Source organism: Chaetodon auriga, chromosome 6 (assembly GCF_051107435.1).
Source record: "Chaetodon auriga isolate fChaAug3 chromosome 6, fChaAug3.hap1, whole genome shotgun sequence".
In the NCBI taxonomy this organism is placed as follows: domain Eukaryota; kingdom Metazoa; phylum Chordata; class Actinopteri; order Chaetodontiformes; family Chaetodontidae; genus Chaetodon; species Chaetodon auriga.
The window spans coordinates 7,879,625-8,023,803 of NC_135079.1; the positions used below are offsets into that span (position 1 = coordinate 7,879,625).

The window sequence follows — 144,179 nt, forward strand, 5'->3', positions numbered from 1 at the left end:
TTAACATGCTCCACACAGACCAGTGGCTGCGATAGTCTCCGCGGCTTTTTGTTTGGTGGAGTCATTTGTTTGTGTGACGCTGAGAAAAAACCCCACACTGTTCTCCAGTGCTCTATTTACTGTATTTGCTTATACTCTGAAAGGACCCTGACTGTGTTTTATGTAAAAACATAGAGGATGTCTTTAGTGTATTCATCCAGTTGCATTTCTTTCCACTTTACGTAGTTTTTTTTTTTAGCACCAAATAAGGATTTGTGCTAACTTAAAACATCAAAACTAACAAGCCTGCTGCAATATCATGTATTCTTGTTAAATCCATATATTTCTCTGTGCTCATTAATATTTTAGGTAGAACCAATCTCACATGACTTCATGTGCTTTTTAAAAGGCATCGCTAACAGCGTATCATCATTAAGATTCACCACTTCGTAATTAGCCAGATTCCAATAGAGCTCTCCAGGAGAGGGAGGTATAATTAGGCTATTCTTAAACAGGAGGTCTTGGAAACACCCTGAAGCAAGTTCATGTGAATTTATTTGATGTCCATCTCTTTTTAGAAATGGAGGGAAAAAACAGGGGTCCCTTCATTCAGAATCCTCACAATGGCCCTGTTGAAAGCTAGCACTCTGCAGACCGGCTGAGATCCCTTTTCTCTCTTTTTAACCCCACTAAAGCTCTTAAAAAGATACCGGCCCATTGCACACGCAATTGATATTCCACCACTCGAACTTAATATCGTGAATGGAGGGCCAAGCTCTATGAATCAGGAAGACAATGCGCTTAGCTTAGCAGCAAACTGGCACTTTGTGTGCCGTGTCTGTGCCCCAGAGGAGGAAGTTTCTAATGTGAGCCTCACAATTGTGTGTCTATAGAGTTCTAATGAGCTTCTGTATGCTGAGTGAATGGCTGCGGGCCATTCACCATGAGGGCCCAGTGAGCCAGCTCGCTGCACACATTCACAATAGCAACGAGGGGGAATGGGAGTGGCTGCGCGGAGCAACTGCACTGCATGGACAGTCTATAAAAGATCAACATACGTACAACCATGTTTTGATTAAGAGTACGTCCATCGTAAGCCGGTTACATGTAAAAACATCTTTTCAGTTTCAGCCCTCCGTCTGTAGTAAGTCCGTGTGTTTCTCACCTTGACAGGGAGCCTTTCCATGACTGCACCACGAGTGGATAAATGCTGAAATGCCAGCTTTCCTTTGGTGTTTATGCAGAAAGTGGAGCGTTTGCAAAACGATGACGTAAGCCACACTTGGGGGGTTGTGCAGTAGTGAAGCTAAGAAAAACAAAAAAGCACAGAGCGCTTGGCCTTTGGAGCATGTTTAAGTCGAGCTCATCAGTGATGGGAGCTTTCAAGGAAATGTGCAGCAAATGAATGAATATCTAAAGAGAATCACAAGTCTGCAGTCTGAATTGTTGGTGAATAGATTTTTTTTAATTGGATATCTTTTTTAATTTATTTATTTATTTATGTACAAGGCAAATTGACCTACAGAAAAAAAATTAAAATTTCATCTGATGTCCTTGACCACAATTCATTTTCAGGATGCTAAAAATTGATTGAGTGTTGTGACACAGACTCAGTTGATGCTGCACATCATGAGCTGCCGACTGACATTTCACCTTATGAAAGGGCCACAAAACCCAGCAATGTTCACTGAATCATGTTTTTTTCCCCACACATTTAGGAAGCTAAACAATATTTTTTCCCTTTATCGTCTGTTGCCACATGTCAGATATGGTGATAGACACATGATGGGCGGTCTTGAGTCATACCACCTCTAATGTCCAGGATGATGTTGCTTGATAGGTCTAAGCACATGTCATTACGGTCAGGCTAAAGATAAACTCTATCTTGGCCCGCCGGTCATTTAACCCCTGAGGGAGCACCTGGAGTAAATAGTCTATTTCTTTTAATTCTCTCACCCTTTATCTTATCTCAGGTCATCGAGTATTTAGCCCCAGGATGGTCCGAGAGTGACACTGTCTGTTGTGCCTCAGTACTGCTTCGCTCTGATATGGTCACTGCAATCCACTGCCGTGCACACAAGATGGCACTGAGAGGATGAAAACCATCTGTATGTCAGTGGAGTCAATGAAATGATTTTTTTTTCCCCAGCTTTTTGTTTTCTATAATTCTTCTTCTTAATATTTTCAATGCAGATTTTTGCATTGCTTATCATTTTATAGACTTATACAGTTGCATTTCTCGCAGCCCCTTTGTTAGAATCGGAACTAATGCTTGAAAATGCAGCTGAACACAACATTAAATACAGCTGGCGGCAGTGCAGCGACGTCAGCCATGCTTAACCTTGAATTGTAATGTAGGCGGTCGTTGAATGCGGAGACTCTCTGATGCCAGCTTCATGTCATAGGCTACTTTTCTTTAGATTTAAATTAATCAGAAAATGTTGATGTGGTGTGACGGATATGAAGCACATTATTAAGCAGACAGATGTAACGAATGGAACAGTTTTTAATGTGACTCATGAATTTCAGATTTGAAAGACAGGCGAGGTCAATATGACATGGAATTATGCAAAGACTGAAACCCAGGAGAGCCCTGCAGGGAGAACAGGGACAGTTGTTCTGCGGTTTATTTGAGTCTTGGCATTGCTGCTGCGAGCGATCTTTGTCTGTGGCATTGGTATGTCTGTATGCTGGTGTTACAGCCAGAGCGAATAAACCCCTGACAACTTTGTAATGCATCACCCATCTGGATCTTTTAGAGACGAGTGAAAAGACTTCCACTGTTCCGCTGTCCTTGCCTTGAGAGATTTGGGCTGTGTAGGTGTGTGTTGGCACTGTGTGCGTTTATTACTTTTCATTCTTGGCTGGGCACATGCTTTAATGACTCTTATTTACCTGATGGCACTTCAGGAAATGACAACTTGTGGGCGATACAAAGTAATTACATTTCCTGCGTCTGCACCCAGAAGAAATCTAGTATTATTAATAATGAATCGAGGGTTGGGGGCCCTCTCACACGGCAGATGTGACACTCTGCCGCTGCATGGAGAGCCGCTGCCTGCCTTTTGTTTTATTGACAATAGCCACCCATTAGCTGCTCACAGCGGATCAATGAAGAAGCCATCTGAATTGGGGGTTGGTACAGTCAAAACACATCTGCCTTGCATGTGTAAGAATGAAACAAAACATGTTACAGGCATTAGTGAGACCGGTATCGAAGGGGAGGCAGAATGATATGAATTGGTGTTAATCTGGGGTCCATAGAAAGACGCTGAGCACCACATAGGATCTGGAACTGTCCCTATAATCATATCTGCTGGCCTCCGCTTGTTAGCCGACTTCAGCAGACCAGTACAGCCAACAAAAGGCTCTGCCAGCAATCCAGGGATTCGCTGGAGTTTATTGTGGACTTGGGATCGGCTCTGAACAGGCCTAAGCGAAAAGGCTTCGATTCATGTCCATCTGGCACGACATTTATTAGGATTCATGGGAAATATAACTGTTTATCCTCTTAAAAAAAAAAAATCATCAGCAGCATGGCATGGCCGCTGATAAAACGGTTATGTTTCAACATGGTAATTGGTCCCATGGATGAGGAAGATGCAAGACGAATAAACAAATATCCAAAGCACAAAGCATCTGTGCTCTATAAAAAGGCCTTAACAGGGCTGAGTCACACACACAGCCAAGAACTCCATTTTAATTCATTTTCATACCACCTGCCACAAAGCCAAACTTCAACTTTACTGGATGACTTAGCTAATTGAAAGAATGAAACTCTGTGCTAACAGGAGGTCGTAACTCTGATCAGAGGACGATTCAAACATTTATGGCAATCCGGTAAACTTAATGCTTTCAGACAGCTGGTACTTTCTCTATCGACCACTGTTCTTCATATGAGGACAGAGAAGACAGATGGTTTGAAAGAGGAGTAAAGGAGGCCATCGCTGTCACACTGGAACAACCGTTCCTGAACAAACATGCCCGAATGATTCAATCTGGCATTGAACCAAAACCTGAACTGAAAAAGGAAACGCTGGCATTGAGACACTTGTTCTGGAAAAGTTGTACTGGCACTTGAACACTTTTGGCATTGGAAAAAGCTCCACTGTGAAGTCAAACACAGGCACTAAAAATGACAAGCTCGCCATCTCTTTTTATTTTGATATGTTTTTCATTACGATTTTCAACATCAACCTTTTGGAACTGTAAAGCAGATCGTTTTTCTTCACGTCTGTCTTTAATAGTGTGGTCTTATGCCGGGACCGGACTACATGAACCTCAAGTGGAAGAATTTTTTTGTCTTGAGACTCCAACTGTGACACCTCCCACAACGTGTTCTTCAGCAGCAACATCATGTATAGGAAAATATGTAGCGAGCTGGACGCTTGTACTTATGTAACGTTCAAACATTCGTCATTCCGTTTGAAGTATCGACAGCCAGCGTTCTCCTCTCTGTGCAGCCCAGGAGCTCATCCACAGCCATTTTTTTTCTTTTTTTGCTACACAAGAACGCTTCTGTCGCCATTACTGACGGTTGCTTCAGCTGCCTCCCCGATGAACTCTGAACTCACCCGACCAAGACACAGCAAGAGTGTTATGGCACTGTGATCATTGGATCTGACCCAGTGACCAACGACAACGACAAAAATACTGTGTAGTCTGATCCCGGCATTAAAGGCGTGGAGAGTGGTTCTGGAGAAGGGTCCTTGATATCTCCATCTCTCCTCCTCCCAATGCTATTCCACTCTAGCACGCTGGATTTCCTGTCCCTTTCACTCCTGTCTCCCGCCCCCTTTCCCCTTGTGCTGTGCACGAGCTTGAACGCCACCTGTTGCTGATTGACTGCTATAGTGTTGTGCGACTTGGCCTGATTCCACTTTGTTTCCAATTTCCAGAGCCAGTGCTGTGTACAACTGGATTTTCTTCACACACAGAGTGGACTGTGAGGTGATCTTTCTCCAGAATGACTCACTGCACCTTTAATAAACACAGCCTTTTTTGCCGTCCTCCTCTGTGTTTCCCTCAGTGCCACCGCTTCAGCGTCCTGCTTAGTAAATGATGAAGACTTCCCAGTCCCTGGTTGAGCCTCTGATTAGCCATCTCCATCCACAGTTCAGCAGCCGGCTTTGTATTAAATGTCTCTGTGGTCATCTTTGACAGGTGAATGAGGCCAGTGTTATTGCTGCTGCTACTGAGCAGCAGCAGAACGACAGAATCAGCAAGCACAAATCTTAAAACACACTGTGCAGCAGGGGATGACCAGGTGTAGACTTTATTTGTGATTATCATCTGATGTCGGACCTACTTGATGGGAAGATCACACATTTAGCTGTGCGTTAATCTTGCACACTGCTGGCTTCTTTATTAAAATGAAAGGCTTTTCTCCCTCACGAACCAGGGACGTCCAAAATCTGTACCGTTAAGCCTTTCAGCATGTCTCTATATTTGGTGAATTAGGGCGGTCGCAGCATCCTTCTGCTGCAGAAGAGCTGAAGTTGAGCCAAGCAGGGCTGGGGAGGACCTTGACCTACGGTATGACCCATGTGATGCTATTGTACATGAATCATAATGAGCGTGTTACAGTATAAGTGAATATACACCGCTGTCGATAAAGTTGTGTTGATAAAATACTGCTTCTACTTTTTTAATACTGTACTTTTCCTTCCTGTGGTTTTTTTTTTTTTTTCAGGTCAAGAAGATTGAAGAATGTCCCCAAATGGATCTAAAAGGTTTCAGGTACGTACTATCTTCAAACATCTTTCTTTTGGAAAGTGCAGCATTCAGAACTCTTTCTATCACTGTCTGTATGCAGGTGGCCATGGTAAGAGAAAATTGGTTGCAATTCTTCCTGATGTAGACAGGAAGGCTGATTCACAGTGTGTCGAGTGCTGGGAGGCCCAGCTTGTAAATTCCACTGCAGAAGGACTAATGATCTTATTCCATTGCCATCTGATGCCACTGAATTTCAAAAATGACCGAGGCTGCATGCTAAGTGTGCAAAGAAAGCGCTCCTCTGCATATTCTTGCTTTGCAAATAGAGGGTTGAATGGAGTCTCAGTCCACAGCGGATGATGATGAGGTGTGTGCATGAATCTGAGATTAAATAGTGAAACAGACTTTTCACAGTGTAGCCCATAATACAGTGCTTTTACTATATTTTGTCCATGGTAACACAATATCATAACCGTTAACATTCTTTCCAATATCTGCTTAACTAAAGACTGAAATACTCCTAAAAAGTCAGAATTTGATGGAATTTAACTGGTCCTGTATTAATTTACTACATCATGAAGTGCTTTGAGTTTCTCAGGTTTTTATAGGCAGCCCGGATGAAACACTGTGTACCAAAATGCAGAGTCTGGACATTTTTATCACACAGCAATAGCAGCAATATTTCAATCCTAAACAGCTATAAAAGGCTGAACAGCCAGACAGCACAACATTTGAGAGTTCAAATGCATGCTGGGTAAGAAACTCTTTGACCTCAGTAATGCAACAGAGGGTCCCGCACAGATGGCTGATATATATCTTGATCATTTTTGTCTGTGTTTGCATTTTCTTTTCATTCATTTATCTGTTTTAAGATTCTTGTGCTGCTGTTATAGTGAAGGCGATGACCTCCGGTGGCTTGTAAACCGTGTTAGCTGTCATCACTATATTTAGAAATGATGCTTGGCATTGAGAGGTGACTGTAGGAGGTCAAGACAGGAAAGAATCCTGTCTACTCCATTAGTGAGCTATTACATGGTTTATACAGCTCTGCATTGTTTCATAGATGTCCTATATGATGCAGTTCATGCATGTAAGCGTAAAAAGTCCCATTTACTACATCTGCAATGTTGCTGCCGCGCAGAGCTGCAGGAGAAGAGTTTCCAATCAGCTGCACTCAGGGGTGGTGTTACCAGTTTCTTGCAACAGGAGATTTTGATGCTCTGCAGCTGACCGAAGACAACGTGGATCTTGATTACGCTGCACTCACAGAGAGGGTGAGTACATCTGCTGTGAGTAGCTGTGGAAAACAAAATGCTTTCCTTAGGGTACAGTATGTCATTGTTCTCCTGTTAATGAGTTTGTGTTGTAATTTTAGGAGGGAGACAGCAACTGATCTGACACATTTCCCTGAAGAAATCATGAGTTGTGGTTTCACGGGGCTGCTGAAGTTGGACAGTATCACAAGGTGTGTATGTACATTTTCCAGAAAAAACAGTGAAGCTGACCTTTGACCTTTAGGATATAAAATGTCACCATTTCATTGGGAAGAGTGGCGCTCTCTCCTTAGTATGTAAATATATGCAGATTGCATGTAAATCAGACACTCTTGCCCCTCCTCTCTGCACCAAAACAGTGACAGAAAGTTGAATCTAAGAACCACTGACACTGAAAAAATACTGACAGCGTGAACAAACTCACTGAAAAAATCTAAATAATCTAACAAGATGCCTGTGTTTTATTTTTATTTCATATCGTCGAGTTCAACCTTGACAACATCTGTGACCTCATGTATCGTCAATGTGAACCAGACAAAGAGGTTTAAATGCTTGGGGACCCTCCACCTGTCAGCAGAACAGATGAAGCCTCTTGGATGAGTGCTGGAACGTCTTCAAGACGAAGAAACAGCACATCCAGATGCCTGTAGTGCTTCTGAACCACCTCATGACTCTTATACTGGCCATGTAAGACCACGAGAATAAGAAGTATGACGTGGAAAAAAATCCAAAAATGTGAATTAATGCTTATGAACTCACAAGCTCTGGCTGTGCAGTAAAACATTGTTTAGATCCACAGAACTTTATTTTAAATTCTCGTGGAGATGCGAAAGTTTCCATATGTTTAAGGCTAGATTTTGTGAAGAGTTGTAACAAACTGATTTAGAACATGCTGTGTTTATGTGGAATAAGATTTCCTGCTTTCTACTAAATCAGGCTGCTCTATTGAAAATTGAGGAATGTCTTAGGTCAGCGATGGGGAACCTTTATCTTATCAAGAGCCATTTAAATTTTTATAACATCCTTCGAGGGTCGCACTAAATTATTGAGCACATAATCACACTAACCTCTAAGGCGATGGCTGGAACTGCTTCTCCTTGGCGAGGCTTTTGACATCGGATGGTAGTGATGATGATGACACTTCCAGCTGGTTTTCCAGGTTCGGGTCAGTCTGTCTTGAACAGAACTGAGTCTTTGCAAGAGTCACTATCTTATTTTGTCCAGTGCTAGCAGCTCCACAGCAGCGACAAGGCCCTCCTTGACTAATTCTTACTCTGAATGAGGTTTCAGCTCCTAACGCCGTCTGTCAGAAAGTGGTCTTGTGAAAGCTGCTTGTTTGGCACCCAAACGCCACTGAAGAGTATTCGCTTTGTCCAAGAACAGAAGTCCTTCAGCATGTTTGATGCTGGAAATTAGCTGTTCATCACTGAGTGCGTCCCCACAAACTAACGTAGGCACACTGGCTGTGCTTCAACAAAAAAATAGCCATTTGTCCATTTCTCTTGGGAAAGTCTCCATGATGCATTGACATGACATCAACCGCTATGAAATGTGTTGCGTTCAGGGACCAACTGGAAGCATGTGTTAGTCTAATATTTTATGTCATTTTATTTTATTGCTGATTTTTTTTTCTTTTTTTTTTTTGTAATTCTGGGTTGCTGAATTTCTTTGCGTGCCTGATCAAACTGCCTCTCAGGCGTGACAAACGTAAAAATGGGTCGTAATAACCCACCTGGACACAGTGTTCTCTGTCTTGGTTGTCATACGTTTTCTATAAATCTTATCAAGACAAAAGTCTCCACGTTAAAGAAGCGACTCAATATTTTACCTCCAGACAAGCAAAACAAATCGGATTCTTTCGCAGATTTTTTCCAAACTGATGATTCCTCAAGTCAGTGGACTCAACCTGAGATAATTCATGCTGTCATCATGCTCTGTCTCAGTTAAAGATCTTTTTGATCAGCCTTTCCTCTGGCATCTGGACAAGGTGGCTCCACTCTTCCACTGTCCGAACTATTTCACATCTCTGCTTTACAAGACATGACTGCCGTCCAATGTCAGCCTCAATAGCCCACTTAGCGGGATATTTATGCGCCCCAAGAAGGCACCTCACAGCTCAGGATGGCATTATTGTCAGGGGCATCCTTTCAACCCACTCCTGCAGCATAAAATAAAAGTGAGCCTACCAATGAATCATAAAGTTTAGAAAACACTAAAAAATCAAGGTCAGGACACAATCTCATTTTATTCATCACAGACTCTGATGCTTTTCCTGCTGACACTGCCAATACTTCTCTTCCCTCTGTGAAGCTCACACTTTCATTAACAACAAAACCAGCACAAACTGAAACATATGGTTGCTCTGCTGTTCACTTTGCTTTCTAAAACTTACAGTCTGTGGTTTGTTTTTTTTTCACTGTTTAAGGAAAGTCTCCATTTAGTACACCATAAACTCAAAGCTAATATTTTTTATTTATTTATTTTTGTAAATTTCTCTGTCTCAGCAACCGACACAATGTCATCAGCATATTGCAAAATACTGAAGTTCATACCAGCAATCACTATTCCCAGATTGGCCTGCTTGATTTTTGGGGCTAAGTCATTGATCTAAAGGCCAAATAAAGGCAGACAAATAGGAATATGAGGGTTTTTCTCAGAACTCGTCGTAAGCAAGTTCAAAGCGAGAAGTAAGTTATTGATGTTATCTGGTTTTTTAATGCTGATTTTACATAATAAGCATCGTATTTCGCAATTTTAAGAGAGGCCTGCATTGACAAGTTAAAGTTTGTTTTGTCAGTTTGTTCAATTAGCAATGGCAGCAAAATCTACATGTGATGCAGCCACAAATAATGTTATTAATTACACCTTTGTCTTTCCTGTTGAGACATCAGAACATCTGCTTTGTCAATAATGTTCAAGTGTTTCCCCTCCTAAATCTGACTTTAAATGTAGTCATGAGTATTATGCCATATATACGTACTTCAGACAAAATTGATTTAAATATAATACAATTATGTGAAAGGTTTATTTTTTAGGTCCCTTCTTTCCCAGTAGCTTCCTAATAATTTCTTCAAATGTTCCTGGAAATAACTGTCATTTGATACTAATCATAATTAACACCAAACTATTCTCTGAAATTTCAAACGGAACTCCATCGAAAGAACGACTTAATTTAAACACAACTTAATATTTCTCATCATAAATTTCTGATTGTAAACTTAATCCTTCATATGTTGGATTATATGCTTCCCTACAGACAGTCGGCGTGCCTTTGGATGCTCTGCTTACCTTCTGCGCCCTGTACGCAGGCTTAGCATTTAACTGGAATTAAGTGGACACCACTTATAATTTTCCAGTAAACTTCCAAGAATTTATGAGGAATTTTCCGACCAGTTCCAAATGATTTTTCCCATGAGCGAAGTTCCACTGCAGACATTTTCTTCTTGACAACAGGCGTGGCTACAATCACTGCCTGGAGCTTATTTTGGATTCATCGAGTGTTTTCTTTTATCGGCCACAAGGGGGCTTCATTGCTCCTCTTTCCGCGCTCTCTCGCTCTCTCACACTCCTCGTCAGGTTTTCCTCCTCCTCCTCCTCCTCCTCCTCTCTCCTCACTCCTCCTTCAGCGGCCGCAGCTCTCACTCACGCCGCTGTAGGAGCGTCTGTTCGGCTGGTGAAGCAGCGGAAGCTCGCTTCGTGCGCCCTCTGTTTCCCACCTGTGCCGCGGACGGTGCTGATGGAGCAGACCTTGCGTTACATGGAATAATTTGCACTCTGTGACATTTTCTTTCCTCCTTCCATCCGGATTTGCTTTTTTTGCATCATTGGGCATCTAAAGTTGTGATGATGCCTCCGCTCAGCATTTGGGATTGGTAATAGCCTCCTGCGCGAGGGTGATACATCATTCGCGTGTGATTGAACAATACTGTCTCTCGGAAGTGGACAAAACATGGACTAATTTTTTTTTTATTCATTCACCATGGGATTAATACAGCTATTTCTGGTCCTCGGCATATTTTGCGCCTCCCCAGGTAGGACACACGGCTGTCACTGACCGTAACCACCTCTTGCAACATGTAGCATGTACAATCAGACACTGAATTTGTGTTGCTTTGGATCATTTCCCACCAAGGCTTCTCAGAAATTATCGCACCTAGTTGATTCAGCAGCTTGTACACAGCGCAGTAACCTCCCATCTCTTCCCCTGACACCAGCAGTATTATTTTTATAGCATCACAGGTGTCCTTGCCTGCCAATAACAATGACAATCTTGTTTTTGTGTTTGCAAATTAGTTGTAGGTTTCGGGGTCGACCCTGCCCTGCGCATCAGCGTGTTTGATGAACTAACGCTTGGAGAAGGCTTTGATGGAGTTACTCAGGTCCAGGGCTTCCACAGCGAGTCTAGAGCTTTCCACTTCCAAGGTACAGAAACACACACTCCTTGTATTTTTGTCTGTGATGGAAGATAAAATGTGAAGCCATGCTGACTTTTTCATGAAAAGCGATCGTGCTAAACGTTGCTGTCCTTTTAACATTTTGTTTAAACAACTTGTGAGGCTGACAGGATGCAGCCCAGTAATCCACCGATAAGATCCTCCACTGAGATGCCTGATGTGGACCCTTTTTGTGAAAATGTCAGATCATCTGATAATAGTACCGTAGCCCGTATTCCTGTGCACGATTCTCTCTGTCCATAGCACAACTGTGTAAGAGACTGTCAGCAGCAGCATGCAGTGGATTTGCAGTTTTCCTCCACAACGGGACTTAGCTCGGGGCCCTCAGACTGCCACCTGCCTGAACAATAGGTCCCCGTGAAGAAGTGGGGTGAGCAGGGCGAGCACAGGGGGAGAGATGGGTGGATCATGCAAAGAATCATAGAAAGACTGAGCGTAATCAGATTAGGCAGGGACAAAACCCCGTGTTCATGGGGGGGGTGTGGGTGAATGGGCCCCTCGCTAGAATTTACCCGTTGGTGATCTCGTGGAGTGTGTAAGCAGTCTGAAGATTTCCTATACGCAAAATATGAATGGGCAAACGAGTGAGTCAGATGCCCGTGTTGTCAGCTGTAAGGCAATATGTTATCTATGGCATACAGTTAATGGAGCTGTCAAAGCTGTGGTCGTGTTTGACTTTTGTACGCACTGTTTTGCCAGTGTTACGTCTTTGTCTTTTCACGTCAGACGCTCATTACGAGCCCGTTCACGGCCCCATCGCAGGGATGGAGATGTCTATCATAACCCAGCCAAAAGCAGCAACAGAGGAAATTGCTTTTGGCTCCGGGATCAGTGCCAAAACCAAAGACGTGGCAACATTCAAATCTTCACAAGGAGCATCTCAACATGGATCACATAATGTACCAAAGTGACAACGTTGTTTCGGGACAGAGAAACACCACAATCATTTGTCGACATTTTTCTTCTTCCCTCCTGCTCGCTGATATCTTCTAATCTCCGTGCACAGCCGCTGAGACAGCAGCTCTTCTGCATGGAGCAGCAACTCCAGCATCTCTGTGAAGGCAGGCCATTTGATGTCCTCTGTGTAGACAACACTCAGAAGTGCTCTACCTAGGTAGGTAGCGAGAGGCAGGGGGAGAGAGACTACAAGAAACAGTTGGAGAAAGAAAGAGAGAGAGCGAGAAACACAGACAGTTATAGAAAGAAGCTCCCACTGCTTTTGTCACCAAATGAAAAACACGACTGTTCCACGACTGGCACCTCTCCGTCATTACGCTCTTATTTCTTTGCATTACCTTTGCTAAGTACATTCAGTCACCCGAGCGGAGAAGGCGGCGGCGTGTTATTTATGGCAGAGCTCGCCTCCATTCTTCATTTGGGATGTCTACGTTAAGTCAATGATGTTTGGTGAGGGGGAGGCGGGGGGGGGGGGGGGGGGGGCGTACCGGCAAGCCAGGGCCTCTGCTTGTTTGTGATCAGAAATAGACAGGGAGAGGCGCATACTGTAGAGATGCAGGAAGAGTGAGGTAGATAGGGAGGAAAGAAGCTGAAAAAGAAAGAGGGAGAGAAAAAGGGAGCCGAGCTGTCTGCCAGCTGTTTGATAGACTGTGCTGATTCCACATGTATGGATGCTTGGCTGGCTGGGACCAGCAGACAGGCCCACAGTGACATTCCGACGCTCATTAGATAGCAGGCAGAACATATCCATGGCTGTCCCCTCCACTGCCTGGCTGCCTGAAGGGAAGGCTGTTATCTCTGGGTGCTGGGAGGAGGCAGGAGGAGGGATAGCTGCTCAGAGCTGAAAGAGAAGCAGCGGGGTAATTCACAGTATAGAAATGTGTATTTGTGCACGTGTGTGAAGAAGCAATTGTGCTCACATTCGCTGTATCTTTGTATCTCTGTCTGCCAAAGTGTGTTTTTTTTGTGTGTGTGTGTGTCTGAGAAAGAGAAGAGCAGTGAGCAGTGGGGGGATTGCTGTTTAGCGCACCCCTGCTGATGCTTTTGAAGGTAGCTGTCAGCGCTACATTGCATGGCATTAGGAGAGGTTGGACCTCGGGGACGGGCATAATAGAGAGGGAGAAAAGCCCCCGGGCTATGCTCTTCTCATGTCCTGATGCCAGGTGATACTCATTCACGCCACAAAATCATCACATCATTAGCACTTCCCCCACAGTTTTTCATATCTCATCACCCAGATGTATCTGTCTTTATATAAACAAGCACAGGGGCCACACCCAGAAGCCCTCCCTTCCCCCAACACACATACACACACACTCCCTCCCTCTCTGGCTACAAGCACATGGACCAAACTCATTCAAAGTGCAAACAACACAATTGCTAGAAGCATCCTTTCAGCTGCAGCACAAGACTCCCCTGTAATTGTGTGTGTGTGTGAATCCTGTCTGTCTCAGAAGCATGTTCTCGCTCACACTGTTTGAACACTGCCGGTGAGGTGTTTCAGTGTATGTTGTGGTGATTATGTCCCTGACTGCAGCGACACTGAAGTGTAACAGGATGGAAGAGGCTCATTTATAATACAGCAACACTATGTGTGTGTGTGTGTGTGTGTGTGAAAGAGGGAGGAAGACAGAGGGACTATGTGTGAATGTGAGTTTGTTTTCCTGCATTAATGTGTGCGTGAAACAGATACAAGTGTTTGAATAGGAGCGAGTGTTGTGTGTTTCCACTGTAGGGGCTGCACTTGCCAGCTGCTAGTACACTGGCGCTGCTCGTATACACACGATATGATGCATTGGAGTACGGGGCTTTACAAGGATGTAATGCAATGGGTGGGAGGACAGCTTCGTCCTTCAACTGTAGAGCCCAGATTCAATCATCTCTGTAAGAAAGCAGCTTTTGTACACTGCTGAATTGTATTGAGAAGGTTCAGGTAACTCCGTGTTTTGTGACTCCAAGAAGGCAAAATGAGAATTTACCTTCAGGAATCAATAAGGTAATTAACACTGACAAAAAAAAAAAAAAAAAGGTTAGCCTAGCATCCATGCTGTAAAGTGCTTTAGATAAGAGCCACAACTACCAAATGGAACCTGCTGTTCTTACTATTGCCATTTGTTTCATTGCGGTTCTTGTTGCAACATGCACTGCAAATACTCCACTTTTAGAAAGAAAGAAAATATACTGTACTGTAGAGGAATGAGTGTGTACCATGCAAATAAAGACGTACACGCAGCAAATCAAAATGAGGTAAAACAAGCAAAAATGACTTGAAGTACAACAACTGAGGATTAAATTATTAGAAACACTTACCATAATGTCTGTAATATTGGACACCTTGCAAGTAGTGGTGTAAGGGGACGTAGCTGATCCATGATCTGCACAGATCCCCTCCCCTCACAGTTCAACACACATGTGAACCTCGGATTAATTACAGTAATAATTCATTAAACCTTGTTGGAGAGTTGCAGAGGTCCGATGGACAAAACAGATGCATGCTGTGTTTAACTCTGGAGCACAATGATTGAGTTAGGGAAGAGCGACTGATTTAAAAGCCATCGCTTCGAAATCCTGAAGGCATTTATTTTGGCTTTCTTCACTGGTGTAACAGGGAAACTGGGCCTGCACGTCATCATGAGAAAGAATCATAAGACTGTGATGTTTATTGCAACTTCAGCAATATCTGCTGCCTTCACTTCAGCTCACAGGCGGCTGAGTGGTGAATTTTTTAATTAATGTAACCATAATCCGACGTGTGACTCAAGGCCATCATATGATCCGAACAGCGAGTTGCGTGGTCTGTTGCAGATATTAAAAATGAGTGGTCAAAGTCAGACTGAGATATTCAGACTCTAATCTGAGTCGAGATCCAAAAACAGCTGTAAGTGCTTCCCACAATGCTGTAACAGGTTTTCAGGTTCAGATGTCGACCTCTGAACTTTGATGAAGGCTTGACCGCCTTCACCTCATGACTGAGTCTCGTCCAAAATTCAGTGAGTGTTGTGTAGCAGTGACCTCTGTAGCCCATTCTGATGTTTCTCAGTTCCCATTCAGTGCCTCAAAGACTAACTGCACATTAATGTGTCAACATGCTAAAAGTCCTGGTAGCAAAGTTAGCACCAGTGCTATTTTGAACTTGCTCTCCACACGTCAACACTGCAAATGAATGGTGAAGGAGTTTTCCGGAAGGTCCGTTTTCAGTGAACTAAAACCGAGTTTTTGTGTGGGCAAAAGGCTAAAACGCGTAGGAAAAGCTACATTTTGAAGAATGCACATGTGAATTTCCCTTGGGGATGAATAAAGTATCTATCTATCTACATGTGGACTAGGTGTTCGACTTCCCTCCAAAACAACAGTTGTTGTTCTGCTCCCCCCTGATGAGCACATTGATTTGTACAAGTGAGTTTTTTTAGTTAGATGTGAGCAATAATAGCCTCAAAACTCAACTTAAAGGTGCTCTAGACTGCCGTTTCGTGAATTCAACTGAGGTAATATCTTAAAATGGGATTTTAAAGAAAGATTTAAAAACCTTGAAATAGGACATGAAGCTCAGAGCCCCTTTTCACCCCGAAGGTGAAGAGCTTAAAGGATAGGTTCGCATGTCTTTTTAGTTTATCTCAACAGAATACTGACGTTCTCTCAGATACCTTTAAAGGGTTATTAGTTCCTGTCGATACTGGCTGCAAAGAGGTCCCTTCCTAATGTGATGTTAAGGTAATAGATGGGAACAAAGTCCACAGTCCATGTTCTGCGTAAAAATTCACTCCAAACTTTGCTGACGCTGATATGAGACTTCTGCAGTCTGAGTCAGACAAATCAGTTGGGTTTTTTCCCCCTCAAAGTTACAGACTTTTTAGTATGAAATTCCCTCTTTGTGCTGCCACAGACAGTGTTTCCTCGCAGAGCCGCAGCAGAGGGATAGTTACACAAAGTGGGAATCGTAAAGTGAGTGTAACTTTGGAAAATACCCAACTGATTTCCGAACTCAGGCTGCAGAAGCCTCACATTAGTTTAAGCTGAGCTTCAGTGTTTCTGCACGGGGGGAGGGACGTGCATTGTGCCACCCATCTCTTCCATTAAAACTGCTTTCAGAAGGCATCTCTTTGCAGACGGTATAGACAGGAGGAAGACTGCCAGCAAGCCAGGCCTGCGTCAGTGTACTTATAGGCAGGTACAGTGTGTACTTCATTCAGACAGACTTGAGAAAATGTGGCTGGAATGAATGCAGAGGCTCATTGTTTCAAGCATTTCCTCGAGTCAAATGGCATTTTTCTTGGCAGCGTGCTGAAGCAATCTGCCTTATTCTGTCAAGAAACTAACACCCATTCTCAGAAAATTCCTGTCAATTTGTCAATGTTGAAATGATTGCGCGGCATGGCAGGCCTGTGTGATTGTTTTAGGACTTAATGAGAGACACAATAGCTCGAGGTTTTTCTGTGTGGTGAATCTTTAGCCGGCATCACATTTTCATCCCGTTTTAAAATGAGCCGAACAAAATATCCAGTGAATCACCTGAATTAAGTCGGATAGCCGTGCTTAGTCAGCATAATCAAGTCCACAGGGCTTTTATATCTAAATGGAAGATTATCCCACTTCCTTCCATGTGTGCTGTAGCTTTTGTGTGCTTTTTTTTTCGTTGCACAAAAAGTTACCCAACCTTTCCAAACTGTTGACTGACATTATCCCCAACTCCCTGTGGTCAAAGTCTCTTTTGCTTTCTGCTTTCTGAGGCGAGTCTGATCCAGGAGCGCCGATGACCATGGAGGGGAGGGATGTTTCTAACCCCCCCTCCAGGGCAGTTATACAGTTGGGTGGCTGGAAGGCTGTCATTAGCTCTGTGTATGTGTGAATGTCAGACAGGCGGTCACTGGGGAGGTGATCTGAGAATTGGGGAGAAATTGCTGGCCAAAGCAGTCCTGGAGGTGCCCTTGGCTCAGTTTAGTATTTGTTCCAGGAGAGTGGAGACACGGTGGGGGGAGATGGTCCGTGGAATGCAGATTGACTGAGCGAGGTGGAATATTCAGGAGCCGTAACAACCGGCTTTTTGGGGTGTGTGTGTGTGTGTGTGTGTGTGTGTGTGTGTGTGTGTGTGTGTGCGTGCGTGCGTGCGTGTGCATGCATTCATCTTTGCGTTAGCCCATGTTTCTCCATATCTTTGAGGTCGTCTATCCCTTTGTATTGACTCAACGTTTGTTTGGAGCTGTAGGTCAGCCAAAATGTCTGCGGTACACTGTCTGTCTGTGTGTGTGTGAGTGTGTGAGTGTGTGTGTGTGTGTGTGTGAGCTGCCGTCTTCACCTGTTTGTGTATGTGCGTGTGTTCACGGATGCATATGCGTGTGTGTTGACAGTAATGAAGGGTTTGGAGTTTGCTGCCGGTGGAGAGTTTATCATTACTCTAATCCCTCTGGAGAGATATTCTCTAGCCTCACCCTCCCACACATATCCTTCTCCTTGCTCGGGCCGGCAGATAAAATGTGTTGTTTGAAATATGCTCTGTCATTTTTCAAATAGAAAACATTATGCAATAACAAAATAGTACATTTTCACTTGGTTTGGTCCAGTGTTGTGTCCCTTCCTTTGCTGACTGGTTCACTCTGGCCCCTCTAGACTCTGTGTTTAGCGCATCTCATGGCTCGCTCACTCTTAACTGGTCAAGAGATGGCTTGTTTGCAAAATTTTGAGTTGTTGCGAAGACGTAGGAGGTGTTATCTTGTTCTGGCAATCCGCTAGAGACCAAAGAATGAAAGCTCTCATTATTCTCATGCAAAAGTGTCTGATCTGCTTATCTCGTATCAGGAATACTGTTTTTAGTCACAATTTCCTCTGGGAAATCATTAAATTAGAAGCCAAGTATGCATTGAACATAAAAGTACTCTTCTCCCTGTCCTTCACAGTATCTTCTTTTTGCTGGGAAAACTCTGCCTCTTTCCAGTACAAAACCCTCCGTTCTGTAGATACAGGTAGAAATGAAAACAGTGTGTGAGAAAGGGATTGTGGCAAAGCTGGGTGTATCTGGGCTCTCAAGCTGTGCTGCAGGGCACCTGTTCTAAATGCTAAATGTGTGAGCAAGTGATTTGTGCAGGGCTGCCAGTGTACCTCCACGAGAATGCAGTGATGGGAGTGTGGGGGGATTACAGCTATGTGGGTACTATGGGTCAGACAAAATAAGACCACATTAGACAGTTTAAGATTGGGAGTGAAGCTGGGGGATGGAAATCGTGGCCTGAGTGTAACCAATAAAGCACAATGTAAGATTAGGTTGTAGCCCAAAGCTGCGCTTCCTAGGGATGCTATTGAGCCGGAGGCTTTTGGAGATCTCTAGTCAGCTGATAAAACTCCGTATGACTCAAAAACATGGTTTTCTCACAATCAGCCGGTCCTCGTATCCTGTAAACAGCTAGGATGGATGACAAGAGCTGTGTTATTGTGCTGAAAAATCTGCTGATTGGAATTTTAATGCGCTAGATCATCATTTCCAAGCTATTTTGTGTCAGTGTCTCACATCAGAGTGGTCGTTAGGAGCAGGTGGCTGCCCCATCCAGGCGCCTGCCAATAGATAATCGACCAAAGGCCCCCTCAGCGGGGCCACAGTGATTTGGCAGAAGGGACTGCTGGCCCTCTCATCACAGCACAGACTCATCCACTGCCCTTTCATGTATGTTTTTAGGGACGCAGAGACGTTGCTGCTGTAGCTGTCTTAATCTTCGTTTGAGTGCCCGTCAAGAGTGCGGAGATCATTGTGCTTCTCACACATCAGCTCTACACAGACCAATCTCATCGCTCCATTTAAATGATGCCTCCACCCTTCAATCCCCCAAAGTCCCATTTTCAGCAGCCCCATTCCCCTCAAAGTGTAAAGGCTGGTGATGAGAGTCATCCACACATAGATCAAAGGCCCGTGGCTGCCGAGCTGCGGAGCGGGCCGGAGGTAGCGGCTCCTCGATCCTCACCATCCCCCCCCTGCCTCATCAGCCTTTTTTCAGCATGGACCCCGCCCTGACACCTGCTCCCACTGCGCTCATTTTGCTCATGATTGAGATATCAGTGCACTCTCTGTTCAACACGTGACCTGGCTATAGACTGACCAGCGCATATTATCATAGGCGTTGTAAATCCTGTTCGGCCTGAGCTCATCTTCGCTTCATAAGTGGGAAATGACTGCGCGGAGCATTTTTCTAAGAGCAAATTTAAAATGACTCACATAAAAGGCAGCCAATTGTGGATTAAATCACAATTTAATAATGTGGATGAAAATGAACGAAAATGATTTCTGAGATTATTGTGAACAGTGGTCATTTGGATTTGGTTATTAAGTGCGATCTGTTGATGGCAGCAGATTATTGCTAGGCAGAACTCCTGTTGCAGTCATTGGACCATCTGTCCCACCTCAGCCAATGACACTGGAATGATACTCCACTGGCAATGCAAAATGCATGAAAACTGCTCCCTGTGTGTCTCCTCTGGTGAGCGACGAATCCACAGAGCGTTTTTGTTTTGACAGAAATGACTCAAAATATGTCCCCGTTGGCCTTAAAAGCCTACATCAGGGAGAGGCTAACGCCAGCTCGGTAAGAAAGCAGAAGACGAGAAGTCTGAAAACAATGCTCCTCTTTGCTGCGCGCTCTCGCTGCATGCCAGTCCTCGTCATGGCATTGCTCGCCGTTTCAGATTGCATTGTGTTAATTGGTTACTCCCACCAGCTGGAAGTAATGTTAATACACTGAGGAAAAGCCGCCACGCTAGCTTCCTGGAGCGCTTAAGTGTGCCAGGGCATCTTGCATGCATCCCATGGCAAGAAGTGAACTCTTTGATGTGATTGCTTCTGAGAAACGTCATCATTTATTGATGCTTCCATTAAAGTAGCATAGACGTCTGTGTAGAGTTGGAGAAGGGGCACACTGGTGGGAACAGGAGCTTACGAGCTAACTACACAGAAAATGCCCTCCCATCCACACCGGCAGCTTTAGCCTTTCACTTCTCCTCCCCAAATCCTTGGCTTCATATCGGAGTCAGACACCAAGCCAAAGGAGAAGGTGTTTGATCCATTGATCCAATTTTTGGGATAACTGAAGCATATGTTTGGTGCAACGTTTGCTAGCATTAAGTGGATGATGTCGAGTTTTATTTGAGGTGGATGACCTCTTAAAATCTTGAAACCACTTATGCTTCAAAGTGTTTGGCGAGTTTTCCTGATTTGACAAACATCCACATCATTATTTTAAGAAGTCTTGAGGCTCCATCAGCCCTCATCAAAGCAGGTTTGAGATCAAAATGGTCAACAAACTTGCAAAACTGAGTAAAATGATTCGAGCAGCTTCGCTGGGCGATGTGTTTGACTTGCAGCTTCCCAGAGTTTAAACGAAGTGGGTAACACGGATTCGAGTCCTGTAAAATGTGTCAAACATATCGAATACCCACTAGAGCTATAAACATTTCTTTTTGGGGTTTCGTGTTGATTTTTCATTCATGAATTCAAATTCGTCAAGCGTTTATGTGAATGCATCAAATATTTACAGCGTTCGGCCTGAAATCCCACTGAATGTTCTCCAGTTCTGTACAGCAAATTCTCCTGTTTAATGTTTTTTATCTAGCAAATGTCAATACCGCATTTCACCTCACGACTACTTCCACTATTCTGACATGTTTCATGCACTGCAGAATCACTCAATTTGTCTTATTTAACAGTATTATAGTTGCTGTCATCCCATCAGTGTTTTCTTTGCAGAAATTCATGGATTAAAATTAACCAAAGACCTCTGGTGAAGGAGGGAAATAATCCAGGTCTGTGCACAATTAAGATTTTCAGCACAGGCTCCGTAAATCTGATTTAACACGTCAGATCCTCAATCTTCCTCCACTGTTTATTTGTGCAATGTGTTTAAGTATTGCGTAATCATATTCATAAGTAATCGCTTGGTAATTACCAATTCACAGCTACAACTCTGGCTTTTCATTTACATCATCCTGTCCTAAATATATTCAGCAAACGTCTTTGTAAGATTAATAAAACATGCATATTGTTAGTTCTCGTTTTTACTTCCGTAAGTTCTGACAGATAAAAGACGTTTCTCCGCGAGGAACTGCTCTTAATGGCGTAAATAATAGAAATAATAATGAAGCTGTGACTCAGGAGGTAGAGTGGCTCGTGCGGTCGGTTGCTCCTGAGGTGTCTTTGGGCAAGGCATTGAACCCCAGATTACTCCTGATGGTCAGGGCAGCACCTCGCATGGTAACTCGCCGCCGCCTTTGTGTGTGTGTGACTAAATGAGAGGCAAACTGTAAGGCCCTTTGGCTAAAAGGGCTGTATAAATGCAGCCATTTGAATAATATCTCATGTTTTTGTCTTTATTCCAGGGTCCTCCAGGGAAGTGATGGCTCCTGCTGAGGTCTCGGAGCAAATGGTCCAAAAGCTGAGAGGCAAAAATGAATTTACTGTGCTGGCGACCCTCAAACAAGACCACCTCAACTCCGGGGTCATCCTGTCCATTCATCACTCTGAGCACAGGTACGATCAGTTCACGTTGTAATATGAAATGAAATGGGTATTGTTATACGTAGAAAAGCCATTCATTCAAAATATGACCTATTAATATATGGAGATTACACTTTAAAATCACTGTTGTATTCAATGTGAAAATCCATTTTGAGACAGACGCATAACGAATATGTTGCGAAGTTAATCTGAGATGCGTGTTTTTGCAGTGTGAGGCAGAACTGCGGTACAGTGAAGCTGTTTACAACGCCCCACTGATAAAGCACAATTACAGTTGTGTTTTTAAATTAGTACCACTCTCTGTTGTCATATCAGCAGTCTCTAATATGTTGATTGAAACCCGAATATTTGTATTTGATGAGCGTTTAGATGTCTTACATACCAGTGGAGTAAACAAAGCCAAGCGCCCTGTATGCCAACGTATTATTCACAGTCCATCAGCGATCCAAACGTTGAGCCCGTAATCGTGGATCGAAAACTGATGAGACACTATCCGCAGTTAGCATGCTAATGTTTTCCATTAGTTTGTGGTAGCTGAGCCGTTGGATGATCAGAACAGCAATCTGAATCCACATAATGCGTTGATTGAACAGTTTGTACATTAAAGTCAGTCCCGAGAAGAGAGCTCACGGGGATGTTAATGACTTTCCCCGCTGCTGATTAGCTTTCCCAGCTATTCATATGCAACAAAGCAGCACTGCATGGTTTCATTTGGAGACGTGGCAAAGACTAATTCGGCGTCAGAAGTGTTAGCTAGTGCGTTTATGGAGCCGGGATGAATGTGCATGCATGGCTGGGGGAGAGTAAATCTATTAGATTTGGTTTGCAGATAAATCAATTCCATTGCTACACTTGCATGCGCGTCTATTTTTTCTTTTGAATAATGTTTCCAGCAAATGACTCTGGTTAAAATAAGTCTGCCTTTAAAGGCAGAGGTGATGAGTGTGTATCGGCAGCTCCTTCCATTAGTGTCACTGTGCTGGGTGAGTCTCACTGGTGTGGAGAAGAGGATTCTCTGAGAATACTAATACTCTGATGTAAAGCGTTGAACCTCTACATGTGAGCTGTTGTTGTGTGTTGCTGATGTTGCACTTAACAGCCATATAGTACCATTCTGTTTGACTAGTGATGTGATTAAATGCTAAATGGTGTTGCAAATCTGGGGAGATGTGAGTGCACTGCTTGGAAATGAGTGACGTGTTTATCTCTCAGCACTGTGCAGCACAGCGAGTGTCGACACTTTGGTGATGCAGGCAGGTTTTAATGCAAACAGAAATAAAGAATTCTACTAATGAGACTTAAATGCAGCAAGACGCACCGTACAGTGCAGCAGGCAATGCAAATCCTCAGGAAAACTTTTTCTGAACTCTTTTGCTGGTGCTTTTACTCTGCAGGTTCCTGGAGCTGGAGAGCAGCGGCCAGCGCAGCGAGGTGCGTCTTCACTATCGTACCAAAGGCCAGCAGGCCCACACTGAGGTGTTCCCTTACAGCCTGGCTGATGACCAGTGGCACAAGGTCTCTGTGGCCGTCAGCGCCTCTCATGTCATCCTGCACGTCGACTGCAACAGGTAAGACGCTGGAGATGAGTATAAATAGTAGATTTCATAATAAAATATGAACTACATGCCTTATGTGTTGTAGTTCTGGAGAATACTGATGTAAGGGAGGGTATCCAGTTTTGTAAGTCACTGAAACTGCTGATATAATCCCATATAACAAACTGAAATCAGCCCAAATACTGACCTGAAGTGGATCAGATATCAGCCAAGATATGATCGATTAACATTACACTCAGTTTTATGTTAATATCATGACAAAATTCACTGTTTCTACCATCACTTACAATAATTCACTCACTCAACTCTGTTTTTGTGTCTCAGTGATAGCTGCTCTTATGTTACCTCATGTTATTCCAATGAATTCCACACTGTGAGTTATACAGATTTTAAATTTTGGAAAAAGAGAGCACCTGTATCAGATCGGTGCTTTGAACGATCATCTGCAGCTGCCGCATAGCGTCTCTCTCCTTGGTCAAAAAGTCTGCAGAGTGGTAGAGTAAACAGAGTAAACAGCACACTGCTGTGCAGTAGATGACCACTTTAATGCAACGCTCCTGTTCAGTCCTAACAGTCTGTAGAAGTTCATACAGTTGCTCAAAATGTTTTAGACCCATTCGTACAGTACACACAAAGAATGCAAAGGTGAAATTATTACAGAATTCGTCCAAACTTTCAGGTTTAAAGCAGCTGTAAAGTATGAGAATGAAGAAGGGCTGCAGCAGCACTGGACCTGGGTAGACCAGGAGCGTCACTGAACGCATCATTGAGCGTGTTTGCTGGTGGGAAGCTGTTGAGGGATCACACCCTTGTCTTGTATGTCCCATTCAGACTGACACAGTGACAGCCCAAAATGAGAACGAGTGAGAAGAAGAAGAAGAGAGCAAAGATATGGACTGAAAGACGAAGAAGAAACTGAAACTTATTTAGTAATTTTTCATTGTAATTAAATGTAATTATGCGGTGCAGTTAAGCGTATGCAGCTACACCTCAGACGGGAGTCTCTTTAACCTCGGTCAGCTGTCTCCTGTGAATGGGTCCAGTGCAGGTCGAACACACCTTGAGTTGATCTGCATCACGCGTGCATCTGCTGTATGAAAGGGGTGTTACTGTTTGCGGATCGTCTTTGGCACAATAAGAGAAGCAGAAGGCAACACCGTGTGCATCGGAGGAAGCATGTGGCTATCTATACCCACCTCAGGGAAAGACTTAACAGAAGGATTTAACAGGGCAAGACCTTCAGTGCAGGGAAACAGTTCTTCTCAACTGGTGACAATCGGTGCAGAATAGAAAAAGTTACTGAAAGTCATTAACTGAACATGCAGGGATTCTTATATTGTACATATATTCCTTATATCTGCATTTGTTCTGCAGGATCTATGAGCGGGTGGTGGAAGCCCCTTACATGGACATACCTGAGGATGCTTCATTCTGGCTCGGGCAGAGAAACGCCGCTCATGGCTTCTTCAAGGTTAGCGCTGGCGTACAAACTTTCCTCTCCGTGTGTGAATGTTGATGCCTTTCCTGATATGTGATAAATGATTCAGAACGGCGAGAGCGAGTAATGCGTCTCAGCTGTTGCGCCAGCTTTTCACCAGCCTCGTTTTCGACTGTATCTTCTCCCTCTTTGTTTGGCTTGTTTGGTTTTATTTATGATAGCTGTTGGATTTAATTGCGCGCATTTCTCAAGGCTTACCATTTTAATTTGAGGGTTGCTCTGCCTACCCTAAGAATTGCCTTTTTTTGGTCATTGTTCCCTCTCCCTTTGTCCGCAGCTAAGCCCAGTGCAATTATCTCAGCAACCCCCACAACGCTGATTTGAGAGAAATCATTAAATAGCCTCTGGACTACGCTCATTAAGCTCACTCTATAGTCTTGTTTATCAGACAGGGAGACATATATCGCCTCTCCCAGACTGGACTGCACTCGAAATTTCCCACCTGGGGAGACAGGTTGGGGGCACAAAGTCAGCTTACCAGCAACTATAACCATTTTAATCAGTCTGCAGGTGACTGGCTTTGTGTTTGATGGTGTGGTGATGGTGCATGTGTGTTCCTGTGTGTGCATGTGTGTGTTCACGCTGTAGACATTGTGTCCAGGCTGTTGAATTTCCTCTGTGTTAATTGGTAGATGAAAGAAGCCTTGGAGGTCACCCACTAATCTTGTCACGTAGCAGCATCTCTCCTCGCCCCTCTGTGAAGCCTTGATTAGTTGCTAGGAAGGCACGTCTCCTTCTAAAACACACTGTTTCATTAGCGCACACACACACACACACACACACGCAAAACAGTCAATGTCTGTACGTGGGTGTCAGCTGAAGACGAGAAAATCACATCCTTAACAGTAATAGTAAGGACTTGAATCAGAATGAGCGTATCTCAACACGTTTCATCTTTACAGTCCGCACACATCGCAAGGTAGCGAAATCTATTTTATCTTACTTGTCTGGTGACACAGTTCTTGAATTTCATCAGCGGCCTGTCATTTGTAGCTGATTTGCATGCTGATCAAAACTGTTCTGCAGCCCAACTTGGAAGGCTGAAAACAATTTTCTCTTAATTCAGGCAATCCCAAATGCAACAAGAAACAGCAACTGATGAAGCATGCAAATCAGACTTTATTTCACAGTCTGATTTCATTCTTCAGGTTTTTCTTTTTTTTTTTTGGGGGGGTCTGGCAGCGTTTTGTAGAAAAGTTATGTTCAGTCAGCGATTCAATGCCAACTCTGCCACAATTTCACAAATTCACATTTCCGGTACAGATGGGGCAGCCGAGGACGTCCCACGTGTTACTGCGTGCATCCTGCAGTGAACAGTGCCAGTTTGGAGAGTTTAACATTTTTTCAGTTGCCAGAAGGTGCAAAGAAAAGTCTAGCAACTAGTTTTGATAGTGCTGCAGTACGACAGGCTGCACTGAAAGACGCAGTGAAAGAAAAACTACATTTTTCACTTTCTAACCCTGCATGCATGTGTGAAGTGTCTCTTGTTTTATGCTAAGAATATGTAAATCAATCAATTCATTCGATTCATTAATTTTCCTGTAAAACATTAAATTATGTTTAATGTTGCATCCTAAACTCAGCGGGGAAGTTTGTAAAACATAAATGAAACCGAATGCAATAACCTACTCACCCTTTTTGACATATTCTCAATTGAAAACAGCACAAAGACAATATATTTAATGTTTGACCTCATCAGCTTCATTGATTTTTGTAAATTTGATGCAGCAACACGTTTCAAACAAGTTGAAACAGGAGCAGCTAAAGACTGGAAAAGATGTGGAATGCTCCACCTGTTTGGATCATTCCACAGGTGATCAGGTTGATTAACAGGTGATAGTATCATGATTGGGTATGAAAGGCGCATCCTGGAAAGGCTCAGTCGCTCATAAGCGAGGATGGAGCGAGGTTCACCACTTTGTGAACTCATGACTGGATAAAGGATATGACTACATGAGCTCACTTCAGTAAAAACAGTCTGGAAATGATTGAATTCAGTTTTTATTTATATTTTACACAGTGTACCATTTTGGAAAAAAAAAAAAAAAGAAAAGAAATCGGGGTTGTACATTTATCCAATCCAATGTGACCAGGGGAAACTACCCCTGTCTATCATATAAATCCACATATCAGCCAGGGGATCATGGGATATTGTAGGTTGGGTTTTTGGATGTCACATGGCGGAAGCTTTTAATTAGATCATTGGATAAGTGACAGCTCCCTCTTAAGGATTTGATTTAAATCCCTCTCGTAACTAAACCTCATGCACATATCCTGTTGCGCTCGTGTGTCACATTAACAAAGAGAAAGATGTCGTTCCTCTGTGACTTTAACTACATCCTCTCCAAAAATCCTCCACTGTAGATGCATGATGGAAACCTGTACATCGGTGTCTTCAGGTGAACTTATAGTTTAAATGGCTTCAGTTCAAGTTTGACAGACACGACTCCAATCTGCTTCCATTTCAGCACGTCGCCGTGAAAAATCACCAAATCATTTCCGCAGGATTTTGAATTTATGGCCGGTAAATTGAAGTGGCAAGACAATTTAAAAAACAATTTCTCCTAAGTTGAACCCCTCCACTTCTGTAAGGGAAACACATACACTCAAGGAATTAAATGGGCCAGGTTACCATGGCGACAGGGTATCCTGTGTGAGTATGTGTATACGTGTGTGTGTGTGTGTGTGTATGTGTGTGTGTGTGTGTGTGCGCGTATGTATGTGTTTTGGGTTCGGCCGCAGCATGAGAGTAGCTATCAGTTGGGTCTTACGATATCAAATTGAATCTGTTTCTCCTGTTTGTGTCTATCAGAGGAGGTTGGAGGGACAAATAGAAATTCATCATTGGTTCACTAAAACTCCTGACTGGTGGTGCGGTTACGAGATGATTCGTCCGAGCGTCAACCTCGGAGACACGTTCTCTCAAAACGAACTTCTCCGTCTCCAGCTCGGCAGATTGAAAGACGCGTTTGCGCTCGGACGCGCTGCCGTTTCGCTGTGTTCAGCTTTACGGCTGCAGCAGTTACCAAAGCTCTCGTAAACGAGGTCGTTGGCTTTGTGTCTGCACGTCGTGCGTGCGCTGGGGTTCCACGTTATCTCATGTGGAAAATGTACCGTAAGCACACTCTGACACCGCCGCCCCTCTGGGTCTGTATCCACTTAGTACACATTAACATGCTTCATCTCCTTTTTATTGCTGGACTGCCTTCTGTAAGGTGTTATTCTGCTCCTTCATTGAAAAATTTCCTGTGTGTGTCTGTGTGTGTGCAGGGAGTGATGCAGGACGTGGAGATCCTGGTGATGCCGCAGGGTTACATCTCACAGTGTCCAGATCTGAACAGAAGTGAGTTCAGTCTCTTACTTCTAGCATTTTATTCAGTGATTCATTAAATTGATTTTCCTCTGCTGCTTATTTTGGTAGCCGCTTGATTGCCCTGATTTGCCTTTTTGGTCACACGTTATAATAAAGTAGACATATTCACCATTAATTAGTTGCATATTAGCGTCATATTGGCTCTTTATTAGTCATTATGAAGCTCCAATATCCCACTAATATGCATGCTAATAAGCAACTAGTTAAAGGTGAATATGTGAACCTTAATATAAAGTGTTCAGCCTTAATATAAATTTTTCAGAAGTCCATGTAGTCGCTGGAGTAAAACAGCTTTATAAGAGCTTAGCAATTGAGAATCAGTTCTTCCCTCAATAATACTTTGGTTAATAAAATGTTATCAAAATCGTCAGTCGATCCATAAAAGAGAGAATTCCCACAGTATCTCCTGTAGGCGTGTGGAATGTATTTTTATACCATAATGTGGAGAAAAGGAAACTTGTTGGGCAACGCAAAATGTTAGAAATGTGTGCAACCCATCCCACATATTTAAGAAACAAATATCTATATCTCTGTATAGATATAGATTTATCAATATATAGATATATTTAGTAGCACTACAGTTAACAGAAATTATCAGCTAGTGCAGTTAGAGCCTTTTTCCTGGATGTTATGATGCTGCCTTTTTAGAGGCGGCACTATTTTCTTTGGTGGCCGCTGCAGCTCACGCTGACCATCCAGTTGCGCAGTTTGTTGCAGACAAACTGCTTCTCCTGCAAGCAGGGAAGACATAGAAACATCTCACGGTTTAAAATTACTTTCACACTGATTTTATGTCCCCACGCATCTGAAAGTTGCCAGAGGACAGTGCTCACTGCTGTTTAAAGCAAACGAGGTCCTGCTGCACAGAGGACACCTCAGAATATACATCCAGTAATAGAAATGAAAGACATTGCAATGGGCTAGTGAGTAAATAGATACAAAATGTTTGTGTTGTAGACCATAATCTTTAGTTTTAAACCCTATTTAAATTAATGTTGTGAATTATGTGCACACTTTCTTTTTGTATCTCTCCATCTTTAATTGAATTTAAATTACAGCATACTGTCTTGTTTCTTGTACCTCAGCATGCCCAACCTGCAACGATTTCCACGGACTTGTGCAGAAGATCATGGAACTGCAGGACATCCTTGCTAAAACATCCAGCAAGGTGATGTAATGTGATATAATGTGCCTTAATTTGACAATATTGAGCGTTACCTCAAAAAACTGTAATCACTGTTGTAAATGAACCGTTACAATTGCGAATTGCTCTAAAATATCCACGTCAATGTGCTGTCTTTCCGTTCATTGCGACAGGCAGTCAGTGACGTATCGGCGTTAGATGTGGCCTATTGTTGAAGTCTTCTCTGTTGTGATGCAGAGACTGTGTGTGTAAATGGGGTTAATCGTGTCTAATGACTTACTTTTGTGATGCTGTTGCTTTGCTTTTGAAGCTCTGCTCTCTACATATGAATGTAGGCGCACAGCAAGGCTGACTCTCATCTTTTCTCCTTCTTTTGTTTTTTTTCGGGGGGGGGGGTGGCGTGAGCAGCTGTCCAGGGCGGAGGAGAAGATGAATGGGCTGGATGGCTGCTATTGTGAGAGAACCTGCAGCGTCAAGGGGGTCGTCTACAGGGAGGACGAGGGCTGGACAGATGGCTGCAGGAACTGCACATGCTCGGTGGGGCTGCACACACTAGAATGTGTGCGTGCGTGCGTGCGTGCGTGCGTGCGTGCGTGCGTGCGTGCGTGCGTGCGTGCGTGCGTGCGTGCGTGTGTGTGTGTGTGTGTATGCACTGGGTACATTGGTGTGTATGTTGGAGTAATAAAGAGCAAGGGAGGGCATTCAATTTTAATTAAGTGTGTGTGTGTGTGTGTGTGTGTGTGTGTGCGCGTGCGCGCGTGTGTGCGCTTGTGTGTGTAACCATACTGAATCTGGAATTATGGGCTTGTCACACTGCCTGTGATTGTGTGGTTGTTTTCATGTGCACATACATGTTTGCAGGCATGTGAGTGTAATAAAATGAACAGATATATGTGATCTCTACACATGTAAGGGTGCATTTCAGCATGTATATGTGTGTCTACTCGGGGTGTGTGTGTGTGTGCATGTGTGTCTGGGAGAAGGAGAAAGGGAGAACATGCATTTTTCATATGTCTGTAACACTGTGTGTTGTTTTGTACTTGTGTATTTTCTGTGCGTGTGTCTACACTTAGCGATCATTGCTCCCATCGCAGGTATCGGCTTTTGTTTTGCTCCGTTGTTCATCAAGTGCGTGAAGGTGGGGGTGTGTATGGGTGTGCCTTTGGGTAGGGTGGAGGTGCAGGGTGCAGGGGCCCCACTGTCGACAGCTTGTATTCTCATTATTTCTCATATAAAAGAGGGTTGGCCCAGTTACCCAAGAAAAGATAGTGGATTGAAAACCTCCACCGAGCTCAGGATTAGACACATCAACAGCAGTGCTTAGTAATGCTCAATTCTCTCAAGGGTTTACTTTGCGCTGCATAAAGTGTGAATAATTGCCAAAAAGAGAATTAGAAGCAACTGGAGATCTGGGGCTTGTACCACACCAGCAAACAGTTTTCACCCCGTCCGTCCTCTCAGCTGTGGAACATGAAACTCATTCGCTGCTACTGAAACTCCAACCAGCCAATGAGATGCCTTCGCGCACCGCTGCCCAACATGCGAAAGGAAAAAAATAGGAAATCACATATCTCTCAGTGCACCGTACCTAATTGCTCTTGACAGATGATAATTATCATTGGGATTTGTTCTGCCCACTCATCCAATGAAATTGCTTCATTCGTTCCCGGGCTGCGATTAAGGAATTAGATGGGATATGTTCTTTACCTTATGTGTGGCAATTAGCTGTGACCTTTAAAATGCAAAGGTCATGCATTAAGATGTTATCAATTATGTGGATCAGGTTCATAGATGTTGCTGTCACAGAGCTTCCATCCGTGGAAGCAATGTTAATTACAGGCACAGAGAAAAGGAGACGTACCTGAATTTATTAGATCTGCAGGCCACCGTAGGATCGACTGTCGCTTCTGAGTAGATTTAGAACAGAAGGCTTCTGTCGTCGACAACATATCCTTGATTTCAGCCGCAATCCTCCCCTCCAGCTTATTTAAAAAATGGAGGATAGGTCAGGGCTAAACGTCCGTGTGGGGGCCTTGTCAAACCAGCGTCAAGGTGGTGAAATTGAAATGCTAAAGAGGAGAAATCAGTTCATTTTAATGGAATCACTCAGGCGTTTGTGTACAGTTCAATACTCGTGAACTTTGACGCTCAAATTGGCGCCATTGACAGTTTCAGATGATCTTAACAGTGTTGGCTTTTGAAGGACGGCGGTCCAAATGAAAGAAGTTAGCATAATCGCTGTGTTGCACTGTCAGGTTTTCTATAGATGTGCTGTAGCAGAGGTCCGTAACGGGGTCGATAACGGGCTCTGAATACATTTCTCGATTTTTTTCTGAATCAAGCTCCCCTTACCAGCTTTCATCTAGTGATCGTCCTCAGCAGATGAAGTGAAAAATGATGTGAATCAAACCTAAATTGGCTAATAATACCTTATCACAGGTCAGCATTGGTGTACATATGTTGGCCGGCCTGAAAAAGTGTGTTGTGTCCATCAGAGAGCTCAGGCAAGCTTATGTTTCAGCTGTAAAACATCAGTCAGCACGTATCACCATCGCAATCCTGTAGTTTCCAGATTTTAAGGGATCTTTATCAAAAACGTTGCTTTATGCGTCTGTGAAAAAGAGAACATCTGCAGAAATAGCATCACATTTTGACGTGATATCTCTCAGTATCAGCCAGAGCATCAGACCAGTGCCGGCCGGCCTGTTTAGTCACTCTTTAAACAACGTGTTGTGTTTCTCTCTCTCTCTCTACCAGAACGGCACGGTGCAGTGTGAGGCCATCTCCTGCCCTCCCCCTCAGTGCCCGGCAGGCACAGCGCCTGCCTACGTAAAGGGTGCTTGCTGCAAGGAGTGCCAGCGTGAGTGGAGTACCCTTAACCTTGTCACCCTCCTACACTCGTACGATCATGGACACAATTGCGCACAAGCACGCGCGCACACACAACAGCAAAAACAACCACCACGATCACCAAATTTAGAGCACACATCACACCTCCACAAGGGCTGCCTGACAATTGACCAGGGCTCTGCTGTGTTGCTAAGCTACCTCCTAACATGCCTCTTGAGATGGCTCCAACCTTTTGCATATACATGGACCAATCAATTATTCACTCGCTGGCTTCAAAACGCAGATGGCCACCAGTCACACAGACATGAGCCAGTGAATCTGAGATGGCTGCGTGTGATGTAAAGTACTTCCTATTTATGGCAGACATGTTGAGGCTGTGAGGAAAGTGAAGACGAAAGAACTGTTAAGTGCCAGAAATGATGCACACACACACACACACACACACACACACACACTGGCGATGGTGTCCTGTTAAATGTCCGTTTTGAGCTTTTCTGCACTGATGTGTTCTTGCTGGATAAATAATTCTGTTTCATCATATATCTACATAGAGGGTCTGTTTTGTGTCTGGGTTCGGCAATGAACTCTTATTAGCCTCCTCACCGCAGCACTCTGCATCTCATATTCTCTCAATTCCCCTCTCAATAAAAATGGATTTCAGAGGATATTAGCTTTTTTCACCCCGGCATTCTTCTGATATTAACCCAAATGAAACTTAAAGAGATGTGATGTATTTGCTTTTAAGAAGCAGACAGAGGTGCCTATCAGCGCGTGGAACAAATTCAACCAGCAGAGGAGTTAATTAGCCAGGAGTGTTTTTAAAAAGCTGCTGTCGTCGCCCGTGACTTATAGAAGGTTACCGACCATATGAGCGATGGAGAAACACAGCAGACTTTCCATACGTACAGCGTTTCTTCGTGAATCTCACTCCACATCTTGTGCAAGCTGACTTCACTTGAGAACTTTCTCACCACACACTCCCACACGCTGCTGCTGCCGCCGCTGCTGCCGATTTAACTCTTTATCAGCGGGAAGGCATTAGTCTCGGATTGTAATCAGCTCGCGTAGGCATCATTTCCACTGACCCAGGGGTCGGGGCTGCAACACAGGGCTTTAAAGCATGACTCCGAATCTGCTGCCGTGTTACACAAACATAAACACGAAGCAGGTAATCCCCTTAAACTCAACACCCCCCTGCTCTCACTTATCTCAACGAGGTAGACAAACACACAGCTAATTACGCATGCTCCGGCTTTGCTCTGGAGAGGAGTGCCGCAAGTTTCCCCGCTACAAAGACATGATTCGCTCTCCAAATTAAAGCCTTATCTGGCAGCGCAAGGCCTTGCGGGGAGGAGTTCTGAGTCTGTTTTTTTTTTTTTTGATGATCTGTCAAGCAGAACGTCAAATGGCTGTTTCAGAAGTCCTTCGCTTTCATGATACACCGCTTTGTGATAGGGCCTGACCCGCGGTGTCAATCATTCCTCTTCCTTATATCAGTCTGAATCTGTCTGACCCCGGCTGCTCATCAAACACCCCCTCTCTGCTCGTGCGGTTACTTTTTGCCTCCCTCACCCCGTTTTTACATGATTCTCCACGGCGTCGCGGTGCTTTTTCTCCCCACATGTTAATTATTTCTTAATTTCTTTAGCAGCATTGCTTAATTGGGCTTGATATGCTTGATTTGGCTTGACTCAATTTACCTGAGGACTAAATAACGAGGAGAGACTGAGTCGTACATGTGAAACAGTGCTGCTCACTGAGACTTCCTGGTTTTCCTCCAGTGTTCACATCCACAACCGACTGTGGGAGTGTGGATTCGGGTTCAATGTGAAAACATTTCGGGGCTCCAGCGGATAAAAATGTGTGTAATAATATGAAGAGAAGCTGTTTATTAAATAGCTTGAGGAGATGATAAATGACAGTTGATTATGAATAAATTAGTTAGGTAACAAATCGCCTCATTTGCTGGCTTTGTTTGGTTTTTGATTGTTTTGTAATCGAATAGGTTTTGGTTTTCTGACTGTCAGCCATGCAAAATTATATAAGACCTGACTTTGGACTCTGGAGACATGAGGTATTTGTCAATACGTTTGACATTTTAAAGGCAAAAAAGATTTATTGATTAACCAAAATAATAAGTGGCAGATGAATCTGTCCACATTTCCTTTTCTGACTGCTCATTATGAACGTTATCAAACAATTAGTTATTCTCTGAATGACAGCTAATGCATCATAGTGAATGAAGCATTTCTCCAACAACAGATTGAACTCGCAGCAAAATGCGTTTCGAATGCGCTCGCTCACAAACGTCTTCGGAGGGTTTATTTCACGTTTTGCATTCACATTCATGAAAACAATACAGATGATTATGTTGAATACAATATTGATGAAGTGTGTTTTCATGGCGCCAACGCGTTTATGTCTATGTTTATTGTTGATGAGTTTGTGTGTTTATTTGTGTGTTTGCTGAAGATGTTTCTGTGTCTGCTACCAGCTGTCTGCCTGTTTGGTGGAAGAGAGCTGGTGGAGGGGGATCAGAAGGCGGTGCGCGACTCCTCTGGCAGGTGCCTGCTGTTTGAATGCAGGGTAAGTCATGTCAACACACACACATACCTAGAGAGGGCAAGAACACACTTACACACTCTTATTCAAAATGATTTTATCAGTCCTTTGCAGGAAGAGGCACCACAATAACTCATGTAACCAAGCACTTCAACTCTATTACTTCCCATGTAGCAGTGCATGACAGCTCACTAAATACTCATTCCACAGCTATCTTGGCCCAACCTGAGAGGATAAATCAAGAACTGAACGAGCCAGCATGCAAGACAGTCCGCTTCAGCTGAATTTCCCTGATCTGCCTTGTCATCGCTTTCTTTGTGATCTAAAGAAATTGGCCAAATCCGTCTAATTACATTTACATTTGGACGCCGGGGCAGCGCACCTGTCAGTCATTGGATGAGACAGCCATTCTTCAGTACCAATCATCAGATACCACAGTGGTCCCAAATCATATTAATTTCCCAATTATTCAGAGTATTTGCTTTTGTCTGCCTGGTGCACCAGATGGGTGGGTCGCTCACTTTTGGGAGTAATTCACTTGATGACATTATGCCAGGCAGGCCCAATCAATCACAGAAAGTGACTTGAAGTTTTTAATCACCCGACTCTATCATATCAGCCAGCTCCTCCATGAATTCTGCAAAGCTCCATTAGAATCTGCAGCTATAGACAGCTGTCTGGCTGGCTTGCCCACACCTGGCCCATCTGTAGTCCCAGTTAACTGACTGGCAGTCCCAGGCAGATCAAAGAAATGGGGACGGGGAGTACTGTCAGTCAGCCCACTGCTGCAGACTCCTGCAGGCTTCCCCTGACAGCTGCTTGTCACGTCTCTGATCTTCTGTCTGCCTGCTGGCTGCGGGGGGGGGGGGGGGGGGGGGGGCAAGTTTTAGGTGGTGGGTGGCAAGAAGTAGACGGTACGGCTTGTTTGGAAAGTTGTTCGGTGACTTGTTTGGGAAGTTTTGTCCCAGGGTCCTCGGCCTCTGTACGAGCGGAGGTCATGACATGTCGCAGAGACGTCCTGTAGATTATCCCTAAGTAAAATATTTGTGCACTACAAATAGAGAGAAGTCCATTGTCTTTGTCCAACTGTGTCTAGTGTTAATGACTTTAAATTAGCATCAGTCAGAGGGACACGGATGAGATCATTAGAGAGACCTGCCAAAGGCATGCTGGGAAAAGGAACCCCCTAATCAGGTTTTACACTCTGACTAAACACACACGCAGGGATAATCCAGGAGATTGATTCACTGTTTGTATAATAAAGATGCGTCATGAATCATGATGTAAATCACTGAGGATAACAGGAGGAGAGAAGGAGGCAGCTTTTTTTTCCCCTTCAGAGGAGTTTAGGAAAAAAGTGCTATTGACCAATGAGTAATTGGTTTGTAATGAACACACAGGGAGGAGGGAGAGTGGGAGAGGAAACACAATGGATGAATAATTACCTTCATAATTACATCCAGGCCCTTAGCAAATGAAGCGGGGCAGAGTGGTCCAAAGAAGGGGCTCATGAGGATTGTGTGTCTGCTCATCACAGGACAGGACCATGCATCGAGTCGTCCCCAGCGAGCCTTGTCCCGAACTCAACTGTGCAGAGTCGGAGCAGATCGCCCTGAGTGACAGATGCTGCAAGGTCTGCCGAGGTATGGAGGAAACGGTCCTGTGCTGCATTACTGCAACGCCATCAAACATTATGATTTTATGGTCGAACGTGATCGTTTTAAGTTGTTGTTTTCCCATTTCTTACAAAAACTGAAATCAATGGCAGCCTTACAACAGCAAATCAATTTAAAAATAACACAAAGTACCTGTGATTTGTGCAAAATGGGCTGAAATGTGTTCATGTAATTCACATTATTTGGACTTTTAGCTCAGATCAAATCCGTCTCCAGCGTATTTGAACGTTTTCTTTCCTCCCTTTAAGACTATGAAGGCAGATTTAACGGAGGGAAATTCAGTCAAAATGATGTCATTTTCCCCCTGTTGTGCCTTGGGAAGAAACCGCAGTGTGGATACTCAGAGAAAAGGTTGTGATCCTGTGACATAACCTTTCCACCGGCCCTGTGTGTGTCCATCACTCCTCTCCTCTCCTCTCCTCTGGGTCTCAACCTTTTCCTCTGCGTGCCTCCTGCAGGTCATGACTTCTGCTCAGAGGGCCACGGCTGCGTGGAGCACTCCGACTGTGTGAACCTGGAGGCAGGAGACTGCTGTGTTTGTAAGGATGGCTTCCGCCCACTGCGAGACGATAATGCCTACTGTGAAGGTACGGGATGGCTCTGAATAACAAACCGTGACTTTTAGCTGAAGTTTATTTGCCCTCCAAGAGTGGATAAGTGTGCTTGTTTCCTCTAATGTTGCATCAGATGGGTCATGAGAGGAGGGAGGATGTGAAGGGTTTAATTCAGCATTATTTTTACACTGAAGAATGCACAGTTGTCAAGACGCTGTCGCCGCTCGGCGTAACGCGCATATCCTCTGCAGACACACACGTCTTCATCACAAAAGGCTTACAGACAGCTAGAAAACCATGTTAGACGTTAAAATAACACGGTGGGAAGCGAGCGCGCGGGGTGATATCGACCTTGAACTTCGGTGCTCGTTCATTCGCTGTTTTAGAAGTGATTTCTTTCTTTATTTCTAATGGATTTCTTCATTTTAGACATGCCCGTGTGACCATGAAAAACACCTTTCTCTAAATTTAAAGGATAATACAAGTGTTATTCTTAGTTTTTTCCCGTTATGTCGTTCTTTCATTCCTGCTGGGGTCATCTCACAGTCAGCATAGTAGGAGATGTCACGGCTTGTTTTCCACCCTTCAGAACAAAGTGTTTCCCGCTATTCATCTTGGAACAATATAAAATCAACTTCCACAGACTCGCCTGAGGCCCGTGGTAGATAATGCAGCACAATAAATACAAGGCATTAGATCAGTTTTTCACACTTTTAGCTCTATTTCTTTCTCCTCTGGTTTTTATTTTTATAAGCATGTCATATTACTCTCTGCTGACCTGACACCTGAAAGGTTTCCCTCCAAAATGTTGCTTTATTGTCCCTTTAGTGCCATTCCTTTTAGATTTGGGCTGTTTTTTTGTTCGTTTGATTGAATTTTAAACGAAAAAACAAAAAATTGAATGCTAAAAAATGGAAATACATACACCGTGAGTTGCAAAATAATGCAGACATTTGCTAAATACCCATGAAAGCACTTTGTTGAATTCATGCTTTTATCGCATAATCCTTTTGTGATGGGAGCCTGTAATCCCCTCATTATTTGTGTCCACAGCACGCAATAACTGCTTTTCAGAATGCATTTTCAGAGACTAATGTTTGTCTTCAAAGTCACTTGATTAATTCGTGATATAAAAACACGCTGAAGGCCTTCATGCTTGCATGTATTTAGCATCACTCTGCTGGGGGAGCAATTAAAGTCGTGCCATCCATCTTCACGGAGGTCATTCGTTACTGATTGCACACTAAGTCTCGAGCCACGTTGCACGTTTTTAAGCAAATGGCAGTGTGACTGATACATCAGCACGGCGCTCTTTTAAAAACAGACACTCGCTGCCTTTTGAATGTCCCACATTATGTGATTGAAAACGTGCCTTGTACCTCATTGAGCAGGTCATTTGATGTTGATGGCGAAGCTGTGAAAAAACCTGCTCACAGTTCAAACGTTCACGCGCTAAAGCGACGGTGCCTCAGCTGAATTCCTCATCTCGCATCTTGACTGGATGCATCGTTAAAAAATGATGACTTTATCGTCTCCCGCGCTATCCTGCAGTAAAATATGTAGTTAACAACATGTCATAACTGCTACGCCTGTGCATCTCTGGTATTAATGAGCAAACATGGCATCAAAGTTATTCAGATTCTTCTGCGTATGACCTTGACAGCTGCCGTGTCAATATACAGCCTTCTTGATCTTCCTTCTTCATTGTGTGTGTGCAGTTTTAGAGCATCTGTTTGCGAGTACGAGCCTTGGCCTATTTCTTTTTTTTATCTACAGTCCACACACACCCTGTAATATATTTTCTGTCACCTTCATCACGATGAGGCTAAAGAGTCAATTGAGCTGCAGAGTGTTTTGTTTCGGTAACCGCGGTGCTAAACGAAGGAGTAGTAGTTCACAGCGTCTGCAGATCTCACGTTAACTCACAGATACGAGCCGTTGTCCAGGTAATTAGATGGTCTGAGGGAAACTGCATAATTGCAGATACTATCTGTCTTTAATTAATGGAAGCGATGCTTTTGGTTGTAGGTTTTGATCAAATGGCAACTGCTGGCCTCGTTCGCCATTACAGTGGTCTCTTTGAGCAGCATTCAGACAGAGGGGGATGTAATTAACATTAACTCGAGCACCGTGCTGAAGCACAACTCAGAGGTGCTTGTAGGCTTTTCAAGTATTTCTATTTTATGCTACTTTATACTTACTATATATAATACACTCCTATGCAGTCCTGTTATGATGCACTTTCTTATTGAGTTACATTTATTTGACAGCTGTAGGCAACAAATAACTTGGCAGAAACCCAGAAAATATAAATATTTAGAGACAAGATGATTTATTGTGAAGCGCACAACCACATATAAGAACTCGCTTATACGTTAATACATCAGTAACACTTCTGCTTAAATACATTTTGCTGATAATACTTCTTTTACAATTTTGCATGCAGGTATTTTAACTGTAATGCATTTTTTTATATTGTGGTACTTTTGCTTTTTATATTTGTTTCAAATATGTAATATGAAAGGGATGACTTTGACCACCCTCATCAACCTGTTACCTGTCCTGCACCAGACGGCAGACAGACAAAGGTAGCAGCTAGCTGGTGAATGAATTTAGCATTTAGCAGCTACAGAGCCAGATATTTAGAGGTTGGTGGAGTCCGAAACAGGGCTAAACGCAGTGAATATTAGACTTACATACATCTATCAGGTTGCAAATGTTGCACTCACCATAACAGCTTTAAAAAGTGGCGATATGTCAGTGTTGTGTGTTCATCTTATTGCTCTGCCCCAAATGGCAAAAAGTCAATTAATGCCTGTTTGAATGCTTCTCCAGCAGCGTGCTCAGGTATGCTTTGACCTCACTTTGACTCCCAGTAAATGGCTTTGAACATCCATTTAATTCAAGTGTCACAGAGGAAGATACAGCATGATGTGTGGTAAATATTTAGCTCTGTATTGGTCGTGAGTGAAGGCTCGATTTTTGTTCCACTCTTACATTAACATCATTTTGCAGTGAAAATGTGCTGAAAGCAACATCTGATTTTATTTTTTTTTGCAGCTGGGTTGCTTTTTGTTTTATCATTATCACATTGTTCTCGAAATAAGGATGGAGCAGCCCCATCCCATTACCAGTGTGAAACAAAGTACAATCAGACAGACTTGTGCCTCCAACATCAACACTTCAGACCCAAACTATTCATCTCAAGAGCGGCCTGACTCTTGCTATGAAATTGGATGGCAGAGTTTGTGGCGAGTGTTTGCATCAGAGGCTGCACAGAGAAACCTGAAATTGACTCATTTTGCTGATGGAGTTCTCTCAAAAGCAATTGATTTTTTTTGTGTGTCTCTGTAACTCACTTACTATATGATTTAGTGTGTGTGTTCGTGTGTGTGTGCGTGTCCTGTGTGGAAAATAAACCGACGGTCTTGCCAAAACAATGAGGATCCTGCAAATGGATGAGAGAATGTGTGTATTCGTATGATGCACAATTCTGCAGCTTCGAGGAGATGCGCAGACAGATGAGTGAAATCTCCTCCTTTCAATTCTAGATGAGTTTCAATACAGTCGTCCCTGCGAGATGAGATGAAAAGTCCAAATTAGAGGCAGTTTTGTGTATTGAACACAGCAAGGAGATTATAAAACGGAAAGACACAGAAGCCCAACACGAACATAGGTTTTCGTGTACGCACACCCACGCAGCCTTTTTTGGGATCTTGTCAAACGTAAAGACCAACATCACACAAAGCAGAGACGGATACTAGCTCTTTAAAACATTCCTAGGTCAGAGATGGGCTCAAAATAGCCGATGAGATCACTTCTGTGTAAATTTTTCATAGAAGCAGCAGTAGGGAAAACTCAGGGGGATACTAGCCCTGCCTTTGTGTAAGTCTGCATGTGTGTGTGTGTGTGTGTGTGCAGGTGCATGTCTGTGTATTTGTGTGTCTGAGCGCTGAGTTCTGCAACAGAAATAGAGCCCAGTTTTCTTTCCTCCATCCTATCCTCACGGCGCAGTCAGGCTGAAGGCCTATTTTGCTACATGCATGCATGTGTTTAGGAGAGAATTAGACAGAGGGGCGAGCAGTGGAGAAGTGACAGACTGTGTGATTGTCTCTAAATTGAACAATCAGTATAGTTCAACATGTTGCGATAATACCATTATTCATCTCAGTATTGTAGAGGACTGCGGGCGGAGAGACATCTCCCATTGTTGTCTGGTTTTGAAATGCCCTACTTTGGAAATTCTCTGTCAAAACTGCTCAAAAAGAAGAGCTGCTTGGGTGTTTTTTTTGTAGCGCCCATATGGCCGACGTGAAATACAGAATGATATTCTGTTAAGTGGAGGAAATAGAAGGAGACAAAGTGTGAGACAGGATTTTATTTTGATGTAAAGCCTGTCCTGAAAAGGGCTATTGCTGCACATTAGTTGAATTATGATTTATACATACCACATTTCCACAAATAGACAGATGTGTTAGGCAGTTTGTTAGTTTGATAGATAAGAACATAAACATTAAGAGGTCAGTTCAGCCAAACTACAAATGGTTTTGGTTTGATTTGTCCAGGTTTTAGAGTTCTGCCTCTGGACAATGATTCTGTTTGTGGTGTTCACAGCATTACAAACATTCTGTGCTTTTCTTATTTTTAACAAATCCCCTGAAAAGACCAGAATGTATTGTGCATTACTGACTTCTTGGCCCGTCTGGCACATTCAACCCATTAGTTCATATTGAAAATGCACATTTTTAAAAACAGGTCATAAATATTTAGTTTGCATCTCATAAAAGCCTCAGCAATCTCCTAAAGCAGCCGGCTCCTAAAGTTTTAAGCAAACACCGCTCCAACTGGTCTAAATTGTGCGTTTGTTGGGACTATTTTCAGCGGCGGATTATTAAACATCTGCTCCTCTAATGAATCTGTACAGCACAAAGATGATAAGTGTGGGATTGACTCAGTATAAACGACAGCGCCTGTGTTCACTATAATGAAGAAGCATGTCAGCCGGTGCATCACTGTCGCTCACTGAAGTGTTTTTAATGGGTTTTGGACAACAGTGCAGCTCTATGGCACAGAGGAATGAGACATGATTTGATTATTATGATGACAGTTTGTCAAATGATGGAATTTTTAACTTAATATTGTAAATAAGGTAGATGTGATAATGTAGGATTATTCTGAATATGTAAGATAAGTGATTAAAAACATCCAGCCTGCCTGCACGCATTGAGATATTATTACCTATAAGTGATGGCAGTGTGTGTGTGTGTGTGTATGTGTGTATGTGTGTGTGTGTGTGTGTGTGTGTGTGTGTGTGTGTCTGAGCATATCATATGTGAACACAGACCGCCATGCTATCTTTTGAATGTCACAAGGTGGCAGCAGGCTAATTGGCAGTGACTGAAGAGCACGGCCCGCTCCAAAACCCAATCAATGGCGAGATGAGCCTCGAGCCTCTGGGCTCCCCACCTGCGAGGGACCTGACCCCGACACACACAGACCAATCACACACAGCCAAACAAATACACATTCTGACTGGCTGTGTGGGTGTTTATACACGCCTCACCTCGGTGACCCAGCTGAAATGTCACCCCAAACAGACAATCCCACCGTCATCCAGACAGCGCCCTCCACTGTAAATAAAAGTATCTGAGTGCTGCTCGGCCAATATCCTTCAAATGCCACATGGGAAAAATCTCCTGTCTGCTGCTTTTCCAGATGGGATCAGGCTTAAATCAGTGGCTGCTTTCTTCCTTATGTCAAATTTAGGCATCCATGCCAGCGGGATGATTCTTCTATGTATGCTTTATGTCATGATGAAGGTGGTTTTTGTGCAGAAAAAACCTACATGAAGTAAAACCTTGACTCAAGACAAAGTAGATTTGTTCAAGTGCTGTTCTTAAGCGCAGGTGTCATGTGTTTGCCTTTTGCTTAAACCTGTGAAAACTGATTTTTTTGGCCACTTGGAGGCAGTGGAAACACCTTTTTTTTAGCTGATCTGACAAACGTGTTTATTTGCACATCCATTGGTTAAAGAGCAGCATGGTCATTTGTTTGTTTCTGCCTACGTGAGAAATGTCTGTCTGACTATTTAACTGTTAAACTCTATGTTCCCCAACTGGTTACTGAGAGCGGTGAGAGTGAGCCAGAACAGGAAACAGAGAGCAAAACAATTAACTGAAAGTCACGATAAAGCCTCCTACCTCCTGATAAACTACATTAAGTTAGTTGTTTTTATGTACGAGACATTAAATCTTTTAAAATGCGATGCATTAATATAGATTAAACCACCCAAAAGTGTATAAAGTAATTAAAATGAGCTCCGCCTCGGCCGGCTACATTATATAAAATGCTGCTGCTTCAGTGAAGGATCCAAATATTTCTTCCACGACTGAGCAAAACACTTTGTTTATTGCTTGGTTACTGTAAATCTTTCATTATCACAGCATCTCATCAATGAATTATTATTTTACAACCCAATACAGTTAAATTTTATGACACAAAAGTAGCTGAGCTCCTTGATGGATGAATAACCTCTGCTGGTAATAATCAATGCAATGAAAGTGAATGAAGAAATGCCTCAATGTAAAACCGCATCTGAGTTTTATCTTGATGAATTTTCCGTTGTAGATGTACTCAAAAATATCCAATTAAGATTTTTATGAAGATCTCTGCAAATAGCGGGCAAGGCCGTTTTATTCATACAGCACATCAAATTACAAGAAATCATGAATCTCCAAGTAAGGTATACAGACAAAAGGAGAAAGGCAAGTACATGGCGATACATTCATTGTTGAACTAAACGTGATCGAGGCAAGGTTATTTGGACAGCAAGGCCATTCAGAGTGTTTGAAATGAGAAATGAAGATGTTAAGAAAAGATGTACAAGGCAACATGAAAAGATACAAGTTAGAAAAAGGGACATAAAATAAAGCATTTAAGTGTAAGTAAGCTGTTTAGAGCCCTGATGTAGAGGAACTGGGAGGTCGTCCTGTCGCAGAGCGCTAATAGCCGTTTCTGCTCCGTGTTACTCCCTGTTTAGACCTCTGGCCTGCAGGCTGCACTCGGTCACAGACTGACGAGTGATGGATGATGATGCTCCATCGATTGGCGCGTGGTGGAAAATCTTTCCCAGATTAATGAGAGCTGTGATGGAGAGCAAATCCCCCATTTACGCTGACGAACGTAAACAAGGCAGTTTTGTCTGCGAGACGCACCCGCCTTCATTTAAGTCATGCCGAAGTGTGTTAAGTGCATGTTTAATGTGACATGTGGACACACACACACACACACACACACACACACACACACACACACACACACACACACACAGACTCTTCACTCTGGTTGATGTTTTCATCCAAGGATCCAGGACTTGTTTTTTAGTTTGGATGGGAGTTTCATGTGGAAATTGTCACGTGGTGAACATGCAGAATGTGTGTACACATTAACAAGAAGAGAGAACACACATGCAGACACACACACACACACACACACACACACACACACACACACACACTCCTCCGTCTTTTCCTTATTTGATGTTCATTGTTCTACGTCAGGTAGCAGGCTTCAAAGTGTTTACAGTGTTTGATCTCGGTGTGAGTGTGTGGTATTTAGACGTTGACTGTGCTTTTCCTTATGGGATTTTTTTCCACTCAGTCATCTTAATTGCCACCAGCTCCTTCTCAAATTGGCAGTGACGTTTTTGCTTATTGGTTTTGGGGCTTTTTGCATTGGTGATCCAATTTGGTCATTTGAAAAGAAGAGTTTTCTCTCAAAAAAGTACATCTGTAGTTCATGTTCAGGTGATGGCTCCGAAAAGAAACTATGAGCTGCTCTGCCGAATTTCAAAGAAATGACTTTTATGTGCTTTATTCTCCCTGAGATTTCCCTTAAAGCAGATTTTAAAATAGCAGTTGTCCCCAAAGATTCTAACAATAGAGGAGCAAAGTGATTAAAAAACACCCCACTACTTTGCCATTTACAGCAATTTTCCTCTGAATGAAAGAAAGTGGAGAGGATTTAGAGTAATTTCACTTGTTGAACTGCTTTTCCCAGACACACCGTGAAATGCAGCTACATCATCATTCATCATGTGCTAACAGCCCTTAATACTCAGCCCCCAGAAAATACAATGGAAGAAAAGTCTACTCCTGGGCTGTGAACAAAATGAGCAATTTGATGACATCTCTGTGGTCCTGCTAACTTTGTCACACTTATAGAAATATCTTCAGGACGAAACGAATAATCAGCTGATTTAAAAGCTAATGAGTGGATTCATTAATTTGCTGCAACCCCGATTAAAACCTTTGATTTTTAAACATGTTTCTGTAAGAGATATATTTCAAAGGTAACAAAATGGGCCTCTCAGCACCTCTGAATGCTCACTAATGTGTCCTTAATGTGAAGTCACAGTACAAAGAAATGCCTTTAACTGGTCTAGCTGTTCCCCCTACTTACAGTCTTTATGCTAAGCTAAGCTAATCATCTCCTCTCTGTCATATTTACAGTACTCATTTAAATCTTGAAAAGACAGAAAATAAGTGTTGAACTATTCCTTTTAAGTGATATTAAATGTGTATTATTTGAAAATTTCCATCCTTTGGCTTTTGTAGTATCAAAATCTGATTGTGGGGCCACTTAAAGCAGTAGTTTCAAAGCAGGAAATATACTGCACCAATTTTCACCAAGATTGTTTCATGTTTCTATGAACAAAAGCTAATTTCAAAGACCTGATAATCACATAGTAATTCAAAACATTATGGCTTCCACAGTGATTTAAATCCCTTTGAACCAAAACCATTATTTTCCACTCACAATGACAAGCTACCTATAACTCAATATTTGATCCAGTGTCACCCCCCCCCCCCCCCCCGAACCAAAAGAGCCAGTCTATGACATCCTCTCACACTTTTCTCCATCCATGAGGAACCAAGGCCAACAGTGGAGATTATTTGCTGAGTGGGACATTGTTTGGCCAGCAGGGACAGCTCTTTGTCTCTCTGCTGCTTCCTCTGACTGCTATAAATCTGGCCATGAGGGAATTGGCTACTGAGGAATATCAGACAATGTTTTGGCAATCCTTGTGCCTCTGCCACACATTGAAAGCCATCTGCTTGAGTAAGTGAGATGGTTAAGGAAGGGATGGGAGAGAGGGAGAGGTGCCGCTGGTGGAATGGCAGAGATTGGGGCGTCTTTGTGGGACATCCAAAGGCAATACCAGTGTTATCTCCCTGCTCCCAGACCCTGGTGTACTGCAGTATGAAACACAGATAGTGAGGACGCTCCCCATTAGAAACTACATGCTATGCAAGCAGAGAAGGATAAGCCATTGTTTCTTATTGACATAGTTATAGGATGACTTAGGTGAGCAATAGTGGAAATATTAAATATTTCGGAAGAGTAATGACCTCCAACGATATGACAACACGTGGTGAATGCATATGTAGAATCACTGTGTATTTGAATGCATGTAAATGTACACTGGATCAGTATACGCAGGCAGTTTTGGCCTACATTAGAGCTCAAAGAAACATTATGCAAGCATTGGTATTTTTCGCAGCTTGGCACCCCTACAGCTCTCATGAAGTTTTTCCAGTGCAGCAGTGCACATATGTTACCCTCTTATCCGTCCTTATCCACATCTCTTTCAGTGCTTTTTGCTCAACAGCAGTTGACAATACTGCTTTTGCTGACCTCCGGTACTTTTAAGAGGCAATATTATGCTCATTTTCAGATTCATGCTTTTATTTTAGGTGTCTATTAGAAGAGGTTTACATGTTCAGAGTTGAAAAAACACATTAAATGACACATTTCTCGTGCTCTCTTTTGCTGTTGACCACCTTTCAAGTAGCACAGTCTGTTCTCATTAGTCAGCTCACATCGCTCTCGTCACATAGCCACATTAGCCTTGTAACATACTAACACCAAGTTCAACAGGCTAACCAACAAAATAAATAGTAAAACAACGTAAAACATGGCAAAAATTACAGCTTCAAGTCGCATCACAGATTGGAGGTCGATCTATCCTTGAGCTGGTTTTCCAGTCATTGTCAGTATTTTTCCGTCACATTTCCATCAAAAATAAAGTTTATCCGCTGGGTCTTGACATCCTCAGATGGGGTGAGTTTTGAAGACCTTTGTGTTGACTCTGGCAGCCAACAACAGAGCAGTTCCTCTGCTCAGCTCTTAGCTTTGTACTGGCCTTCAAAGCAGTCTGAAGTAAAATGGTGAGCACACACAAGACTTTTCCAGTTCCATTTCCATCAAAAAGAAAGTTTAATCCACTGCGTCTGTCCTCAGATGGTGGGAGGAGATGAAGACTGTGTTGCTTCTTGCAGCCAATGACAGAGAAATTGGTCATCTAGGTGGAGGATGGTCACTGAGCTGGAGGTGGTGCTGTGTTACATAGTGATTCATAGCAGTAGACTAGTAACGGAAGAAAAGGTTGGACCACTGACGAGGCATTACGGGCTGTTCAGGAGCACAGTTTTCTGTGGGAGAGAATAACTCAGATGTTTTACAAGCACAAAAAGGCTATATAACACACCAAAGGAATACGGAAAAGCCCACAATTTAGGAAATAAATACATCCTATGAACCTCTGACGACACCTCATATCACAGCTGGGTGTGGTCAGGTGTGGCCTGTTGTAGTTGTGACCACACCCTGCTGTTATGTGGTGTGTTACTGTGGTGTCATGCTTCATCACATTTACACAGGGCGAAGAAAACGCACCATTATTTGTTAATGCAAGAAGGATAATAAGAATGGATGATGTTTAAAGGCGTCTTAAAGCAAAGATAGTATTTAAACAACAACGCTGCATCACTTTCTGTCGTACTGTTGAGCAAGGTCATGGTGTAGTGCTTGATTTTTAGGAATTTGGATTATTAAAAATGCCTGCATGATTTTGAATGCATCTGAAATGCAGAGTTCTGATTTCATTCAGCTCTCTAAATACTAAAGCAGCCTGATATAATTTTTATCTGACAGCAGGAATTAATGCACAATTCTTTTGTCCTAATAATGCAAATTTACCAGCCCTCGTGAGGTATGACTGTGATTGATTCAGTAGTTACGCAGGAACGCACAAAGGTGAAAAAGAGAAACGTTTTCCGTCCATCCATCGTGGCGTGGAAGAAGATTGACCCCGAGCACTCCATTCAGCGATAAAAGCCGCTGCTGACTCTTGGCCAGCCTTCTTTGCTCGGCGCATCACGTGTGTCCATGTGACAGGCCAATCAAGAAAATGGAGTGCGCTAATGGAGATGGAGATGGTCGCTCTCCCCCACGTGCTCGTGCGGTGCCCCTCATCATCTCACCTCCTAACATATTGTTTTAGCAAACGTAACTGCTGTCACCGAGGGCAGGATGGATGGTGTCTTACAGTTAATAGGCTCTAAATCAAAGCCGCACCACGGATGGCCAATCAGAATGCGGGAAAGCTGTCACCTAAGACCTCCGCTCAAGGTTACCGTTGTGATTGCGGACAGAGCGAATTTGTTCTCTTACTTTCTGTCTCTTCGGTGACAGTTAATAGCTTTCGCTGCTTTCTCTCCACTTCTGTTCCTCTGCCATCTAAATCTCCGTCTCCTGCTATCGCAATTGGTCCCTCACACACACACTCACACACTTTTCGACACTTTTACTTCACACTGGCTCTTTCTCATGCTTCATCTTTCTATGTTTAATCCACTGCTTTGCCCGCCCTTTTCTCTCCACCTCCTGATGTCCTCCGTCTGTACCTCTCTCACTTCACTATCTCAGTCATTCACTCTCTCCCTGGCTGTCTCATCTCCCCTCTTTTTGTCTAGCTCGACAGTATAGCTTGTCTTTGTCTTTAATTTGGTTCTTCTCCTTACCTGTCCTGCTGTCTGCCCTTCCTCTGCTTCCCATTTTCTCCCCACGCTCTCTACATCTCTGTTTCTCCCTCTCTCACAAAGCCAGTCACAGGGTTTAATTAGCCTCCATTCATTTAGTGAAGGACACATGTACTTTCATAGCTGATCGACGATTGTCTGTCTGCTTCATTTATCCGTGAAGCTTTTGAATAGCTGAAGGCAGCAAGTATTGATGAAACTGTGAAAGGAAGAAGACCACGGAAATGTGAATGCCACAGTTGTAGGCAGGTGCTGAGCTCTTAGTTTGCGGGTTGGTGGGCGGCGCTCTACCCAAGGACATGCAAGCCGAGTGAATGCCAATGCAAATCTATTGAAATTCAATTTGAAGTGCTCTTCGTGAAAGCACCTGGCACAAAACGTATCCAGGGGTGAATGTCCTCTTGTGCTCTAACAGACACTGAATACAGTGAATGAATAATAAATTGGTAATGTCAAGGACTACGGAGCTCGTCTCTCAAAAAGGGCCTACGTTTGACCTGTACTATCAACAGGAACACGGCCCTGGAGCATATTACACAGCCGGGTTTGTTCGGTTCAACCCGTATTTGCATCGAATTGCATTTGGTTGCATCACATTATCAAGATTATTTTGTTTACCCTGGCAGTGTTGTGCATCTTCTGTCTGATGGTTTGGCATGCAGTTTAGAGCCCAGGAATAGCTGTTGCTAAGGCAACAGCTAATATGGATCTAAATATGGAAACATGAGAACGAGAAGGAAATACAAAGGACAATCTAATAAATCATATTCTTAAAGCTGCACTAACCGAGGTTTAATTACTGGGTTGCCAAAACCCTTTCAAACAAATCTGCAGAAGCAGAAACAGCCCTGACGCTGCATTGGCTCATCAAGGTGGTATGCTAACATGTTAGCAAACAATTGTCAGCTAACCTATCTAGCAGAGGCAGAGCAACGTGAGCATTAACCTGTTCCAGACCTCTGAATCAACCTCAGATTTGTTCACCAATTCAAATTGGTCTGGTGTTGTGTCCATTGAGAGCTGTTTGCCACATTCAGAGAGATGATCCAGCTACGTACACTGAAAAATAGTGAAGAAACCGCTTAAAGGTGGGGTGAGCCATTGTGGAGAAAGACTGTTGTTACTGGCATCTGTCCTTCACAATACAATCACACGTTAGCATACCACATTTACCGTCCTTCTCGCTCCCCTGCGTCTCCCCTTGACCACGAACGCCACCTGTTGTTGATTGGCCGTGATAGCGTTGTGCAAATCGGTCTGAGCCACTCTCATTTTTTTTTCCCATCTGTGGAGCCAGCGCTGTGTACGAGAAACAGTTTAGCGAATCGTGAGGAGATATTGGCTAAATTTCAGATTCAGCGAGTATCAACCGTCTTTCTCCAGAATGACTCACCGCACCTTTAACTGCTCTTAGCAAACAGAGCTGCCGCTTCCGTACTGTTGAGGCAGATGTGCCGCTCTCGACTGATTGATCAACAAGAAATCAGCTAACACAAGTTCAGGCTGAATGAAAGGAAACAACAGTTCAGTCTAATTATCAGGCTACACAATCATCCCATTGGGGTCATATTTCCTGCGACCTGGTGCCCATTCAGTGTTGTTTTAGCTCTTTTTTAATTCCAGAAGAGTCTAGTGTTCAGCTTTCTGTGCCCAACTTTCTTCAGCGGTGACTCATTTCCTTCCTCTTTCTGTTGTTGCATGCTAGGCAGGTGCACACTGTCGGGACCAACCTAAGATTTTATGAATGGCAGAGCAGTGAGACCTAGACCTTATAGTCTAAGTGAAGCTAAAAGAGGATAAAAGCTGCTAAAAGCTCCATAGAGCTGCAGAGCTGTTAGCTAATTCCTAGCGGTTGTTAGTAACTGCCCTCTCACATTAAACAGTCAGTGTCCTGTGTGGCTCTGTTCAGGTGGTCTGGCTGATAAGACCTGTGCTCAGGAGTTGGGTGGAGCTATGCAGGGCATTAGCACTGCTTACCAATTCTAATCAAATCAAAGCTACTTTACTGATCTCATGCATGGAAAGCAAGGGGGGAGAAAAAAAGCTGGAAACATATGCTGTCCCATTTCAGGTGCAACAGGAGAGTGATGGAGATGCATGGTCTGCGCTCAGCCGCACAGTCTGACAATCTGGAAACACCTGTGTGGGTTTACCATGGGTGTGTACGGGGTTGATATGAAACACTGTGTGTGGACACTTTAGAAATTCAGTATGCACAGTTAGAGCACCCATCAGCTCCCATGGGATACCCACACAGGTGTTTTCACTTGTATTGCCTTATCTTGAATATCCATCACTCTCGTGTGCGCCTGATTAAATGTGACAATATGCATCTTTTTATGTTTTTTTGGCCAAGATTTTAGAGGCGTTTATGCCTATGTGAAGTCTTTATGACCTCTGTCAGGCCTGTGTGGACTCTGTATGTTTAGACTGTGTTTGACTGACACCTGCTTCACTCTCCTGTTACACCTTTTCTAAAGATGTGACAACGTACACCATTATTATTGTTACTTATACATAAAGTTTGGTCAGCTGAGCACATGTGAGTCCCGGCATGTCTCTGCCCGGCTGAACAGAGGATTAATCAGCCAGATTAATTGGAAACACCTGTGTTTGATTGCAGAGCCTTTTGAATTAACTTCTCCAGCGGCATAACTCTCACTCTGCAGTATTTATTTACAGCATAAGTATTAAAGTATGCTCAACCACACAGATGAACTGAATCACCAGTAGTGGTCTGGAGAAAAGCAGCTAAGCCACTACGCGGAGAGCTTTACTTTGAATAGATTGAAAATCGAGTGGTGCAACCCTAAGTGCTTCAGCACCCACCTCTCAAGGACCCTCTGCATTTCGACCTCTGTCTACCTCTGATGAAGACAAATAGCCCTTTCCCACTGGCCGCGTAGAAGCCCTTAGGAACCTTCAGTAGCAAGAATCAACTAGGGCACACTGCACAAGATGGTTCCCAGGATCCAGGAGGGGGCACCCAAAATAGGCGGCAGTATAATCCCGGCGATGATTTATTTATCAGTGATTTGTAACAGTTATCGACAAAAAAATGGCGTCATTGTGCTGATAGGGTGCAGACAAACAGCAGATTTTAGTATAATTTGGAGGACTGAGAGCTGAATTGTTTTTCAGCAGAAATCAGCAGTGACTACATGTTAATATCATCTTATCCCTAATTAGAAATTAATGAAAGCCAGAGTCAATTAAGGCTCGCTCCAACATGTTCGATTAATTCAGGAAGCTCCTAAACATTCACACCGACTTTGTAGGACAAGACGACAAGACGGCTCAGTCAGCTAATTTATTTGTATAATCAGAAGGTGAGCTGATACGTATACATGCACCAACAAATATGGTAAATAAGGTTAATGCTTGTGACTACACATCAGAATATTGTATTAATTATGGTAATTAAAGGTCATTTCTGGATGTACAGTGAACTTAGGCTACTTTCCTTTCCTCCTTTCTGCCTGTAGCATCCTTTCAGACATTTCTGTACCATCGGATAAAGTAAAAACGAGTGAAATCAAAGTCAGATTCGGTTGTTTCTCATCCTTTCCATAGATTAGGAAGCATTATACAAGAAATGATGTACTTTTCACTGATTTTGCTTGAAATTGTTGTGGACAATGTCATTAACTCAGAAACACTTCAAACTTTACATATTATTTTTTTTTCACACTTCGTCTCAGGAGGGAACGTTGATGAAGCTGCTGAATGCCACTTAGAGAAAGAGGCTTGAAAAATAAAGAGCGAAATCAAATGTGATCTCGAGGCTTAAACTCGAGGTCTGAGGCTCGAGCTATCAATGCAGAATACGGATTCAAAATATTGTTTGATCTGCGCCACAGGAGGATGTCTCTAATCTACCATTGCGCATTGTGCTGATTCGTATCTGGACACCTGTTAATATCCATAGCATAATTAATTATTTACTGACCTTTTAACGGGGAGGATTACATCAGAAAATGCTGATAATAAAAATGTGCATTCACAGATTCAGTTGACAGCGATCTACATGTAACCCGGCTTTGTTCTCCCCCGTCTCTCCTCTCTCTTGACTTCTCTTCAGATATTGATGAGTGCGCTGAAGGGAAGCACTACTGCAGGGAGAACACCATGTGCGTTAACACCCCTGGCTCCTTCATGTGCATCTGCCATACGGGCTACATCAGGATCGATGACTACTCCTGCACAGGTGAGTTCCTCCGCTGGCCTTTTGACAGGCTGGAATCAAGTGGAGAGGGCTTTTATTCTGGCTTCGTGAGCTTCAGCTTCCGCAGCAACCATTTTGTGTGGAGGTTGGTGGCAGGCTTGAAGTAGCACAAATAAGGAGGATGTTTTGTTGGTGTATGGGTGTGCAGACGAGGAGAGACGTGCAGGCTTGAGGAGATTCAAGAGGAGGCTGGGAGAGGCATTTCATACAGTATGTCTACAGAAGGTTATTGCCAGTTTGAAGTGATTTAATTTGCATCTTTAGTCATACACTGAAGGATGGTGTTTGATTTCATCACGATGAATCGTGCAGCCAAGAGAGGCACCGACTTCCAGAGACAGAGGGAGGAAGAGGCAGCCAGACATTCAGATGTAAACGTAGTGAGTTATCAGTGTCAGGGTGCAGCGTGAGACAGATTCAAGAAGCTTTGTCATATAAAATTATGTAATAACAGAGAGACACAGTTATCATACGACACCTGTAAAACACACTGTAAACCTCAGTCATGTGCTACACCTCCTCTCCATTTTTTTCTGTTAGTCATATTCCAGACGGCGCCTGGTTTGACACACCGGTCTGTGAATCTGTCACCCTGCAATTATGCACGGTCTGTTCATTTAATATGCGAAGGGATTAATGTCTCAGCTTGATTTGCTCTTATTGGTTTTGCTGTGATTACTAGCACCACATTAAAATAAAACACACACACGCACACAGGAATCAATACCAGCCTCACTGCTTTATGATTCAGCACGAGCTGGCCGCAGAGAAAAGATTGAACTCTGAGAGAAAGTGTCGAATCAATTTCGGATTGCGTTTGCTTTGTGTGCATTACAAAGCACGTCTGTCTCCCTGCTTTGTGAAAACTTTAGATTTGCCTGAAACTCCGTGATTACACATAGTTAGTCTATAAGAAAGCATTAATACGATTCTCTGCGCTGTTGTACTGTGAGACATGCCTGTTGCTTGTTATCTGAAATATGTGCCGTGAGCTTTCTAAAAAAAAAATGTTTGTGTGAAGACATTTATCCTTTGAAAACTTTGAAAAACAAAATACCGTCAGGCCTATTTGCAAATGTCAAAATGTCTGTGGACTCTCTGCCTCGTCTGCATGTGTGTGTGTGTGTGTGTGTGTGTGTGTGTGTGTGTGTGTGTGTGTGTGTGTGTGTGTGTGTGTGTGTTCAGTCTTCGTCTGGTGTGCGAATGTACTCTGTGCGCGTGTGTGTGTGATAAGGAGGAAGAAAGTCACTGAGAACCTGAGAAACAGAGAGACTGTGAGACTGTGAGTGGAGGCGGCAGACCCATTTGTTCCTGATCAAAGTTGAAATCAAAGTCAATTTCAAAAGCAAACCAAATCAATCTGAAAAGATTGCGTGGACGGTTCGCAGTCTTTGTTCTCTGTCTGTGTTGTGGGTGATTGCGGTAGCCGGTCTTGTTCATAAAAGCTTCTTCCACCATAGTTTGTCTTCAGGTTATAGTAGATAAGACACATTGTAATATGCATGAGAGAAAGGATCCGTGTTACATCATCCGGACCAATCAGGCTGGATGCAAACAGAAAAAGGAAAAAAAATCTAATTGTAACTGATAAAAAAAATAGCTGCCATGTTTGAATTTGGCTACCACAAACTATGAGAGCAACATTTAACTGCTGGGCAACATAAACGCTGCAAAAGACACATTTTTTTAGACCATGAGTGGATCAGTAACTTCATACTGTCAGTAGTAAAGAAGTGTCTAAACAATCATATGGCAGTGCTTTAGGAACAGACAGCCTACCTCCCAAAATAGGCAGCAGTTGGTTGTCTTAGCTGAACACACCACATGCTATTGTTTTGGTAACGTAAGTCAGACAGTCACAACAACCTCAAACTTAAAGATCTGTTGTTGATGAAGTCAATGAAATGAATTTGAGGATATTATGCCTATATAAATGTACATCAGATGGCGATAGTGGAGGGTTGACGGAGAGGTCCCAGGGCGGTTTGGAGCTTTGAATACTGTGGCTCAGAGTCGTAACCCCTAAACCACAGGAGGGCCTTAATTATGCATATTATTCCCTCAGCTGGAAATCATAAAGCTTTTGGTAATTTTCCAGCCTCTGAATCTGGTACCAGGAAATTTAAGCTTGAGGGAATCAAATTCTACAAAGTCAACAGGTGTGTTGGACGAAAAACTGTGAAAGAACCAAGAAATCCTGCACTTTATTCACTTCATCAGATAAAATTCAAGTCTTTATGAATTTTTCAACCTGCACTCGTTAGACCTCAGGCAGTCAGTTGGGATCCAGGATTTCTTTTTTCTTTTTTTTTTTTTTTATTTTTGGCATTTTCTACCTGCACTGAACAGGAAACAAAGGGAGAGAGGATGGCTGCATGCAGCTAAGGCGGCCTGTGGATGCTGCAGTTATGTGGTATACGCCTGAATCATTTAGCTATCGGGACTCCCCAGGTTAGGGGAGCTTTACGTCCAACAGAAATATTGATCTAATTTCTATATATATTGATTTGACTGACTGATTTCTTTCATGTCATCCAGACCCAGTTTTCCAAACCCAACCCAAAAATTGTGAACGAAAATAAATGTTTGCACAGGAGTTTAATTGGAACAAACCTTAAAGCAGGCGGAAACATCCGTGAAAGATGTACTTTAACGCCTGGAGAAATGGATGCGACGGAGACACAGAAGGACTTTTTAAGGCGCGTTGTAAAGTCACCCGTAGAAAAGTGTCTGTTCAAAGTTATGGCTTTGTTAGAAACGCAGGACCGCACATGGAGTGAAATCCATAAGACAAATCTGAGTCAGTAATCCTTCCATATCGTAACGTCTCTGTCCTTCATCTGGAACAACACAATGTCAGCCCTCAGTGATGAGTGGCAGATCCGCCTCATTCCTCGGCAGTTGTTTGCAACTTGTGAAACACGGTGCTAAGTAGCTCCCTGTGCGCATCGTCTCGGCAGAGGAGGCAACATGCTGCATTTTCTCAGCGTCAGTAATTAAAAAAGCAATTTGCACCAATGCAAACTAACTCAGCAGCAGCAGAGTGAAGGGGCTGGCTGCCGCCTGCGCTGTATGTACGCTGGAGGATTTAGGCCCGCAGCCTTCCTGCCGTGCCATTGGAGTTTGAATTAAAGCCATGAGACTCTGCAACACAAGGAGCACCCGGTGAAAGCTCCCATTTCCTGCTCCATCTGGGCCCCCTGTAGAGTTTCTCTCTTCCCCTGTCAATGGAAATCAGGAAATAATAGAGCAAAGTTAAGGATTTGTGACTTTGTGTCTTTTCATGAACGGGCTTCTGCAAGGCATAAACAACTTAGAAATGAGATTGAGGAACCGTTTTTTTTTTTAGTTTCTTAACAAATGCACGTTCATCTCTTTTCTTGTGCTCCTGTGACTTATTTAGACAAAGAAACGTCCTTGCTTGCTCAGTCTTTTTCATATTATCTTTAGACAGCCACTGTACCTTATGTGATTTCCCTCGCCATGTTTTCTCTAATCTTCTGAGCTGCGGGCAAGTTTTATTGTTTTACTCATTTGTCTTTCTTCCACTGTGTGCTCATTCCCCAGATTCACGGTGAAGATTAATACCCCCAAACCCAGTGGATTAAATTGTGTCACTATATTTTATGTAGTTTCGTATTAAAATGCCTTCAAGTCGCTGTAGTGGAATACACAGCTATGCGTCGCCATATAAAAGTCAATTTGTGTGATTAAACCAAGGCTTATACAGAGGCTTGATGTAATGACTTTTTCCCTGCTTCAGTCAAATTACCGTCGTAATCTCCCCACTGAGTTATTGGACTATCAGCTCCCACACATCCACCATCAGAGAGAGCATGATACCGAGCACAATCACAACTACGGGCACATCTCACCTCCAATATTACAAAGATGAATTGTCGCACAATTAGGTGGCAACAGTAACATTCAGGGTCCTTAAATGAGGAAATTAATGAATGCTGGAAAACACACCAGGGTGCTTCAGCTTCTGTGTGTTGATATGTTGAGTTTAGTGTCGCCCTTCTGCTCCCGGTGGCGGTAATTGACAGTGAAAGTAGGAAGGTGTTAAGATAGTAGCTGCAAGAATCTACTGCATATTAATATCAATTGAACATCTGCTTCTATTTCGGAAGAGTCCAAAGGGAGTGTTGACTCCTCCAAGTTGCCCACAGAAGAAATATTACAGCTGTGGGAGGAAACATTAAACTGCCCCCCCCTTTCAGTACCTATTGACATTGTATATTCTCGTGATATACGAGCATCTTTATCATCCTCAATGGCTTTCACCGTTTAATGAATTGCAAACTCAGCAGAAGCAATGTCCCGGTATTGATAGCCATATTTCCACATGCATTACAGCGTCGTATGTGAACCAGTCTAGCTAGTAAAGAGGATTAAGTTGACTTTAGTTCATTTCATGGCTCAGTGTTTATGTGCAGAATAGTGGATTAAAGGACTGATCCGCAGATTTAAGCCTGGATGAAACAGCATGGCTCCCTGGCTGTGTTTCTCCTCAGCCTGTCAGGGGGTCAGCGAGCTCAGACAGAAATCTGTATTTTACATCAGGACCACCTGCAGCGAGGGAGGTCACAGGTTCAGATCCCAGCTGGTGTTAGACTGAAACATGTGGGTCTCATGTACTTGTTTAAATGAAATATGTAGAACCAAATGTCCTGACACAGCCCAGGCTCCGCATCCAGTGGAGCCTTCAGCTGAAAACTTTCTTTTGCCCCTTTCTTTGACTAGCACTTTATCCTTGATCTTGAAGGTCAAGATTCCTCGTCTTTCTTCCCCTCTACTCTTCATCTTTTCCCCAAAGTGCCTGAGGTGCTCCTCACTCTGTGAGATTAGCAGCTAATCCATGAAAGGTAGCGGATTGGCTGTGCTCTCCCTTTGAATGTTATTAAAGAAGGCTGTCCTCAGGTGTGCGTGTGTGCTAGGTGTACATGTGCATGCGTGCGCTTGTGCCGGAGGTGTGTATGCAGGGTGTGTGTCCTTGTTCTAATCCTGTGATAACCAGACCCGGGGCCCTCGAGGCAGAGGAACGGAGGGAGGGCTGGGCGGAGAAGGGGAGGAAGGGATGGACAGGGACCAAAGGTGGAGCAGGGGGTTTGACAACAACAGAGATCAGAAAGGATGACTTTCAGCCTGACGGCTCAAAAGGTCTCGCAGCTTGGGGGAGTTGGATAAGCAGAGTTTTTGCCTCTTTCTCTGTGAAATCCAAGTAGTCTGCTTGAATCACATACGCAGCTTGACTAACAAGACTGTAATTGCTGCTGATGAGGGAAGCTAATGGTGCTATGTATGTAGCATTTTAAAGGAAATATGCAAAGGTGATGCAGACGTTCAGTGTTTCTAAGGTCCCACAAACATGTTCTTATTTCTATATTTATTCATATCTGTGTTTGCTAGTCTTCATCTTCCTTAACTTTGTTGGCACATTGTTGAATTTCTTGGTTCGTTACCGCCACCAAATACTGTGAATCCAGCGGCCGTACTGCGCATCACATCGCCTGGTGCTCTCTGCATGCATGTGCTTCCACCTGCCTGTGCAAGATACAAACAACATGGAGATCCACTCAGAAAGACAAGGCTCCATAGCGCCACTAGTGGTTCAGAACTCCACCTTTAAGTGTCTTATTGATCTCATAGCATCTGCCGCCTTTGAGTAATTACTCTGTGTTTTTGGCCTAGAATTGGTCAACAATCTGCCATCACCTCCATTTTTTTTTTTAGACGAAGGGTCTCTTTTGTTTTGATGAAACTTTTAAAGCAGCGACAATCGATATTTTTACAAACGCAATCTATCAAACAACAACGTGAGAGGCGTCGCTCTTAGTTATGAACCAGCGGAGAAGTGTTACCTGAATCTACAGCTTCCCTCGGCTTTACAGAGCTGTGTAGTGAGTTCCAGCTCATTGTTTAGCTGTCTGGCCCTTAGATTTACTATTTACTGGTTCCCTTTCATAGCGTCATCTTCAGGCACAGCAGGCAGCTCTTCTCCACAAAAAACCCCTCTGAAAAGCAACTGTACACTACATGCCTGGCATCTAACGGACAGAGACGACTCGCTGGTGGAGAATTTAGCAGCTAAACGGGCCTTCGAATGGATGATAATGTTGCTCTGTAACTGCTGGATGTGACAATCAGCAACTGTTTGCTAACAACTAAAAAGAAACCTGTTATTGCAGGTTGAAATAAGTTGAATGATGTTGTTTTCCCACTGTCGCCCTGGTGGTTGTGCTGGAAGAACAATGCCATTCCTCCTGTTTGTCCAGTAAATCGATGCAAAAATTTCCCATGAAATCCAACTTTTAGCCCACAAAGTAGGTCCAATATAATCATTTGTTGGTGTTAAAACGTTCTAAAATGCACCTTTTATGCCTGAAGGAAATGCATCTACAGCACAGAGTGCATTAAAAGTATAATGAGACCGTTTTACTGGCTTTAAGTAAACAGAAGACAGCATTTGTCCAAACACTTGGTGTACTGCAGCGTGCTGCGATTGGCTCTTCCGTGGTTTTGTTCTGTCATCCTCGTTGTCATCCTCGCAGACAAATACAGTTTTTCCCTGACACACATCTCAGCCGATCATCTTGCTTTCAGGCCTGTAATTGCGAAGTTAAAGTGGAGGCTACAGTGTTTTGAGGAGAGCAGCCCGAGGTCAGACCTCACTGAGGCTGGTGTTGTTTTGGCAGAAGGTGGAGGGAGTCGAGCAGGAGGAGAAACAGGCCAGCTTGAGAGAGATCCCTGGTGACAGGCTGTACATAATTGATTGTTTATCTGTCTGCAGCCTGAGCAGCAGCAGTCAGCGAGGAAATACCTCTCTCTCTCTCTCTCTCTCTCTCTCTCTCTCTCTCTCTCTCTCTCTCTCACACACACACACACACACACACACACACTTTAGTGATTTACCGATTAAATTTAGAGTCCCTTACACTCAGTGCAGCAGTGTAAGCAACTCAATTCCTAAATAACTAAAAAAGTAACCAATACTGAACTCAAGGGTCATGATGATAATACACACCCTGCACACACACACGCACACACACACACAGAGCACCTGGTGGCTCTGCTGGCCCTGTCTGTTCAGACTGACGACTGGCTGTTTGCTGCTCTGGCAGATGTGACCTTGGGAAAAAAAAAAAAATCACCTTTCATCTCTCCTGTGCTCCTATTACTGTTTTTATATGCCTATGAGCGGACTTTAATTCTGCCCAACAGCAGGTGTGTGTGTATGTGTGTGTGTGTGTGATGCAGCAACAAGAGCAGAGCAGCCGGCCCTCCTAAGTGTCCTTCAATCCATCTCTCACACACACACGCACACATACATCATAGCCTCGATGGAGGAGCTCATCACAATGTCACTTTCAATTTGGGTGAGCCCACGGTCTGTTCAGGAGATATAATGGATTGGATGATGGCAGGGAAATGGATGATGCGGCTCAGGTCTCCTGCAACAAGCGTTGGCGTTCCTGACCCTCTCACTCCTCAGGTGCCGTCTCTCACTCCTCACACCTCACTGCCTTTCACAGTTGCGTTCATTTAAAAAGCCCCAAGTCGTGGGAAAATGCTCGTGAGTAGGTGCTACGCACTCGAGGCTCATGAGATCTGCTTAACGTCTGAACGAAATGCGCGAGAGGAAACAGCTGAGAGGAATGCGTTTATTTCCATCGGCTGTCAGGCGCAGTCTGGCCCAGAAATGCACTAGAATAACTACAAACTGCTGCCCCCAGATTAGCGCTGAAGGCTTTGTGTTTGTGTTTTCCGAGAGTCTTAACCTTTTCTAAGAGATTTAGTTGACTCCTTGTCCTTTCAGCAGCCTTTGAAAGTTCTCTCTGCACTATAAACACATGATAATACAAAGAGGAAAAAAAGTTGTCTGGCTAAATTACTAAATGTTCCACAAACGCTGAAGTTAGAGAGCGCTCTGGCAAAAAGACAGATTGTTTTTGCATCGTGCGGGTCAAGACGGGATGCAGGGTTGTTAATAAGGAAAAGAAGATTTCAGAAGGTTAAAGCAAGTCCATAAAGTTTTCTGCGCTTCAGCTGATGTAGCGCTCGGTAAGCAAGTGCTTATCAGAAAGCAATATTTATGTGAATCTCCAAAATAAGACAGACGAGCATTCTCCTTTTGTGTGTCTCAGAGGGATAAAGATCTGCCTTTGTGTTCAGGGGCGGATGAAGGGCGTGCATTAAAATGCATGTTCCTGCAGCTGGGGAGAGGACTTAAATGATCTACATTTCTTGAACTGTTTAGTTTAAGTCTTACGCCAGCATCAATCGATTTTGCAGTTAGATCGCCGCGGCTGCAGCGAGGATTAACAATGCAAACATCTCACCATGTAAACAAAGATGGAGGCCTCAGAGGAGAAGGCCAGAGAGGGTCAGGAAGTCAGCACAGTGACGCTGGTGGTAACAGACTAAAACTGGGGGGTTATTCAGTAAGAGTTAGCCGAGGCATCTGGTGTAATACAGGCTGTAAACTGCTTATATCATGCACCTTTATGACGGCTAAACATGTTATTTCAAATCAGTAAAGTGTTCGGATGGAGCAGCCTCCGCAGACATCAAATCCCATTTACCTGAGCTCACAGCTTCTCGATAATGAAGTCTGGAGCGGAAACACGGGTGCGATCGGCTCGTAAAAGGAAGAAAACTTCACCCCCTGCAGCTTCAGATCGTCTCATTTACGAAATTTAATTTCTAAAGGGGACTGTTTATTCCGTTCCCCTCAGTAAAAGGTATGATGACTCTTTTTCTTACAAAGGTAACACAAGATGTGGGCTGCATTATGAGAAGAACACCGCTTTAAAAATGACGTTTTATCCACCATTAGTAACCTGTAGCCTTAATGGTATTATTTGGGTCACATTATCCAACCAGTCTGAGGTTATTATAGTAACAAAATAAAGACATGAAGTGGTTTTGGTTCAGTTTTTGTGTTGAGACGCACACTGCTCTGTGGAGACACATGAACATGTATTTTATGTTTGAAAGAAAGTACTCGATTACATTATAATTCCACATTCTGTATTATAATCCTTTAATGCGCCTGCAGGGGCCCGCAGTCGATGGTATCTAACTTAATTGTGCTATTAACATGTTTTAAATTATTTTCCAGCACAAATACAATATTTTAATTGTATTCCTTCAGTAGTTCATGTTTCACTCAGTATTGATTTTGGCGAGTTTATTGCACTTTTCCTCCTCTTTGTCTCAGACTACAGCTTCTCCGTCGTTCACACCGACCCTCTGCTGGTTTTCATGTGGTATCATCACACTGTTTGCACATAATTCTCCGGGCCTTTATTACATCTTATTTTGCCAGCTCGGTCTCCTCACCATGCAGAGGGGAAGAGATTTGTTCGCCATTTGGACACAGTATGTTGGCACGGGCTGTAGCCATTAGTCAAGCTTGTCAGTGGGACATTCATAACAAACCATATCACTAACTCCACAGCAGCCGCCACGAGAGCTCGCGAGTCCCGGTTCCGAGGGGACATTTCGTTAATGCTTGTGTGAAACTTACAGAAAACAGTTCTCTCTGTACTTAACGGCCAACCGTGCCAATTTATAACACGCAGACAGACAGCCAGTGGTCCGCAAATGCAAAATCCAACACAAGGCAGCACCTCATTAATGTGCACGTACAGGACGTATGCGCAAATGAAGTCAGTTTATTTCCAGTCGTTACAAAACTCAGATTCATCATTGAGTCCCGAATATTGTGCCAGGAAAGAACAACAAATTACAGCAAAGCATCTGAAACAATTTCTTCTGACAGATCATGATGGGAGGTAGAGAAATGACTCGTCCTCCAGCCGGCGGTTTGTCACTGATGTCTTATTAGTAGACTCACAGCTGTCTAACTATCAAGTCATTTAATCCAAGACTGAGCCTCAAATCTCTTACTCTTAATGGAAAGTAAAACAAATTACCAGCTGGATGCCATCATTCCTCATATCGACAAGGAAAACAAACATTCGCTTTTCTTTAATCAAGTGTTATTTTCTTGGACGTGGTGTTGATTTGCAGATGTGGAGATGACATTGTCTGCATTGTCGCCGCTGCTTTTTCCCCCCACTCGATTAAAATAAAAGATGAATAATACGAGTGTATTTGAGACCAAAGAGCTTGTTTGAAGTGACTTCTGTCGTGTTTTTTTGTCTCCAGAGCACGACGAGTGCCTCAGCGGGCTCCACAACTGCGATGAGAATGCCCTGTGCTTTAACATGGTCGGGGGCCACAGCTGCTCCTGTAAGCCGGGCTACACCGGCAATGGGACAGTCTGCAAAGGTAAGCGCCACCATCTTACTTATGTATTGTGTCATGCACATACAAATGCCAGTGTAAGACTGTGCTGTTGCAGTGGTGAAGCATGTGTCAGACATGAGCTAACTTCTTACGTTACATCGCAAACAAAGAACAAGAATCATTCATCAGTAGCTAAAATGTGTAGTCCTGAAATGATCATGTACTGAGCTGAAAGAGCTTCATCTTTTTCAGTGATTGATATTCAGAGAACAGGGCGTTTTTGGTGTCAATGAACATTGATCGAACGCTTATCTATCATTCACTGGAACGCAGAAAAATGTCCATTGTCTCCATTTTTTTGTTTAATCCGTCTCGCGAGCGCAGGCATCAGCTGAATATCTCCAAGTGCCGGCCGATTAATTGGCCACCGATTCATCACTAGTACACACAGATAGATGTAGTTTACTTTTATCAGACAGTATCTTCATGATCTCAGTCAGACATCAACAGGATACCTTCCCTTTCACACAAGGAACGATTGAGTGTCGTGAATATTACACTGAAATGCCTTTTGAAAGATTAATCAATCATACAAAGTAAAGATTTCACCTCACTAATTAAGGGATGTCAATGAAAAATCTCCCAATTAAAGTTCTTTCTCATGGGACATTTTTCAGGCATATTCACGTGTCTGCTCCAAACTGACCTCATATTACCACCATGTAAACTCAGTCATACTCTCATGGGCACCTGCTGCGAAGCCTTCTGTGACCCAGGTTTAATGTGTGCTTCTCTCTTTGCTGCTCTATTTGTAATCTGTGTTCTTACTAGAAAACTGACTCGACCTTACCTGGATAATCAGCCTCTTGATTAGAAATCCATTTAAAGGGGAACCTGCACTGATTTTACACCTCAGTTTGCTTGTCACGGGGAGGTCTGCACTTCCTCTGTGGCTCTGGTGGAACTTCATGAAGTTTGATAAAAATAACCAGGTCTTGAACTAATGATAGTTCAGTCTAAAAAATGTTAGGAAATAGTGAGAAATGCTCACCATAATTGCTTCTTTCCTCAAATCCACGGGCTCAATCTTAAAGTGCTTCCATTTTCTATTGAATAACACGAAGAAAAGAAGCAAATGCAAAACAAAAATGGACTTAAATGAGTAATCAATCATCAAAACAGGTGGCTTTTTTTTTCTTTTTGTCCATCAGCAAATCTATTAATTGACTAAACATTTAAGTTCTAAAAATAACCCTGATGATGTCATTGTGAAGTCATGAGGCTGTGGCTTGAGTGGGCCAAAGAGCAGTCCTGAATAGCTGGAGTGCCCCTTTAACACAGTTTGGAGCTCTGTGTGTAACAATTAAACCGGCCTTCCTTTGTTTTAATTCTTTATTCTTGGGATGCAGATTTGCGTGTATGTTTCATTTATTTCCATTGCTTTCTGTCAACTTCAATGGCTTCTCTGTGTTTTGGGGACACATTAACTAACAGCCTACCCATGGATAATGAACATTTTTTGAATTAACCTTGGTGGGATCCATTAATCATCCGAAATAATATCGTGAGAGCCTGTAATGAATCACATCACCAAATTAGCTCTTATTCTGTATGCAAATACATATGCTGCTGCTGGTCTAATTACATAGTTAATGCTCGTTAATCTTGGTGAGTAATAGCTCTTCTCTTCTGGTCTACCTCTAGCTATGTGTGACGGATTGTGCCAGAATGGAGGAACCTGCGTCTCACCTAACAACTGCGTATGCCAGCAAGGATTTACGGGGAAGAGATGCGAGACAGGTAAGAGTTCATTTGAGCTCCGCTTCTACGTTTCTCTCCTCGAAAAATAGCTCAAAGAAGCCTTTTGCCTGCATGTGTGAGGGGAGACCATAAACAGGAGGAAGAGGTGATGTAAAGTGAGGGGGTGCTTTACTTTGCTCAGATCTAACAGGGAAAGGACGAACGGAAAGAGGAGCGGAGATTCCCGTAGAAAGGTACTCACGATCAAAGTTGTTGTCTTAGTTATCTTGGCACATCCGGGCTCTTCTTTATAAATTCTTACCTTGTGGAGCTTTCTTTCCTCTGACCCCGACAAAACAGCTGATCTGTAAACGCTGAGATGCTTCCAGCGCACGCGCTCGGCCGTGTTCACCGTGTGTGTCCGGGAGCGCGTCCGGCTGTGTGGCTCTGCGGTGAATAATGAGCTTGTACTTGTTCCAGTGGCCTGATGGAGGATTTGAACTGCAGTTGCAGCAGTATGGGAATTACCCCACATCACAGCCCGTATTAATCAGAGTGACATTCCCCCTCATAGGCTCCACATCCAAATTACAACTGCACAAACCCACGATGCGCAATACACGATAGGGCCCGATAGCTTAAGTCAGCCTGTGTTTATAGCGAAGACCATATCAGCTCTCGCTCTCTGACATGGGAAATATGTCGGGAACAGCGTTGTGATAAGACTCTCTGGACCCCATCCAGTGCGTCCTCCCCTGCAGCGCTTGTGATTCAAGGTAACCAAGAAAGGCTCTAATCCCAGTGGCTGTGGCAGATGCACGGTATGTCTAATCTATAGCAGCAACACCTTTCTCATAACCCGTTTCAGCCTTTCGTGGAGTGTCCTTCAGGAGACGAGCGGCCGAGCTAATATAAAGTCAAGTCATGACAGTTCTCTCTGTGTGTGTGCTTGTGTTTGAGTGAAGCAAACTGAGCCTCTCTGCTTGCTCATTGGTTCAGGTATTGATTGCACATAAAGGGCCTTTTTTTTTTACGAGGCGTCCTTTTTACTGCCCGTCTTAAAGTAAATGAATTTCCTCACGGTGCTGTTCAGAGATGCTGAGGAAGGAGAGTGTGTGTGTGTGTGTGTGTGTGTGTGTGTGTGTGTGTGTGTTAGACCTACTGAGAATGTGTTAACACGCCTAACCGTAATGACTTATCCTCCTCCCCATTTTGCAGCAGAGAAGGTTCTGAGGACCTCTTAGTAATGGCACAGTCCAGGCAATCACACATTTCATTACCTTCTGTAGTGTTTTAGATCCCTGCCTTTCTCTTTTTGTCTCCCTCTCTCACCGTACTCTCTTTTGTGTGTGTCCTGCGCGTCAAAAAACAGTCACAGCATAGTTCATCAAAGGAGAAATCCTCAGCAGCAGTCCAAGGTGATTCTATTCATCGCTCGGTCTATCAAAAGCAGAGATCTACAAATAAATGTAAAGTTTTGTGGGAAACGTTTCTTTGTCGTAAAGTTAAAGTTTTTTTTGTTTTTTTTTTTTCCCTCCCGCACACTTTTATTTCCGTCAGATCAATCATATCGAGGTTAGGTTTGGGGTAGGTTTTTGTTCTTAATTAATGGATTTCCACGTCCACAAAAAAAGGAATGAATTCCCGGAAAAGTCAAAGCGCGCTGCTTTGTTGAAGCTCACAAGTTGAAAAGCCTTTTATTACAGCGGCTACATGATTAAAAACAAGAGCAACACGGATCGACCGCACGCTGGCCCTCCTCAGGGTCAAACACAGCTTCAGTCACACACATGAGAATTTTCAGTCACGTTCGGCTTCCTCGTCAGACCAGTGCTCAATAATGAACGAACACGATGCCACAGGTAATAGAAATGGAGACACATGTACATATAGATTTGTTTGACCTTTACCATAACAATGTGCCTTGACTGTTTTGGGCAAATTGATTTCCTACCTGTGCGTCAGGAGCACCAGCTTTGTGTTGCATTGCTGTCAGATGTGGTGCTTCCTCATTTGTTTTTGTTTTTTTGTTTGTTTGTTTTTTTTTTATCTTTGTGACATCTCCATTTGAAATTCACAAAACGTACAGGAAAATGAGATGGTAATGTATCTACCCAAGCAATACTTGTGCTTTCATTTGTCCAGGTTTTTGAGGTTTCTGCCTTCTTTTTTTATGACGCTCACTGCATTGAGTAAAATCAATTTAACCTCATGTCACTCATGTATCCATAGATTGCACCGCTGACTCCCCTGTTATTGTGGTCACTCACCAGGCAAGGCAGCCAAACACTAGAAATATGCTCATTCTGTACCTCAGAGCACTGTGATAGTCCCATAGTGTCACAAATCCTTGAAAACTTTATGTTCAAAATCACTACAAGGATATAATTATCAAAAATGCTCAGTCTGATTTAAATTAGGTGGAAGTGTGGACTTGAAAAATTCACACTACTGTTAAACCTTTTAAAGAAATAGTTCAACATTTTGGGGAAATACACATATTTGCTTTCTTTCCAAGAATTAGATAAAAAGATCAATATCACACTCATGTCTGTCCGTGAATATAAAGCTAAGCTAGTTAGCTTAGCTTAGCATATGTACTGGGAAGAGGGGGAAACAGCCAGCTTGGCTCTTTCTAAAGGTAAAAAATACACATATTAGCACCTTGAAAGCTCACTAGATTAAAACATTAAATCTTTTTTGTTTATTCCTTGTAAAACCCAAATGGAAGTACAACAAGCTCTTTCTTAACTATGTGCTTTGACTTCCTGAAGTCTGGTTGTGAGGTAACCAGGAAGTCACTTTTACTACTTTTTTGTACGGATTTAAAAAAACAAAAAACAAAAAGATATATAACATGTTCATTGATGAGCTTTGGAGGGGCCTGTAGGCCGATTATTTTATCTTTGAACACGCCCAAGCTAGCTGATCCCCCTGTTTGATGATGCTCTTGATTGATGCTCTGCTAAGCTAACTGTCTCCTGGCTGCAGCTTCATACGTAACAAATAGAGTGGGATCAATCTCATGTCAATCTTGACAAGAAAGCATGAGCATCACAAAGAAACTTCCATTAATCTCCATTGTATTGAGGTGCAGGCAGATATCTTAACCCAAACTCTCTGCATGGGTAGATAACACGAGAAGTAAATGAGAAAATATGTTTTACCGTAATTTGGGTGATCAGACCCTTTAATATCTTATTTTCTCCATTAAATGAACTGAAAAACGGCTGATTGCAAACAGTTTTGCCCATAAATACAGTTGTCTCTTTCTTAATCACGCCATGAGAGGAATCAGGGGCTGAATGATTGGTGGCTCGGGGATCAGTCTGTTTTTAGGCGCCTCTCCTCTCTCTCATCACTGAGGCTGATTAGAATTCGAGGTTCGGGGAGGCAAACACAAACAAGCGCTCACATGCACGCCGAGTCTCATGCGCGCCCCTCGTGCCTCGGGCGACAAGATGTTTTGTCACCACAGCTGCTGCTTCAGCGTGCATTTCTATCTCCTTCCTCCCACAATCTGACTCCTTCCCGATGTCGTCCGAGTCAGATTTGTGACAGCTACCATCCTCGTTTTTTTTTCTTTTGGTTTTATAGTCCAGGACCACCGTCAGGGCCCCCCCTCCGCTACAGGCTAAACCCTTTGGTACTGTTTAGAGACGTCAGCAGTCATTCAGTGTGAAAAGAGGGGTCCCTCTCACTGTCTCCTCACAGTGTGACAGGAGCTCCCAGTGAGGCAAGCGTCTTCTGGAGAAGCTCAGAGAGATGTATGGAGGTTAATGTACTGTTGGATATGCTGCTCTGAGGAGGGGGTGGGGGGAGTGGTAGTTTGAGGAGAAAAGATGGAGATGTATGGGGAGAGTGACAGATGCAAAATTCGAGGAGGGAGAGGAAAGGGAGGTAACGACTAGGGGGGTGAGAGGAGGTGAAGTGGAAAGGAAGATACAGAGATGTCGGGAAAAGCTGACAGATGCAGCGATGGAATGGGAAATGCAGGGAAAGAGATGGGTGGTTAGAGGGTCGGGGTTACTGAGTTTTCTCCGCATTTGGATGCGGAATGAGGCCGGCGGAGTCGGCGCTGCAGGAGGAGGAGAGGCAGAGCTGGGTGGATGAACATGGAAAAGCTTTCACTAAGTCTGGGCTCCCCACCCCCAGAACCCTGTGAGCTTTTAGAGGCCTCCCCCGGGACTCCACCACTTCTGCTGCTGCAGCGGCAGACTGACGGCCTGTCATAAGACACCGAACAGGAGCTCTTCAAGACAAGGCGGATACACACACGCACACCTACTGTATGAGGAGGCGCTAATAGCTTGCCTCCCCATTATGGGTTGCTGTACGTTGGTGTGTTGTGGTGTGCATACATGTTATATGTTAATTAATTGTACACATAAGTGGATGTGTTTTCTGGGTGTTTTATGATCTTTTTGTGACTGCGTGTGTGTGTGTGTGTGTGTGTGTGTGTGCTTGGCGACTTGTCATTACCATTCAGGGGGAATGGATGGGGAGGGACAGGGGACACGCAGTGCTGACAGACAGACACCAGCTAGTGGAGAACTCTGACACATCATGAATTATGCAGGATACAGCTGCAGCAGGGCACATACACTTCAGTCATGGATATAAATGTACGCAGGGCCAGCCATGTAATGTGTGCCCCGAACATGCCGCATAGTCAGTATTGTTGCCCCAGGCAAGCACTATTCCTTATATGGTGTGGGTGAGAGATGGGCAAATGCTGGAATATTAGGTTTATTTTTCAGTAAAATGGACGTCCATTTTCTTCCCTCGGCTTGGAGAACACCAGCATCAAAACAAGCTATTAGGGTGTTTCACAGTTAGACCTAATATGTGTGTTGATGTTTTTCAAGTTGCTCGAATGCCAGTTAGAATGAGCGCAGTCATTCTTCAGTGTGATTGATCACTTACCTGTGGCTGAATTTCTCTGATGTGGTAAAATCAACGCACCCTGCGTCTTGTTGAGGTTGAATCTGAACCATTTGACGGTGACTCCATTTTGTTTTCTGTTTTTTTGTGGGGGGGATTATGCTGCAAGTAATTTTTTTTTCTCGTAACATTCATGCAGAGAAGCAGAGGATGCCCCAGTGTATCGCCCAAGGCCTTGTTTGCTTCCTTCCTTAATATAAATCAATTTTAGAGGTTATTGCCTGTTAAATCTTTGCATGCTGTTCTGGAAACATAATTTAAGAGCAAACACAAATGCCCTTGGTGTTTGGTACAATTGAAAGTAACGTAACATAAATGATTACAGATACTAAAGATGTAGAAAATGCAAAGCATAAATGGAAAAAGCGATGCACTAGAAGGTTTCGTGAAAATGTAGCCTAAGCTAAAGCCAACGGTCGGAGCTTCGCGCTTGAAGCATTTCATGATACATGTTACAGGGCGGACGTGTAAGAAGGTAAACTTTGTGTACTTCAGAAAAATGAGCTGCTACATGTTGCACTTAGCCCAAAGTCAGCTTCAGATTGTGTGGATAATAATGATAATTGAACAGGAATCTGACTAAACGCAGTAGAATAAGAGGAGAAAACAAAAGATAAGATAAATCAGTGAAAGTGGCACCTCTGGAAGATGAGATTAATATAATATTGAAAGCTTAGGCTTCGGCACATATGAGCATCCTTTACTTCAAGGATGCACTGAAAAATAAGGATGACACCTCTGTCCATCAAAGTGTAGCCATTGTCGTGAAGGTTGTACTGATATCATTGCTCTGGGTGCCTTTGCATAATCAATGAAGAAGAGAGTGCTGATGGTAATTGACTGATATTACTATGCGTTATTGCACATCCATGGCCATTTCATGCAAATACATATTTCCTTGAAACGCAGGTTTATCATGATTGGTCGTTTGTTTTCCCTAGCTTCACCTATAGGGCTTTTAATTTATGCATTTAGCGATCTACATTCATGTTGCACTTTCTACACAGGTTATCACAGGGCTCTTGAGAAAAATATAGGCTAAACAAAACCATGAACAGATTAAATCAATCATGTCGCAGCTACACCTGAAAGATAAGTGGGCAGGAAGACCTTGTAATCTACTCTTGAGAGTGTCTTATGATGTTTTTTTAGAAATTAAAGTTTGTAACAAGGCCTTTACAATCATCTTGTAGGAAACAAGGCCCGGGACTGTAAAGATTTTTAGGAGCCTGTAACCCATGCGTGAAATAATTGGACATGACATCTGTGAACATCCCCTTCTGTTTTGCGTGTTTATGGACTGAATTGCGGAAGAGTTCCTATAAGATGAATAGGGAGGTAGCCTTTGTATTTCCTTTATTTTCAGCTCATTATCTCCTCCTTTCAAGCTCCTCTAAGCTTGTTAGGGTGCTTGGCCACCAGTTAAAATTTTCTGTCACTACGCTGTCAGTTCTGTAACTAATGGCCGTCTCTGCTGTCCTCGGGTGGCCTCTTGCAAGCTTCTCAAAGGATGCTGTGGGCTCCTCGAGGGAGAAGAGCATTTGATCAGATGCTGTGGACGGACACCTCTCCCTTTCATCTTTCAATTCGTCTGCAGTCTCATGTCCTCACGAGCACTTTTAATCAGCAGTGCTGAATCACACTGAGGCTACTTTAGCATCAACAGAGTTCTTTAAGGACAAGGAGAGAGATAAAAGATTTTTATGTTCGTGTTAATGATGCAGTTTAGATTTGTGACTCCTACACACTCCTGCAGGGTTATGTTCAAGAGCACCATCAGGAAGCCCTGGTGCAATACACCTACACTTTAAATTGGTGTTTTATTGGTAGGAAAAACTCTCATTTTCTCAACTTGATAATTTACCAGTGCACTACTTCTTCTAAAGCGATACTCTCATAAAGAGGAGTGATCTAAAGAGGGAAACATCCTGTTTATGAGTGAAGTACCACCTTTTCATCAGAGCTTCCATAATCTGTGTATGACCAATGAAATATTCAATGAGTTTTTACAGCCTTCTCTGTGAGGAAAAGGAGAAGGAAAATAAGTGATGGTAGGAAGAGAAAAAGTTTGAAGAGGTCACACAGCTGAGAAGTGAAGAAAGTAGAGGATACTTAATTATTGGGTAATAGTCGATGAGAGGAGATAAGACAGGAGGAGAAAGTGGAGGGGGCGAAGAAAGCGGAGCTAAAAGGAGGTGATTTATGGTGAGATGTAAAAATGGAAGAGGAAAAATAGCAGTGAAGAAGAGCAGGAGGAGGAGGAGGAGGAGGATGGGAGGAGACAAGCGGATGGCCAGCGAGTTCGCAAGGAAACTTTGAAGGCAGCGAGAGAAGGAGTGAAGAGCCCTGAGGTCACGCTGGCATATCGACCAGGATGGAGAGCCGAACGGGGCCAGACAAACAATTTGTTCTCTCAGACCTCATTTACATTGATTGGAAGCTTGTCAGAGTTGTAGGCGAACAACAAAAAAAGAGACTAGACAGGCAAAAACTTCGCAGACTGAAGACAAAGCAGCAGAGTCGCACAAGCAGGACGATAAATAGCAAGATACTGACGGGCAGGCGAAAACGAACCTGTAGAGATGTGCGTGAAAAACAGGCCTGTCCACGTGAAAGTGCGCAGAGGAGTTGCTAGCAGTTGTTGATGCGTTGCTGTTGTGTAATTTGAAACAGCGAGGCCACAGTGAGCATTAAACAATGAAGAAGAAAAACATCACAATCTCATCATCGTTGAAATCTCCCCTGGGCGCCTCCCACCCGACGCTCAGGCACAGGTAGTGAATATTTAAAACCATATTAATTTTTTCACCCCCTTGACAGCTCCCATGATGCATCGCTGCAGCTCTCCCTCTCTCCCTCCTTTGTTCCACGCTTTACCCACAAGGCCCGGGGGCCTGTGACTGTTAAAGCTCAAGCGGCTTGTTTAAGCACAGTGATTATGTATTCATTATTTATTTAGAGACGGCCTCACAAAGCACTCACTCCATCACCCGTAATTAGTGTGTCTTAATTAGACCCTGCTAATGGCCGGAGCTGTCGTTTAGCTGAGCACAACCTGCTGCTTCTACCTAAATGACACATCTCCCAGGGATAGCTCGCTGCTGTAGCTGCTGCGGTGCAACACTGGGAGCACTGGGGGACTGGACAGCTACAGTTCTTTAAAGGCCAATGGAAATTAAATTGCTGCAGCACACAGATGTGCTCTGTAAATTGCATGTCCTGTGCTGCCTTTGTGAAGAAAATCAGTATTAGGAGAATGTAGAATTTTTTTTTTTTCTCTCACGATGGAACAATCTATATGTGCACATACCAGCCAGAGCGCCTCTGTTCGTCTGTCTGTGGGTAAATTCTTTGCACGTAGACACTTTAAACTGTATTTGCGTAAAGCAGTAACAGCCTCGGGTCTATTATTGACTGACAGTGACACTGACTAACAGCAGCCTGCTGAGCGAAACAAAACGAGGCTTTGAACCGTTACACATATTAGCTTTCAAGCTAATGTGTCCCTCATGTTGCACCTAGACTTGCTGAATGAGCCACCGAGCAACTTTCAACAGTGTGAAAAGTGCTCTGCTTACATAATTTTGCAGGCGATTGCGTCCAAATTACTAAAACAGCTGTGGCAAATTGACGTGCAAATGTCAAATGTGAATGGTGTCATCTTTATATTTAAACTTGCATGACTGACGTTTTGGCCACTTAAGGGCAGCTCCACAAGCTACAAACCAGAATGTGCGCCGGGCTTTGAAGCCATTCTGACACAATGGCCAAACTGTGTGTTTGATCCATTCAGGCTGATAACATTTGAAGCTGCACGATTAAATTTTTGCATCCCTGTTCAAGTTAGTGGACGGCTAAACCGGAAGTTAGCCAGTTCGGCCGGCAGAAGTTTCTGTGGGTGCACAGTATGCATTCATGCAGGTAATTTCTTTTCAGCGAGAGGTGGCTAATTTGGCTTCATGTGCCGCTGAGCAACATGCAAAGGAATGAACGGAGCCCTGCATCTAGCGCTGTATCCAGTCCTATTTATACATCTGTGCTGTAAAGACAACATTGATACAGTGCACGTCTTAGCAACTTTAGCATTCATTTGCCATCTTTCTGGCTACCTGACCACTTCATGACCAACATTCAATCTGCATGAGCAGTGAGACTGAACCAAAGCAGAGAGGTTGCGGCCATATGAGCCAAAACTTTGAGCTAAAAGGTGCTGCAGCGCTCAAAGAGAAAAACTTCAGAATTGGGTTCGTCACCATGAGCAAGACTTGGACATGGTTATTTTTTCCATTGCTAATACAAAGATATTGATTAGAGCAGCTTGAAATGCAGCTGAAAACACAGCTCCTTGGGTTATAATCCATAAATGTGGACAGGTTACCAGCACAAGTTTGTTTATATTGTATGTCTGTGCCCCTGTTGGCCCAGCTGTCAGTCAAACACACATCTTTCCTCCCACTCAGAGACTTGGGAGAATGAAGGAGCATTTCTGACGAACTGAAACAATGGCTTTGAAACTCACTTTCACATGTTTCTGACAGCATAAAGCAGTTTACAAATTGTTATTTCGTTTGTACTTTAAAGGGTGGAGGAATTCTGCAGCCACAGTGAGGCAGAGTGATTGCATTCTGAATGCGCTCGCAGCTACCGATTGTTCACAAGGCTTGTTTCCAATTTACCATGATTACTCATCCACTCTCCCACTCAAGTGCTTGCAGATATGGATTTGCGTTTCAGTGTCTGTTTCATCTTCAGGAACCCAGTGTGTAACTCAATTTGCCTCAGGCTTCACGATGAATGATTGATTATTTGAGTTTGCTCTTTCTCTTAATGAAGACTGAGGACCAGTGACAATCACTCAATTACACTTTACTGTACATAAAAGAGCAGCGAGCTGAAATCCATTTCTTACCTTATCGCTGTGTCGTGCGCGGGCCAATAAAAGCTTTGTACACATTGTTATTGACTTAAAGGGTCTGCAGCCTTTCTTCAGCCGCCGTCGTAAACGTGATCTGACACGACAAATTCTGCCCATTTTAAAATCCACTTATTGTCAAATGACATCTGGCTTGGTAAGGGGCGGAGAGGGTGAGTTGAGATTCAGAACTGTTTCTGAATGATTTCTCCTGGAGCCTGTCAGACCTCTATGGAAATGGAAATCAGTTTGAATTAGGTTACTGTACGGGAGATGTACATGTGGCAGGGTTTGCGCTGAGTGATGCAACGCGGCAGAACCGCATCCCGACCCTGAGGACTATCTGTCAGTCATAGAAGGGAGACGACACGGGGAGGGAAGCGACAGGGGAGAAAAAAATAAGGGGTAAAAGCCAAGACCAGGATCAGAAAAGGCAGCCGGGACAAAGTGAAGCGGGGACAATGAAAGGGTAGGATGAAGAGGCGAGGGCAGGCCGGACTGAAGTCTAAACTCTGCCTCTCGCAGCACAAAGAGAGACAAAAACTGCAGGGACGAGGAAGGGCCACGACGAGGGCAGCTCCGTTTGTGCCTCAGCTTCGAGACAGAGGCGGTGAATAAAGGACACGTGGAAAGGTGCAGGCAGAGGATGAAGAAAAAGAGGAGGAGGTGAGCGGCATAACAAGCCCAGGAGGGTGCAGAGGAAAGTCCGTCCGCTTGTTCCTCACTTTGTCCTCCGAGAGCTGCCTTAATAGAGCCCTTGTTTCCAGGCTGCCACTCAGGAAAATGAGCAGGATAACTGCAGTCTGTCTCATCGTGTCTCTTCCTCCTCCTTCGCCTGTTCCTCCTCCTCCTCCTCCTTCTTCCTCCTACTCATCGAGCTCATCCTCCTCCTCCTCTTCTCTGCGTGGAGGCATTTCTCTGTCAGTTTCCATGTATTTTCAGTCAGCAAGATAACTTCAAAATGACTGTCCTCTCACGGGCTTGACCTCTCCAGGTGATGGAGACAGAAAGTTTTATTTTGTATGTGTCGTTTTTTTTTTTTTTTTCAAAGCTGGGAGAAGAGAAACATGACATGATTTAACAAGTGAAAATACTGCGCCATCCACATCTATGATTCAACAGAAGCAAAAGCCTCGTGTTTCAGCAGAGACGGCGCTTCCAGGCGGCGCCCTTGTCTGGTTGTCATTGCAGACGATTTAATTACAATGATCTTCCATTATCATTTACGCAAGATGATGAAAGAGAAGCCGAGACTTTTGCAAGCATGTTGTATCCTTGCTGCACCTCACACATTCAATCTTGTCAATTGCGAGGCGCGACAGCAGTGAGTTTCACCGTCCTAAAACACCGCAGCGCTTTAAAAAGTTGAGGTGACAGCGGGCCGAGACGCGTCTCGCCGTAATTGCAGGTGACAAGTTTGGCTGAGATAAAAAACAGACGACGACGAATCTTTTTGTCGAGGGTGTAACCAGACAGCCGAGTTTTGAAACGCCTGAATGAAACTGGCTGAAAATAACCCATTTGCATATTTTTAGACCTCACCAGCAGTGTCTGTTATAAATAGTATATGACTGCTCACTTGTACTTTGAACAATTTCATAGTGCCGTATTGGGGGGAATAGGATGATTCAAACAAATTCAGCTTGATTTTTTTTTTTTTAACACACTGGCAATGCACCTTTTTTCCCTTTAAAAGCCTCCTGTGCTTTTATCACGCTGAAATTCACAGGCAGCAAAGAGCATTGGATATTTCTCTTCAGGAGTGGGGAGAATTTCTATTAATTTTCAAAGATAGGCTAATTATACTATTTGCTGTAGACTCGTGATTTTTAAGCAGTGTCCTTTTAACCCAGCATTGCTGTCCTAAGGGGAGAAAATGAGGTGCTCTGCTCTCACCAAACTGATGTAATTAGTGAAATGCGAGCTTTCGCTTTAAAGTTTGCCACACCGCGAGAGAGAGAGCTGTTTGAACCTGGGCAGCATGAAACGCGGAAAATGGGAATATGCTGTAGGTTTTTTTTTTTTTTTTTTTTTTCTGAGCAAACCTGCTACTCAGACAAATGCGGGTAATTTTTAAATAGATAAAGCCCTAATCTGCGGGACATTTGATCAACGGTTAATCTGCTGCAGAAATTCTATTAAAAGGCTGAGGGCTCATTAGCCAATAGATCTTAATCCCATTACCGCCTGGGCGGTGGGGGACCATGAGCCCGGCTGCCTGTCGCTCTATGGGGGATACTGTTGCAGGCAGTCATGGAGAAGGTCAGACACGGCACACTGCCATTTTCATAATGAGAGCAGAGCATCATGCATCATGCACAATCATAAAAAAGCCATCACTGGCTATGCAGACACATTTAATCACAGTGCATGTCTGGGCCTAACATATTTAGCCCTACTATGTAATAACAGGCTTTATTTCCTCTCTCGTGTGGGCTCGGCCCTTAGTTTAATTAAATGTTCGCTAAAATATCGGAGCGATCTGTCTCTCTCTCTGTGTGTATTATGCTCATTGTGGAAAATTATATTGGATTTGTTCTTGGTTGATGTGTGCAGGAAAGTAGCACGGTTTGCTCGTTGAAATGAAAAGGCTGAATTCCAGCCAGAAAGAGGAGCGAGAGAGCGAAAAAGAGAGACAAGGTAACACATAATAAAGAATGACGGGGGGGGGGGGTAAAATACAGAGAGAAGAAAGTCAGAGCATGTAATCTAAGTCTTTTGTTGCTGAAGGAGGAGGGCAGAGTCAAGGATATTTCTAAGTGGCGCTCTGTGAAAACAAACATCAGCTCCATCTATTGACAACCACCCACAGGATGTGTTAGCAGTCGTTGTGTCCAAGACCTTTGCAGAGCTTCTTTGTACATCACCTTATAGGAACTCCTGATGTCCGCGCAAGTTCAGTGAAAGTGTACACACACCTCTGAATTTATATGTTTGCCTGCATCTGTCGGGGGATTAGGCCGCATAGGATTTTTCCTCAGTATTTCAAAATCTAAGCCCGTCAGATCTCTGCCTTCTAAGAATAGGCTCGTCGTATTAGATTCATTCATTCGCTGCTGTCTTCTATTGATACAGATGTCCTTCTCCACCTATGCAACGACCGCTCGATCAATAGAGCCTGCGGACTGGATTCAGTCAAATGCTAGACACGTTGTTTTATCAATTATGAAGCAGTCAATGATGAAAATGGCTACCAGGCAAGGATGGGGCTCAATAGCCATTCAGTGTGGAGCAGATGTGGAAACCAACGCCACAGTGACGATCTACGGGTGTCTCACTGCTCCTCTCTTGTCTTCTCTTCAGATATTGATGAGTGTGCAGACGGCTTTGTCGAGTGTGATAGTAAATCCACTTGTGTCAACTTGCCCGGCTGGTACCACTGTGAGTGTCGCGATGGCTACCATGACAACGGCTTGTTTTCCACCAATGGGGAATCGTGTGTAGGTGAGTGTCCCACCTTCGCTTTGTTTACACAAATAGGAAACGTGGTAAAAATAAAAGTTTCAACATGGAGGACATCAGAGGAATGAGATTTTTTTATTTCATGTATGACACAGGAAGCATTTTTCACAATAAAACACTTTTTTTAAACACATGCAAAACAAAATCTAAGATGTGAATTTTGAACAAAAATCTCAGGTGTGAAAAACGGGAATGGGAAACAGGAATTTGTGGGTTTTTGGGACATGTCAAATGAAAACAACAGACATCGTGAATGTTTCATGCCTTGGAAAAAGTTTTTATCGCCTGAAATTATTTTTCTTAAACCTGAATGTTAAATTGTGTCCAAAATGTACATTTTAAAATGTGTCTTTGAGTTTTGAAGTCATGCTTCCTCTGGCTCGATTTCCATGAAACTTGGTTGAAGGCGTAGCATCGGGCGATCTGAATCGGTGGCGGATGCATTTTTACATTTTTCTCCTTCATTAACATTGCGAGATACGACATTTGGCCGTCAGAGTAAATGCTATACATCTTACCACTAAAATTCAATAACGATAAAACGTAGCCAATTGTAGAAATGTGTTGACTCCGTATCTCAGCCCACGTTCACAGGTACCAGTGATCCTCTGTGGTGGTCGTGGCTGCTCAAACACACAGAAAGCAGTCGTCATGGACGCTGGTTTCATGGAAGAACTGGTACAAGTCTGTTTTCTCAAGCTAAGACGTGGCTGTGGAAACATGATTTCTGGTTTTGCAAATGTATTTTCAGTTTGTGAAAAATTTCCAGTTCTGAAGTACATAATAAATGCAGAGCCGAGATAATGAGGCTTCAGCTCGGCACGGCCATATTTTGACATAACTCTAATAGCTTTTGAAGTCCAGACATACATTGTGGTTGTGCGTAGATTTCCATATCATAGAAGAGCGGACTGTTGGCCTTGGCAGAGGTCTGCGCTCTCCCACCGCACGTCTAGATAATACTGTACATCTTTCTTTGTTTTTCTTTTGCCTCAGATTTTAGAGTATCATTCACTCAAATGAGGTTTCGATGTTGGTTTGTAGCTTTTAGCATCTAATAGCTCCAGAAAAATTAAAAACCCAGAAAATCTCCATCGAATGGCTCCTGATTTCACATCTCAGTCCCATCACAGATGTAAAGGTCTTCTCTTTGATTTCTAGCTTCAGAGTTTAGCGGTTCAAGGCACAGGAGGAAGCGGTGAAACAGTGCCTTTTAATGAATGTATATGAGTCACCTGCATCTGAAACTGACTCAACTTTTGTTTTGTAAGATGTTTTGTTACGCTTGTGTAAGTAGTGGTGTGATTGGGTAGGCATGTCATTATCAGTGTGCTTTCCTCCAAAAAAATAACGTCAGTTTGCTTTTTGCAGCATGTTCATTTCTGGAACATTCTCTCTGATACCGCCTGTCAGGAGAAGTGTCAGCTGTCAAAATAGAAACCCTCAATCTACAGTAACATCGAAGCATCGCCTGTAACAATAGTGCTAGCGCTGCTCCACTCGTTGACCCCATCTTGGCTGTCAGTTTGAGTCGGGAGAGGAGGGAAAAAAGCACATTAAAGGCACTCTCCAAAAAAAAAAAAGAACCTGTCTGGGTTTCACAAAGCAAAGTTATAATTTGACCGAAAGTAGGTTTCTGGGTTACATTACAGTTGTGTACTGCATGTTTCCCCCAAGATCTGAAAAATGCTACATTTTACAGCTGCATTTGAAGCTCTCACGCTGACGTGTGGAGCAGCGTGCAGGTGCAGAGAGCGGCGCACGCCTTGGTCAAGAAGACAAAGATGTGGTTTACCTTCTCGGCGTGTTACTGTAGCAAACATTATGAGGCTTGTAATCTAAAAAAAAAATCCCCATTTCCACAAGCTGTGCATGAACCGTGTTACCTGCACTGAGCAGATGCATGATGTCACCTCTTTTCGTGCTCCTCGCAGATATTAATGAATGCAAGACGGGGAGGAACACCTGTGCCAACGACACAGTGTGCTTCAACCTGGAGGGGGGCTACGACTGCCGCTGCCCCCACGGCCACAACTGCACCGGGGACTGTATCCATGACAACAAGGTCAAGCACAGTGGGCAGATCTGGGTGCTGGACAGCGATAGGTGCTCGGTGTGCTCCTGTCAGGTAAGAAACAGAAGATGGACGCAGAGACGAAGAGAGGAGGGAAGAGCCGAAGCTGAGGGAGATAGATGGGATGAAACAGACAGAGGCAGACAAGTGTTAGGATGGATATGATAAAACAAAGATAGAGAGGCTGATAGAAACACAGGAAATGCACCCGGTGCCATAAATAGTTGAACAGTGACGTTCCCTCGGTTACTGCATCCGACTGACCTGTGATTGCATTCGGTGTTCGCTGTTTACCCACTCTCCACTATCCAAGTGTCTAGACAAAGAATAACAAAGCGACGGAAAACCTGTTCTCCCCTATGAATGATGCCGTCCCCCACCGGGCCAATCAGCAACAAATGTCACCTTGTTTTGTCCTGTACCCAAACCGCTCCCCTTGAACCAATCAGTAACATTTGCAAATATACTGACGCACAGGGGTGCACCGGCTGATGTGTTGAAAATTAGGCATGACATGTAATGATGGACGAAGGGCTGATTTCATGGCACCTTTGGGATGATAGTGTTGTGACCCGGTGACATCGACATTCATGACGCCAAAGTTCAGTTGATTTGAATGAAATCGCCACAATCAGCTGATTCACTCGCTGCAGTGAAGTAAACTGTTAAAGTTCAATGTTGAGTCCAAAGTCCAAAATGTCTTAAACAAAATGTTCATGAAAATTCAGGGAAATTGTGACACACAACACACACAGATAGAAAGAAGGATGAAATACTTAAAAAAGGTCAAAACAAAACAAAACAAAACAAAACAAAACAACTACAAAAAACTATACCACTAATAATAATAATGGGAAAAATGTGAAAATGCAAATGTGTACAAAAGTGCGTGTTCCAAATGGTAAATAAAATAAAGAGTAAAGATAAAAATGCACAATATAGTAAAAATAATAATAAATAATGCCTATAATAGTAACACAAATTAAGAGAGTGTTATTCAGTGTCGGCTGGAAATGCGAATAAGCAACCGTTAGCTAAAAGTTTGCCATGTGAACTTTAATAAGCTGATAATTTAACTGTTTTCAGTTTGTGTCCGCTGCTCCGAAATATCCCAAAAGTAAGTCACTGCAGGATTAAGTTAAAGAGTAAAAAATGAATAAAGTGTTTGTCGCACACCAAAAACTAAAAGTTGTCTTTGTTCAAACCTTTTCTACAATGCCTTGTTAGACTTGACTTGTACTCTTTGTAGTTCATGAGCCACCCAGCTGACTACTGCGCTAACTAGCAATGTAGCTGGCGAGCTAGCTTCTGGGACCGTCTGTAATTGTGATGAAACAGTAAATAATTTCCCTTTGCCACGGTCGGATGTGACGGGCCTTTAAAATCCACTGATGTGACAGTGGTTTGCTCGATTTCTACAAGATGAATCAAAACCGAAATGAAAATCTCTACCCTTTAAAATAAATGTTTGGGACACTGGGTCGACATGGAAAGAGGCAAAAAGTGAGTGCAACTGGAAACGCTGGCACAAGAAACCTTGATGTGACAGTGCTGTTGACAATGACAGCGATGCCTTTGTCATGCGCAATTTAATTAAAGTGCGTGAGCTATATTGTATGTGGTGATTTTTAAAGGTCTGTCAGACTGACTCAAGCCTTTCACGTCGTTGTTTTGATCGATTTCTGACACCAGAGTGACAAGACGTCTGGCGACAGTGGATCCAGAAAACTCATTCCATCATCCTAAACACACTTTTTTCTCCATGATTATCAGGTCACGGTCCAGTCATACTTTGCCTTTCAGCATCTCACTCAACCTAATGCCAAGTGTCTGGCAGTAGTGGAAGGTGATTATAGTGGATTAGTGTCGGTAGTGAATGATCAAGCTGCAAATTATTCATTTGATTACAAAGGACCAGGGCAGAAATGGCTCCCTAATTAAATGAGTCATATTAATTGATTTGAGAGATTGAGGAGCTGCCTGTCAAAATTAGTTGTATTGAACGGTTGAGGGAGCAAAAGGAGTAAACATGTTATTGTTTTGGAGGTGGGCGGACACAGCTGGATATTAGATGGAGAGCTGATGGGGGGGAACCAAGGTCAAACACCACAGAAAAGACACAGAGTGGGATGCATCCAGACCGAGGTCATGCAACATGCGAGTGGTTTATTGTTCAGATCTGCCTGGAGCGCCAGATAGGTGGAGTTAACCACATCAGTGCATCTGTCAGAGGGGTCGCTAATTTCTAAAACATTTCAAAAATTAAAACACTGCTATTTAAGTGGAAGGTGGAAAAATCCATTTATAGAAACTCTAGATATTGCTGCAGTTTCTGGGCATTGAAGTGGTCCAGAATCCAAAATGAGGCGATAAAGGGAAACTACTTAAATTTGGGCAGCGTCGAACCTGCAGGTTTCTGTGTCAGTTTTTATTTGTCATGCACCGTGTAAATGTTCCTTCTCATAAAGACTAATTTCATCTATAATCTATCTACTCTGTGTATTTATATATAATCAGGAAAGCCTCGTTAAGATTAAAAATCTCATTTTACAAAGTGTCCCGGCTAAAATAGCCAGTGAAAACTGTGACAGACTAAAAATATAAAAACAGAAGATAACTCAAAGTGGGTTACAGGATCAGAATTAATCAATTAACTAATGAGATCGTCATCGTGGCTAAAAGTGCCAATAAGAATCATACGATTAGGGGCACCTTGGTGAATGTAACGTCCCTGCCTCGCGTCCGACCTTCTCCCTCATTTACTGTCATCTCCCCGCTGACAGTCATCTAATAAAGGCATAAAAATGCACCCAGCATCGTAAGATTGCAGCTGAAACAACCTGAAGTGGCCCCTTCATCCTGTTAAGTCACTGTTGATTCTTTGCTAAATATGAGAACTTTCTAGTGGTTTATACACATCCTTTGTCCTTTTTAGACATTTGGTCAGTGCAAGCTAAACAAGGCAGAGCTCTAAACATCGAAGAAAATATTTGATGCATGCATACATACTAATAGTTATGGTCATTATGCATCAATGCATCTATTTTCTTTTCCAATCAATAGTTTGATCCATAAACTGTGTTTCTCAGAGCCAAAGTTGACACATTCAGAAGTCTTGTTTAGTCTGACCCAGAGTCCAAAACCCAAAGACATGTGGTTTAATTTCATAAAAAGACGCAAGAACAAAGAAAACCAGCAAATATTCACATTTGAGAAGCTGCAACCGAAGATGTTTTGCCTTAATTTTAAAAGAAATCGATTAATCGAAATAAAACAGTTGTTTCTGCCCAACATTGTGTCTGGAGTAAACATTGCTGCAGCTCTTTCCTTTATGGCTTAGTGGTGGCAGATGTAAGTCGGAGAGAACTGTGTGACAAAGGTAATGAGTTGAATTCAGACCCACAGCAGTTCCCGTATGTGTGGAAGGCAGCTTAAATCACTGTGACAACAAGACAGCCAAGTAGCACTTCTTCAAACACCACAGTGATGAATAAGGAACTCCTGAAGAACCGCTGTGCATCAGTATTCATAAAATACATTTCAATCTGGTGTCTTGCCTACAGTACAAGCTGAAACTGAATAACCATAAAATGCAGCTTCAGAGCAGTTGCTGGGGACAGGCTACGTGGCCTTTATTACAATATTTATTATCACCTGCATGTTTGATGACCCCATCAAACAAATGGCCTTGTCTATGCATGCATGTAAATGCGTGCTCACGCCTGTGTTCAATGTTTAATAGCGCTCATGTGATATAAGTGTTTTCGCTCCCCCCGGCTCAGGCTGGCCAGGTGATGTGCCGCAGGATGGTCTGCGACTGCGACAACCCCAACGCCGACCTGTTCTGCTGCCCCGAGTGCGACCCTCGACTGAGCAGCCAGTGTCTGCACCAGAACGGCCTGCTCACCTACGGCAGCGGGGACACGTGGGTGGAGAACTGCCAGCAGTGCCAGTGCCTGGTGAGCGGGGGCCGCACACACGAACACGCCACACGAAATCTACACCGCAGGAATTTATCCAGCCGGTCACACTGAGAGCTAAAACAACATATGCGTTCATTCCAGTGCCACGGTGCCCACACAAGGCATGTAACAAACACGGCGGTCTCCATAGAAATGCTCATGAATGAGAGAAAGTCAAGGAGAGAAGTTCTGTGGAGAAAGAGAGGGGGGTGATTAAGAGGTGAATAGGAAGGTTGCAGCGAGGAGAGAATGAAGATTGCTTTTCATCTGGTGGCAGAAGAAAGGGAGCGAGTGATTAGTGAAATTTTAAAGGATTCAAAGGACCCTCTGCACTGTTGTCTGCTGTGATGGAGTTATGCATTTCACTGAAGGATACTTCCAAGGTTGAGAGAACAGGAGAAAACGTGTGTGTGTGCTCTGAGAGTGGGAGGGTGTAACGCCGTGTGTCGTCTTTGTGAGCTTTGAGAGCGCGCCCTCGTGTTGATTGATGAGTATTTCTGGCTTGTGTGTTTTTGCGGTGTGTCCTGGCTTGTGTGTTTTTGCGGTGTGTCCTCTGCGTGCAGTCCTGTTTGTCATGCAAGACAAAATAAACACTGTGTTCACCGCACGAGTCAGTCAGACGTATGCATTATTTCTGCGCGTGCCGACCTTTTGCACGACGCTGCCGTTCAAACAACAGGGAAGCTTTTCATAAGCGTCTCCCAATAAAGCTGACAAAAACAATAAATCCGACCCGCGATGCCCCTCTCACCACATACGCATATGCATATTAAATGCAAATGTCATGCTTTACATTCAACCCCACCGTCTTGTCTCACCCACATTCAGCTGTGCCGCACACCCACACCAGTGTCACTCCTTCTGTTCAGCGGCTCACAAATCATCTTCACTGTGGATCTCAGAAAAGCACTTTACAACTCCTTCTCTTTTGTCCCTTCTTGTTGTTGCTTTAAAAGATCGGACTTGCTGCTAATGTAAGTTGGCTCCGGCCTGACAGATTTATGGTCTGAGCAGCAAAAGCAATGTCATTTCCTCCCTCCCCTCCTCGCTGTTGTAATGCTGTCCTGATGCCCGGACCTGAGGGCTGCTTTTTGGATTTCTTACAGCGAGCCATTATAGAAGAGCTTAAAAATCACCGCTCAGCTGAGAGGCAGCGGGGAAGCACAGTCGGCTGAAAATGGGTTCGCTTGGCTTCACTCTGGCTGAGGCTGTGCTCACTGTCGGCGCTTATATATGTTGACACAAACAGACACAAACACGTTTGAGAGTGCAGGCACGCCGGCCGCGGCACCAGAGCACACGTACGGTATACAAACACGAGTGTGTACAGAGCAGAAACGTGTAAACACACATGTACTCATGTTTGAGAATGCAGGCACACCTGTCACCACAGCTGCACATGCATCCATACATCCACACACACACGCATGAAACACACTCAATTAAAGATGCACAGCGACATACACGCAAAGCAAAGGACCACCAGCCGCACAGTATAAAGAGCAGCACTTGAAAGGGCGAGAGAGAAAGCTGGTGTGCGATAGCGTACAGGGGCTCCAGTAGCGTGACAGGGACGTGAAATGAACCTTGAATGCTGCTACACTTAGCAGAGCCATGGCTGTCCAGGCTCAGCAGGAGCCTTAAAATACAGTGACAGCAGGCAGATGGGCAAAACATTCTCCCAAGACCAAGATGTGAATCCGTCTCCCGCTACCCGTGCAATCATTTGAAATCAAACGCGTGGCCTTTGCAGAATGTGCACACGTGGGCCGCTCGTCATTTGCTATCTTGTTAAATCGGCAGAAGATCAAAGCAGCGTGGTTTGCCATAGCCATAGGTTGTACTTTAGGTCGAGGTACACGGAAGAAAGAGTGCGATTGCTGCAGGCTAATTCCCAGGCAAAGATAAATGTCACTAGTTTTAATCTCCCGGAGGCATTTTGTAACGTGCAGTCAATCCTTACATCCAGCCGTGTAAAAACAAAGAGGTTAAATTACAGGGAGATGCCGTGAACGCCGCACGCCAGATTTGAATAATAACCTTCTGAAATATCACAAAGAAATGAAAAGAGCGGCTTCAGTTTTAGCCTGATAAAGTTTGCACGCCACACTGCTCTGTGTGAAAGGCAAAGAAAAGCTGATTGTATGGCAAATCTCTCTCTCCTTTGTGATCATAGGCCACATCTGCATAAACAGACAAAGATGACAGTGGCCCTCATCGCAGCGTGGGACGGATACCTGAGGCCACGTTCAATCCCTCCCTCTGGCTATGAGCAAAGAGTGCCACTCGGGGGGGGATTTCCCACTTCAAATGTTTACACACTACATGGAGGCATGGAGTGGGCATTAGCACCGCGTGAGCCTGTGCTTTACAGCCAGCCTAATTTACTACAACGTTTCTAAAATGCTGAGCCAGACGATTTTCAGCGATATTAAATATCCCCAGTGGGACACTTGCATCGAGCCTCGTGTTACTTTATGTGTGTGTACGCCTTTTGTGTCTCCTTGCGCGTTAAACATATACAGTCTGGGCTCATATTTCATTTCCCGAGTGGTCGTGGAGCAGAAACGCTCAGGGATGACAGCGTAAGCAGAAGTGGGTCAGGCCAGAATGATATAGCACGCAGTAGGTGGGACGTGTGGCGTTGGCCAAAATACAGTATATATGACCTGTTTCCTCAGGCCAGCAGACGATGGCAGCAGGAGGAATCCAATAAAGCTCTTGGTGCTGGAAGTTTGCTGTGAGATTAATATATGAACAACAATGAGAGAGGGGGACTAGAACAAGTCAATTAAAAAGCTGGAGCGTTTACCTCTACAGTATGAGAAAAGATGCTGACTGTGTTGGAAGATTGCTCTGCTCATCTATATTTTCTTGGTACCTTAACAACTTTTTTTTTTCATCAAGAGGCGACGCTCCCTCTGGCATGCAAATACACAGCGTCAGGAGAAATGTGTGTATTTGCATGAATAACTTGTTTGGGCCTGAAAAATCCAAGAGTGCATTTGCAGAGATTATTCTGAACTCGCTCTCCCCCTTTCTCCTCTTTCTATCAATCTCAAATTGTCTCTGTTCGCCTCCGCAGCAGGGGCAGGTGGACTGCTGGCCTCTGCCGTGCCCGCCCGTGGACTGCGAATTTACCGTGGTGCCTGAGGGCGAGTGCTGTCCCCGCTGTGTCACCGACCCCTGCCAGGCCGACACCATCCGCAACGACATCACCAAGACGTGCACGGACGAGCACAGCATCTCACGCTTCAGCGGCTCCTCCTGGATTAAACATGGCACCGAGTGCACCCTGTGCCAGTGCAAGGTAAGGCGCCAGCCCCGCTGGCAGCCTCGAGACGGCAAATTACAGTTCGACTAGTTCAGCGGCGGACAGGGCACCAAGGAAAACAGTTTGATTGAGAATTCTTTGTGCCAGAATGAGAAGTCCTGTAGGCTGTGGTCCAGAGTTTGCATTGTGGAAGCAGTTTGTGCATCTTTAACACCTCGTGGCTGTATTTATCACACGTGGTGGTAAATATGTCGGTAGGTGTCGATGCAGCTGCTTTTGCACATAGAAAAGACAGAGTTCTGATGATATTCATGCTAAGAATCTGACAGCTGCTGCATGTTTTTGTTCAAAAGCACAATAAAGAGCAGAGAGTATAACAAATAAGATATGAAGCTCCTTTTGACAACTTGGCTTTCAGATGTCTGCGTTTGATACCATCATTGATCGCCGTGTCCAATTTAAATTTATTAGAAAGAAAATGGATATTTTATTACTTCCTCTTTAAAGCAGGACGTCAACATTATGGGAAGAGTGCAAACTCATCAAGAAGACTGATACGGCTCACACATCTGTCTGCTAAATATGAGCAGCCAGTTAGCTTAGCTTAGCATAAAGACCGGAAACGGTAAAACAGCTAGCCTAGTTCTGTGCACAGGTGACAAAATATACCTGCCAACACCTCAACAGCTTGCTAATTAACACTTTCTCTCTCTTATTATGTCGATACAAAAACTGAAATGTGAGAGTTTGCAAGGTTTTTGTGCAAAACTATTTCTTAACTGGGGCTAACAACTTCCTAGAGCTCTGTTTGCCTGTTTTTATACTAAGCTACCCAGCAGCTGGTTAATGGACACACATGACATTGATACCAATCTTCTCATCTACCAACAAGAAAGCAGCCTCTCTGGAAGTGCTGAACTATTCCTCTCATAAAGATGAGCAGAAACTCACGCTGAGAAAACATCTGTCCGGCCCTCGTCTCCGGGCCTCTGCCTCAGCTACAGCAGGGAGTCGCAGTCTGCTCTCTCCTCTGCATTGTGTTCAACAAGCTGAACTGTCTGCACACGCAGTACTTCCAACATATAGAGCCTCAGATATTCTGTGAAGGAAACTGAGAGAAAGTCGCATAATTGGTTCTAGTAAATCAGGTGGAGAAAGCTGCTCTCCACAAGATTTTGCTTTAAGTGTTGTGGCACCGAACAATCACAGAGGAAGAAAACCATGCAGAGGAATATCCTCTTCATTACCAATTGTGTGCATAAATTGTTTGCCTCAGCTTTAGGACTAATCCACCAAGACTGACTCCCTTTGAGTTTCTAGGATGGAATATTTTCTCTCAGCTCGCCTGTCGGGAAATGATAGCAGCCGTTCTCATTGGACATAAACGTAAATGAAGTCGTCATGCGATCTTTTAAAAAGAAAAGATTTAGATTGAATTCAAATGCATGAACATGGTTTTAATCTGTCTGAACAGAGCTGCTTTCTCTTCCGTCGGTTTTGGTCAGTTTGGTGATGCTGCACATTGCAAACCTTTAGCCATTCGGGGAATTTACAAGTCGCCCAAGTTTACAGCGAAATGAGACCATTCGCATTTGTATTCTCCGTAGAGCGTCGCCCTCTTGGATCACTTGGTGCCAAAATGACACCCAGAGGAATTCTAAATGCCAAACTGAGTCTGTATGCCGCAGCACCGCCGCCACCTGAAAATATTATCTGCTGAGCTTCAAAAGGAGTTTGCTCGAGGTTTAAGCGTGACGATAATCCACTCATGTGTCTCTTCGTCTTCTCTTTCCTCTCATTTCCAGAACGGACACATCTGTTGCTCAGTGGACCCCATGTGCCTTTAGTCCTGGCAGATCTGAAGGCACCTGTACAGTGTTCTCCATGTAAAAAATAAAAAAAGTAACACCACCCCTTTGTCTCCTCACTGTCCACCTCACAGGCGTGGGTCAAATAGTGTTTGCATCGTGTGGGATCTGTTTCAGCCTGCTGAACCAGGTGAGCGGGGGCTACTAGTCAGGACAGTTCATACAATGTCACATTGTCAAACAGACAAATTTAACCTTCAGGTACTGATTTCTAGCTCTTATTGTATGTTCTACCTGGTAACCCACACCCACCTGGCACCTCACGCACGTTAAGCATCGAGAGGGTTTCGCAAACACTCCGTGACCCGCGTCTGCCTCCTCAGCTCCTCTTTATACCAAATGCAAACCTATGTCATACCAAACAGATGATGGACTACAGTTCCCTCGAACCCACTCTCTCTGTTCTGCCTCACCACTTAGCGTGAACCTTTAAGGATCACCGTCCCCCACTCCGAACCATCGCTACATGAATCTGTAAGATATTACTATTACTGGCATGACTGTGCTTGATGTCCAAACATTTTTGCTGATTTCTAAATTCTCAGTGATGATGATGATGATGATGATACCTTAGATAGAGTAAAGGCAGTTAGCGTAAGGTTCCGTTGCCACATTTATGAGTCGTCTATATTATGTGGTGCTTTGTAGCATTTTGTTCCATTTCTCTTTTTTGTAATTTTTTCTTTCCCGGCTTGTTATTGTGTAATAGTGAAATAAAGTATTTCCATTTACATTTAATCCCCGTCTTTGGCTTTATTGTTTGAATGCTACCCTGAAGTGCCAGTTTATTAGGGACACCTCGCTTAATCTAATGCACTGTAAAGCAGCGGGCCCGTTATAAATCCTTCATGAAGGTTATGATGTTCATTTGTTGGTGAAGCCGTTTTAGAGGAGTGCTGATTCAGCTTTTGTGGTGCTGTTGATTTGTGTTTCTATTATTTTGTCCAACACCTCTCTGTGTAATGCAATATGGCTCAGCAGCACCACAAAATACACCTAAAATGATGGCAAAGTTGAATCAGCACCTCTCTTAAACAGCTTCAACAACAACTGAGCATCATGGCCGTCATGACGGTGGGGTTTATTGCAATAAGCGCTCATTTAATTTAGTACTTGTAGTTGTGAATATTTGGTCCAGTGTCAAGTTTTTAATCAGATTTCTAAAGCACTTTCTCATGTATCTGCTAGAAAGGGTTTGTAAATAATGGCTTTATTAAAGGATAGTACTTAATTTACAAACACTTTTTATTCAGAACAAATGTGTTAACAATCAACAAAGCCATTGGGTACAACTTATAAACCGTTTATAAAGGGTTGCCTTATTAGAACGGGGTGCTGGGATTACTTTTGCTCAGGAACTATATTAAAGGTCCAATATTCTGGAGAAGGATAGTTGAGTCTCATTCCCTGGTTGCCAAATTCTGACGAAGCGTGATATTGAGGGTTTGATTGATTCTGTAAATTGAATAAGAAAACTCAGATTTCTGTGTTTCATAGATCCAATACTAATAGCGTCGTGCCATGATTTGGATTTTAATTAAGGCCCCTTGTGTAGTATGTACTTCAACATCTACATATTTGGATGCAGAGCAATGACTGTCCCTGTTGTAGCAGACAGATTCCTCTCCTCCCTACTTTGTTCTCTGCCTCTGGAGATAGGACTAATACTTGTATCGCAGAAGAGCACTTAAAGCCCCTAATATAATTATCTATCAGTTCACAGCCACGGACAAATGAGTTCAGCCTGGAGATGGCTTTATTTCCCCGTGGAGCAGTCTCTCTCCTACCAACTGATTCCCAGACTCTACCTCGCAGCTGCTTACATTAACAAACACACAACGTAATGGGGCCCATTTATATTCCAACACACTCGCCGCTCACTTGAGCTTTTTCTGCTCCTCGCTCCCTCCAAAAACTTTTTACCTCAGGTTATCCGGACTCCAAACTCATCCCTGAGTTGAATGATAGGGCAGGGGACACGGGCAGTGGACGGTGGGCAGTTCGCAGTGGCTGCTCGTAGGTTGGCAAGGGCACCATCTGGCCTGCTTTGGTCCAGTGGCTTCTAGCTGGTGGTGGCATAGAGCCAGTGGGCACCTGAGTAGTGGTGGCACAGCAGGGCAGACTGGTCCTCCAGCTGGCTCCTAAATGTTCAATTTTCCATGGCAGTGCTGAACCCTCTGCAACAGATGCCTGGACCCACAGGGAGTCCACTTCACTGCCTGTCCTATATTCACCGTTAATGACCGCACATATCATTGTGACTGTGGCTGGTGAAGCAAGGCAACAGAAAAAAGTCAGTTTTACTTGCGAGCAGAGTTTAAACTGATAAAAACGTGCTAGTGTGCAGTATTCCTGCAGTATTCTCAGTGATCTTGCGTTCTTCAAATGGCTCCAATTTGTCTGCAAAATTCACTGCACTGTTAAAGAGACCTCTGTGGAGAAACATTTTTTTTTTCTGTCAAAGAGAAAACAGGAGCATGCGTTGCTCAAAGTCTACGCAGTATTGGAAAAATACAGGCACAAGTGTAGTGTAAAGCGTTTACTAGATGCTTACATCATATCTCTGCAGTGTAAACTCTGCTTTCTGTTTGTCAGCTTCCAGAAATATTTAGGATTGACTGAGTGCACAAACATATAGAGCCTGAGCCAAAACAAGAAGAAAGTCACTTTGACTTGCCATATTTGTATGAAAGCAAACACAGACAAGTACAAATGCTCTGCAGTCCCACGCTGCCTATGGATTTGTTTCCCAGATTTAACTGTGGCTGCAGCTGAAGCTGAAATAATCAGGATGGCCACCACTCATCAAGAACTGATCCACTCTGCTTACATTTCTGTACAAATCTTACTGTTTGCCAAATGTTTTCATTAGTTCTCTCCAAATTTAATACATGACAAATCAAACAGTTCCGCTGCTGTAGCTGTTTCCTGATATCCTGGCTGGAAAGTAGATGGAAGTGATGAACAGGATATGCTTTGCTAGTTACGTGACTGATAAAGCATGTCCTGCATCTTTAGCCAAGCTAACAGCGGGGCTCAGATCTCACTTTAGTCCAGACTAAAATATCACAGCACCTACTGGATGGATTGCCCTTCAGTCACGATTAGACATTCATGGTTCCCAGATGATGAATCCTCCTGACATTGTCCTGCAGCACCTGGAATTAACAACTACTGGATGGTTTGCCATGACATTCTGCACACACATAATAACAACAGCCCGAGCAAGAAAAAATAAGTATAAACATAAAAATGAAACCAAATGTTAGGATGCTAACAGGCTAAACTCAGATGTCAACAACTGGACGGTTAATGTTATATCTCTAGTCTCACAGAGCTGTTAGCATGGCCGCAGAGTGCAGGCAGTCAAGTTTGCTTCTGCAGAAGTGCTTGTCGGATGGTTGAATAGCTCTGGAAACGCCCTCCCCCGACACCTTTGACATCAAAAAGGAGGTTTGTGTCTGATAGATGATATGAAATCTTTCCCCTCTCTATGACGGCCGGCTTTGGAGCTTCCACTGAGGCTGTTTGGAACAACACTTTGGATTTCTGGATGTGGTTGAGTCTTGTTTTGCTTTATATCATAATTGGAGAAAGAGATTATTTTTTTGGTGGATGAATCTGAAGTCGTGAAAAGCCACTGTCAGATTATTTGGATGATGCTTTGAAATAAGAGAAAAAGTTCGCCAAGGAAGACTGACTGTGTGATGCAGATAAAAGCTCCGGCTTTTTATCACTTCAGAGTCCTCCAACAAGTTCTCCAAGGTGAAGAATGAACTTTCATGGTCAAGGAAATGTGTTGAATGCTGGTAAATATCTTATACTGCAGATCCGTTCTTTTTTGTTAGTCCCGCACATGCACTTTTCAAAGATTTAAAAAAAAAAAAAGCTACTTCAAATGCAAGAAATGAATAGTAAATTTCTGTCACTGTGCGTTCAGCTCTTCCCTGCCACAAAGCCCTTCATCAGTCTCAATATTCACCACTCACTTCTTCACTTGATTTGACTAAAGGCCAATTAGAATAAAAATGGATCCTCTTGCCCCCACAGAGGAACAGTAAGGCAGGCGTCATTATCACAAACCCATGTCTGGGGACTCAGTCCTCCAAGTGAGTTGTCGGATGTGTTGAGAGTTTTATCCGAGCCATACGTTCCTCTGTGAGGTATCAGGAACCTACAGAAGGAATTGGTGATGAATTCTGTTTCCCTTGTGGTCACTGGGGACAGAAACCATCTCGGGCTCGTTGAAAGGACAGAGGGGGGAAACCTGCTAGCTGGCTGGGACTGACTGCACCAATAAATTTCACAGGGTCTCCCAGAGTCACGGAGCTGTCAACACAGAGTGATGGGCCATGCCAGGACATGATACACTGATCTAATTGGAGGATGGCTCAAAGACACTAGAGGAGATTCCAGTTGATCTGTAGCTATGACTTGCCTCCTCTGAGGGATTTTTCTGGTTTATATTTAGCTGTAGATACAACACTAGCAGTTCTTTTTTTTTTTTCCTTGTGTCTTTCTGGTTTGGTGCTACAAGATGTGTGGATAGAGCAAATGGTAAATAATGCCAAATGTTTCAAAAACGCCTCCAGAAAGTTCCAAAAAACATGAAAAAAGCAGCTTCTTAAAAATTTGATTAAAAGCAGATTGCAATCGACCATGAATGCTGCAAACACAAATGCAGCTACTGCATCGAGGAAGCAGTCAATACACCAGTAACACAACACAGGCATCGGGTTCCAACACCCACAAACAATTTGGGAACTCTGGTTTTGATGTGTTCTCTCAATTACTGCACGGTCCTCCAAAAATCAATATCTCATTTCTCAGCCCAATGGCAGACTTGGAAGAGGCTTCAGTCAAACAGCTAATGCTCTCTGGCAATGAGATATATTTTTTCCAGACAAACAACAGTAACACCTTAGGTGTTTGTGCAGCTACTTGGTTTTCACACAGGAGCTATTTTTTCATATTTGCTGTTAAAAGCACCTAGCTGATGACCTCATTAGGGAGCATTTACAGCGACTGGGGAGGCAGGGTTCATTGCTGTGGATACATTGCTACTGATGATGGACTGCTGCAGAGATTAAAGCTGTGGCATGACGGTCACAGGTCAGTCTTTGTAACTGCTGCTCCACCAACACTCTTTCACAGCTCTCTCCTCTGTGCATTCCCTTAAATCACTGGGTTTCAACCTTCTGGGCTTAAAAAAAAAAACAAAACTTGGCTATGAGGTGTGAGGACTTTCATTAAACAGTCATTTTCTCTTCTAATCTCAGACTGTTTCAAATGACTAATCGTTAGAGGCCTACAATGGTAAATCTGTCCTTTTTTCACAGGAAAAAAAAAGAGTCTACAGCCATGCTAGCAGCTTTGTGAGGCTCTACATATGCACGGCTGTGCTTTGAGCTAAATGCTAATATCAGCATGCTAACATTCTTAGCTTAGCAGCCTTAGCATATATACTTACCATGTTCGCCATCTTAGTAACTAGCACATTTTTGGCATGCTTAAATTCACTAATTAGCAATTAAATAAAAAAGAACAATCTTTTTAGTAGAAATGAATGGGACTGGATGGGCTTCTGCCACCCAGTATAGAGGGAAATTGGCTGTGATTAAGCGAGCGAACTTGTGATTTAAACCACAAATGTCAGCCTCAAGGTGGCGCTAGAGGAAAAGTCAGGATCACCACAAACATTAGGATTCATCCTTTCAGGGATAAGGATGTCCGTATAAAATTTTATGATGATCCATTTCAAAGTTGTTTAAATATTTCCGTCTGGACCAAAGCGGTCGACCGACTGACAGCGACTTCGCCATCCCTGTTGCGACGCCTCTTGCATGGATAAAAATGAAAGAAAAGGTAAGAAATAACAACATCAACAACAACAACAATAATAAATAATAATCCTCTGTAGCAGAGCACGCTTTTTCTCACTGTTTTGGGAACCATTGCCTTAATCCAATTCTGCCTGCGGTCAGGTCACTTTTCCTTCCTCAGACATTTTCAATCCAATCTATAACTCATTTCCACGTATACATGTCCCGTAAACAAATCCTGCGGGGAGCAAAACACATAACAAATTCAAATTGTCTCCCACTGGCATAAATCAAACAGGCCGCAAGCAGGACTCTTAATAATCTGAGCCAGGTGTCATGTGTATGCAGGCTACATATTCAAGTGTCCTTGTGAAGATAGTATCATTATTTCTCATATCGCCCATATTAATTGGGTCAGCAGCTGCAAGAAGCTTGACCTGTGCTGTTACTTGGCAACGATTTCCCATGCTTATAAAAAAAAAGGTAAGATACAATTTTCCTCACTGGGAATTAGATAACAAGAACCTTCAGAAATGTCCGGTTATTGAATCTCACAGTGATCAAAGCAAAATAAGAGTAACAAATGTATGAATTTATTGGTAACACAAGGTTCAACAGACGTACAGTACACTGAGCACTCTGCTTGAAAAAAGCACAAACACGAGAACTGAAGGTCCGTTTTGCAACAGAATTCAAGGAAAGTCGTATGAAGAACAAAGAGGAAAGCCTCACCTTTAATGCAAACACAATACATTGCAAACATATTAGACCCTCTTCAAGTCCAAAGAGGTTCTGCCCTTTGGTCAGACACTAATATCTAATGTGTTCATAGAGCTGTAATTCATAAGAGGATAATTACAGAACCAAGAGCTGCAAACCAATTATGCTAAATAAACTGACCTCTTCACAGAATGGCCTTTGTCAAAAACAAGTGTAGGAGCAAACACCTAATCTCTTCACAAGCCTCCAGTGCGCACACGCACACGCACACACGCACAGACACACACCATGCACTAAGTATAAAACATCCTCCCACAAACACAAATGGCCACCTATGGCTCCACATTATACACACACATGCGCGCGCACACACACACACAGAGGGAATTCCTGTAAGGAGCCTGGAGAGAGTCCCCGGAGTAATTATTAAGTGTTACAGTGTTTTATACAATCAATTAGTGAGGAGACACAAAGGGTCTCTGACTGGCCCACCTCCTGCCAATACACAGCAGCTGGCCAATCAGAGCCCTGTCTGATGCTACAACCCTGATTCCAAAAAAGTTGGGACTCCGTGTAAAACAAATGAAACAGAAGGTGATAATTTACTAATAACTGAAAACAGCACAAAGACAACAGATTCAATGTTTGAGCTCATCAGCTTCATTGACTTTTGTAAATATCTGCTTAATCTGAATTTGATGCAGCGACATGTTTCAAACATGTTGGGACAGGAGCAACTAAAGACTGAGAAAGATGTGGAATGATCCAAAAACACCTGTTTGGATCATTCCACAGGTAAACACGTTCACTGGTAACAGGTGATAGTGTCATGACTGGGTATGAAAGGGGCATCCTGGAAAGGCTCAGTCGTTCACAAGAGAGGATGGAGCGAGGTTCACCACTTTGTGAACACATGATTGGATAAAGGAGATTACTACACGGGCGTGGGAACACTTCATAAATGACTGCATTGTGTTTTAATTTATGTTTTACACAGCTGTCCCAACTTTTTTAGAATCATGATTGTACTTTGGATTCAACTGTAAGACATGTTTACACACATAAAAGCATCTTAAAATTCAAGCAGTTATGGGAAATTAAATGACTAATTTATCATTTAAAGACAGAATAAGGACATTGAATCATTAATTGGCAAATTTAATGTTCTTTTCGTCATCATTATTTTACTATAGTATAAATATACAAATATCAGCAACTTTAATGAAACCATTTAAAACAGCTTTTTAAAATTAATCAATTGATTATAATTAAACACTGCAAAGGTCTTTAACGATTTACTCCGGTGTGCCATCCCCGGCTTCATTACTTTGAATGCAAATAATGCTGAATAAAACCGTCTCTGGATTGGGGATGTGGGGGAACAAAGGACGTGGTTATTTTCAATGCTTCTCTCTTTTTGTGAAACAATTTCCCAGGATATTATAGTACATTACAGTCCATTATAACGCAGAGCAATGCAAAAGCACATAATATCATTCCACTCTGTCTATCGTGAATACATCTTTCAAATTAGCATGTTATCTTATGCAGCAGTATTTGTTCAGAAGTCTGAATCATTTTGGTATCTTTGGTGGAATCTCTATGCAAAGTGAAATGTGGCAAATGTGAAACAATGCTGTTAATAATCTGGTAATGGTTGAGTTAGTAGTTGCACTTTACAGAAAATAACCCAAGGGCGTACTTTTTTGGACAAAAAAAACTCCAAATACACGTATTTGAAAAGAGACTGCAAAGCACAGAGAAATATGGAAAAAGGCAGTGAACACTTTCAAAGCCAGTGTACAGATAAATGCTGCAGGATTCAGATGTGTTTGAAATCAGGGATTTTTTTTTCTTAACAGTAGGATAATGTCTAAAATAAATAATAATTTTTTTTTCATGCATTAACCATGACTGCAAAACTGCTTCTAAAACATTTAAGGTTTATCTAGACATAAAGAAGCCCTGAGCTTTGGAGCAGAAGCCTCCCCTGCACTTCAATAGCATGTTTATGCCAAGGGCAAAACCACCTTTCTCACTCTGTTGGTATTCAGTCCAGGTGCAGCAGCCACATAAGCAATCATGAGGTGGCTTGTTGGTTTGCTTTTTGATCTCTGCTGATTGCATTTATTATCTCTGCAACTAATATCGAATGAGGGGATATGAATAGGTCATCGAGGGTGCACTGATGTTCATAATTATGTCATTTCAACGAGAATGATGCATTTAAGTAAGAGAGACATCACATGAGAACAAATCAAAATGCTTAAGTCTGAGGATCAGATGAGGTAACCATTGTCCATATGATATGAAAGCGTATATAAGACATTAATATAGCAGATCGTAGGTAGGACATCTTCCATTCTGTTGCCTATAGTAGTATACTGTAGACTGTCCAAACATGTCTGTATCTGGACATATGAAATATCAAGGCACTAGTGTAGCTGTAACCATGTTGTGACACAATAAAATCCACCTGACCACAGTGTCACGACTGTAGAAATACTCCTCTGATATAGGCACCAAAATAGTTAACCGTGACAAAAGTGTATTATGAAAATGCAAAATCCGAGCGAGCACCATGTCAGTTAAAAGTTTGCATTGGGTTGTAAAAGATGTGTTTGTTATCAGAATCGGTGCCATTTTAGAGGCCTTTAAAAAGATTGTTTTACAAAAATATATTCAAACTGCAACTGCAACGGCCATCGGGACTGGTTTGGCGATCGTGTGACATCACTTTGTCCAATCTCATGAACAGCTGTGTTCAACGTTTGGTGCAGCTTGGTGTTGTTCCAACAACTTGAGATCTGGACGAACTACATCTTGAGAGTCTGTCCGCAGCTGGGTAGTTCAAAGTCTGGTAAGGTCACGGAGAGAGCTTGCGGACATCAAAGGAGACTGCTGGTTCCTCCTGCTCTGCAGTGTCAATCACAATGCTCGGATGTGTCTCTTGGGTCTCCATGGAAATGGTCGAGTTCGTCGAGGGCGTCGCTCCGAAGTGTGGCCCGTCCACGGAGAGCAGCATGGGCGTTCCCGAGCGCCTCAGGCTGTCACTCATGGTCATGTGCGTCTCCTCTGGTGTCACGCCCATCTCCTTGCTGTACTCCGAAGGCGACTTCCTCTTGATCCTCTCATACGTCTTGTCTTGGTTTTCTGTGAAGGTCTCGCTGTCCTGAAACCGCCCGAACAACCAGATGAAGAACCCGAAGAGGACGAACGCCGCCAGGCTCGGGATGAAGGCCAGGCACTTGACGTCCAGGCTGGCTCCGACGTAGCGGCTGTGGAGGAACATGTCCCGCTCCACGTAGGTTAAGTTGGTGTTGGGGTCGATATTGGTAGAGCGCCAGTCGTAGGTGAGCGTGCTGTGGTTGAAGTTTATGAGCGTTTCTGGCTCCTCCACCGTGTAGATCTTCTCACCAGGCCCGACGTACTGACCGTACTCATAGGGCTTGTAGAAGATCTGGTTCTTCCACATGTTGAGGTCCAAAATCAGCACGAGGAAGATGATGCCGTAGTTGAACCACTTACCTGTAACGAGACACGTGACCCGTATTAGATTAGAAACTCGGGTATCTTTGACAGATAATACAGGAATAAACATGCACAGGCTATACAGATAATTTAACAGACAAGCAGACGGATGAACAGAACAAATCTACTCCAAACAACATTTAGAGGGCAGAGTCAGACAGATCTGCTGTCATGTTCATTTATCAGGAATCCCTCTCCCTTTGCATATGGCTCACGCATTGAGACAGATAGATCCATTTGCAGGTGCTACTTCGTCTACTATCTTCTAACGAGATCACTACATTACCATGAGACAGCCATCTCCCCAGGTTGACTGATAGCAGGCAGATGTCTCCCCGGGTATGCGTGACATCCCTTCCCATCCTCTCCCTGAGATATGCCGTTAATAAGCTTTTAGTTAAACCAATCACGTCGCGCCGGTGCCATTTCCATAATGCTTAATGGATATGCAATGCAGTAGGGTTAACAACCTTTCGCGAATCACTGAACGTTTGAACAGCTTAACATTTAGCACAGGAACATTGGTTTTGTCTTCTCTTTATGGTTGTGCGACGCCGTGTGCACGCAGCGGAACAAAATGGAGAAACCGGTTTCAAATGGGAAATATGGTCGCTCGCTGAGAACATTAAGACACGGAGATGTGAAAGATGATGAGAGATGCGTCTCGCACGACAGGGAGGGCCGCACGGGACCAGGAAACACAGTTGCAGTGGTGGAGCCACCTGTGTGCCACATCAGCCACACATGTATTATAAATGGTTGCTGCGGTTTTGAGTGTTTCCCACGTGGAGGGAAATGGAAAACTGAGCAGAACAGGGAAAGCATGTTTAATATTCACAATACAATTCAGAAATAGGCCAAAGTTATGTCTCCCTCGTGGACATTTCGGGTTCTTTCTGCTATTGAATCAGTTTATGAGTATGGGTGTTAGTTTCCTGTGTTAACAACCACTTAGGAAAGCTTGAGTTACTCCTCATGAAACAATGAGATGATCCTGTTCTTAGTGTGCAGCAGCTGTGGCCGTGTCTGTGCGTACCTGTGATATGAATGTGATACTCCTCTTTAAAGATACGCTTGCAGACAGGAAGCTTGACCTTCACGTGTGTCGTTGACATTCCTGGTAGATTCATATCCAGGTCACCCATGAAGTGAGGGAACTCCCAGTCCTGAAAAACACACACGGTCACATGGGTTTAGGTTTTGTGACTGCGATAATGTACCCTGAACTGTAAAAAAACATGCAAATAAAGGCACAGGAATGACAAATGTCAGCCATGTATCGTGCTTTACTGGATGTTGAACACTTCACTGAACTTTCTCATATTAGCTGATATTAAGTCTCTGAGGAGTCTCTTCACAGACCGCCTGCAGGTCAAACATGGTGCCAGCACGCTGTAGACTGTAGACCACACTGTGTGTTTACAGGTCTGTGCAGTGTACTTACGTGCACAGGGATTTAAAGACGTCAAAACACATCAACAGGCACCACAAACTGACATTTAGAAGCTGCCCATGCCCTGAGGTGTCACTTAGCTCTTTCTGCATATGTGGTTATAGGTGGTGGCAAGTGGCTTTCAGCAAAAAGCAGACAGTACTCTTGATGAGGTTCACATGCAAAACATTGAAGAAATACATTTTACACGTGGCAAAAGTGCCTTGAGTGGCTTGTCATACAGTACATCAAGGCCCACCTCACCCCAAACCTTGATCCCCTTGCAATTCCCAAGAGCCAACCAAACCACGACAGATGTAATATCTACCACACTCCACCTCACTCTGACACATCTGGACAGGAAGAGCACCCACACCAAGATCCTCTTCATCGACTTCAGCTCGGCATTGAATACCATCACACCACAGCAGCTGGTGGTGAAGCTGAGGTTGCTGGATGTGGACTCTGGCATCTGTAACGGAGTTCTTGACTTGCTGGCGCAGAGGCAGCAGACAGATAGACACGGTTGGCAACCACACATCAAAATCCATCAAAGTGAGCACAGGCTCACCCCAGGGCTTCGTCCTGAGCCACCTGTTGTTCATCCTGCTTACAGCAATATTAATGAATCTGCATACCGGGTGGAGGTGGAGCTGCTAAAGAATGGTGCAGATCCAACAATCTCTTCCTCAGCATCAACAAACAAAGGTGATGATGACAGACTTCAGGAGGGCCGGCAGGCATCATCACACACTGCTGTGGAGAGAGGCAGGAACATCGAGTTCCTGGGAGTGCACCTGATGGAGAACCTGACCTCAAACATTAACACCTCAGCTGTCAAGGCCCAAGAGCAGCTCTGTGTCTTCCAGAGACTTAAAAGGGCAAGTCGCCTGGCCCCAGCCCTAACCACCTTCTCCATTCTAACCTACAGTCTCACTTCCTGGCTCTGTAACTGCACAACGATCGAATACCGACATCTATACGGGATAGTAACGACCGCTAGCAAGATCATTGGTGCCCCTCTCCCCTTCCTGCAGGAGATTTACCATCGACGCCGCCTTTGCAGTGCCTCCAGCATCATCAAGGATCTCCACCACCCTTCCCACAGTCTGTTTCCCTCCTGCTGTCTGGGAAGTGGTACATGAGCATCTGTGCCAAATCCAGCAGAATGCTAAATAGCTTTTACCCGCAAGCAGTCAGGATCATCAACACACTGTGTCCCTCCCCGAACATGCCCACCCCCACCTACCCTCTAACCCCCCCATCAGTGCCGGTCACTCGTTGACATACACCAGCTGTCAACGTCAAACTGAAACGTGCACTTTCTCTCTAAATGCATTTTATTGCTCTGTGCTGCTGCTTTTTCTGTATGTTTTCAGTTCCATCGTTTTAGAGGAGCTTTTACACATATATTTTTATCCTTTCCTGTTGTACTGATGTGGGCTGGGAGGAACAGCATTTTGTTTGTATGCAAGTGCACAAGAAAATGATAAAGTAAATCCTGAAATCCTGTGAAGACCATGCATCTCCAAAATGCCAACTTTTCATGGGCGAAGAAACCAGCACCGTGATCAGCTGTGTGACACTGTATTATTCAGTAAATCCAATGAAATTAAAGATGTAGAGAAATTTTCTCAAACTTTGAAGGGACAGTTAACTTACGTGACAAATAAAAAAATGCAACAGTTTATGTGCTGTCTAAAAGGATTCCCCCAAATACTGCTTGTCTGAGGGCTGTAACTGATGCAGGTAAGGAGTAACTTTATAACATCTGATGCTGATCCTTCAATAAAAAAGAAAATGTCTATCATTGGACATAAATTCCAGAATCGTTTTAACAGTGAATAATATTTCTCCTTGCAACCTTTAGAAGTGCAATACATATTTTTTATGTATTCAAAAATGTCTTCATGCACCTGTAATTCATTACTTTGCATTACGCATGCAATTAACATGGTAGAAACAGGTGAAACTAATAAAAATCTCACACAGAGAGACTAACACAGAATTAAATTGCTTTTAAAACGTTTCTTTCAACTTAATCTGCTCGCAAATTGGCTTTTGTCATCTCTATTACAAAAGAAAAACAAAGCACCCATAATTTCAGCATTTTCCCTCTTAGATTATCTGCATGTCCCCCTCGGTTGCCGTGATTTGCACGGTGCCTCGTGCTGCACATTACCACATGTCTACATTCACTATATCCTCATGTGATCCAGAGTTTCCCATGCCAATATCTGTGAGCAGCATAACAGCTTGGTGATGGCCCCCTGGATATTAATTAAGTCCTCCACTCCACTTCCATAGCTGCAGTATCTGTTGCTATAGCACTAACAGGCATGGCATTTAAGCCATGCACCCTCCCTCCCACAAAATAATGAGCCTCTACGACATAAGAGGCAGGCAGAGTGCATCAGCATATCATCCACATGTGTAAATGTGTACAGTATGTGCATATTCACGAGGGACAGAGATATCTAGCATTCAGCTGGGAAAATGTAGAAAAACAGCAGAATTATACACAAAACTATTTGAAAAAAGCAAAACCAAGCTTGAAGGCAAATCCAGACAGGTCATTAATTGGTGCATTAATTAGTTTGAGAACAACAACACCCATCTTTTCTCATGGAGGTGAGAGATTAACTATGGCACCTTGTGCTGGAGGTGAATGAAGCTGTTGGGAGGGCAGTGGCGGATTAATTTTTATTGACTGGTGGAACGTAGCGACTGCCGCCAGAGCTCGGGCCATGTAACAGTGCAGGCTAACTCATAAATAACTGTACTAAACACGCTTGCTGTACGCTGTGCAGAAAATGAGAAAGGCCCGTCATAAACAAATCCATGCAAGCGGGAAATGATATACCACAGAAGTTAAAGGGAAAGAGAGTCACGGGTCCAGAACGAGAGTTAAACGGAGATGTCAAAATAGGGAGCGAGCCCTTCATGTCAAATCAGGTCAGCGGCTGAAAAAGCTGGCCTCAGCAAGAGCATGCTTGTGAGGATATGTTAGCATACTGTAGGCTAAGCTGTTTCTATATATCTGCATAATCACAATAATTGGGAAAATGAATGAGAAAAACTCCACAGTGTGAAGTAATTACTGGCCAGAGCAGCCAGAAGCCCTCCTTAAAATAATGAATTGTTTCAATAAATAAGTCTAGAAATCATTTTTAATGGGTACAGTTGTTCTAATACAGATTACCATGGGAATTATCATGGTGTCCTTGCCAGATTTCTGTGGAGTGGTGTATTTGTAACACTGGGCGGTGCTCTCCCATGCTATTGAGCTATTAGTAATTAGCATAATCAACAGAGTAGAAACGTATATTTAGGAGACACCAAATATTAGTCTTGCAACGTGTCCTCTAATACCCACCAACAAGGCCTGGTGAAATATGTTCATTAAGCATTTGGAGGAGCTGTGTTGAATTAGGCTCCCAGTCAAAGCACATACATGATTGGCCTGCGGTTCTGGCTCCTGGCGAGCATCGTTTTTAAAAAAAAAAAAAAAAAAAAAAAAAAGCCTTCTCCCTCTCTCTTCCTCCTCAATACACGCTTATGTTTTTTTTTTTTTTTGCCAAGACAAACACGTTTGCATATTCATGAGCCACTGACACAGGCTTTATTGATGTACACTCTCCTGTGGGAGGGAGGACATTGGGTGGGAAAAAACTCCAATCTTGTGAGTCATCATTAAAGAAAATAAACTGGGCTCACAGGGGAGAAGGGGAGAAAAAGGTGAGTTCATGGCTGAGGTCTGGGAAGGAGGGATGGAGGGACCAAAAGAGAGGAGATGGGAAGGAGTAAACAACAGTTTGTATATATATATATTTGTGGGTGTACGTGCATGTGTTTGTGTCCATGCCAACTGAGAGTGATCAAACACCTCTCTCACTGCTCTGTGCCGCAGTGCCCCATTGATGAATAGGGAGGGAGGGAGGAGGCAGGGGGGAGGACGGGGAGTTGGCAAGATGGGTAGCAGAGTAAGCCAAGAGACGTCCCAGCTCCCTTTTTTTAATTGGCCACAGGGGAGCGGTCTACCTGCATGACAATGAGGAGGTCGAAGACCAAAATGAAGGAGGCCAGGAAGGCTCTGGAGACCTCGTCGCTGGGCAGGAAGCCTCGATTCAGGTTGTCCCAGCTGATCCAGTCGGTACTGATGACCAGAACCACCACCGACGTGAGAGAGATGAGCACTGTCCTGCAGGGAGAGGAGGGGAGAGAGGGAGGGGGGAGAGGAGAGGAGAGGAAGGAAGGAGAAAGGAGATGAGAGGACAAGAGAAGAGAGAAGGTGGGAGGACAGAGGAGAGGAAAGAAGGAGAGAGGAGATGAGAGGACAAGAGAGGAGAGAAGGTGGGAGGACAGAGGAGAGAGGAGAGGAAAGGAAGGAAAGACAGTAGACAATGAGGGGAGCAGAAAGAGGAAGAAAAGGAAGAGAGAGGAGAAATGAGAAAATGAGAGTTGAGAGAAGAAAGAAAGGAAGGAAAAGGAAAAAGATGTGTAAGAGGGAAAGGAGAAGCAGAGGAGAGGGGAGGAGGAAAGAGAAGGAAGAAAAGGGACAGGAAAGAGAAGAGGAGGAGGGGAAAAATGTCTATGAATGACGCACATTAAGAAGACCTTGAAAAAAACGTAAAATTTCAAACTGGATGACGCGCACACTTAATGTTGTATATCCTGGAAGACAAACGGCTTCACTTCCTCGCCGACATCAAGTGCGAGAAAAGATAAATCAAACACTATTGTTTCTCTTTCCATGCACTCAATAATGTGTTGAACAACAATTTTACCTGGATTTGAAAAATGGCAGCAGATAAGGCTCCCAGGAAGACGAATGTGCATAAAGAACAACGGTGTCTGTTAGTGGACGCAGAGACAATGCAATTCAAAACTGTCCCGCGTACATATTTCCATTTATTTACATATTCAACACGAGCCAAAGTACTTCATTTACCTGCGTGCAGCGCCTGCTGTGTTTTTATGCATTCTCTCACACTCCCAGAATTGTGTTTATGTCACATTGCCGTAATTCTGCCTTCACTGTTTACTGGAAAATTTCACAGCCATCTGAAGAGAGGCACAATGACGATTCTCCACTGTCTATTTTGTCTCAATGTCACCCAGCGATTACTGTGCCGTTGTGTGCATTCTCACACCGCACATCGGCTGGCTGCATTGCAGGGAGCGCATGCCAGCTCATATCCCATTTCAACTGCTAGGGAGATATATTTTGAGGATTTTTATTATTCCACAGTGAGATTCTTTCACTCTTGGCACCGCCCGTTACAATTTGCCACGACCCCTCGGCTCATATTGACAAGACGTATCCAGCAACACATTTATCAATCATATTTCAAGCTCTGAATTTCAAACGATGGCTCGTCAAATCCGGCATTGATTGTGACAGCACGAGTCGGGCCATCCATCAATAAAATGAAGGGCTGCAGAAAACGTCACAGAACAATTCATCTGCTTGCATTCTAATCGCAGGTGAATCGATTCCGCGAAAGGAAATGTCGAACACCGCGGCCAAACTGTCTTTGAAGTTTGAGACATCTGTGTCTTGAGCTCTCTGTGTACATATCAAACAGATGTCAAACTGTTTCAATCGTATCCCCTTCTCCGCATGTCCTTCACTTCTCACTACGACCCTAAAATGAACCATCGGAGAGGCGTCTGCATGTCGTATTTGACTGACAGCACCGCGGAGACAAAACACTGGTGGGGTAATGCATCTAAACAGGAACGGTTCTACTTGGCCGTCCAGTAATGGGCATATCAGACATGGTTTGCAGCGTTTGTTTAGCAGTTATTTAAGGGTCACAGCTCGTGGTACAAGAAGTAAAAGGCAGGGCCACGGTTTGCCCCGCGACCTTGCCGTGTCCATTGATTTCCACCCTGTTCTCCTAATTAAAGGTGCTGACACTGAGTGAGGGAAGATTAACACGACTATTGACTGCGTGTAACCCTGCAACGGGCTGGAGAGAGCACATGTGCATACAAACACACACACACACACACATACATAGCCTTTTAGCAATATACTGTATAATGCATTTTGTAAGCTACTGGGGTGGAGACACTGAAACGAAGTCTTAACATGCACATGCAGGCAAAGACACACATGGTCTCACAGACAGCTCCTCTCAAGTGGAAGAAGACAGTATACCAGAAGAGAACAATCCTGTTGTTGCCTTGTTTCCAGAACCTTCGGGCTGCTTTGCCCCAGTCTGGGTAGTGTTGATCCTGGAGCATCATGTCTGTCACCTGCAGAGAGGGAAAGAGGAAGGAAGGAGGAGAAGAGAGGAAATGAGGAAAAAGGAGATGTGAGAGGAGGAAAAGGAAAATGACTTGATTGCTTATGAAGATTAGATGTTATTAGTTTAGCATAAAAACTGAAAATAGGTGCAAAAAGCTAGCTTGACTGTGTCCAAAGGTAGCAAAATATACTAATTAACAGGTTATATCTTGTTTTTTTAATTTGTGCAAAAACCAAAGTGCAAACATGTGGCCTTTCTGGGGGTCCATGCTGTTTCTGCAAGTGCAGCAACTTCCTGGGAGTCATTTTTTCCCACTTTTTGTTTTTGTACAAATTAAACAACCAAGAACAACCAAGATATGTTAATTAGTAAGCTTAACAGAGCCAAGCAGTCTGTATCCCCCTGCTTTTAGTCTTTGTGCTAAGCTAAGCTAACCTCCTCGATGCAGCTTTATATTTAATGGGCAGACATGAGAGTGGTATTGATCTTCTCATCTAATTCTCGACAATAAGCAGAAGCTTTACGATTTCCCTTTAAGAGAAATGACTGATTAATGCTTTATGACTTCCCTTTAAGGGAAATCATTAAACTACACTATACAATGATATTTCAGACAACAGTATGCTTTCAACTTTGAGCCCAAAACTGGGTGAACGCCCTTTCCTGGAAAGGAAGGAAATGATAAATAATGCTAAATAACAGGCATGAGAAATGTGACCACAAGGCTATTTAAGTTGAAGTATTAATTGTTATTGAGGAACACTTCAGCTGTGATTAAATACTATTGAGTCTGTGGTTACCTTCACTACAGCTTTCTTAATTATTAATGCTGTGGTTGAACCTGTCTTTCCTCTGCCTGCATCAGTTGGTGATGTCTTCACACTGCCAACCTTAATGTCACTAAAAGTTAGCACCGGCAGATTTTCCTACATGGATGCAGAGTTTTATCAGAGCATTTTATTGCCTGAGTGAAAAATGCCCACTATATTCTTTGTGTGGAGCCGCTGCAGAGGCAAGGTCAATTCGTCAATAAAGCGCCTCACTGCAGATACTGTAGCTCGTGTTGGACAAAGGATTTGAATCCGGCAGTCTGTGAGATGTTTCTGGCATTGCAGCGCTGCAAAAACAGACGCTTCCTGTTCATTCATCTCGTGAAGACACGCTGTAAATCTGCTACGCCGAGGAGACACAGAGGTCATCTTCAAAGTGCCTTGTTGAATTAATCGAATGTAAAAATCTTGTGAGTAATTTCTAGAATCAGCACTTTGCCGAACTTTCTCCCTCACACATCTCCTTCTCCCTGATTCACCTTCTCTCTCTCGCTGCCTCGCTGCCGTATCCCTTCTGACCAGACTTCTACATTTCCCTTTCCCCTTCACCTCTGTTTCCTACCCCTTTCCTTCCCCCACCTCCTCCTCCCTCCCCTCTCTTGTCTCTCCTTCCTCCCGCTCTCTTTCTCTGCAGTATGTACTGTAGAATACTAATGTGACCGGTGAGGGAGCTTGTCAAGTTGTCTCAGCAGTGTGCATGCCGGTGTCAGAGCCCCACTCCTCCCACCACAGGTAGCCCACTCCCGCTGGAGCTCTCCTCCTCACTTTATGTTGACAAATGAACAGAGGTAGGTTTCTCCTCCAGCATACTGTCCCTCCCTGTGCATTCGTTGTTTCCTCTGACCCTTCTAAGATCAAACTGCATGTTACTCTGAGGATTTGGTAGCAGATTAAACTGGATCGGCACAGAGGGCTTCAGAGGATACACCTGACCCTGAAATTAGTAGCGTGTGTGTGAAGAAAAGCTACTCCGTGTAACTTGTATATGATTTTAATGTACTTAAATTAAGACTCTGATGCCAGAGGATGCCATTGATGGTAATTAGCTAATGCAGGAATCATACACTGTTATCCTCTCAGGCTTGGCTCGGCATAGTCAGACTTGGCTTGACTTTCATCAGCATAATACCACATTCATGTCGTGTGGGATGGTAGGCATGGGAAAGATTTCCCTGTTTATGAAATGTGAACATCGTGTCATTTGACGACTCAAGATGGTTGTAGCACTGCACAGTTGCTTTAAAAACAGGCTTTGACTAACGTGAGGCGTCCATGTTTGTTTCCCTTTTCAGGCAGCTTTCATATTATTAAGCACCAAATCGTAAATATTGGATGTTTTAGAAAATTCAGCTGTTTACAACCAGAAACTGGTGATTCTGGTAAATCTTATTTGATACGTACACAGCATAAGATGCACTTCATCAGCTACAGTTGTGCTTCGAGCAAAAGGCTAAAAAAAATTTAGCATGAATGAAAAATTAGCACGCTAACATTGGCATTTTAGCATGTTTACAGCTAGCTAGTGGAAAATGTAACTATGAGTGTTAACAAGCCGACATTTTGCATTGAACTTTTAGAATGCTAGCATAGCAAGTTAACATGCTAACGTTTAGCTAAGGCTGGGTATTGAACTTCAATACTTTCTAGAACTAGAAACTTGGTTACAAATGTCTGGTCACACTTTTATCATATATTACCACATTTAAATCATGATTTTCATCAATTTCAGACTATAGTTGTTGCATGGAAAGAATTATTGTTTTCATATCAGTACTGAAAAATTGTTTAGCATGTTGGGGTAGCATACTAATGCTTAGCAACTTAGCATGCTATCATCAACATGAGCACTGAGCATTTAGCTAGCTGGTGGAATGTGGCTATTAAATTTGGTTATGAACCATAGATATCTGCAGTCACAGGATTAAAATTCATCGATGTAAACTTAAATCTTTCCTTTCATTAATGCAAACATCATCTAATGTTTAGGATACATAAGAGCTGGAACCTCACCATCCAAGCAGTGACAAAGTCTCCCATCCACGTCCCCACGGCAGCAATCTTCATAAAGCTCTCATTCCTGATGCCCATGTACTCTGTCACCATGTGAGGCCTGCAAGGAAAGAAGACCAAGAGTGAAAAGGACATAAAAAATGTAGTATATGTTATGAGGGTAGTAAAGTCAGGCAGAAAAAAAGGTGGCAGGACGACAAAAAGAGCCAACAGAGGGAGAGGCAGTGCAGGGCAAGAGAGAAAATGGTCACTGCCACTAAGTATCATGATGCTAGCTGTCACAGTCGATCAATATCAATCTAATCCTGTGAAAACAATGAGCGATGGGCTTAACCTTCCATAAAGCCCTAAGGATTGTAAACAATTTACACCAGCGCGAAGGAATTTATGCAGTATCACCGCTTTCATTTGGTCCTGTAGTGTTTGGCAAATTACCCATTTGTTTGGCAAATTTGTCTCGTGTCTAGTTGATTTCAAATCAACACTGCCATCCCATTGAGATCCCTCCAGTTAACGCAGTGGATCTGAGTGAGCTCGGTTAACATCAGCTATAGCAGCACAGAAGCAAAACATAGACTGGGCCATGACACGCCATCAGAGAAACAATCTCACATGCAATAGTATCTGATAAGAAATGACATGCTCTCTTTGGAGTCCTAGTTACGCCTTCATCTCTGTACAGTAAGTGAAGATGAGAAGCTTTGTTCAGCCCTGCAAACCCACCCACCCAACACACTCGCACCACATCACTCCATTTTCTCCAGGTAATAGCACATGGAGGGAGGAAAAGTGGGTCAGTCGCCTCCTTTATGGGACTAGTGCCGGGAAGCGAGGAGGAGAACAGAGGGGAGCGAGGGGGCCTGTTTGATCTCCTGGCAGCTAGTGTCTTAGACGCTGAGTGGAGCAGGTGGGCGCCCATCACCTCCTGCTCAAGCCCCCTGTCACCCCCCACAGGTCACACTCATGAATATAATAGATGGCGATGGATAGGACTCTGGCTGTGCTTTCAAGGGGTCGTATTTGAAGTCAATGGCTCCATTCGTCTTTGTTTTCCCTGGTCATTTTCTGGCCGCCAGAAAACACCAATAAAAAGGTTTTCTATTGCATAGAGGGCTCTGGGAAATCTGGTCTAAACCTTGCTGGTGTATGGTTCATTTCCCCCATCTATCTATCTGTACGTATATGTTTCCCTTGTTCTTTCATTTCCATTTCATCTTTTAGCTGATTGCATTACGAGTTCATTTGGTGTGCTGTTCACTTTGTAAATGAGTCTTTGTCAGACGAGTCTAAACAATCTGTAAAAAAGCAGTGGCGGGTAATCCTTTCAAGCTATTAGCTAACGCAGCAGCTTTAATAGGTGTTCATTTTTAATTAATGTTAATTGCTCGTGCCTTTTCACATAATGCCTGAGTCCAGATCTGGAAAGCATTACAATTGCTTACAGGCAACACAGAACAAGTGAGCAATTGCGGCGAACCGGTGACCCAAAAAGGCAACTGTTTTCAATTACCTGTTTACAGCAATTGTGCGAGAAATACCCTTCCCTGGAAGGAAACAGTGTAAATCATATGTCATCATCGCAGCACGCATTTAACGGATTTGACAGGATTTTATCGATCAAAACGTGAAGTACCGCAGGTGACGCACTGCTTCACTCGAGCCCGCAAATAAAACGGCCTTGATTGGAATGGCGATTTATATCTGCATTAAGTCAGTTAGACATTCAGTGGTTTGGCTCTGTTCCAGTTACCAAGGAGGTCCCATTGGGAGTCATTTACCCACAGCAAAACTCTGATCGATACTTCTGGAAATGCTGTCTGGCACCACATGCTTGGCTTTAAATCTAAAAACACTACCCTGCCGCCAACCCCTGCCCTTCTCACATATTTAATTGAGCAAATGTTACCCCTGTGCTGAAAGAGAGGCCTTTCTTTTTTTTGCAGAGCACCTATGATGAGTTTGGGGACTCTTTGCACTGCATGATCAGAGGCAGAACTCTCTGACTTATTCATGCTGACTGAAAATTTAATGGCCTTTAGAGCCGGATGACCTAATGAGAGAATTCAGTGTAGTGGAACATCAGTACAGTAGCACCATGAATAATCAGCCCCAAAATGGCTCCCGTGGCTTAATCGCAGAGCCAGTGGCAGTGTCAGTGCCAGCACGGCCGGCTCAGCCAGCTTTGACCCTCTGTGGAATGTTATCAGGTTTCCCACACTTGTTCAGACATAATATTCAAGGACATTTCGATGCCTTCCAAAGTCTTGTTCCATCATATGCAAGAAATTACAATTTTGCGCCACAGAGGGAGCAGAGTTATACAGTCAGGAGTTCGGACGTTACCCCTGCTTGACATGAAGCAGTGAAAAAGGCCATTTTAACTGTTGCATTAAAGTGGTGACCTGCAAGATCACTGCTTTTTTTCTGGTGACATTGTGATGTTTTTGAGATTGCTAAAACTCGAGTTTTCCAGTCAAACTGTTGCTTTTCCAAAGATAAAGTGGATCACTGATGAATGAATCTTCTTCCTTTGTCTGTCTAACAGTCAAAGAGACAAATAGAATCAGTTTACAATCATATATGACCAAGAAAAAACTTTAAAACACCCAATTTTTGCTTAAAGGGTGACAACAAACAAGTTCCTGTCGACTGGCTGATCGATTAATTGACTAATTGTTCCAACTCTAATTTAATGTATGATGATCTAAAACAGAGAGAAGATGCAAGTCTTCATATTTGAGAAGCTGAAACATTAATGTTTAGTATTTTTACTTTACAAGAAGCTTGAATGATTATCATAAAAATTGTTCATTGTATCATCTGTTTCAGTGCTAAAGATATGATCATATCAAGCTCTCATTTTACAATGTCATTAATTATTTGAAGCATTTTAAGCAGCTTTTAATGACTGATTTTTGTTTTACACGTGTACACATGATGTTTACAGCCACACAGTTCTCTGCATAGAACATTGATTTGTTTATTTCATATGCGGTTTTGCATACATTTGCCACATCATGCCAGAGTCATTAAAAAATGAGGATATTGATTTCAGCCTCATCACCCAATGATAAATCAGTTTAATCACATGAAAATGTGGCAGATTAAATGTATACAAGCAATGCGCGGGTACATGAAAGCATGCAGTTTCAGACTCTTGGTAATGGAGTGGCTCCTCTTAAGAAGTTTTAAATACATCTAAACTTATAAAAGCCCATTTCATCTACAATCCTCACTGCAGCATAGTGCCAAAAACACTTTAGCAATGCCGCACTTTACTATAAAGCCAGCAGTTTCTACAACTCCAAATATTCATCAAATTAAAGGAAAAAGTTTACAGTTTATTAATTTTATTTTAATCAAAGGCCCAGCTCAAGGATTTTCAGAGCCCACGGGAGCACTGATAATTAAGGTTATAAAACAGCATACTGAAAGAGCTTTCACTGCTCTGAGTCATCACATACCCTGACTCCCATACATTTCTTCACTGTCCACTTGGACATATTTGCCTTCATGCTGGGGTTTATAAACTTGTTTTCTCTGTCAGACTGTCAGTTATTTAGTGACAACTGAGTGACCTCTCCTGCCCTGGAAAGGCTGAACTCATTCAGAACATTAAATTGCAACCTTGGCTGTCTCCACATTGAAATGCATTGCTCGTCTCCTAACTGTGCACTACAGTACCTAACCTCGTATTTACAGTATACAGCGCTGAGCGGCAGCCGTTACCAGGGAGCATAAAGCTGTCAATACATGCTCTCGTCACTATCACTATACCATCTCCCAAGGCAACTTAAAACTTCAATCTCAATTCATCGCTGCGCAGAGAATTGGCCCACGCATTGTATTAAACTGGCTGAAGATTGAGTCCTTTTAGTCCTTATCATTCCCCTGGCTCAGGAGTGGGAGTGAATACCATTGGGCAATATCCCACTCAGCATTGTATCAGGCCCTCCATTCCCCCTATCAGCTTTCCATTAGGACAGAGGGGTCCAAAACCAGGCCTCCATGTACCTCAACACTGAGGCTGTGTACACTGCTATCCCCAACAAGTGGGCAAAAGACGCCGTTTAGAACAATATAGAGTACATCCATCGACCCTGACCTCCACCCTCAGCACACTCTTCTGCTGTACAATAACGACACCTGACCAGGCCAGAGTCATGATTACTTATGTTGAAAAGAGCACAAAGACAATATATTTAATGTTTTACCACATCAGCTTCATTGATTTTTGTAAATTTGATGCTCAGGCTCAGTCGTTCATAAGCGAGGATGGAGCGAGGTCCACCACTTTGCGAACAAGGATATTACTGCATGGACTACATGAAGTTTGTTTACAGATTATTGCTTTCTGTTTTGATCTTTCACACAGTGTCCCAACTTTTTTGGAATCAGGTCCGTTGTATTTAGCAAAGAAAAAACATGATTACCAATGCAATGAAGGCTGATGAAATAAAAGTAAAAGTAAGAAGATTTGAGGGAAAAACTAAATCCAGCAAAGCACTAAATGCAGCGGAGTCAGAAACCAACGTGAGTTCATCCTCCACTGCTGAGGAAACTGACAGAAGTGACAGATGTGGAGGAATCAAAGACACATCTGCACTGCTACTGATGGATATTCTCTAAATTTCATATAAACGCACATCCTGAATATGATCATGGAGACCGTACCTCAAATAATTTTTGTCTTTCCACAAATTGTCACTATCCTGTGAAAACTGATCATCTCCAGAGTGAACTTTCGGAGAAAAGCATTCATTTTCAGCCATGTGACAAAGCCATTTTTCAGAAAACAGACATAAAAAATGAAATCATTTTAGACCACTGGGGAAAAAAAACTAATTACTCCTAAAACATAAAACTGACGAACTGAAAAAGCTTCTTTCTGGTTGTCTTCAATAACTTCTGCACTGTGTGTGGTATTCAGAAATGTCAGGACATGCTTTATGATTTTAGTGAAAACTGGCCACAGAACATCAATCAGTCAATGCACTGAAGGAGGACGACATGCAAAGCGTCAAGCTCTCAAACAATGGAGCTGAAAAACTATCAGATATTCACTGTCAGTGTGGCTGCGTGTCACTAACATGTAAACATACACGGACAATTCATCTGTCCTGCCACAGTACAAAACCCCTCCCCGCCTTCCAGCTACACATACACTCCTCTATAATATAATCCATGGATTATATATCCCCACTGGACACACAGCGCTGTCGAGTTTATGATGTTTATTATTTACAACTGGGTTTCTCTTTATGTGACAGTGATGTACGTGGAGGGCTGCAGCCACCAACCGCTGACGCTCCTCCCCTCTGTCCCAGAAATGGCAGGGTACTATAATCAAATGGGAAACGACGTCACTGCTTCATATAGCTCGCAGTCTGTTTCGAAGATATTCTGAGAGAAGAGAAAACGAGCTTTACACTAACTGAACACGTGTTAAATGCATAATGAGTCATTTTTGAGATACCAACGTAATGTCCATGTGTAGGAGTGTGAAAGACAGCAGGAGATATGCTTAGAAAGTCGGTGTGGGTGTGCGTAAGTATGAGAGAGGCAGAGCGAGGAAGGCAAAGATAGATCGATTAATCTGCACTGCAAGATATTTACTGCGCTTTACAAACACCCAGAGTCTTCTATGTCAGGGCTTCATAGTAAAACTGCTTGGTGTGGTGTTTTGTTACGTCCAGCATCTCATGTTATGACAGAACTGATGAGCAAATCAGTCACTTCAAACTTCTGTTTCCAGCTGCAACTAATGCTTATTTTCATCGTAGATTCATCTTGCCTGTTATTTCATTTTCAAAGTTTAATAGTTAGATTATTTCTGAGGCCAAACCAATTATATTTAGCTTTTTCTGACCAGCAGCTCAAACAGTCCTACAGGAAAAGATCTTCAGTTTTTCATCACATAACAGGCTGGCAACCAATGTCACAGCTGTGTAGCAGGAACCACAGACTGTGGAGCATTTTGCTAAATCAATTAACTGTTTAATTGATTTTTTTGTTTTTTTTTTGTCCTTTGCCAAATCTTTTCAGGTCTAATCTTATTATCCTCACATAAGAGAGGAGAACACGTTTCATCATTGTCTTTCAGTTTAATCATGATAATATTCAGTAATAATAAATCAGTTTTGTCTAATTGTTTTATTTAAATTACAATAATGCGTATGTGTGGCAGAGTCCTGTACAACACACAAACCAGCAGGTTTTCTGTGGCTGGAGAAGCTTTCCAGACTCTTTCAAACTGCTGGCGTCGACTGTCGATTGGCTTGTCTGATCCAAGGGGTGGGACAAGTCATCTATAGAGCAAAACTAGCTGACTCCTGAATGTACGCGTACCTGCGGCTTACGTTAGCAAACCAGCCAGACACACACATCAATACGACAGCTGCAACGTGTCTATATGTAGATCTACATGAACATTCAAAAGCTTGATTTGATTACTCTGTGTTCTTTAAGTGTACATAGAGAGAATGGAAGAAGAAACTGGAAGCTTAGCATCAAAATCTGTGCAGTTTTACGTAGTGTGAAACTGCACAATAATACCTACAACAAGCTGGAATTAACAGGCGTGTAGCTCTAGCAGAGCTTAAAGCTTCAAACTACATACAGGAGGTTAGCTGAGGGTTAGAGCTGCTGGACTTGGATCGCGCAGTATCAGCTGAATATTTTACACCTTTTCAGTCTAATGACTGAGCAGACTGCAGAGGGACAAAGAAAAACCGGTTCCCAAATTGCACTGCCGTGGTTCAGTAATGATCCAGGGTCACTTACACTTTTCTGGACTGAAAAACAACTTAAAATTGAAGAGAGTCTGGGGGAAGAATACCACAATATTCTGCCCTGTCATGCAACGCTGTGAGGACATCAACTAAATGAACGCTTTAATCATTTAATTATTCGCCTTTCAGGGCCAAAACTATTTCAAATATAAATAACACACTTGGTGTCTGAATAACACGGTTTTTATCTATTTTAAAATAGTCGTGATTGAAGGAAAGAAGAAAAACATCAATAAAACAGGTATTCCAAACTTCTGAACGGTCATGTTTATCTAAAAAGAGTTTTTTTAGCTGTAAATTTCAGCATTAAGTGAAAGCCAGACGACAGAACCCATTGTTAGAAATATGCTTCTGCATGCTGGCGGCAGCACGTCCCATGTGAGATTGCATGCAACAGGAGGCATCTACATACCACAACATGCTATTTATTCAGCCCTTTAAATCCACTTGTCCACGGTATTACCCCAGCTTAGTGCCAGACAAGCAAACAGACAGACGAGGGGGACTAGCATACACGCAGCACAAAGGATCATGGTAAACAGAGACAAATACCCTCATATGATGGGGTCTAATCCCGATCAGGGTATCGCTGTAGTCAAATGCCACATCCATCCCTCCCTCCCTCCCAGCTTCCCATCAAAGAGATCCACCAGCAGCAGGCCTCGCCTCCATCCCTAACTCCGCTCTTCCACTGCTCAGCTCAACCCCCCCCCCCCCCCCCCCATCCTGACATCCATCCATCCATCTACTCCTTTATTGAGTAACAAACACAAGTATAGAAGTCATTTTACAGCTTTACTGTCCCAGCTCCCTATTAAACCCCCACTCCCTCCACCTTCACATACGTTGCCACCCCCTTCCTCTAAATTAGTCATGATTAATGTGTGCGCCACGCATTGGGCTGTCTTAATTAAATAACACCATCTAATTAGGGGCTGATTTCGGCTGGTAATGGCGCCGAAAGATGGCAGGAATGGGATTGTGCGGCGTGACAGAACATTCATGAAGTCCGTCAAACTCCCTGGGCGGTCACACTCCCCTGCTTTCACACAAACAGCCCCCTCCTAATCTGACAGTTACATTAAAATGCAAATAGCCCAGATGTGAGGGTTTGGTAACAAGTGTGGATTACAGCTCCCAGGGTGCCGCGATACGAGCCAGGTAACAGGTTGATAGCTGTTGACCTGGAAGAGGCTGTTTAAATACTGGCGATCACACTGTTGGACATGTGTAAGATTACGCGGTGTGGAAATCTCTTTGAGCTGAGAGATAATGCCTTTGATGAATCCATTTTTACATGACTAATCATCATACTTGTCATCCGGACGACACACAGTCTCTGAGCAGCGATTGTTTGCTGTCCTGGCGGCGCAGTTTATCTCCGCTCCTCCTGCGTGTATCGCTGGTTTTAATTAAATCAAGCTCAAGACCGACTGAAAGGTCAAAGAAAATTAAAGCATATTAATGAGCGAAGGGCACGGGCAGCACACAGCATCAGGTCAGGGAGACAGCAGGGAGACAGATGCTAACCCTCCCTCCAAACACACACAAACACACACACACACACACACAGACGTCCTGGCTAACTTGAGCGAGGTGCGAGACATGCACAATATGTGGCTGGTGTGTGCGGGACGCCCTGTCTAGCCACCAGAAGAGCGTATCCTGCAGTGCACCATGATGGCTGGATGTCAAAGCCAGCCAACCCGTGCCAAAACACCTACCCTTTAAAAAACCCCCGGCGGTAATAAAGCCTCACAGTGAAAAGGGAAAAACACCATTCATTCCCTCAGAGGGGCAGCTGCAGCCACAAAGGGCTTATTTTACTTTTCCTTTGTGCTGTGGCAAAAGCGAAACCTACAACAGCCACGCTGCGGGGTGAGGCGATGGTTGGTGTGGTGTGAGGAGGGGGCGATGCAAATAGGGTTTGGACATAGATCAAAAGACTTAAGTTTCACTGCATCATCAGGGCTGGAGCACTTCACCGCCCCCCCACCCCCCCCACCCCTCAGCCTCCATCCTCTTTTTGCTCACTCCGCTGCATCCATGCCATCGCAGCCCCGGAGCCCGTCTTCTGAGGGCCGTCCTGGCAGAGTGTGAACACTGCTCTTACATGTCAGTCTTCAACAGAGATGTGAACACTAATGGTTTTTGGCAGGGCCCGGGTCCTCGGTGGACACACTGCTGGAGCAGAAAGAAAACAAGCGGGAAAGAGGGACAGGAGGGAGGGGGGGCAGAGAAAGACCAGGTGTCTCGGCAGAGGCAGGTTCACTCGTTTTACAACAGCGCCATCTGTCTGTGCCAGGGAGGCTTTACAACGTTGAGTAACGGCACAGCACACATCCAAATGATTATGGATGTTTTAGTGTGGCAGACAGTTTAATTGTTTAATAGGCTGTTATGGGTGCCACTTTCTATATCTGGACAACTGAGGCGGCTCTTATGAGCAGAGACTGTGCGACTTGCACATGTTAGATGGGTATAAATTATATATTTCATCACTCCAAATGTCTGAGTAACTCATTATTTTCCCCATGTCATCTATTCAAACAATCCTGACAGTTAAAACATGCGCTGACAAGACCAAAAAAGGCCCCTTTTCTCAACCTCTCAAGGCTGAAACGAGAGGCAGCGAAAAGGAATCCTCTTTGAGACAGACTGCAAATGTAAGTTTTCCCTGAGCCAGCATCATTCATCGTCTCAGCGGGCCGGCCCTTCCTGTCTCTCGGCCAACCGGAGCGAGCGGACGAGATGGATGCAGATGTCACCGCTGGCTGAAGTGACAGATGGGCCGATTATACAAACTCATCCCTCTGGTCAAAGGAAAACACAACACCTTCCCTGCTAGCTAATAGCCTTCATCTGCCTGTACCTTATGGATAGCTGATGCTTATTGCTAATATGGAAAAGCAGCATTGCATGGACAGACCCCATTACAACCCTGGCCTCCCTGCTGACAGCTTGTACCTGAACAGACACCTGCCATACAGCTTTTTTTTTTTTTTACAGCCCAAACAAACAAAATGGTAAATCACCCCCCGGCGACCTCGTGCCTGGCTGGCTGGCTTCAAGGGCATGTTTTCCTTCCTCCAGACGGACACATTGCAAATGCATAACCGGATTCCTGTCACTGGCTTGATGTGTGGGTGTCAAGCTCTGCTGTGCACGGTGGTTTCACTGCAGGTAAGCCGGGGCAACACGAGCGACCAGTGGGGCACAAGCCACGGGAGACACAGCAAAGGCGTTTTGGGTTTTTGGCCGGAGAGGTGTCAAAAAATAAGTCAAAATCATGGGAGAATAAGTGCAGGTGCTGAAGGTGATCTTTCAGGATTAACCAACCTCCCCCTTGCCTGCACCTACCTGTGATTTAAAGTCCGGGCTGATTAATCAGCCTGGTATCGAGTCTCTGCTCAGGCGAGACGTTTAGATCAATCACGCCAGCCAAAGGGGAGCGTACAGTGGCTCTAACAAATGGGAAGCAGAGAACGAGGGTAGTGTGAGAGAGATTGAATGGCTTACTTCATGCTCCCAGCCATCAGCAGGAAAAGGTTGTAGATGTGTGAGAAGATGAAGAGGAAGAGGATGGTGCTGAAGAACATGGTCATCCAGGAGCCATGATCCTCACGGAACATTTTCAGGCGCAGGTATCGACCTAAAAGGGGAGCACGACAAGGACACTGCTGTCAGTGGCGGTTCAAACGGCATGTCAACCTGCTGCCATGTGCGGCCGCAAAAATGGAGATCAAAGTAAATAAATTAGTCGCACAGATCAATAATGTCCTACTGTGTCAGACACGTGCCCTTTAGGCGATGAAATTAAGATGAAAGACCACTTTAAGGTGTCACTTCTGCAGCCCTGAAGTCGTCGTCTTGTCCTGACCAATTTCATCATGAATCCCATTCATGATCATTTCACGCCTCCGTCGGACACGCTGTCGGACGCCCGCTGTTGTCTCATGAGTTCTGCATTAAACAAATCATTCAAACATGTATGACCTGTGGTGTGTTTTGCCCAGCTCCGGCTTGGAATCAAATTATGGAGAAATATCTCTGGCAGAGCATGAGATTGGATTGGGACAGGCAGACTTCTGCACAGGAGACACAATGGCAGCGCTCAGCAGAGCTCATGAAGACAACAAGGTTTATTATACCACTGCTGGCTTGTTGCTGCACCTCGAAAAGTCTACAGTTGGTGCTTTTAGCTCCTCTGCGGCTCCCTATAAAAATAACGACGGACCAGTTTTTATTTTGGCTGCTCCTGATGACAAAGAAAATATTTATACCTTGAATTCAAGGGCACACATTTCCTGATGAGAGTGGGATGTAAAAAGCATTACATAAGTACAGTATAAACAGAGATCTGCAGGGGAAAAAAAATACATGCGATGCAAATAAGGGTGCATAATGTAATTGCACAACCGCTGTCAGAGTCCTTGATCTACCTCTCACACTGCTCATGTAACAGACGCAATCGACAGCACTTTGCACGTTTGCGTCATTCAGACCTGGGTCAAGAAGCATTTGCAATTAAATTAGATAAAATCAAATGAAAGGGATACTCCACAGCGTTAGCGCTGCACTTTCATACAGCTGAAGAAGTCACATTTGAGAGAAAAAAGGTACAAACTTAAGCAACAGAGGCTAAAATATGGAGGTCAAGCTTTGAGAACACTGGATCCTACATTTCCCATAATGCAACCAACAGCTTAATTTCACTCGACCCTTGATGGACCTGCAAGGTGAAGGTGATGCGAATGACTGACACAAAGGTCTCAGTAGGCTCGTTTCCGGTAGCTTTGCTAGCTTGTTTACTCGTACTGTAGAAGAGAGGAAACAGTGGAAAAAGCACATTAACCTCGACAAGCTTGTTTTCATCAAGCTCAATCAATTACACTCTTCTTAAGCCACCTTTCTTCATTCTTTCAACTCCATTTTCACCAATTGTGATTTGAAAAAAGCAGCAAATTAAAAATATAAAACTATGCTCCTGAGAGAGACTGGTGACGAGCCAAAATAGGACATTATATTTCCTCCACCCCACTGGAGTGACACGTCCTCTCGTTAGCTGACTGAGTTATCAATAATATAAGATGATCAGCTTCAGAGTTTTCAGTCAGGACCTTTAGTATTTAGATCAAGTAGTTTGAGATACAATGGTTGCACCAAATTCAGAAGCTGTTATTTAAATGTGGCTGATACATATTTAACAGACATTTAGGAAAAATACACAGTAAGCATCAGATCAGACTCAATATTAAAGCCAAAAATCTTGAGCAGGACATCACAAGTATGAACAGTCCTCATGTTGTGAGCCCCAACCATCAACTGCTTCAAGGTTACTCAAATGACTTAATTAACAAATCCTTTATGAGCAAGCTTGGCTGTGCACCTCCATTTCCATTACTTTACATATTGCTCACACACACACACACTTCGAGGCTCTCCCTACGCCTCGCTTCTGCAAGCTGTGATCCGCTGCCAGGAGCAGCCATCTTCCCAGGAACAACTCTTTGTTTTTCTCTCCTCCAGCCCCGTCAGCATCCCTTTGAGTTACAGCTCCTAGGAGAGCTCAGTGTGTTCTGCAGACACACACACACACACACACACACACACACACACACACACACACACACACACACACACACACACACAGACAGCAAAGCAGAATGCTCCATTTATTTTCCCATTACGGCCTGGCTGGTTTATTCTCCAGCAGTTTTACATGCTGTTCGGTCTCGGCTTGCTCACTTTCAGTTTTTCGCTCCGCACACGTAAAAAACAAAGATGTTGAGATTCCAACGGAGATGAAGATCTTTGTTGAGCTTAAGTGCAGGGATAATGAATGAACCCTCTGTTGTCGGCTCAAATACTTCACGCAGAAAATGCCTTTGACATCGCCGTAACCCTTCACAAGATCTGATGGATAAGCATCAATTTAATTGGTACCAGCCACACATTAAGTGTATGTTGGAGTCTTAATGAAAAACCTGTCACAGCTGTATGATGTTAATTACAAAGCAGACTAATAGGAAAATACATGATGATCTGGGTGGGTGGGATTCGCTCCCTCTCGGCCTCGGCAGTAGAACGAGGACAATTAAGATGAAAATTCTTCCAAGATTGTTATTTACGGCACTTAATTTGGAATAATAAATGAACCAGAGCGAGATACTCAACATTAAAGCCGCCATATGAGAGGGGGGGCATGGCTCTGCCTGTCGGCTCCTGCTGAGTGGACAGACCTTGAGCTAACTTTAAAAGGACATACCTCCACTGTCGGTGCTCGACTGTCCCAGCAGGGTTAATGAGGAACTCCAGCTTCAAATTGTTTGTTTTTTGAAAATATGGTAAGAAGTGCCGAAGAGATTTCAGCTCCATGGAGAGATCAAACTGCTGAGCTGGCCGGCATGCCGTCCACATTTCCTCCCAGCGTCACAGTAAAGACACCGGAGCGAGCGAAGCGTCGCCTCCCTTTGCTGAATGATAAGCACCTTCGCTTCTGCCACTTCTCTCTGAAGGAAATAAGGATTCCCGATTGTGCTGAGTTCTGGAGAATAATTCGGATACTGATTGATGCTGATAATAAAAAAAAATCACTAAAGGCCTCGTAGGCAAACTATACACAGGCTTCACCTCAATGAACATAAATTTAACCAATTACAAGAGGCAGAGCTGGGAAAGGTGATAATATGAGAGGAAACATGGCTTCAGGTACAGGAGACCCAGTGTAGGTCCACTGACTCTGCTGGAGAAATCTGGATCCAGGATCCCAAACCAGAATTCCAGAATAAGTGGGTGTCTTGCTGGAGGGAGCGTGGACAATTTAGCGACCATACACATATTGTTTGGTCTTATGTTAAGGAGTAACTCCCCCCCCATCCCCCCCCACCGGCCTTCTTATCAACATGATCGACTATTCGCTCAGTGGAGAAAATGACTTTCACTCACCGTCTTCAGAAGGAGAAAGGGGATAAATGCTGACAAAAACAGGATTGTTATAAAGATTTAGACTTTATTCTTTTTGTATGAGCCCATTCAGCTGCATTATGAAGCATACCTGCGTCTTTTCTCCCTATTCTTCTTCTCACTGATTGTGCTGTGATGTCCCAGACTTCACCTGTGCTGTCTGTACAACATCTGAAAAAAAAAAATCTTTACATGCTGGTTATTTTCTTATTGTGAGGCTTTACAGGAAATGACATAAACGTGAATATTCCCTTAATATCAACAGTCTACCTCGAGATTTCACGGGTTATTTTGCAAAAGCAGAGTGTCCTGCTGTGAGGCCACACCATACGTTTTGCTCTGTGGTATTTCAGGGCTCATCACAGATGCATAATTGAATTGACTTGCATGGGTGAACTTAATTGCCTCCAGTGCCAATGAGCCCTGGCTTAGATGTAGGAGCACAGTGTGTATCGGCAGATCTGACTTTTAAAGCAGCACGCCGCGCCAGCGAGCACGGCCGCCCTCTCACAGCCTATATGGGCAGGATTTAACTAGGGGGTGATTCAAGACTGTTCAGCCAAGCCGTTTGAGTCACTGCACCTCCCGACAGCGGAGGGCCCCGATAAGGGGTGATTCATGAGCACTGTCTCCTGCGAGGCTCGTCCCAGCAGGGGACGACGACGACAACAACAACAACAACATGGACGAGGCAGCCACACACACACAATCAAAGGCAGAAAAAAAGCACACACAGAGGGAGAGAGGGAGACACTTGTTTATCTTTCACACTGCAAACACGGACCTACAGACTGCTGTCACATTTTCAATCCTAACTTACAGCATTTACAGCGTCATTCTGTTTGGGATGAGCTCACGGCCACCGTCTCCCCACGTCGTCGCCAAATGAAAATCAAACATGTAGCTGTGTTGCCATCTAGTGGTTATAAATGGAAAGACAGCAGACAGCTGACTGGCAGGTAGAGAAGGAACACTGACTTTACAGTCAGTCTAATGTGTCTGTGTAATACTGAACTGCAGGTTCTGTTGACAGCTAAGCTTTTTTTGGGGGAGGTGTCCGACACAGGCCTGGTCTTTAAGATAAAGCATTTCTCTTCATATACAGGCCTTAACCTGAGGGGGCCTTGAACTGTGTCCCCTTGTGTCATCAAATGAACGTCTGTGTCTGAATTCAGTGCACGCTGTCAGGATTGTCTGCATTTGTGGAAAAGTTTTGGTCATTATTTCCGATGATGTAAATGTAGCCAACTCTATAGCTTCAATGGGTCGCTTCTGTTAAAGCTAATGACCACGCGGAGCAGAGCACTGTCCTTTCAGTAAATATCACTTCCACAACGCCTTTAATGAGTTTATGAGTGGACAATCATAAGAAACAGCTCAGACTGTCAAACTGTGTAACGCTTATCCAGGATATGTACACGCAGTGGCAGAAGAATATCCAGGAATTAGTCTACACTCAATACTTTAGGCTAAGCAGCCTGCCAAGATACCTGCTTTCAACCTTACAAAAAAGTAATAGGATTACACTTTTTCAACGAAATCGGCAGCTGGGTCATAAATCCGCTAAAAGCCTAACTGTGGTAAATGCACATGTATAATATTCTGTCAAAACAGAGCAGTGATCCAAGCATTTCAGCTGAAGAAGCTGGAGTTTGAGGGCCGTTTATGCACTCTGTTGCCACTTCATTAGGTACACCTTTCCAAAACAGATGCAGCAGTCCTGCAATATACAGCGTCCTAACCTCCATGAAGGTTTGCTGAAAGTGAGAGCTGGTGATTCAACTGTGGCCATTTTGGAGGCTGCAGTTTGCGGCGCTATTGAATTTTCATTACTGACAGGTGTTTCCATCACCTGTAATACGTCCATCCCATTTATATGAATGAGAGTAGGCATACATAATGAACACCTCTGTGAAACACAAAAACTCAACATTACAAACTTTATGAAGGTTGGCATTATTGCAGGACTCTTGTATTAGACTGCATTAGCTGTACATAATACACTTAAAAAATGAATGTACCTTAAAAGCAGTTCTTAAGTGTTTATCAGATTCCTGCTCAGTCCAGATCGTCTCACACAATCATTGGATTAAAACCGCCGACGTTATGTTCAACTGCCTGTTTGTCTGCCCGACAGTGAGTCAGTACGCTATAATTCTGGGACGTGCTCAGGTTGTAAAGTCACCAGATTTATAGTAGTAATCCACTTAGAGGACGTACAGAATCCCTGGAACCAGAGACACACATGTAACAGCACAAACCAGCCGAGACCATCAGCTAAAAGCAACTGTGTATCTCAGATGTTTTAACAGTAGCTCTGTTCTTCTGTTCACACACACACACACACACACACACACACACACACACACACACACACACACACACACACACACACACACACACACACACACACACACACACACACACACACACACACACACACACAGAGCAGGCTCACAGGTAAGGCAGTGCACCGACAGCTCCTGACAGATGACAAGCACACAGCTGGTGGAGGAGGAGTGAAGGCGACCTGAGATGTGATCACTGACTGCATTCATCATGACATCGCTCTTCAACAGCAGCACGTCTGGCTTTGTTAAAGGAGGCAAGTACGATCTGCACCTGAAATACTTTCAAGCTGAAACGTCTTAACATGCTTTAGGGCCAACTGCTGGAATATTTTACATGTGGTCTATTTAACTTTCAAATAATTTATGATAGAATAACTGAACTAATAAACTTTTGACTTATTCTAATTTCCTGACATTACTTTTGTGTAAATAAAGTCTTGACTGTCTATATTATATAGTATAATTATACTTTCTGAAAATTTATTTGCACAGTAGCTCTATGATTAAAAAAAATAATAAATGAATGTTTGAATTGCAAATATTAAACTCCATCGTCAAAAAAAGAGGACATAAAGACATTTTCTCCCTTTCACTGATAGGTAGACATGATCTGGGCTGCAATGTGGAAATTGTTAAGATTCGCTCACGCAAACAAAATGAATGTATTATATCTGATTAAGTGCAAACAGAGGCCGACAGAGCGGAGGCAATAAATCAACAGTCCCCAGGTTTCATTGTTCACTGCAGACAGTCTTGCATTCACTTCCTGACGCGCTGGTGATGCTCAGAGACTCTGGAGACGGATGCTGTAAATACAGAGGGCCCTGGGAGAGACAGGGTGAACACATCTTACTTTAAGTACTCTCTGAGAGCAGGGCTTACCGGCAGAGTCAATAAAACAGACGACGGCCTGCATCATTCTGGAAGTTGTTAAACTCTTGAAATGTAAAACCTGATGACAATGAGGATGCCGTGCACGCATCCGCAGAGCTTAAATTCTAGAAAGAACCTGATTTATGCACCTTGCTTACAGAGAATTTAGCATGTATTCTTTTAGTTTTACGATCTTAAATGAAGAGCTTTTTCATCTATGTGTACAAAGCCAATCAGACAGAATAGTATCCTTAATGATCCACCATAACTGGCTCATAAACAGTCATTTGTTTATGTGTGTTTTGATGTGTTTAAGTCTGTACAATTAAAGTATGTTTAAAGTTAAGCAACCTAAACACTTGATTAAAGTCAGGAACGATGGAGGTTATGGTTTAATAAAAATGCAAACATTAATTGTAGGTGTTTGATGGGATGTAAACTCCAGTCTCCTGCATAAAAGCCAAACATGCTGCACCCCCATCTACCACCCTGACCTCTACATGCTTATTTTCCACCTCTCTACATGCTGGTACAGAACTTTGGACATAAGAATAAGAACGACACAGTTGAAAAACTGACTCTACCTCCTGTCTTTAAATCCCAGAGGTGTTTCTGGAGTTCCTGAACCAGTCAACGGTTTTCTGCAGCCAGTTCAGGAACGGCACGTGGTATTGCTACATCCTTCTGGTTCTCCTCACTATTGCCCTTCCTGTCGGGATCCTGGGAAACATCGGAGCTCTAATCAACTACACCTGCTTCAGGAAAACCTGGAGCACCAGCAGTGTTTTCTTGTTGAACCTGGCTCTGTGCGACTCAGCCTGGATCCTCACTCTCCCCTTCACCCTCTATTTTACCTTCCAGAAGCCCTACCTCAAAGACATAGAGGTCTTCTGCAAGTTCAAAAGGATCGCTTTCAACCTCAGTGTGTACGGCAGCATCCACTTCCTCGCTCTAATCAGCTTCGATCGCTATGTTGGGACGGTGCACCCGATCAGCTCTCTCCGCTGGTGGGATGTGGGTAAAGCCAAGCTATGCTCAGTCTGCACATGGGTCTTGCTGGTCCTGACCTCCATTCCTGACTTATTTGTAACTTTTGCTCTTCAGCGACCACAAAGCGTCACAGTGTGCATGGACCACATCCGCGGCCCTTTTATCTATGTCAAGACGACCACCATTATCAGAACAACAGTCGGCTTCCTGCTGCCGTTTTGCAGCATGCTGGCGTTTTACATCATGACGGTTCGTGTTTTGAGGCGTCTACCCGGGGGCAGAAGGCACAGAGGAGCCCAGGCGGGAGGGAAGCCTCTGCGACTCATCACTGCCGCCATACTCATCTTTGTGGTTTCCTTCATGCCGTACCACATCATGATCATCACCCTGGTGTTCATGAGGATCCATAACCAGGTCACACCATCGAACATCAACGTCCTCTACGCCTCCTGTGAGTTCTTTGAGGCCATGTGCAGTGTGAGTAGTTGCCTGGACCCAGTGCTGTATATTATGGCTAGTGAGCAGTTCCAGAGGAAGCTGCTGGCCTTGAAAAGAGACCGATACAGGAGGCTGTGCTGCAGAGACAGCAGGAGAGTTGGGGTAATGGGGTGAATTCAATGCATGTCTTTCTTTGCTAGTTACCTTAAATTGTCTTGGCTGCATCACCGTCACACACATATGGCCATGGCAGATGTTAATGGTACAATTATCTTCAAGTATGCTGGTAAATTGCACGACTGTGGAACTGGAGCAGGCAGAGAAAGCTGTGGCTGATAAATTGCTATCAGTGTAAAATCAAGGTTCAACCACGTCGTGGCATGTGTTGCATTACAAACATATTTTTTTCTGTAATAAAATATTTGTTGCTAAACAGCTCTGTAAATCAGCAGAGGTCTCATCATCATTTGTGCTTTACATCTTCCACTTCTGATTCACAGACACTGTCACAAGACATTAATACTAGCAGGGCTGCAGCTAACGACTAAATTCACTATCAATTTTTCTGCTGATTATTTTCTTGACAATGGTTTTGTTGATGCAATGTGAGAAACAATGGACGGTGCAATTTCCCAGAACCTAAGCTGACATATTCAAATAGCTTCGCATCAGATCCTCACATTTCAGGATTTGACGCAATCTTGTCCAGATGAATGATGATTAGCAGATTGTCTAAATATTTGCATTAATTTCATGTCGATCAATTAATCGACTGATTATTTCAACTCTTTGTACACGTGTAATTTGTGTTCCAGAAAAGGTTGCTAAATGCACTGACTTGCTGAATCACATACAGACGGGTGACAAAGTGAAGGGAAAACCTGAATTAACAGGTGCAGAATCTTATCGAATGCAGACGGTTCCACGCGGGGAACGAGGGGTCAGTGAAAGGTCTGATCAGTATGAAAATAAAGCTTGCTGTCATCAGATCTGAACCCGACTGGACACCTATGGGAGAATTTGAACCTAGGTGTTAGGACAGTGCTCCATCATCAAAACCAAATGAGGGAATATCTTTAGGAAGAACAGAGTTCATCTCTTCAGTAGAGTTAGAGAGACTTCTAGAATCTCAGCCAAGAAGGACTGATGCTGTTCTTGCAGCTCATTTACTAACACACAAATGATACACAGAATCCAGAGAGGATGCACCTGAACGCACCAGCTTCAGCTGGAGGTGACACAGTGCAAGTTGGTTTGTATGCTTTTATATGCTTTTAAAAGCATTTTAGGTGGGAAACGGACGATACAGCAACAGACTCTTGATTCATATGTAGTCAGCACAGCCTGCTTTAATGGTTTGATCTGATTTTCATGAGCCAGGTGCGTCGGGCTGGATGGAGTCATTTGCATAAAGTGGAGGACGAGTCATGATTATACAAATTCAGATCCAGCGAACATGAACCGTGCAGCCGGATCTCCTGCTCTCCATACAAAATAAAGAGGATCCTTTGACTTGGCCTCCACGCCGCATCTGTATCATCCATCTGCACACACAGTACAGATCACCTGTGCACCTGCTTCATAACAAAAAAGCACAGGTGAAAGAATACGCGATGGGATTAACTGTCGTTGCAGTCTTATCAAAACAAACCGGCACAAACACCCATCAACCCTTCCTCTTCAAACACAGACTGAGGTGCAGCGACGTGGACTCTGCACGTGGACAATGTGATCAAAACGAACAATGACAGGAGCAAACACCAGGCCTTGAAAAACCAAAACACGGCTCATGTTTGGTAAGTGATACCATCATCTCCATATTGATTCTTTAACTATGAATAATGCAGCCTTTCAGTCTCAATCACTGCCCTTTGCATTCTAGTCATCATTTAACTACAAGGGCAGCTCCACTCTTTCTGAGGATGTACTTTAATCTATTTTAGGCTTCAGTACGCAGCTCTACTGTATCATGTTTTCATTTGGAGCTTCAGAACAACAATCCTGCCCTCCTTCGGGATCCTAACGAACGCTATCCCTCAAACACAAACCCAGAGAGGAGAGAGGCGCAGCACGTACGCGCTAGCCTCGCCATTCATCACGCGTTTGCCGGGCCGCAGCATCACACGTGGGTCTGGGGAATAGTCGTGACTACAGCCGCTAGTGTCCCCAGAGCCGGACTCCTCTGTAACCAAGTGTCCGGATAATAAATCAGAGGTGGGAAGTGACAACAGAACTCCCTCCGCAGGGAGACACAGAGCTGGCTCCTGGGCCACTGTACCAGCGTAGTAGCTGTTCCAGTAAGTCTGTTAGATCATTTCATTTTATTTATGGCTTGGCTCCGGATCAAAGGAGTCATACATTTCAGGTAAATAAGCAATTTCCTTTTGGCCGGTTTTCTTTGTTTGCTAGCTCTTGTCATTATTGCTGCGTCTTTGTGTCCCCGTCTGCTGTGCAAACACATTTTATAAACCTGTGTTTTGGCCTTTATTGCGAGCACATGAACAGGAAGCACATTAATAACGTTATTTATTGTTATATTTCATTTTGTGCTTCAGTATAATGATTTTTCTTGAACTGGGGGCTACACAAAATAAAACGCTGCACTTCAACATCAGTCGAGATTTTGGGGGCAGCGTAACACGCTGTAAACACAACACTGACTGTTGATATGGTGAACGTGTTCACAAACATTTACTCATCCAGCAGACAAGGAGCAACAGCGTTTATTTGGAGAAGGACCAAATCCTGTGGCTGCGTTCCAAACCAAATTCCTTTTCTTTTTACTTTTCTTATATACCGCAGCTGCTCTTATAGAGTTCATGCTGCTGCATGTATGCATACAATTGGGACGTACTAGTTAGTCACAACACTGCGCCTTGAACTTTGACCCTGCTGCTCATACATCCATCACAGTCTGCAGCACAAAAGAAAGAAAGAAGTACACGATTTGGGACAACTGCCAAGACTTAGATTAGATAAGATAAGATAAAATGAGACTTTGTTTATCCCACGCTGGAGAAATTCTCTTGTTACAACAGCAGAGGTAGAAAATATAGATAGAGAAGGCTATGCACATTAAATACAAAAGAGTATAAAGAAATATATCCTGCTCTCTTCTTTCATATATATCCTGCTTTTGAAGGAAATAGCATTAGACAACAAACTACTGGAGTGTCTGCTGTATAGTTTGGATTCCCAGACAACAGTACAAGCACACATGAATGCACCCTGTACTGAAATGCATCAAAGGCATCAACATCCAAGAGATTCACGCAGTAAGGCTGAGGTATAAATTCAGGCTGCAGCAGTGCAATCACACATCATTCACAGAGGAAGGAGACAGCCTCTGAGACTGGTCTGAACTGAGAGAGGTTAAAACATACAGCTCGACAGGGCAGCGTGAGGTTGGTGAAGGCTCAATAGTCATGAGGCAGATAATTACGCACAATAGGCACTGCCATCCTAATTTTAAAAAATATCTAAATTAGAGTTTTTTATTGACATGTGTAAGTTGTGCAAATCATTATTTTGATCACTAATCATCGATGGGATTTGATTTAACCATTTAATCTAGAAAATGTCAGACAATGATTCAACACACACCTCACAGTTTCCTCCAGCCCAAGGTGACATCTGTGAAGTGTGTATTCTGCCTGCCAATCACTCCCAAACTGGAACGCATCCAATTCACAGCGATATCCAGCAGAAACGGGGAAGCTGTAACGAGCAAATGTTTGTCATTTTTACCTGATAAAAGACTTAAACGATTAAAAAAAAAAATCATCATAACTGCAATTGAATTAAAAGACTAATTGTTTCAGCTCTAGTAAGAATAAATTAATTAATTCACTGTCAAAAGCAACACATACTCTCAGGCGCACACACGGGCAATAAAACACCCAGCAGTGACACACACACACACACACACACACACACACACACTCTGTCTTCTTTGACCCGCAGCCATAGAGCGAGCGGCGTACGTAAGCCATCTCAGCCTTTGCGTGGCACAGTAATAACACATGACAGAACCCAGATGGCATCCTGCAGGCTACAATCATCAAGATCAGGGAAAGGGGACGAGAGGCACTCCCGACAACAGAGCAGCCAATGACATGTCTCACCCTCTCTAACACACACACACACACACACACAAAGCTCAGCAGGACATCCAATAAAAAACAGCTCTGTGATCTACAGAAGCATGTTTTCACATTTCTTTCACATTTCTTGTGCTGCTGCTCGCACCATCCTGGAGCCTCAAATAAATCATCCGAGTGGAGCTGAGCGGTCAGTGATTGAATGTAAGAGTCGGGAAGAACATGCAAAGTAGGTCCTAATCCGGTTAGGACGGCACGCCACATGACTCAAAATTACCCTTCATTTTACCTTTTAGAAGTCGCAAAGCCTTGGAGAGAGATAGGTGAATATATTATGCTAATCAGGGACTGAGGCAGCATGCGAGAGAAATGAGAAGTAGTTTCATTTTTCCCATTATGGAGATGGGCCGTGAGATAACCGTGACATAATGCTTTAGTGCTGTGGTGCCGCATCGCTGCAGAAAGAAAAGCTAGTGGCGTATGAGGCATTTGTTATTAATATTGCATAAGCTGACACCAAAATCTGTCATATTTAGAAAAACCTGGATGATCAATTCAGTGCTAAAAGCTTAAAGATGCATCATTTTGGCCACACTGACAGACTGCTGCAGACTGCAGGGCAAAAATACCAAACTAATGTAGTAAGTGGACCTATGAAACAATTTGTTTTTTTAGGGGAATAGTTTGACATTGAGGGAAAATTTGCTTTCTTGTGCAGGCGTCTGACGTGCAGGAGACACAGGTAGCAGCTAGTTAGCTTAGCTTAGCACAATGCCTGGACGCAGGGGAAACACCTGGCCTGGTCCACAGGTAACAAAATGAGCCTCCAGCACTCTTTGTCTAATCTGTGCAAAAAACAAAATGTGCAAAAAGACAAGTTGTGGTTTTGGGTTTCGTGCTGGACTGTTTCTTGGCCAGCCGCAGTCACTGTGAGACATTTTCTTTTTACACTTTGTTTTTGTGTGAAGGAGACAAAGGTCTAACGGGTGTTAATTAAAGAGCTTTTCAGCAGTCTTTCATTGGTGCCAGGCGGGCTGTTTCCTGCTCGTTCCAGTCTTCAGACAAATCTAAGCTAACCATCTCATGGCAGGAGCTTATCTTTCAGATCTCACAGCAGCGAGATATGAAAGTGATATCAATCTTTTCATCTAACTCTTAGCGAGAAAGCGAACGGGCGCGTTTGTTAAATTCTTCCTTTAAGGTGCTTAACAGGTTAGATGTCGGTTTAAATGTCAGCAGATCTCCACATCATTTGACCTGTAGCACTCTTATTTTGGCGTTCTCGTAGATTTTCTCTGCCTTTGTGAATTCTGCCAAACACAAAGGTTTATCTTGATGTTGTCAGTCGAGGTTTAAGCAACCTTCGCTGTCACTTCCCCTGGACTGCGGAACAGACTGACATCTGCCAGCTTTAATCAGCCGCTTTCTCAAAACCTATCTCTAAATCCATCTCTATGTCTCAGTCTGTGTGTGTGTGTGTGTGTGTGTGTATATGTGTGTGTGTGTGTGTGTGTGTGTGTGTGTGTGTGTGTGTGAGAGAGCTCGTGTTTTCACCGGTAAATGATTGACTTGTCTTACAGCCTCACTTTCAGTCAAATTACACCTCATGGCTGAGAGTCTACTTATCTTTATTTTGTGAAAAGCCAAAGCCTTTAAAGGCAAAAACAAAAAAAGGACATTTTATATGATTTCCATGTGGAATCTAATAGTGTTTCCTTTGTGCTTCCATCAAGAGTGAAATAGATTTTTGGTCCTTTGGAAGTGAAAAATCGCTGCAACCTACAGCAAAGTCCTTCACAATGATCGACCCAAAGGAGGCTCTGTCTAAAAACGTAAAAAGGTGGCTTAATCTAATCCACGGCCGAACGCAAACAAACCACACTCAAACTGAAATAGACAGCTCACAAACCCTGTGTGACCTAAGACTTAATACAAATGCATAATGACAGCCAGTCTCCCTCTGAATGACCAGAAGTCATTGGCTACCGCCCACTCCATTAGAGAGCACATATAGCCCTGAGTGGCTGAATGGGACAGCATAGGTTGTTCCTTGAACCCCAAATGTAGTCTTAAATCACATAATCTGTCACAAGCTATTCATCATCGACTTTTGTTTTTTTGTTTTTTTTGTTGTTTTTTTTTGCTCAAACAAACCGAGAACAATACTGTGCACCTCTGCCTGCTCTGAGCAGCAACGTGACTGAAAAGCTGGACAGAAGGACTGCAAAGACACTGTTATGCGACAACTGGATTAATATTTGTGTGGGTTTCTGGGGGGATAAATACTGCAGCAAATACCGGGAAAGAAAACACTAAAATCGCCACAGGGGGGAGGAGGTATAATTCGCAATAAAACGTTTTTTCTAGGCCATCATAAATGATGAATGGTGCAGGCGATGCGTCGGCTTTTCAAAAACAATGTCTGTTTCCAGGTTCGTGACAAACTGATTCCAAGTCACGCTGCACGAGCTTCAGAATGTCTGCAGAAGGCATCGGAAAACACTTTCTCAAAGTGTGACTGCAGACAACGCTTCAAACAGTCACTGATTGTTTCCAAAGTGCTTTTTCAGGTGCTCAAACCTTTGCATGGACTACTGTTTCTATCCAGAAGTGTTCCCACCGCCCGCCCACGCAGCAGAGAGCACGAGAGATAGCAGGTAGAGATTTGCAGGGCTTTGGTAGAAACATCATGATGTGCAGTAGGTGGGCCATGTGGGCCTGTGTGACAGATCTATAATAGATGATAGATTTTTTTTTTTTTCTTGTTTTTTTTACAGTGGGCCTGGTTCTAGAGTACAGCTCTTATGCTCTACCTGGGTTGTGATTACATAACTGCTTTACAGAAACGCTGTGCAGGACACATCTCGCCTCTCCAGCTCTCGACACCAGCATCTCCTCTTCATCTGCCCTTTCTTACATGCTGCACTCCCGAAGTACAAACACACACACACACACACACACACACACACACACACACACACACACACACAGAGTAAACACTCACACGCAGAAACACAAACCATCTGTTCGGAGGCTTGTTGAGGTGCATTAGTTGTACCTGGCTGCAGGACGAGCGGCACTCTTTCTGCCCTCTGCACCCTCGAGCCAGTGGAAGCGTACAGACCCTGATCCAGATACGCTGGGCCTCAGTGTAAAAACATGAAGCACCTACTTTACTATTATGAGTCATGCAAATGATAAAATGCTGGTGGAGGAATACACTGAGGTTCTACGGCTTGCGTGGCACGGAGTTCAAAGAAGGTCAGTTCACCTAAATTACAAAAACATTTCCTCACTGAGCTCTGCGGGTCACTTGTCATGCAGATAGTTTTTTCCAGGTTTTGAGTTACTGGCGTCTGATACCTCTGTGTCTCAGTGACTCTGCATAATCCACAGGCTTCACTGGGAAAACTTTCCTTCTGAGCAACTTTCTACTGAAGAAATAGTCCCTATGAAGACTGTTAGCAGCCTATCTGGAGCGACGTGGCCTTTGTTCCTCGCTGAAAATGTATGATTTTTTTTTTTTCAATGCTGTAAGCACTGCAAATAAAACTCAATTCACCTCTGCTGCAGAAACAGATATCTTAAGGAACAGTCTGACATTTTGGAAAAGGCGCTTAATCGCCACCTTGCCGAGAGTTTGATGAGAAGAGCGATATTACTCTTATGTCTGTAAGATAAGTACGAAGCTCAAGCCAGCAGGCACTTATCTTATTTAGCATAATGTAACGCTTCAAGTCTGCTCGTCCTGTTGTCACCATGAGGTTACCAGTCAACCGGTGGAGACTCCAGGAGGTCGCTGCATCTAAACCCCCAAAACATCAAAACTCATTGTTTTTACAATGTTTAGGTCCAGATTAACAATTTAGAAGTGCTAGTTGGCAGCAGCCAGGCTAGCCCCCCCCCCCACTTCCAGTCTTTATGCAAGCTAAATTAACCATACTCTGACTCTCGCTTCATATTTAATGGACAGTTATGAGACTTATGGCGATTTTCTCATCTAACTCTGAGCAAGAAGGAGTATTTCCTAAAATATTAACCCAACCTAAATCATCTGCATGGATACATAAAACAGATCTTATGTTTATTTTTGTGAGTCGAGTAAACAAACCCGTAGTTTATATTTACCGATATCAACTGGAATTCAATATGACATTAGTTTATGTGGGCCAGCTCCATATTTTGTACATTTAAAAAAAAATTACGTATAGTATTTCAGACCTATTTTTTCTTAAACATATCAAATGAACTTCTCTATCTCACTCTCAGAAATCTCTCAGGACCCTGCCTGTACAGCATCAAGTAACCTCATGTGGGGTCCAAAGGAAGTGAAACAGTCATAGATCCTAAGTCAGGAAATACTACATTCAATTAAACGAGTGCAACCTGAGAAGACTGAGCGGCTGATCTGATCTGATCCACTGACCGTCCACCGTGTACAGAAAAACCGCAGTCCTCAAAGCCATTTTCTATTTCCCCTCTTGAGGACTTTGTATTTGCAGAAAGTATCATGTCATCATGCACTCTTAGCTTTCTATTTATGCCCAGAGAAGATGATCACACAGCGTACTACCCCCCTCTCTCTGTCCTCCAATTATAGACATTAATGGTTCATCTTAAGAAGATAAGCCAGGGTGGCCAATAATATCCGGGCCTGAGTGAGTTGTGACGTGAGTAGGAAATGAAATGTGTGATCTGAAGAGGAAGCGCTGCGAACTGCCGCACAGCTGAAACAAATGAAAGGCTGATGAGGTTGGAGTCGCGGCCCTACGAGCGGAGGGTGAAATGGAGAGAGTCACACTGGGTGACAAGAGAGAGGAGGCTGCGAGGAGAGGTGAGAGAGATGGCAAGTGGGTGAAATAGAAGAGGAAATGCATCAAAGAGGTGCGAGGAAGTGAGCTGCATGAGCGCAGGCTTTAAAATATGTAGCAGTCAGGTGATGTTGTGTCGCAGAGCTTCTCAACCTGCCACAGCAGGAGAAGCACATATGCAATAAAAATATTAATTAGCATGCTCGCTCACTGGCTTGACTTACTGGGACACTTAAATGGAACGAAGCTGTCGCTGATGTTCTGCACTTTTCGTGTCGTTACAGGTCCTGACAGGCCACCGTCACCGCAGACGCTGACTCGTTACAGCAGATGGAACTAATATCATTAACGATGGCTCCGTTCCACTCAAGTGTCCCTGCAAGCCAGACCAGTGAGCAAGCTTGCACAATCCTGAGGACCTGAAACTGACACATCTACATGGAGTACGGCTTTTATTAAAGGGGAACTCCAACAGTTTTACACATCAAAGTCTGTTCTCAGGCCAGGGGCACTTCTACATATGTGATAGAAGCTGGGTAAGGTGTTTTGTGGCTGCAGAGGAAGCAGCGCAAAATCAGGAAAACCTCCTCTCTGCTTGAGGCTATCGGCTAGAGGCTACATTAGCCTTAACTAGCATAACACACCCACGTTTCCGGCTGCACCGGTGGCAGTCCAGATGCATTGTGGGTAATGTACATGCCAGGTTTTGACTAGGAAAAAGAATGCAGATGAAACGGCAGCGTCTGTGGTTCTGCTGCATCAGTATTGATCCTGTGGTTTTAAAGTCCATCGTGAGTCTGGCGATGTTACAGAAACGCAATGCTAAACCAGTGCAGTTCTCTAAACTTCACCTGCTGTGACATGTCAAAATGTCAGCTGAAGAAAAGGATCTGCTGGGTGACTGTGAGTCCTTGTGTGGAATATCATGATGTATTCACACTCCTATGTCTAAGCCTGCAACGGGAGAGGGTCGTGAAAGGGTCACATGACTTTCTAATGGATTACAAGCCAAAAAGGTTGAGAACCACCACTGAGATACAAGCATGAAGAAATCCATCAAAGTCCATAAAACATACAGTGATTTCTACTTTATGCCAAGCTGTCTAGAGCTGCAACCATTAAGCGATTAGCTAATCCACAACTGTTTTGATAGCTGATCAATGAGTGTTTTAAGAAGAAGAAATTCCAGCTCTTAAATGTGAATATTTCCTATATTTAAGCAAAAACATCAAACTTCTCCCGGTTTCTGCTTTTCTAATAATAGCAATGAAAATAAATGTCGGTTTCAGCCCTGTCGCGTAATAAGAACAGAAAACATTTGCAAATGCTGTTTGACCCACATCTGATGATCAGTGAGAAGAGAGGCAGAAAAAAGATGGACGCAGCCGCACAGATGCAAAGACCAGCGCTGATTGCAAAGGCATCATGATTGCCTTTCATGACATTAGTATTCGCAAACAGCAGAGCGTGTAGAGTGCGAGGTGCTTTTCGCTGCTGAGAAGCCACAACAAAAACAAGTCAGGAGGAAGGTTCCCTCCCTCAGTGGAGCCATTACTCTGCACATTCCACTGCATTAGTGTGCGCATGACTTACCAAAGAGCTGGCGGTGGAATATAAACTTCCCGGCTAACAGGCCACTGATTATGGCCAGAATCCAGCACACTACTTTCAGGATGTTCCAGCCGAGGCCCGGGTACTTGTTGAACAGGAAGGAGAAGCAGTTGCCCACCACAATCATATGGGCCTCCGTCTGACTGTGAGAGACGGGGTCCTCGGCGAAGATGAGGAAGTTGAAGAAGGTGACGAGGTAGGCCACGATGAGACGCGACCAGGGGTGCTGGAAATAGTAGCGGAAACGGGCATCTATTTCCATCCTGCTGAGCCCCCTGGCCACACCACACCTGGGAGTCAGAGGGAGAAAGCACCTCTTTCAGTCAGATTACATTACATTCAAATGAGCAGGGCAGATTAGAGTGAAAACATCCCTGGGACGAGATTAGCGGTAGGAAGATAACTGAGGTTTGGCACAGATTGGGATTATGCTAAACTCAGATAGTTGGGCCACGGTGCCAATAACACACCTACGTGGAGATTTCACCGAGCAAAGGCAGGCTTTGCCGTCCACGCTAAGGTCATCACACATGACAGAGAGGTCCTTGGTTAGTGATGCTGACACAGCAAAAAAAAAAAAATCTGTATGAAAACAGGTTAAACTGGTGAAAAGCTACCTGAGCTTCCCACAGAACAAGGAGCTGAAGTTTAAGCTCTATCAGTCAGTAAAACAAGCGAAGGTCTTTGTGTCGTACCTGGATGAGGTGAGTCTTGAAGTGCTTAGCTGTAACGCGCTGGCTTTTGAAAGGCTTATCCTCTCAGGCTGTCTGCACCGTGGCCCCCCTCAGAAACACTGTGGCAGCATGACGTTGACGCTGCGCTCCGGAACACCTGCCAAGCAGCGCTCGAGTAACTTCCCATCAGTCCTCCCCCTCTGCATTTTCAATCCCAGCTACACTCGTTCACCCATGATCTCCCGTCTGAGCTCCCTCGCCGTGACTGGTCTGACTTCGCTGGGCTGAACTTCCCACACCAGTTCCCCCAATTTGACACCGTTTCCTAAAATACACCACGGTGGGGAATGTGGAACGATGTAATGGCTTCAGGAATAGAGCTGCCACAGTGGAGCAGCCATGTGGCTATTCAATTTCACCAGCATCGTGTTTGTCTTGTCAGTATGTGCCACCTTGGTGGCTGCGAGCAGGTGATTCCACTAATAGGAGGCAGGGATGATTAATGATTCTGTTAAAATGCAGAAGTGGTTTCCTGTCTTTACAGCAGCGCCTTATGGCAGGAGAGTCCCTGGGATGCGTGGAGGGGGACCCAGCCAGAGCACCCAGAGGACACCTAACAGGAGAGCATGCAAACACTACACAGAGAGGTGCGGTAGTGGGCTTTGACTTAGTCAGTGATGGAAATTATAGCTAAATTTGCAAAATCTGTCATATTTTCTTCCTCTAAATACATGTGCACTGATCAATGTGAGCAGTCTCAAAGTGCTGCAGGAGAAACACAGGAATGGCCCCACTTTAAGTGCCCATTTCTGAACGGACCACCGTGTAAAGAGCATCAGTGTGCGAGCACAGAGATCCCCTCTAATGTCACAGTGATGACGCCAAATGTCACATCACCAACCCCGCGTATCTCCGAGAAAACACAGCGAGCTCGACTGGAATTATCTGATTACACAACTTATGTGTCGATGCACCCACTGAGATGTGGGACGGCCGAAATGCGTGGAAGACCTACCTGCTCGCTGCTGTTTGTGCATGTGCGTTTACATTAAATCACCATTATCAACGCACCTGCTCCACGCCGTTTTTCCTGTCAGTCGACGGCCAGGAGGAGAAGCCCCTCTCCCGCACGGCTCTCCTGCCACATCAAGCCGACAGCGGCGCTCTAACGTTAATCATCCCAAACACGAGATGATACGGGAGGGTTGGGGAGGAATTATCCATGCGACCTGTTGTCGGTACACAACAGAGGGACCCCCAAATCCTCTGCCATTGTCCTGGACCGTCCATGCGCCGGACGGGCTAGCTCAGCCGGGCGGTGCTTCGTCAGCGGGTTCCCGCCGGACGGTGCAGTTTGGGGGCTGTTAATGGGACGGTGCCGCCGCTCCTGCCGCTGTGCGATGGATGGATGGAGATGGCTGAGTCCTAACGGCACGCATAGCATCAGTGCAACGCAATGTAGCCAAACACGTTGATTCACGAGCGTCAAGTCAGAGCCAATCACAGATATAAAACATCCGCTCACTCCTTTCAAAATAAAGTGATGACTATTGACACGTTTTATCATTTAATATCTAAAACAAATGACTTGACTGTTATTTATTATTATTATTATTATTGTTGTTGTTGTTGTTGTTGTTGTTGTTGTTGTTACTTTATTTCATTACAATTGTTTCATGTTGCTGAAATGTTGACCTTCCTTTGATAAATGAGGGATCCAAGCAGCATGAGTGACTGATATCCTCCAATTGGTGATTGACTGTTGAAGCAAAAATCAGAAGTTATTTTTTTAAATATTTTTTCTGAAATTGACATTAGGACATTGAAATATGGGTCATATACAAGAAAGATAAATCGATATTGCATATTAAATACACAAATACATACACATCATACATAATACTGATTTATCAGACTCATGATTTCTCTTGTAGTACAGGACTAATTAAGTCTTGTAACACACTCTTATTATGAAGGCCGGTTCACATGGTTTCCGGTATGACCCTGGCTGTGTCTGCTGTGACAGAGATGAGGTTTCCTCTGGTGACAGGATGATTTTGCTGCTGTAAAACCTATTCATTCATTTATTTATTTATTTAAGGAGGAGTAGGAGGGACAGACAGCGGAGACAGGAAGCCCGGTGGCTTCCAGATGTTACAGGATTTCACGCCAAATGAGATCTGCTGCCATGACAGGCGGAAATCTCCCCCTTATCACAGATCAGAGAGCTAAATCAAAAAGGAAAAAATAGCTGACTTGCTTTAATCGTGGTCCAACGAGGAGCATAATTATGTATGTATGAAGAACCAGTGTAATCATTTTAGTACACTGCTGTGTACAAATACCAGTGAACACTTAGAAATCATTTATTTTAGCTTATGAAATTAAAAGCACATAGTTTTCCAGACTTAAAAAAAATAAAATCCAATCCATATTTTATTAAAAGAAACCCCCATAAAGTACTGTTCTTCTTCCTCATCTTCCTCTTCTGATGATGATGGCTCGACCAGGGGCTACATTATTAAAATGCAGCTCACAGGTAGTAATCCAATAATATAATACATAATGAAAAGACCCTTACGTGGACCATTCTGCTGCATTATGACTACTTTGCTTTTGATACTTTGAATACAGATTGCTGATAATATTTCTGCACTGTTAATAAAGTAAAATTTTGACTTTTTGTAAGTTTTTTTACACCCTGGCAAGATGTGACGATACCTCCTGTACCAGTGGTATTTTCATTCTTGTACTGCACTACAGTGTATTAATAAAAGTCTTCAAAAATAACAAAAAAATAAAATAAAATGAAATTAAATACTTGTAAATTTAAAGAAATCTTTTGATGTCATGTGATTTTTTGCTGTTGATGACGACAGACTGGGGGCGGGTCTTGTCGATGTAGTCCACTCCACTTCCTGCTTCTCTGCCCTGGTTTCCCCGATCAGCTGCATCAGCCCTTTATCCGACGAAAGACACAATGTCACATCAGACGGGCATTCAAGGTAGATGCGTTTCTCCTCTTCCAGTGTCTCTGTCTTTATGTGTGCTGCCGTGCGAGTGTGTGACTCCCAGGCGAGCTTTACGTAGCAGCAATAATTCATTACAACGAGAAGCTAGCGTCAAGTTAGCTAGCCCCTCCTAGCTAGCTTTGAGCTAACGTTACCGTGATGTGTGTGATCAGCGGTGCCCCGTTTGAGCACTTTCAGGACTATAAACATAATCCCTCAGTCCTTAGCCAGTTTATGCGCCACCCAAATCAAATCTAGTCCACGTTTTCCAAAATAGTACAAAAGTATTTTGTGCTCAGCCTCTCAGCGTGAAGCTTAAACCCTGTAAGCCTTCTGAATGGAGGGCGACGCCTTCGTTTAAACACACTGCTGGCCTGGTAGACCTGCCGGTGCTCCCGTACAGATGTGAATATCACTGACACAACCTGCACTGTGTTGATATAAGAATGGACTTCTGTAGGGTGTGTCGACCTTTTATATAAGGCAGCAGCACCGCGGAAATGTTAAGTCTGCTTTGAGGTAAAACAACGTGCAAATTAAGTAAGATAATAACACAGTCTTTACTAACCTTAAGCCACCGTTCAACGCTGTTTTTCTCATGAATTAAATGTTTATGTGTGTGTGTGATCAGGTGTGTGCTCATGTGTTTTTCTCCCCTGTCAAAATTAGTCAGGTGACTCTACTGCAGACTGAAGTTTTTCTGTCCCTCCAAGCATTCCCCTTCCTGTCTGTGCTGCAGGAAATTGCTTTTGCACTTTTGCAATTCTACCTTCCTGCATAATTGATCAAAAGCAGGGTTGGAAAGCTGCAGAGTCATTGCAGCTAAAATCCTGAAGGCACTACTTTGAATGTGAGGGAGAGACCTGTGGTATTTTGTCTGGGTTTTGAGGTCGAAGGTGGTCAGCCTTGGGCCCAGAGTGAAACCCAGCAACTTTCTGGTTATCATAACAAATTCTATAAATTATGGCGTTCTGACGTTAGTTCAGTATTGCTTTGCTGCTGTTGCAGAACCAAAGAGTTTCTTTTTTCTCACGAGGAGACTCTCAGGAGACTGACCCCTCTCTGTCTGTTCTCAGCGGGTAATGATGTGAAGGATATCTTTGCCGATGCCAAGAGCGGAGACCAATATCGAGCCTTAAAGATCGTCATTGAGGATGGTAAGTGTCCCAGAGTCCTAGATCATGTTTGTACCCCTCCCCACACTTCTGCTAAGGCTGACATTAGACTGTCAACATGACTAACAAACCAAAGCACTGCTGGAACTTGTGTGGCACACATC

The 144,179-nt window shown here is 43.6% G+C and overlaps 3 protein-coding genes across 3 annotated transcripts in view; 2 read left to right on the top strand and 1 right to left on the bottom strand.

Annotated features, from left to right (window-relative positions):
* The first annotated feature begins 10,581 nt into the window (after window positions 1–10,581).
* On the top strand, window positions 10,582–90,420 carry nell2a (neural EGFL like 2a). The gene is made up of 20 exons (XM_076733621.1): window positions 10,582–10,999; window positions 11,262–11,390; window positions 21,731–21,881; window positions 23,264–23,437; window positions 24,800–24,896; window positions 28,194–28,266; window positions 29,382–29,464; window positions 29,849–29,977; window positions 32,198–32,300; window positions 34,785–34,876; window positions 36,390–36,495; window positions 36,987–37,115; window positions 53,046–53,171; window positions 63,366–63,488; window positions 65,151–65,246; window positions 78,346–78,486; window positions 80,439–80,632; window positions 84,361–84,537; window positions 87,626–87,850; window positions 89,620–90,420. Exons 1-20 carry the CDS (start codon window positions 10,948–10,950, stop codon window positions 89,659–89,661), a joined length of 2,442 nt encoding a protein of 813 aa, XP_076589736.1. The 5' UTR covers window positions 10,582–10,947; the 3' UTR covers window positions 89,662–90,420.
* A 5,655-nt stretch (window positions 90,421–96,075) lies between these two features.
* tmem117 (transmembrane protein 117) lies at window positions 96,076–141,381 on the bottom strand. Its single transcript, XM_076733622.1, has 8 exons — window positions 140,961–141,381; window positions 139,198–139,505; window positions 120,595–120,727; window positions 110,285–110,384; window positions 107,354–107,451; window positions 105,229–105,388; window positions 100,792–100,921; window positions 96,076–99,752 (listed from the first exon to the last, which is right to left on the bottom strand). Exons 2-8 carry the CDS (start codon window positions 139,475–139,477, stop codon window positions 99,091–99,093), a joined length of 1,563 nt encoding a protein of 520 aa, XP_076589737.1. The 5' UTR covers window positions 139,478–139,505; window positions 140,961–141,381; the 3' UTR covers window positions 96,076–99,090.
* A 1,385-nt stretch (window positions 141,382–142,766) lies between these two features.
* The window catches only part of twf1a (twinfilin actin-binding protein 1a), an 8,489-nt gene continuing 7,076 nt past the window's right edge, over window positions 142,767–144,179 (top strand). The window contains exons 1-2 of the mRNA XM_076733036.1: window positions 142,767–142,894; window positions 143,977–144,057. Coding sequence (XP_076589151.1) covers window positions 142,870–142,894; window positions 143,977–144,057 — 106 coding nt within the window. The 5' untranslated portion in view covers window positions 142,767–142,869. The remainder of the gene's footprint in view (window positions 142,895–143,976; window positions 144,058–144,179) is intronic.

Bases quoted from the DNA above. Each gene is read 5' to 3' on its own strand.
- tmem117 (XM_076733622.1), bottom strand. From the start codon at position 139,477: ATGGAAATAGATGCCCGTTTCCGCTACTATTTCCAGCACCCCTGGTCG. The intron at 107,452-110,284 runs GTGAGGTTCCAG...CCCTCTCTGCAG, and splicing joins ACTTTGTCACTGCTTGGATG to GTGACAGACATGATGCTCCA. The intron at 99,753-100,791 runs GTACGCACAGAC...GTCTCGTTACAG, and splicing joins GTATCACATTCATATCACAG to GTAAGTGGTTCAACTACGGC.
- nell2a (XM_076733621.1), top strand. From the start codon at position 10,948: ATGGGATTAATACAGCTATTTCTGGTCCTCGGCATATTTTGCGCCTCC. The intron at 23,438-24,799 runs GTAAGACGCTGG...TTTGTTCTGCAG, and splicing joins CTGCACGTCGACTGCAACAG to GATCTATGAGCGGGTGGTGG. The intron at 87,851-89,619 runs GTAAGGCGCCAG...TCTCATTTCCAG, and splicing joins GCACCCTGTGCCAGTGCAAG to AACGGACACATCTGTTGCTC.